The following is a 106,924-nucleotide window of genomic DNA, read 5'->3' as shown; positions in this document are numbered from 1 at the left end:
TTCTGAAGAAGCCTGCCTTGGATCCCTCAGAGTTAAGCACCTACAGGCCTGCATCCAACCTTGCATGGCTGGGAAAGGTGATTGAGAAGGTGGTGGCTTCTCAGCTCCAGGCGGTCTTGGAGGAAACTGATTATCTAGACCAGGGCTGCTCAACTTCAGCCCTCCTTCAGATGTTGGCCTACAACTCCCATAATCCCTGGCTATTGGCCACTGTGTTTGGGGATTATGGGAGTTGTAGTCCAAAAACAGCTGGGGTGCCGAAGTTGAGCAGGCCTGATCTAGACCCATTTCAAACTGGCTTTAGGGCAGGCTATTGGGTGGAGACTGCCTTGGTCGGCCTGATGGATGCACTCCAACTGCGAATTGACAGAGGGAGTGTGACTCTGTTGGTCCTTTTGGACCTATTGGCGCCGTTCAATACTATTGACCATAGTATCCTTCTGGAATGTCTGAGGGGATTGGGGGTGGGAGGTACTGCTTTGCAGTGGTTCTTTTCCTACCTCATGGGCAGATTCCAGATGGTGTCCCTTGGAGACTGTTGTTCTTTCCAAATCTGAACTTTCGTATGGCTTCCCTCAGGGCTCCATATTGTCTCCAATGTTTTTTAACATCTACATGAAATTGTCGGGAGAGATTATCAGGAGATTTGGTGCAGGTTGTTATCAATGCACACTATGTGGGGCTGCCTTTTTATGTAGTCTGGAAACTGCAATTGGTTCAGAACGCAGTAGCCAGGTTGGTCTCTGGGTCATCTAGGTTGGAGAGACCATATTACTCCTGCATTGAAGAGATTGCACTGGCTACCGATACATTTCTGGGCAAAATCCCTGCTAACTGGGCAAAGAGGCACCTTTTACCGTGATGATTCTCTTTATTTAGCGGGGGAGAGTAACTGGCCCTATCCACCCCCAGCACAGGACCTCCAGTGACTGTTGCTGGTGTCTGTCTTGTGTTTCTTTTTAGATTGTGAGCCCACTGGGGACATGGTTCCATCTTTGTTTGTTATTTCTCTGTTTAAACTGCCCTGAGCCATTTTTGGAAGGGTGGTATAGAAATATCATCATCATGATCGTCATCATCATCATCAAAATACAAGGTACTGGTCATTACCTATAAAGCCCTAAACAGCTTAGGCTTTTGGTATATAAGAGAATGTCTTCTTCACCATGAGCTCCTTCAGCTGCTAAGATCATATGGAGAAGTTCACCTGTGGTTGCCGCCAACCCATCTGATGGCTACTTGGGAACGGGCCTTCTCCGTTGCAGCCCCTGGACTTTGGAATGCACTCCCTGTTGAAATAAGAGCCTCCCCATCTCTGGCAACTTTTAAAAAGGCACTGAAGACACATTTATTCACCCAGGTTTTTAATTAGATGTATAGTTTTAAATAATTTTAATCCTGGGTTTTAAATATGTTTAATCTTCTAAATGATTTTAATTGTTAACTGATTTAATGTTTTAAATGATTTTAATTGTAAACTGTCCAGACATGCAAGTTTGGGGCAGTCTAGAAATATTTTTTTAAAATAAATAAAATAAATGTACAGCCAAAACCTAGCTAAATTTACTCTGAAGTAACCCCTCCCCCAAAGTTCAAGTAAGAGTGCATAGGGTGGAAAATGTAATTATTCTCACACATGCATATTTTACTCTAGGTCACACTAGTCAACACTGCATCATGACTTTTGTAGTCTTGAAACTGTGTCATCTTTTGTAGTCTTGAAACTGTGTGAACACTTTTCATGCATTTGTACATGTTACAGTGGAATCAGAAGACCGTTTGGCTTGAAATGATTACAGTGGCCAACATGATGCAGAGTTCCAACCCGTCCATTAGAACTTTGCTTTGAAATTTCTCATCCATCCTTCTGAATGCCCAAACCTGGACGTGCTCTTTGGTTGAACTGCTGTGAGTGGCTGAGGCTGAAGCCCTTTCCAGGGGTTTTGGAGCAGAACTGGGTGCGTCTTTGGAGAGATGGAAAGAGACACAGCGGGGGGCAGGAATAAGTTCCTTCCTATGCTGAAGCTCAGCTCTGTTTGCAATTATTCCCTGCGCAGTTCCTTCCTGTCGAAAACTCCTTGTGAAAATGCTTGTTTCTGCTTTCCTTCCTTGGGCGATGCAGGGCCCCAGCTTGTCAATGCCAGTTTTTGACCAGCGTCAGATCCGCCCCCCCTCCCCGCTTTCCTCTCCCTTTTTGTCTTCTCCTCGGGAAGGCATAAGCGTGTCTGCCGGGGTGGTCTGAGAATGGCGTGCAAACTGAGCAAAGCAGCGTCCAGTGAAGAGACACAAGAGCAGCCCACAGCCTCCCTTCCTGCCCCGGAGCGGCTGCATATTTCTTTCCCGACAAGACAGTTGGGCTGCTTACAGGGTTCTGCACCATTTAGCCCATCTTCACTTGTTGCAACGGGGTGGTGGTGGGGGGGCTGAGGAGCAGGAAGAGAGAGGAGCTCTGCTGCTGGGCATGGAGCCTCCTGCAGATGTGCCCATCTGTTTCTCCTAAGAACACCCAGCCCAGCACTCAGCTGGTGGATTCACAGCTGTCTGTGGAATTTAACCTTCACTCCGTCCTGAAGGTTTCCTGTCTGTCCCTCATTTTCTGCCCCAGAGCATGCCTCCTCCTGTCCCAAGGAGGCCATGGAAATGGTTCTTTCAGCGCCCCCCCCCCTCATTTTTCTTCCTTGGCCTTTCCTCCATTCGGCTCTCTACACCTCCCCCCTCCCAGCCTCTCCCTCCAGCCCATCTTGTAGCTCCCTGTTTTGTGCCAACTCAACCGCCATGCCTTCTCGTGACCTCCCCCCCATCCTCCTTTCTTCTGAAGGTGTCCAGGCAGCCATTCTTCCGTTCTCCCCACCTCCCAGAAAACCCACTGGCCTCGGTTTCCCCTCACCAAAGTTACTCTCTTTCTCAACATGCCTTTGGAACTGCTGGTGGACATTCTGTGACATTGCAGAGCAGCTTGGCCAGCCCTTAACGAGGGTTACAGGTGACACCACCAGCAGGGAACAGCTGGTTTTCAGATGCTGCATAGAGATTACTTCCTTCCTTGAGGTCTGCCAGTGCAGCCTCTAGCCCAGCTTTCAGTCAGTCAGGCAGCAGCAGCGAGACGGGGCCCTTGCAGTGGCCCATGAAGTGGTTAAGACAGGGAGAGCCAGGGCTGTGTGAATCTCCAGGAGTTGGCCATCGGAGCCATTCAGCCCTGGAACGTGGCAGCAGTACATGTGGCTCTGGGTGCAGTCCTTGAAGCTTTTTCCAATGCCATGGGCACTAATTTTCCATCACAGCTCCCTGTAGCCATGATTTCCAAGGGTGGTGACTTTGGTGAAGGAGCGTTTCCTTTTGCCTGCTTCTCAACTATTGCCCATCCAATGGGTGGCCATAGCAGCTCCCGTGCCAGAGCCAAGCCTGAAAGCAGCCTGAGATGGATCAGATAAACCATCTCATAGAGCACAGAGCCCACGGGAGCATCATTCCTAAGAGTGGAGATTTGCAACCAGACAATAGCTGCCAAGAACCTGGGCCATCCAAGGAGGGTTCCTTCCGGAGCAGTCTCACAACCATCCCCTTCCAGTGGCCAGGACGGACCACTTCCTCTCGTAATGAGGCATCAAGCCTGTCCGAGAGCCAAGTGGTCACTCCTCCCCCTCCTCTAGATATTTCTGCGCACCCACCCCTCCCTCCTGGCCCCTTGTCCACACCTCCCCCTCGCTGCCTGCCTTCTGCTGGTAGAACAGCTCTGTCTCTGTCTCCTCACTGAGTCTTCCAGGCATGGCTCTGGCCCCAGCTCACCCCTCCCTGTCATTCAGGGGTTGGGGAAAGGGACACTCATCCCATTCAAGTGAAGCTGTGGAATTGCTGGCCTAGTGCTTGGAACTGATAAACTGAAGCTCAGAGGGCCAATAAACTGAAGCTCAGTCCAGATAAAAGATTCTGGCTTCTCTGGCCAGGGCAGTAGGGATCAATCGATTTCAGAGGAGGGTCACACACACCCCTAAAAGGCCAGATTCATAGCTTGGGGGGGGGGTTGCTGTCAGAAACAGCAGTGTCATTGGAGGTCCAAGTGGCTTCTGTGGCACATGGCAGCCTCCATCAGCTGTGGCTGATACGACCCCTCGGCCTGGCCACTGCAGTCCATGCACTGGCAACTTCTAGGCTAGACTGCTGTAATGCACAGGATGCATGTGTGGTTTGCATTTGCATGGTTTGCATGCATGGTTGCAAATGTGACACACAAATCCATTTCGCCACAATTAAAAATGTGACATGAAAATCCGTTTTGACACAAAAATCTATTTGCAAATGCGTGGTTGCCTTTGAAGGCTTTTCAGAAGCCTCCCCCCACATTTTGCTGTACTCAGTCAAGTACAAGATTCTGCACTGGCAGGGTTGCTAATGGGAACTGGGTACACAGAACAGATCTTGCCAGTTTGGAACCAGCAGTACTGGCAACCAGTCCATTTCCAGGCAACATCCCAAGTGTCGGTGTGTACCTCTAAAGCAAGGGAGCACTGCGGCCTGTGGCTGGGTGGGAGTGGTAGTCAGACCGTGTTGGTCTGGCAACCCACAGCTGGGACCCCCCTGCTCCAAAGTCCTGGGCCCCAAGGGGCTGCCTCTCACTATGGGAGCCCCAAGACCATGGTGGACACCAGAGGCCCTCCTCTGGGCCCCTCAGCACCTGAAATGGGGTGTGTGTGTGTGTGTGTGTGTGTGTGTGTGTGTGTGTGTGTGTGTGAAGAGAGAGAGCGCCTTTTTAGTGGTGGCATCCCAGTTGCGCACAGGCATTTCTATTCACCCAGCTCATGAAAGCTGGTTTACAATGGACTGACTGGGTCGTTCTTGAAGTGTGAAGCTGCTTTGCTTTATGTTCTGTGTCCTACTTAATTGTGGGTTTCTGTGTGGCAATTGTGGTGTTTGTCTGCTTGGATGTCTCCCTGAAGAGTCGTAGGGAAGGGTTTGCCATACAGCCCACCAATCTTCTCCAGGACTGTATACCTGTCCAGCATGGGCGTGGTGAGGACAGACGGCTCCTGCTCCTGTGGCTGCCTCCAAAGCAGCGCTCCCGGGCTGCAGAGCAGTTGGCTTCAGTGCCAGCACATCAGCTGAGCCCTGTTTTGGGCGGCAGGCAGTGAGGTTCCTGCCCAGGCAGATGCCCATCCCTGGCGGCGCGCAATGGGATCCCAGAGCCCTCTCGCTGCTCCGTATCCCCCAACGCGGCATGCACACGGCACCAGTAGACATGCTTTCCCACGAATGAAGACACAGCAACGCCACCTCCATGTAAAGGTCTTTATTCACTTCAGCTGGTCACAGAGACTGGATCATGTGGCGAAGGGCCAGTTGACAGCAAGGAAGTTGCCTGCCCACCCCACCCCCACCCCCACCCCCACCCCCAGCTTCTACGCTTAACTGTCAGTGCAGCATTTGGGGCTCCTATGATACCCTGGGATTACAGTCATAGAGCTGGAAGGGACCTCGCGGGGTCGTCTCATCTGACCCTCTGTCCAGAGGCAGGAAAACGCTCTCCTAAAGCACCTCGGTTGCATGCCTCCCTAACGGTTTCTTGAAAACCTCCAAGACAAGAGACCCCCAATCTCACGTGGCAATTGACCCCACCCACCCCCGCACCAGTCTTGGCTGCTTCTGCTGCTGGCTTCCCTCTAGACAAACCGAGTAGAAATATATACAAGAGGACCGGGGTCAGGGGGGAGCTTGTGGTGTGGACTCGGAGACTGACATCCAGACTAACTACGCACGGGTGCTATGAGCGGGGGACACTTTTTGCCAATCTCCCCTCCCCTCTGAAGCCCACTGTGACTCCCCAAAGGCTGTGCAACCCTCAGGGACATATTTTTGGGAGCCACAGCCCACTTCAGAGGAAGGGGATGCTCTCCCTCAGAGCACCAGCACAATGTTGCTGCAGCAACAGCAGCAGCAGCAGAGCTTAGCCGGGATGTCAGTCAAAGATTGCTTGTGCCTGACAGCGGTCTGCATTCTAGCCTCTCCCTCAGGAGCACCAAAGGAGGCACCGCTGCCTTCCGTTCTCGGAGCTCCTTTTGCTCCTCTCTTTGCTATTCCACCTGGACTCGGCAATAACGAGCTGCGCTGCCTGCAGACTGGCCATTCGTCAGGGAGAGCTGTGCAGTTAACCACGCAGCTCTACCTGATGAATGGCCAGCCAGCAGGCAGCACGTTCAGCAGGTGAGAGGAGAGCGAACAGAGCTCTGGGCAGCAAAGGCAGCTGTGCCTCCTTAGTGCCCCCCCCCCACCACCACCGCTTGTTCAGATGAGCCGCTCCTGCTCTGCCTTCCACAGAGGGGAAAACACACCACATGGAGGAACATAGCTGGGTCACAAAACCCCACACACGTCTCCATGAACTCAAGGAGGAGGAAGAACCTCCCTGAGGCCGAGCTGGAGGAAAAGAGCTTCCATTTCTAGATGCCAGTGTGACACACTGGAGGGCCACCTGGCCTTTCCCAGCCTGCCCCCATCCTAAGGAGCACGCACGGGTTTGGGCCGGCCCGGGGAGGCGAGAGACCGGCAGGCTCTGCGAAGTCACAGGGAGGCATCTCAGGCCAGGGGCGGGGTTTCCTTTTTGACGGACATCCACTCGGGTCTGCGTCATTTATGTTCCCCGGGCAGCAAATTGGGTGACTCTGCAGAGGTGCCTCTGGCCTGCTTCTGGGGTAGAAACCCCTGAGTACAAAATGCACCTGCCTCACTGCTGCTTCTCTGGAGAAAAGGCGCAAGAGCAGGAGCCCGGCCCTCCCTTCCCAATCTGTATTTTTACCCAAGCAGCCTCCCCCCCCCAAAAGGGCGATAAGAAGCCATCCTCAGAGGCACCTCTCCAAGGGCACCTCTTTCTCTGCGGGACAGAGCCTGGCACCCGTCCTCCAGGCACGCCTTTCTGGCGGGCAGCAGAATGCCGCCTGGGCTTCTTCAGGTCAAAGAGGGTTGTCGCGAGAAGAGACCAGCTGGGCAGGGCTGGCTCGCCAGGTTGGGGCACCACAAGGAGCAATGCACAGAGAGGTGTCAAATCTCAGGGCTGGGGGGAGCTGTCACCTGGGTCACCACGGTGGCCTCTCAAGCCGTTCTAAGAGGGGAGCTGCAAGGACCCTGCCGGCTCCCACCTCAGCTACACACTACAAGCCCAGCCTGCCTGTTCTTGGCTGACCGGCACCCAGTGCAGGGGGCTGGGGTGGGTGCGGGACGGGAGTGCCGTGGCCCTTTGGGGAATAGACTCAGAGGGGCTTGATCCAGGTGCTGCCGCTGCAGCCGCAAAGCGGTGGTGGGGCCGTGTGAGGAAGAAACAGTCGGTCCTATTTACAATGTACAGTCAGAGATTTCATAGGAACACAAGTCGATACGGGTGAGTTAGAAGTGACGGTCTCAACGGCATCCCCCGGAGGCCTGGCCTTACAAAGCAAGAGGGCACCTCCGAGGGGTTCACAAATGGTGTGAGAAGCAAACAATGCAACAGGTGGGGCTCTGCCAGGTGCGGCTTGCCCAGATGTCCTTCTGCAGAGGAAACCTCCTGGCAGCCAAGCGGGCAACCTCGAGTCTGGGTCCCTTCGGTACTCCCAAAGGACAAGCAGGGAAGACAGTCTTGCTTGGAGACCCCCAAAGTGCCGGGATGGATGGGAAGAGGCAGCCGCTTTCCTAGGGAGCCAGCCCTCTCCCACCCACGTGGGCACAGGCGGGAGAAGCCACAAGTGGCCCTGTGGGAGCCACCTGGGCCTCCTCCATCCTTGGCCACCTTGGAGCGGCTTCTCTTTTTTCTCCCCGGAGTCCCAGAAGTTGTCCATTCGGCGGAGGAGTCAGAGTTAGAAAGGAATGTTTAAAAATACCTATCTAGATGGCCCGGTGGAGGGAGGGGTTGGCGATGGGGCTCATGCGGACGTGGAGGTGGCGCTAAGCTGACACTGGCACAGCCGCAGCCAGGCCCAGAGCTGCTCTGGCCGCTGCCAGGTCTGATTCCCACCCCCCCAAATGGGTCAGGGAGGGTGTGCGTGGGGGAGTGGCGGGCGGGCGGGGGGAGGAGGAGGAGGGAGGCACCCCATCCGGCCATTCAGGACCGTCGCTCTGGAGGCAGCCCGCTCTAGAAGGAACAGGAGGCACCGTCCACCGAGCGCTTCTTGAGCTCCTTGCCCGCTTTGTGGGGGTGGTGCTGGGGGTGGGGGTGGGAGGCGCTCAGTTTGCTGGGCTCGGAGAGCTGCACCCCCAGCAGCTGGGTGTCTTGCAGGTGCCCGGTGGGGGAGCTGTGGCGGTGGGGCTCCCGGGGCTCCTCGGGCTCCACCCGCAGGTAGGCCTTCACCCGGTGGTGGCGAGCCTTGCTGTCGCTGAAGTCGATCACCCGGCACTCGTAGGTCCCCTCGTCGGTCGGCTTGACCCGGGAGAGCCGCAGCTTGTGCGAGATGTTGCTGCCGACCACTTTCACCACCTGTCCGGGGCAGAGCAAAGAAGAGAGCACGGAAGTGAAGTTCTCCCCTGCCAACTGGGCCAAGAGGAGCTTCTCCGGGGGCTGTTTCCTGGAGATTTGGCGAGGGCAGGGCAACCGGCCCCAGCACAGCATCCTCCCAGCGACTCTTGCCGGGGTCGAATAATGTGTGTTTCTTTCTAGATTGTGAGCCCTTTGGAGGCGGGGGGGCCCCTCTCCCTCTCCTCCTGTTTCTATGTCAACTGCTTTGAGTGCTTTGCTGAAAAGTGGCACACCACACAGCGCTGCACAGGGCTTTTGCACACTGCGGGCTCTGCTGCGGCTTCCAAATGCAAGTTGTGCTAGAGCGCACCGGCACAAATGCTGAAATTGCACAAGGGGGTTGGGCAGCTGCATGGTCACCAGCATTTGCACCAGTGCACTCTAGTCCAGCTTGCATTTGGAAGCTGCAGCAAGCGCCTGCCATGTGCAAGACGTCTGCAGAATGCTGCGCAGTATGTCAGCTAGGGAGGAGGGGGAGGGAAGGCTTAATGGACACAGAACTCCGGCACCTCAGCGGATTTCAGGCCCTTCTCCACAAGAGACTCTGATTCAATATGCAGAGCGAGGATGCCCCAGTGCAGCGAGACAGCAGCCAAACAGAACTTCCCAACTAAATGCACCAGAGCAGCAGTTCAGCCCTTCCCCAAGAAGCCCTCTGTGCCGCCTGAAAATATGTCCCTGATGCTTGCACAGCCTGCACGTCCACCAGGACTACCATATTTTCATTTCGTTTCATTTATTTTCCCCCCCTGAAGCAAAACGTAGCTGAGGTTTGCCTGTGATTCTGAGTGGGAAAATGGTAGGAGGTGAAAAGGGGAAGCAGTCCTTCCCCTGCTGGTCTTCTTCTCTCCACTCCTGCTTGTGCAACTGCCATTGTTTAAAAAAAGAGTCAAGGGGAAAATATTCTAATGTTGCTCTCCCTCCTTCTTAGACTTTGCCACCCGTATCCTTTTTAAATAACCAGCAGGGGCAGTTCCACATGTCCAGAGATCCAGAGAACATGGACCACCAGAGAAGAGAGCTGGGGCCGGGCCGGGGGGGGGGGGCTGTTCTGTGTACCGCCTGGTGCATACCTTGGGGTGAGAGGGCAGCCGCGAGACCTCTCAGAAGTGCACTACTGTGCACTGCCTTGCCCGCCGCCTGCCCCTGCCAAGACGCTCGATTGCGGTGTGCCCAGCAACGATGCCAGCGTGCATCCCCATCCATGCCAGTCCACTGCCGTGATCCGCTGCTCGGCAGGGGACAGCAGGTGAGCCAGCGTACCGTACCCCGGTGCCTCTTTGAAAGGCCTGGTGGCTGCCTTGCTGCCCCAAGGTGTGCGCCAGGCAGTGCACAGCCACAGTGCCCCCCCCCCACATGGCCCCTCTTCTCCGAGGAGGTGAGTGCCGGGGGTGGGGGCCGAGGCAGCTTGGATCAAACAACTCATGAAATCACACAGCGGTGGCGTAACGAGCTCTGAAGGGGCCCATCAGTGCTGGCAAAAGGAAGCGGGGGTGGGGGCTACGCTCAGTTCTTGCACCCCGGCCCCTTCAGGGACCATCAGCAGCAAAAGAATGTTCTTGGTCTCCATCTTAAAGCGCTCAGTAGCCAGTCTCTACTTGGTACATTTGTGATTTCAGCGTTAGAGCAATGCGTCTGACACCCCCCCTCAAAAAACACTCCCTGCACACAGGGGCGTAGCTAGGGGAGAGGGGCCCCGTGTTCACCCCTTTCTCTGGCGGGCCCTCAGAATGAGGGCGAGAACAAAGAAAATAGGAAGGGGTGGAGCTGGGGGCCCCAGGGGCTGGGGGCCCCGTGTTCCTTGAACCCTTTTGCTCCACTAGAGCGACCCCCCTGCCTGCACATGCAAACCTCCCAAGATCAGGGAGAAGGCCAGTCCAGACCTTCTCCTCAACATGCTCCTCCTGTATTTGCAGAGAGTCTGTTATGGGGGGTCGGGGACATGGTGGGAGCGTTTGATCCACCCCCACGAGGCAGCTTGAGGCTACCAAGGCATGGAAAGGGAGGAGGGAAGAAGCTACGGACACCAGAAGGGCCTGGCTGCATCATCCCTTGAGTCGGGGCGGACCTCTGGAATGGCCGCTGTTCAGGTGCAATCATGGCCAGCGGTGTGGTGGGAGCACCAGGACATCTTGCAACAAGGTCAAGGCCTCATCTGCTTCCTCGCCACCTCCACTGCCCCAGCAAGCACCACCTGCCTTGTATGCCTGGCACACACACCCCGCATACAGTTAAAATAGGGTAAAGTGTGCTGTCATGGAGTCAGTGTTGACTCCTGTCGCCCACCAACCCTGTGGTTGAGTTTGGTAGAAGACAGGAGGGGTTGACCATGGCTGCCTCCTGCGTAGTATGACATGATGGCCTTTCAGCAACTTCCTCTATTGCTGCTGCCTGATATAGTACCAGCGGGGATTCGAACTGGCAACTTCTGACTTGCTAGTCAAGCCTAGTTTAATTTTAACCATGTGGGGGAGGGTGCTAAGGCGTACTTTGCCTCAGGTGAGGGGCCACCCCTGGAGCAGGCCCTGCATATTGTCCAGCACCCTGTTCCCCGCAGTAGCCACCAGATGCCCCAATGGGAAGGCCACCCGCAGGCCTTGAGGCAACAACTGCCCCCTCCTGCTGCAATGGGTGCTCAGAGGCCCCCCCCCAGCTCCTGCTCGCTCCAAGCCTAGCTTTGCTTTCCGACCAGAATGAGGGGAGCTGGCTGCACTCTCCTTCCCTGGTGAGGACTGGCCCCTTGCCCTGGATCCAGCCCTCTTGACCTGGCTGAGCCATCCTCACAAACAGCTCCGTCCATGCAGATCCCCCCCCCCCCACGCCTTCAGCCAGGGCAGCCAGCCCTGCAGGAAGCAGTTCCAAAAGATATTCCCCCTCCCTCCTCAGACAGACAGACAGACGATTTCCTCCAATAGCAAGCCGTTAAAATCTCCAAGTGCGCTTTCGGTCACCTCCTGGAGTCTGGTGCCCATTCCGGGAGATGCCAGACCCATCCTGCAGGGTGGGTGACTTTACCTCAGGTTGACTTCCCCAAGTGGCCTCACCTGGGATGGAGAGCTTTGTTGGGAAGGCCCAAGTTAGGCCTTCTTAATGGATGGTTAATGGATGGTTTGGGGCCCTGCAACCCCATTAAGCTGGGGGTGGGGTGGGGTGGGGTGGCTTCAAGTCACAGCTCCCTCCATCATGGGAGGATTAAATCCCAAGCATCCCCCAATGTGGTGGGCTCAGAGATCGATGCAGAGCCACGCCAGCTAATTAGCTTTCCTACCAAATTGATTCGCTCTCAGTATTTATCACCTAATGAAATTTAAGACTTACTCACTCGCTGGAGCTGGAGCTGCTGTGATTGGCCTGGGTCAATAAATCAGGTTTATTACCCACCCTGAGGCTGCCGGCTCTGTTCCCTATAATCACACAGGGTGTGAAAGGCCATTTTTCTCCTGGCTTCCACCCCCATTGTGAGCGGGAGATTTCACAGTGCTTGGGTCACACGCAAGCCAGCTGGCTTCTGAAGGGCGGCCAGGGCTGATCCAAGTGCTGGGCAGATTTATGGCCGTGGGGTGTGGAAATCGCCTTGGCTGCCCTCTCGGCTGTCATTGGGAAATGCAGAGGTCTGCTGAGCAGACACACAGCCCGCTTGGACTGAGCTTCCTGGGCGCCCCCACTGCCGGCACGGGCAACTCGCTTCTCCTGGCTCTGCACCTGGGCTCAGGCACCTTTGCGTCACCTTCTACAGCACAGGCTCCCTTTCTGCTTCAGTGGGGAGAAGGGGGGGGGGCGGCGGCAGCAGCAGCAATGGTCGCAGCTGGAGACCAAGGCTGCTATTTCTAGAGTGGAGGCAAAGGAAACGCCGCTTGCCCCAGGTCACCAAACACAGCAGCTACTCAGCGGGGATCAGAACTCCTGTTTCCCACAACCCATCCATCATGCTCCCTCTCTGCCATCAATCCATTGGAAGCAGCTTATTCCCTGGCTGGCCAAGCTGAGGCCTGAATGCCACTTGTGGCACATCAGAAAATAAGAACAGCCCTGCTGCTGGATCAGGCCCAAGGAAGCCTCTCTAGTCCAGCCTCGTATTTCACATAGTGGCCCACTCGATGCCTCTAGGAAGCCCACGGGCAAGAGGTAAGGGCAGGCCCCCTCTCCTGCAGTTGCTCCCCTGCAACTGGCATTCAGAGGCATCTTGCCTCTGAGGCTGGAGGAGGTGGCCTATAGCCCTCCGACTAGTAGCCATTGATAGACTAGTAGCCATCGATAGGCAGGAGAGGATTGCTGGTCTTGTGGTAGCAAGCACAACTTGTCCACTTAGCTAAGCAGCGTCTGCTGCCCTGGTTGCATATGAATGGGAGACTTGATGTGTGAGTACTGGGAGGTCTTCCACTCAGGGCAGGGATGTAGCTAGTGGGGAGGGGGCCCGTGTTCATCCCTCTCTCTGGCAGCCCCAAAGAGTGAGGGAGATAATGCAGAAAATAGGGAGGGCTGGAGCTGGAGGGCCCTCAGGAGCTGGGGGCCCGGGTTCTTTGAACCCTTTGGCTCCATTACAGCTACGCCCCTGCCTCAGAGGATGGAGCCGCTCTGGGAAGAGCAGAAAAAGGTTCCAAGTTTCCTTCCTGGCTTCTTCTCCAAGATAGGACAAGATTTATTTATTTTTTAAATAGGACAAGATTTTTTTTAATTGAACCAACAAACTACCAAAGCATACAGTACAGCCCAAGATAGGGCTGAGAGAGATTCCTGCCTGCAACCTTGGGGAAGCTGCTGCCAGTGTGTGAAGACAACACTAAGCTAAATAGACCAATGATCTGACTCAGTATATGGGAGCTTCCTATGTTCCTATGACCTTCAAGTAGAAAAGTTTAAAGCCTATTCCGAGAAGAGCAGAAGCGGATTCAAGAGGTAAGCAAGCTTTTCTAAACAAAACAACACCAAGCCTTTCCCCTTCAAACCAACTAACAGGGCATTGGAGTTTTGTGTGGAATTTTGTACAGGGGGGCCTGAAACAAATCCCCTTGGTCACAAGGAGCCCAGTGGGAAGAGAAGGTAAGTACTACTCCCTCCTTCATATTCTTGAGAAAGGAAATTGGAACAGTTAAATAGCTGACCAATAGAGCTAAGACCTATCCTTCTAAAACAGCCAACAAAGCCGGTTATGAAGACAGAAAGCCAGCAGGGGAGGGGGCACTTCCCAGTGTATTGCACAGAGTGCCACATGTATGACTGTTTGCCCCATGGGCAGAAGTCATGGGTGTGTGCTCGGTGCAAAGAGCTCCTGGCTCTCAGGGAACAAGTTCGTTCCCTCAAGACCAAGATGGTCGATCTGGAGAAGCTCAGAGAGACAGAGAGGCATGTGGATGAGACCTTCAGGGACATGGTAGAGGCATCCCACTCCAGGGCTGGTAGCTCCTCTGCTAACCGGCCTGTAATTTCCCAGAGCCCCACTGGATTCCTTTTTGAAAATCGGTGTTACATTGGCTACTTTCCAATCCTCTGGTACAGAGCCTGATTGTAGGGATAGGTTACGTATTTTTGCAAGGAGGTTGGCAATTTCACATTTGAGTTCTTTAAGGACTCTTGGGTGGATGCGATCTGGCCCTGAAGATTTGTTATTTTTTAATTTTTCTATACAGTATAGAACGTCGTGTCTTGTCACCGCTATCTTACTCAGTTCTTTAGCCTTTGTCCCTGAGACGCTTGGTACAGGCACAGAAATATGCTCAGTATCTTCTGCCATGAAGAAAGATGCAAAAAACCTCATTCAGCTTCTCTGCAATCTCCATATCCTCCTCCTTAATATTCCCTTTCATTCCCTTACCATCGAATAGTCAAACTGCCTCCCTGGCAGGTTTCCTGCATGTGATGTATTTAAAGAAGTTTTTGTTATTCCCTTTGATGCTTTTAGCTAAAGGTTCCTCAAACTCTCTTTTCGCCTCCTTTATTGTCTCCATATTTCTTTTGCCAGAGTTTGTGTTCCTTTCTGTTCTTTTCCTTTGGGAAATTTCTCCAATTTCTGAAGGAATTCTTCTTCCCCTTTATATTTTCCTTGACTTGACTTTTTTGCCATGCTGGCATGCTCCCAAACCTGGTGGTACTTTTCCTCCTTTTTGGTATACATTTTAACTGGGCTTCTATTATTGTGCTTTTAAATAAACTCCATGCATTCTGGAGCAAAGTGACTCTCTTGATTTCCCATTTCAGTTTTCTTTTCACACAACTCCTCATGTTAGAGAAGCTTCATTGGTTACAAGTCTGCTTCCAGGCCAGATTCGAGGTGCTGGTCTTGACCTTTAAAGCTTTACATGGCTTGGGGCCGGGGTACCTGTCGGACTGCGTTTGCCCATATGAATCTGCCAGGGCTCTCCGCTCATCGTCTCAGGCCCTGTTCATGGCCCCACCACTAACAGATATCCGGTTGGTGGAGACTAGAGACGGGGCCTTTTTTGTTGTGGCCCTTTGGCTTTGGAACGCCGTCCTTGAAGTGCTTTGCCATGCTCCCTCCCTCAGTGTTTTTAAAAAACAATTTAAAACACACCTTTTGAAGGATGCTTTTTAATGCTCCATTTTTGGTTATATCTGGTAGGTTCTTTAGCTTTTTATAATTTTCAGTTCTTAGCTTTTAAAAAAACTTTTAATTTGAACCTAATAATGAGTGTGATTTTAACCTGACTTTTACCTTGTTTGCTCAACTTGGTTAATTTTATTAGTTTTATTGTGTCGTGTATCTATTTTATTGTTGTGAGCCGCCCCGAGCACTGGAGGGGCAGGGTATAAATATTTTAAATAAATAAATGAATGAATTTCCTCTTCAGTGTGTCTGTGTTGGACCTCCTTGGTGATTCCCTCCTCATATCTACGTTGAATTTTATCACACTATGGTCACTGTTCCCACAACACTGATAGCTTGCAGCAGGTCCTGGACACCACTCAGGATTAAATCCAAGGTCAGTATTTTGATCCAGAGGGTGATAGCACATCCCCAGTAGCACATTTCCTTTCAGGCCTTGTATTGTCACCCACAGAGTTTCTGTGCAGGGCTCCCGTCTTCCTAGGTTGTCTAGCTTGTGAGATTCTATGCCTTCTTTAACACACAGTGCTACTCCACCTCCAAGGCGTCCCCCTCCATCCTTTCTATAGAGTTTCTATCCGGGGTAACAGCGTCCCCCTGGATCTCACTGTTCCACCAGGTTTCTGTTATGCCCTCTATATCTATGTTTTCATTAGCAAGCAAGCACTCCAGCTTGCCCAACTTGGCTTGGAGGCTTCTGGCATTGGCATATCAGCACCTATACGCTGGCTGAATCTCTTACCTGGTGTGTGATTTCTTTCTTTTGGCCATTTGAGCTCTTTGACCAGCTAGCGCATCCTTCTGTCTGCCTTTTACCTGGTTCTACTCTGTTCCCTTCTGGTTTTTCTGAAGCATTTACACACTCACACCTTAAGGGATGGCATTTGACGAATCTGGATACTGCCCAGCTCCTGTTGGCTATCCCCTAGGCATCATTTTAAAAGCTGCTCTGTGACCTTTTTTGATTGTAAAAAGGGTGGTTGTGGCATTTCTGCCTTGGTTGTCCCAATGGATGACCTGCGCTGGGAGCTTGATGGGGAAGTGCATCCCTGTTGGTTCTGCTGGACCTCTCAGCAGCGTTCAGTGCCATTGACCATGGTATCCTTCTGGACTGCCTCTCGAGTATAGGGACCGCTTTGGAATGGTTCTGGTCCTTTCTTGGGGGGAGGGTCCAGAAGGTGGTGCTGGGGGACTATTGCTTGGCTTCATGGCCATTGGCCTGCCGGGTCCCAAAGGTTCCCCCCCCCCACCACCGTGCTGTTTAACAACTACATGAAACCACTGGGAGAGGTCATCTGGGGACATAGACTGCATTGTCAGCAATATACAGATGACACTCAGCTCTATCTCTCCTTGTCACCTGATCCTAGGGAGGCAGTGGATGACCTGAATTGGGGCTTGGAGGCTGTGATGGGTTGGATGTGGGCTAGTAAACTGGTAGACTGAATCCGGACAAGACAGAGATAATGTAAGGTCAGTAGGAGAGCCAGTTGGGATGAGGGGATCCAGCTGGTTCTGGATGGAGTTGCACTCCCCTTGAAAGAGCAGGTGCACAGCTTGGGGGTATTGCTGGACCCAGCTCTGCTTTTGGAAACTCAGGTGGAGGCAGTGACCAGGGGTGCCTTTGCACGGCTTCAGCTATTACGCTAGCTGCATCCTTTTCTCTAGAAGGCAGAACTGGCCACAGTTACCCATGCCCTAGTTGTTGGAAGTGAAGGACTTTGCGCTGTCTCTTATGTTAATGACAGTGGAGAACAGACTAGTGAGTCAGAGGGCTAGAGGGTCAAGACACTGGTCATCCCTTTTCTACTGCTCTGACACTATCCCTTTGGAATGTAGATTGCTAATCTCAGGGACACTTCCTCCCTCCTCTCTCCCTTCTCTTCCTCTTCCTTCTACCTTGCAACATGCAAGCTCCTCTCCCTGCACCATGTGTGCAGAGATGCAGAATCCATCTGCATCCAGCTAGCTAGCTAGATTAGAGATCCTGACTCCCCACTTTCCTATCTAGAATGGAGTTCTCTAATAAATGCCATATATATTGATTTGAAACTATAAACTGGCTCCAAGTTACTTTACTCTTAGCATACACGCATGCCTAACCAAATTCCGCTGTGTTGTGCCTCTGTGCACTCTGCTATAATGAAAAGGGGATTCTCTTACCAGAGAGAATTTCCAACAGGTTAAGGGAGCCCAGTATTTTGAGCTGCGTGTACTGCAACTGAAGAGTTCAGTTGCAGGAGATCCAGTGAGATCTAGCCATGGACACTTTGAATTGCTAATCTACAGCAGCTGCCTTTTTATGGAGCTCAGTGAGGATGGCTACTTACCTAGAGGGAAAGCTCAGGCTGACTATCCTGAACCCAGACAATTACTTGGAATGGAAAACCTGACTGAGCCTTGCATTGAGAGCTGAAGGGCTGCAAAAGGTAACTGAGGAAGACTCCCCCGCAGATGGAACTACAGCTGCTGAGAAAACTGCTAAAGAAAAATGGCTGCTCAAGGATACAAAATCTCAAGCTTTGATAGCTGCTTCTGTGAGTAAAAACTATCTTACTACTCTATGTGATCTTGAGACCTCAAAGGAAATGCTAAGCAAGCTAGATTTCTTGCATATGAAAAAGGGGTGGGCACATACCTATAACTTGAGAAAGAAAATGCAGAATCTCAAGTATAAAGATGGGGACTGTTTTGCCACGCATGTTGGACTGCTATGGGACTTTTTTGCACAATTTAAAGCTGCAGAGGAGGAATTTACAGAGAGTCAGAAGCTGAAAGCTCTGTTCCTAAGCATGCTGCCCATCTATAGCAGTATAATCGGCCAATTGGAAGTCCACACCGCTCTAAGCTTTGAGAGAGCAGTGGAAACCATATCTTCTGAGGCAAGCAGAAGACAGGTATTGAATTCTCGCTATGAAGGTGAATTGGCAAATAACTTTGCTCTTAAGGCAACAATTGGCCATACCAGAGGAGGAAACCCAAGGAGGGGAGGGAATGCTGCAAGAGGAAACTGCATGGGCCCCTCACATTTGCATACAAAGAGGTCTGGCTTCATTGCCAAGGAAACTCAGTCCAGAGAGAGAGGCCACATGACTGCCAGCAGGGGACTGCTCCTGGAATGAGGCCAACTGGGACTAATGCCTTTAGATGTTGTCTGTGTGACCAATTTGGCCACAAGGTGGCGAACTGTCCCAAGAATCAGACAAGAAGAGTTGATTTTACTGAGAGAAATTTAAATAAGGATCTTAAGTGTGCTGATTATTCAAATAAGAATTTCTATGTTTCCCTGATGCAAGGCGATGAAAAGTTTATTCTGGACACAGGTTCCACAGTTCATATCTCGAATAATTTAAGTTTCTATACTGAACTGTTTGATATTCCTGAAGAGATTGTTCATTTGGGCAATAATACTACAATTAAAGCAAAGAAGAAAGGCGAAGGAATTTTGTATTGCAAGTTATTGGATGGATCAATTAATGAGTTTTTTGTGAGAGATGTTTTGTATATCTCTGACTTCTCAAGCTCCTTGCTTTCAATATCCAAGCTAGAGAAACAAGGCTGTGAACTGTATATTAGAAATGGACAAAGTATTGTTACCCAGAATGGAGAGGTTTGCCTTGTAGGCTCTGAATGCAAAGGCCTATACAGCGTGCAGGAGCAACCTGTACCAAAGACAGACAGAGAAAGACCAGCCTGGTCCAAACCTGAGGCATACCAGCCTAATGAAGTGAACCTTGCTAAGTTTCATGCCTGCATGAAAACTGGTTGCAACTGTGGCATAGACGCCTAGGACACAGGAGCTATGAGTCAATCCAGAACATGATGGAAAAGGGATTGGCTAATGGCATTGATTTTGTACCATGTGACATTGTGACTAACTGTGTTTGTTGTCTTGAGTCCAAAACAGTTAACCAACCATTTCCTAAGCAGAGTGAAAGGAAGACCAAAAGACTCCTGGGGCTGATCCACAGCGATATATCTGGACCACTACCAGCAACCACAGGTAATTTCAAATATTTTCTCACATTCATAGATGACTTCTTATGATACACGGTTGTATTTCTACTAAAGGAGAAATCACAGATGCTCAAGAAACTCCAGGACTACATGGCCATGGCAAGCAACAAATTTTGGTGGAAGCCAAAGATCCTGCGCACAGACAATGGAGGAGAGTATATGTCCAGCGCCACACAGCAGTTCCTGAGAGAACATGGAATCATGCATCAAGCCATGGTAGCTTACAACCCATCCCAAAATGGAGTCTCAGAGAGGAAAAAATAGAAGATTCCTGGACATGTTAAGATGCATGCTTGCTGACGCATACCTCCCACGGAAATTCTGGGGAGAAGGCATCATGACTGCTGCATACATACAAAACAGAATGCACACAAAGCCTGTAGGAACAACACCATATGAACTCTGGCATGGTCATAAGCCGTCCATGACACATTTGCGTGTCTTTGGAAGCACGGCTTACTCATACATCCCAGAGGAAAAAAGGACTAAGTTAGGGGCTAGGGCCACAAAAGGGATTTTTGTAGGCTACTCAGCACAATCCAAAGGCTACAGAATTTTGGATCCTGACACCAACAAGATAACCATATGCAGAGCGGTATATTTTGATGAGAATGAAAGAGCTATGTCTTCAGAGGGGGCCTACACCGAAGCAAGCAACCAGACCAAACACCCCAACGACTGGATTATGCTTCCTGATCTCAGTGGAATTGAGAAGGAGGAGACAGCAGATCCAACCACGCTCGACACAGAGACCCCCAGTGATCCACCAGATGCACCTGAGATAATGGGAGAGACCACAGAGGGTGAGGTGAGGTGATCAATGCACTCAACCAGAGGCGTTCCACCCTGAGACTGTCCTACCTCGCAAGAACGGCGGAACAACTAGAACCCTCATCATGGGAGGAAATATCCCAGCTACCACAACCAGAAGCCCAGAAGTGGAAACAAGCTGCAATTGAAGAGCTTGAGGCTCTGCAGAAAAACAAAACCCAGACTCTTACTAAGTTGCCTCAAGGGAGGAAAGTTATAGGCTGCAAATGGGTTTTCAAATTCAAACATGATGCTGATGGTGAGATTCAGCGCTACAAAGCCAGATGAGTAGCGAAAGGATATTCACAACAATATGGAGAAGATTATGATGAAACCTTTGCACCAGTGGTTAAACATACCACAGTAAGGACTCTGTTAAGTATTGCTGCTAGCAAAGGAATGTATGTTGAACACCTAGATGTGAAAACTGCATTCTTGCATGGCGAACTAGAAGAGAACATTTACATGCAACAACCACCAGGTTTCTTAGAGAAAGGCAAAGAGGACTGTGTACGCAAACTGCAAAAGAGCATTTATGGTTTAAAACAGGCTGCCAGAGCCTGGAATACAAAACTAAATGATATGCTGCTTCAAGCAAACATCAAAAGAAGTGAAGCTGATCCCTGCCTGTACACCAAATGCAGAGATGGCAAATGGACTTACATTTTGGCGTATGTTGATGATTTGATTCTTGCCTATGAGAATCCAGATGATAGCAAGGAAATAATGCATCACCTGAACAGAGATGTGGAAGTCAAGCGACTTGGCAACATTGCACACTACTTGGGCATTCAAGTACAAAGAGAGAAAGATAGAAGTTTCCTCATCAACCAAGAACAGAAAATTAAAGACCTGATAAACTTGCTCAGACTGGAAGATGCGAATCCTACACCAACTCCAATGGAAATGAACTACATAAAGCAAGAAGATCAAACTGAGCCACTATCTGACAACCATAGATATCGTGAATCATTGGGTAAGCTTCTATACATTAGTACACTCACTAGGCCAGATATTAGTACAGCAGTTGGCTTACTTTGTAGAAAGACTGCATCACCAACAGTTAAGGACTGGAATGCGATTAAGAGACTTGTTAGGTACCTAAAGGGTACTGCACACTTTAAGCTCAAGCTGCCAGCTAACAGTGAACCAAAACTAGAAGCATATGTAGATGCAGATTGGGGTGGAGACCTAACAGAAAGGAAAACCACCAGCGGTCACATAATTTTCTATGGAGATGGAGCCATAAGCTGGTCAAGCACAAAGCAAGACATAGTAGCATCATCAACCACTGAAGAGGAATATGTATCAGCTGCACAGGGCTGTCACGAGATACAATGGTTGTGTCAACTACTGAAGGACCTAGGTACAGATGTACCACAGCCCATACCAGTGTATGAAGACAACCAAAGCTGCATTCAACTCTCCAAACAAGAAGATGTAAAGAGGGGTACCAAGCATATTGAAGTACCATGTAGTAAAAAGTCTGCAAAAGGATGGACTAATCAAGCTGATCTACTGCCCAACAAATGAAATGCTTGCAGATATACTCACTAAGCCACTACCAAGACCCTGCTTTGAAAAGCTGAGAGAGAAAATGAATCTTGTGAGCTGAGTCACAAGACATCGAGAGGGGGTGTTGGAAGTTAAGGACTTTGCGCTGTCTCTTGTCTCAATGACAGTGGAGGACAGACTAGTGAATCAGAGGGCTAGAGGGTCAAGACACTGGTCATCCCTTTTCTACTGCTCTGACGCTATCCCTTTGATATGTAAATTGCTAATCTCAGGGACACTTCCTCCCTCCTCTCTCCCTTCTCTTCCTCTTCCTTCTACCTTGCAACATGCAAGCTCCTCTCCCTGCACCATGTGTGCAGAGATGCAGAATCCATCTGCATCCAGCTAGCTAGCTAGATTAGAGATCCTGACTCCTCACTTTCCTATCTAGAATGGAGTTCTCTAATAAATGCCATATATATTGATTTGAAACTATAAACTGGCTCCAAGTTACTTTACTCTTAGCATACACACATGCCTAACCAAATTCCGCTGTGTTGTGCCTCTGTGCACTCTGCTATAATGAAAAAGGGATTCTCTTACCAGAGAGAATTCCCAACACTAGTCACATCACGGCTGGATTACGGTAACACACTCTACGTGAGGCTGCCCTTGAAGAATATTTGGAAACTGCAGCTAGTGCAAAATGTGGCAGCTAGGATTGTATCCGGAGAAGCCCACTTGGACCATATTACATCCAATTTGGAAGAGCTACATTGGCTGCCAATTTGTTTCCGGGTCCAATTCAAGGTGCTGGTTCTGACCATTAAAGACCTTAATGGCTTGGTCCCCGGATACCTGAGGGACTGCCTGCTCCCAAGGCTTGCTGCCCGCTTGATGAGGTCATCTGAGGGGGCTCTGCTCCAGGTGCCGACAATGAGGGAGGCTCGGCTGTCGTGCACTCGGGACAGGGCTTTTTCTGTTGCTGCCCCCAGACTTTGGAATGCTCTCCCAATGGGCATCTGCTCTTCTGTCTCCGTCACAGCTTTTAAAAGGCAAGTGACATCTTGGCTTTCTACCTAGGCTTTTATACGAATGTTGTTTTTGTTGCTGCCGCTATATATTTTATGGTCCTATTCTGTATGTTTTTTAAACTTGTAATTAGATTTGCATTTTTATATTCCAGTTTAATATTGTTGATGTCTAACTGTTTTATAGTCTTAGATTGTTTTAATGATCTCTATATATAATTCTCCTGGGTGTGCCCAGGAAAAATGTGTCCCGGCAGCCCAGCTGATTGGCTGGGCTGCGGGGGCGCTTTATTGGTCCTGGTGCACACCCAGGAGAATTCGCTGGCTGGGCGGCTGCGGAGGCAAGGCGGCGGGCCCAGGGCCGCGGCGGCGGGCCCAGGGCCGCGGCGGCGGGGCCCAGCGAGGTGGCGGGCCCAGCGAGGTGGCTGGACCAGCGAGTGGCGGGCCCAGCAAGGCGGTGGCGGGGCCCAGCGAGGCGGCGGGGCCCAGTGAGGCGGCGGGCCCAGCGAGGCAGTGGCGGCAGGCCCAGCCGTGAGGCGGGGTAAGGCAGTGGCCCAGCGTGACGGCGGCGGGCCAGGCCGCGGCGGCGGGGCCCAGCGAGTGGTGGGCCCAGAGGCGGCGGCAGCAGGGCGAGGCAGCGGGGCCCAGTGAGGCGGCGGGGCCTAGCGAGGTGGCGGGCCGTGGCAGCGGGCCCAGCGAGGCGGCAGCGGGGGGCCCGGCCGCGAGGGCGGGGGCCTGACCCAGGATGACGGTGGCAAAGGTGAGCTGGCCCAACTAGAGGCACAGATGCTCTGTGCCCAGGCCCACTAGTTTGTATTAAAACATTAATACAATGCACCTTGAGATTGTTTTAATGAAAGGTGGTGTACAAATTCAAAAACAAATAAAATAAAATGAGAATGGCAGAGAACCTCTGACCTCATGCTATATAGACCTGTTTTGTGGCCAGAAGGTCGACCATCTCTAGTCTGTTCCAGCAGAGTGCTGTGCAAGTTGCTGTATAATGGATGGTTCTTCCTTTTTTGGAAATGGACAGAAACACATATTGGGGGGATTCATTTGCTCAGCCGTATCTCCCAGCACTTCTCAGACAAGAAGAGGTCTACACCTCCAGCAGCCCACCTCTCAGACCAAAGCAATGACTCTCACCCCTCATCGCTTCTGCTGCAATAGTCTGTCTACTTCCACTGATTTAAAAGTCAGAAGGATGTTGGATCTTTTGGCTAAAGATACATTAGGAAAACAGAACTGTCTGATCAGCTGCTGTCATAACATACCTCGGCATTCTTAGTGTGCAAAATGGCGGACTGTCTCATCGTGTTCACTTATGCGTGTGTGCCCTACTAGAGATGAGATGTGAACCTCAAAGCTGTACCTCAGAAATGCAAGACCTGGAAAGGGGGCTGAGCGGCCCTGAAGCATGAATGACTGCTCTGCCAACTCACACACCTTAGCAGGGTCTCCATTTCCCAAGGGGAAAGTCGGGAAGAGAGAGAGGGCTGGGTGGGCTGGCATCCACAAGAACAAAGCACTTGTGCAACCAACAAAGATGTGCTACTGCAAGAAGGCTGCACAGCTGTGTCAAGTCACAGGGATTTCTGGAACTGTGCTCTTGTGCAAAGGTGTCCAGCCCATCCCAGGCAGCATGGCACACCATGTGCCAGTCCGAACACGTTTGCACGAGCACAAGCCCGTCTGGAACTCAAGTCGCTCAGGCAGCAGCCTTGAGATTTGCACAGGGGCTTCCTTGGTCTGGATGTCAGCCAGTGGTTTTCCAGGGCCAGCAGGCACCAGGAAAGAGGGCCCATCCCTGGCCAGCTGAGATCGACATTGGCACTGAATGGGGATCACAAGACTTAACTGTAGATGGAGAGCCAATGTGGGGTGGAAAGCCAGCATGGTGCTGTGGTGACCGGGTAGGGAGACCCGGGTTCAAGTCCTCAGTCGGGCACAACAATCTCACTGATTTTGGACTAGTGACTGACTGACACACACACTCTCTCTCTCTGCCTAGCCTACCTCACAGGGTTGTTGCGAGGATACAGTTAGGGTTGAAGAGAGAAACCGGAGTGTTGCTGCACGGAGGAAGGATGGGCTTGAAAGGTCGCTGGCTAGTGGTCACCGATGGCTCCTGGAAGGGCAGCACAGCTGGTGGCTGAGACGGCTCCGTGTCTTTGCTCCGGCTGCTCCTGCCTTTTCCTGGAGAGGTTTGTCCTCTGCTCTGGCCACCACCATAAGGAGTGGCGGAGAGAGCCATGGGAAGGCCTGTCTGAAGGCGAAGAGGCAGGGAGGGGAGCAGCCGGCCTCCCTGCCTGGCCATGATGTCCATTCTGGCCGGGAGAGGCCGGCTTCCCATTGGCCCAGAACAAAGCCACCTTGGCGCAGCCCCAGTAGCCAGGCGTGGGGCAAAGTGTCCCTGACAGCCCCTCCCCCTTTTGGCTGAGCCCCAGACTTGAGAGGGAAAGAGCGGAACGAATCCTCCTGGTCACTTCATCATCGGAGAACAAGGATTCACTTAGAGAAATTAACAGCCGGCAAATTCAGAACCAATAAAAGGAAATGCTACTTTGCACATCTCTCCGCTCAGACAGGGGATTTTTTTCGAGCCAGGGGATTATAAAAGGGCTGGATAACTTTATGGCCCTTAATAACATTTGCAGTTATTCAGGCTGGGAGAAATTGCAGGCGGATGTTTCATGCTCCATCACAGGGGTCAGGAAGGAAGAGTCTTGTTATCTTTAAAGCCCTGAGGAGTTTGGGGTGGGGGGCGCGAGGGGAGTGAATGAGAAGGGATGTTGCCTCAGGATGCAGAGGGGGGCAGTGGAGAGGTTTGTGCTCCTTTGTGGAGAGCATCTCTCTGTGTGTGTGTGGGGGGAGCTCATGTACAACTCATGTGCGTTGGAGACGGAGACCACATGAGATAGACGTGTACTGAGCACATTTCAGCCTCCCTTTCACCGCCTCAGTGCCCCTTGCCAGAGGCCAGCATTGCTGCCCCATATAATTGGGGTGGGTGGGGGCTGGAGCGGAGAGAATGGCCTCTTGCCCCAGCTCCATGAGCGAGTCTGTGGCCAGGGTGAGGCGGCTGCTGGTGCCTCCCCGCTCACTCCCCCCACCCCACAGACCCGCCTTTCCTCTAGCAGAAACACACACGCATTGCATCAAGCGCAAGAAGACCCAGGACCACGGCTGTGGCACTTCGAGGGCCAATGGCTTGACGCAAGGCAGCCGAGGAAGATGCTTGCACAGCTGGGATGTTTGTCATTATAATGTGTGAAATTTCTGGTGATCTGCAGAAGAATCTGCCTCTGATCTCAAACGGGGCAGTACGGAACCTCCCTTTCTGTCCAAGACCGAGAGGTCTGGTTTCACCTGGGCTGTGGATGAAGCTTCCAGCTCTGCCAAGGGGCCCAGTTTGGTCCTACAGAGTCCCAATTCCCATCTGGCTGCTTCTGCCAACAGTTTATCTTCGCCTCCGTATATATTTACGCCACTCTGTCTTCAACTTTCTCTCATAAAATACTGATTCGCAGCAGTGTTGACATGCAGTAGATGTATACAGAGAAAGCTATGGAGTGGGGGCTGGAGGGTTGGAATGGATGTAGGGAGCTTGGGTTCAACTCCTGCTGAGCCATGGAGCCCCTGGGGTGGCCCTGGGCAAGCGGCTGCCTCTCCGCAATAAGCCACTCGTAGGGCTGTGGCAAAGGCAAGCAAGGCAGCATTTATTGCAGACAGCACATTTTTGATTGATTCATATCAAGTCGGTGTCCACTCTTAGCAACCACATAGATAGATTCTCTCCAGGATGATCTGTCTTCAACTTGGCCTTTCAGGTCTGTCAGTGGTGCATTCGCTGCTGTCATCATCAAGTCCATCCACCTTGCTGCTGGTCGTCCTCTTCTTCTCTTTCCTTCCACTTTTTCCAGCGTTATGGACTTCTCAAGGTTGCTGGGTCTTCACATCATGTGTCCAAAGTATGATGGTTTGAGCCTGGTCATTTGTGCCTTGAGTGAAAATTCTGGATTGATTTGTTCTAGGATCCATTGGTTTGTTTTCCTGGCTGTTCATGGTCTCTTCAAAAGTCTTCTCCAGCACCAAAGTTCAAAAGTGTCAATACTTTTTCTATCTTGCTTCTTCAAAGTCCAGCTTTCACATCCATAGAGTGTCACGGGGAAAACAGTACATAAGCGCTTCCAAATATTGGCTGACATGCTATGCCACACACTGCATGCATTGAGCACAAATTGGGCACTGCTGCATCTTCCTACTGCAAGTTGAGAAGGCGCACGCTTGCGGAAATGCCAAAATCATGCAAGGGACTTACACAATCACAGGGCCATTATTTCCAATGGCCATGTGGTCGTGCAACCCGCTCCCGGACCCGCATAATTTCAGCATTTGTACAAGTCACGCATTCATCTTGCATTAGGAAGATGCAGCAGCACTAAATGCCTGCAGAACCTTGCTCAGAATGTCAGCCCCCAAACATAAGATGGAGAAAGTAGAGATTAGCCATCAAAGTCCAGACAGGCATGTCAGTTTTAAACAGGTGATCGCTCCCGCAATTAACTGTCATCTCAACCAAGTATTATCTTTCCAGTAATGACGGCAAATGACACCAACTTCTGCACAGAATAAATGTGTTGCAAGGATTAAAAGGCATAGCTCCACTCTGAGCTCCTTCTTAGAAAGCCAGGATACAAATGGGACTAATACATGAATTGCTGCTTAGTGCTTCATTTGAATGCCTTGACTGGGATTTGCCAGGCAGCGGAGAGCTAGGAGTTCATCACTTTGGATTTTAAGGTTTGCATGCCAGGCCTAGAGCTTCTTACAGTCGCTTCCTGGACTGGTTTATTGCCTGCCCTGTGAAAGAGAAGATGGGTGGCTTAGAGCCAGTGGCTTGCCCGTTGGATTCTGCAGGATCTCCTCCATGCCCTCCATCAGTGAACCCAAACCCACCACTTGCCACTGGGGCAGATTCTTCTTGTAGGTGGCTGAGAGGCCCACTGGCAGTCTGGACTGGGGCAGGGGGTGGCCGGGAGTTAGGATCTGGCTGGAATTTCCAGCAGGGATGTCCCTCTCAAGAGGCAAGGGAGGACCGTCCCCTTAGGCAGCAGATGCTTGGGGTGTCTGCAGGACAGCAAGATGCCCTCCACTGTCCCCGTCAGAGCAGCTCTTGGGAATTGATCTGACCCCTGCGAGCCTTGCAAGGAGCGGGGGTGGTGGTACAGTTTTGTCAAATAAAGCAGCGTGAAGGGATTGTCCCACCAGCAGAGACCAGGGGTCCCTCTAACTTTTTTCATCTCTGTGTGGAATGAGTTTTGTTTTGGGCGGCAGTATCACGGCAGTGTTTGCACACGTATATTCAGAGTGGGACCTTCAACCTGAGTGGGATCTAAAATTAATTGAGCGGACATCAAAAAACTTGTGAGCGTGCGCACGCCTTAGAGGGAACAGTGGCAGAGACACCTTTCAAGGGTGTGCAGAGGAACTTCCACTGTTCAGGCTGTAGGCATAAGCAGCTGATGGACTTCTGGGATTAGGGGAAGGGACTCAGGTCAGAGGCTGCTCCCTGCTGTTCCCTGTCCCTTTGCGTGGCCATCCCGAGAGGCCACTCGTTTCTCCAAAATGACTTGGCCGACTGTTTGCCTTCTTGACTCCTTTGAAAGGTAGGAAAGTTTCACTGCAAGAACTTCTGAAAGGGAGGAATCCGCCAGTCTGCCAGAAAGCTGGTTCTGGCCCATTCCAAGGCACCCCCGTTCTTCAGCTCTTTATCCAGCTTCCGGCCCTCTCCCAACTGATAAACTCTGAGTCCCCGAGTCCCTCTTAAACTGTGTAGGCTCAGAAATGGGTCTTTAGGGGACACCAGCCTCTTTTCAGAGCAATTGGCAGAAAAGTTAATTTCACCCTTGGCAAGAATTTATGGGTTACTGATCCCTGTGGAGTTGCTGCTGCTGCTGCTGCCGCTGCTGCTCTCTTGGGTCCAGTGTGGCATTTCCACATCTGAATTTAAATCTTCTCCAAGAAGGGGAATGCTGCTGATTATGCAGTGGGGCTCTTGTCCCATGGACACAGAGGTGCACCTAGGTCATGTTGGAGCCTGGACCTAAAGGCCTTTGGAGGCCCTCCCTCCCTCTCTTTCAAATGAAGCAGCCTCATGCTCTGCCAGGTGACCACACCACCTCGGGCAGACTGAAAAGGATTTGGGGGGCCCCAGGGGCTGTGAAGGAGGCCTTGGACTTTGGCCCCAAAGTCCAGGGGTAGGAGCGCCTCTGCATGGACAGCAATCTCTCAGAGCCCCAATCCAGCTCATGGAGCCCTCTCTGGCTGCACTATGTTCTCTCTTGTTCCCCCTTCAGCGCCTCTCATTCTTCTGAAACTGTCTGCAGCTGGAAGAGAAGAGAGTTTCCTGGAAGGAAGTCGCTGAGAGGGAAGTTTAGGAGAAAAGAGCTAGATTTTCAAGCCATTGCTGCTTGGACAGCAAGCTCATTTCCATCCCATTTAGGGAACTTGTGGCTGACATTCTAATGGTGGGCTTGCAGAAAGACGTTGCACAGGCGGGTTCTGCTACACAGGAACATAGGAAGCTGCCTCATACGCGGAGTCAGACCCTTGATCCCTCTAGCTCAGTCTTGTCTACACAGACTGGCAGTAGCTTCTCCAAGGTTTCAGGCAGGAGTCTTTCCCAGCCCTCTCTTGGAGATGCTGCCAGGGAGGGAACCTGGGACTTTTCGCATGCAAAGCAGACAGGAGCTGCAGCCCCCTCCCCAGCCGCTGAGAGAAGGCATCCAGGGTAGAGTCACAGTAGCAAGATGCGGTTGTGCTAGCTCAAGGACACAGAGCACAGATGTGACGCAAAGGAGGGAACATCTATTTGGAACAAGGTCTTGTGCTGACCAGCTGCACCAAACACACTGCACACAAGCGTTGCTCTCAGCAGGCCCCGCTCCCCAAACTCAGAGGGGCTGAACTGTTTCTAACCTTGGTGGCCCACCCTTGAAGCGCAAGCCTGGATATGTTCCAGGGAAGATCTTCTGTTAAAAGTTGTGCAACTTCGTGGAATCTTCTCCTGCAAGTAAGGGAACTGGTTTCGCCAGTTTGCCTCGATTCTGAACTGGATTTGAACCGACCCCGCCCAGTCCAGCTCCGTGCCTGCCCAAACCGGGTCCGGTCCAGTTTGACCATCAAACTGGGCCGAACCAATCTGGGGGATATACTTGTAAAGGGGAATCCAGTGAGGATCCCCCTTTACATGTTCAGGGAGTGGGGGGCCCTTTCAGGGTAAGAGTAGGCCAGGCTGGGGTGGCGAGTGAGTAAGCAAGCTGCTTACCTGGCCAGTGTGTGACTGCCACTGCTGCTCACCCTCCTAGTGGCCCCAAGCAGTGCACTCCCCCCTCGTTTACCGTGCCAGTCGCTTGGCTCACTTCTGGCCTCCACACATGCATGGTGGCTCAGTAAAAGAGCGGGGAGCACGCTGCTTGGGGCTGCTGGGAGGGTGAATGGTGGCGAATGGCGGCGGCAGCAGCTGTGCCGGCCAGGTAAGCAGCTTACTTCCTCACTCGCTGATTCCGCCTGGCCCCCTTATCGTGCCGAACCAATTCGGTTCAATCATGGATCAAACCGCCCCTGGTTCAGTCCGTGATCAAACTGATGAACCAGCCTGGGTTCAAGGAGAACTGGTTCGGCACAAACTGTTCATGCACACCCCTACCTGCAAGAGCAACTTGGTTCATTGTGCAAACAGCAGACTGTGGGTCAGGCTGCCAGCCCCTCTTTGGTGCTTCTGGCAGGTGGTTGCCCCCAGAGAGGCTGCACTGCCCCAGGGCATGGCTCCCTTTACACCAGTGGGGCTTGCTCACAGGAGGCGCACAAGAGGGCCAGGAGTTCCCAAGGAAGAGACAAGGGCCTGAGAGAAACTTGCTCTGTTGGGCTGACTGGTTGGCTTTGCTTGGGTCTGAAGCTGTAAACTGCTTGAGTGCCCCAGCGGAGAAGCCAGCCAGGAAGAAATGCAGCCAACCAAGAAAGGGGCTGCCCCCTGGATGGCGGCCCATGGCTGAGGCTCCCCAGTTACTTCTTCTGTCCTATCGTGTCACTTCAAATCCTGCCTGAATTCTAGAGGGAAGGTCCATTGCTCGGTGGAAGAGCCCCCGTTTTGCATACAGACGGTCCCCGGTTCAGTCGCTGGCAGCATCTCCAGGTCGGGCTGGGAGAGACCCCTTGAACCTGAAAGCTTGGAGAAGCAGCTGCCAGGCAGTGCAGACAACAGAGTGCTAGGTGGGCCAAGGGGCAGAACTAGGAGGGCCAAGGGGTACCTGGGCAGAAGATGGCCTCTGGGTTGCCGCTGCTGCCCCCTAGAGTAGTGCCCTCCTTTTCAGGTGCTGTGGGGCTTCAACCAGCAGTCCTGCACTGGCGCCTGCAGTGCTGGGAGGCCGGTGGGGGGGGCATGGAAACTCAAGCGGGACGATACGCCACGGCCCGGCATCCCTTTGTCCCTGGCAATCAGGTGACAGCAGTGGGCCAACCCATGGCCCTTGCTGATACAAAGCAGGTCCTAGCCAGCCAGCCAGGAGCCCCTAGCAAAGGAGGCAGCTGGGGTGGCTGGCCCCTCCCTCTTCCCGCCCCACCCGAGAGCCGCACTGCCTGCAGGCTGGCCATTCAGCTGGTAGAGATGTGCCTGTCTGCAGGCAGCACGGCTCACGGGCAGGGCGGGAAGAGGGAGGGGCCAGCCACCCCAGCTGCTGAGGCCCGTGTGCCTGCCGCCCCCCCACTCGACTGGCTCAGGAGCACAAAACACGACAACACTGCAGGCACCGTTGCCGTGAGGGCAGAAGCTCCCTGCACTTCTGGCACAGTCCTGGGGGTCAGCGATCCTCTCTGGGTGGATTGTAGAGAGATGGACCCCACCACACCCTCACCTGTGCAGAGGTGTCTGTAATGGCCAGAAAACCTCCTCTACACACAGACACAGACACCAGCTGATGGCATATTCTCCAGCATTTCACAGATGAAATTATTATAAATGGGCACCAGGTGGCATTTATTTTATTTTATTTTATTTTATTGTTTTTATTTATTTATTTTTATTTTAGCATGGCTAAAATATGGGTAAAACCCAACCAACCTGCCAGGCAATATTTCATTTCATTTATTTATTTTTACACATATATCCCACTCTTCCTCCGAGGAGCTCAGAGCGGTGTACATGGTAATTTTTGTCCTCACAACAACCCTGTGAGGTAGATTAAGCTGAGAGATCCATGACTGGCCCAGAGTCACCCAGTGAGTTTCCTGGCTGAAGGGGGATTCAAACTCAGGCCTTCCCGGTCCTAGTTCAACCCTCGAATCACTATGCTATGCTGGCGATAGGGCAACTGTCGAATAGGGACACCGTCGCAGCAGCCCACTCCTCATCCCAAGGGGCCCAACGCCGGCCCTGCATCACTGCTCCTTGCTGAAGGCGCTCCGCTGGGGAGGGACTGACTGTATGCTGTCCTCCTCATTGACTGCAAAAGCCTTTCCTCTGCCACTTTGACCCCACTTCGAAGCAATGCTTCAGCACAAGCATTTGTTCTTCGGGCTAGCACTATTGTTGGCGGGGGGGGGCATGATTGTCCTCTGTGCTGTGCACCCATGGGGCTGTAATGCGCCTGTGTGTATGTGCACGTATAGCCACATCTCCATGCACTAAAGACGAGATGCATTTGCCTTCTGCTTCCACCAGCTGCTCGTGACCCCGAGAAGGGGGCAGACGCCTGAAGAAAGAGGCAGCTCGCTATCCACACAAGCCGCCCTTGGACAAGCTGCCCTCACACAGAAAAACAGGCACAAAATGGGGCTAATGACTGAAGAGGGGCAGGGACTAGGGGGCAGAGACTGGCCCTGGTAAGTCAGGACTGCGGGAGCGCATACGAGGGGCATGTGGACAGGAGCTCCGGGGCCCTGGATTTCAGGGGCAACAGAATTGAGCCTCCGTCTGGCTTCCACTCTCCATCCACTTCAGAAGGCAGCGGGGGGGGGGGATTCTGTGCGGTGCCAAGAAACCGGAGTCCTCAAAAGCCAGCAGTGAGTCTCCAAGGGTGTTGTGGCTCCTGTGCAGGATGAGGCCTACCCAAGCGTCCATGGGTGGCCGTCTGCTGCTGCGAGATCAGCCCAGACACGTGTGCTCATTCTGCGGCAGGAATCTATGCCTGGCGAGCGTTATTAAAATGACACAATGTCAGAGGAGCAGCAATTAGAATAAGTGCTTTTTAAATATTATTCTATTTTTATCATGGGCAAAGCCCTCTGCCATAATGAGCCAGGAGATAATTGAGGAAGCGACGTCTCCCCGCCCTTGGAGTGGGAACAGCATGAATGCAGAAGACAGGCAGGCCAAGGAACCGAGGGAGGGCGGTGGGGCGCGGGTGGGGGGTGCAAGAAGCCAAGAACGTTCATTTTATTCCACTAATTAGCGCGGCTCCTCATTCCATTCACGTGAGCTTAAATGGGTTTGGAATTTTAAGCCGCTCGGTAAATTAGATTATGGCCTCCTTAGCCTAGACTTGTTCTTTAGGTGCTGGGAAAAATCAAAGAAGACGTCTCCTGGACTGACAGCTGTGGGCTGCATGGCCCTCCCCCTCCGTGACAAAAGCAGGAGGAGGGAAAGGCTGGCTGGAACCAACCCCCCCCCCCCGGCAAAAAGGACACCCCAGTGGAAGAAGGCTGGTTAGAAGGGGCTTTGTTCCACCACCCCCACCCCGCCCTGGAAATTTGATGCTATGCCACTCCCCCCGCCCCTGCCAGAAGCAGGGCTAGCTTGGTGCAGTGGACAAAGGCCAAGCCACTCACACAAACTGGTGCTATTTTAAGGCAATTTTGCACAAAGACCTCTGGAAGTGGCGAGTACAGACACTCACGGAGCATAGGAAGAGCAAGTACGGACTGGGCTCCTGGGGTGCTTTGGGGAAACAGAGCAGGATATAAAGGTTCAAAGAAATAGATGATGAAAACCTGGCCCTTGGTTTCCATCTTTGAAAATGGCAAGGGGAGATGTATTTTCAAAAATGGCAAGAGGGAGATGTATTTCAGCCAAAATTCCTCCCCAAGAAAGGCTCTCCCTACTGCCCTCCAAGTCCACCATACGAAGCAGAGTCTTCAGTCCGCTCATGCTCCGACTGGTGGATGCCGGTCCTTGCGAACTGGGGTGGGGTGGGGGGAGGAGGGGGAACTGGGCCAGAAGTGCAGAGCTTGGGGAGGCTTGCTGCTGCTTTTAGCTAGAACTGGGTGCCAATCGGTTCTTTGCCGAGAGGCACCCTCTGGAGACAGAGAGCCTTATGACACCAAAAGGGCTCATGGATTTATTGTGGCACGGTCTTTAAGACACCACAAGACTCCTTTTCGGTTTTGCTGCTACCAACTTCAAAAACTCCTCCTCCAGAATATCCCTCTTTGAGAAAGGACCAAAAGACCAACAATGCTCATTCACTGTGCCTAAGGAAAAAAATGTTTTAATTGAAACATGCTGGTCTTTTTATACTTCTCCAAAAAGAAATGTTATTTGGCAGCAGCTTGAGACTCATTTCTCTCCTTCGCCCACCACTTTTGAGCTTCCTTTTTACACTTTCTAAAAATCATTAGGATACTTACTACATCTCAAGATCAAACGAGTACAGCTAGCTGGCTGTACAAAGGCACACCCCACGGGCCCCATGGCGGAAGCCCCCTGACTGTCTGGAGGGTGGGAGTCAGCTGAGCCCGGGCTGCTGGTCTCTGGGACAAGAGCCCAAGGGATGGGCCTCCGGGGCTCCTTGGAAGGAGGCAGGAGAGAGGAAGCAGCAAGAGAGCTCAGGCAGAAGCCTCTGCCCATATCCCAGCAAGAGGCTGACTGGGGCTGGCCTCAGACAGCCCCATCTATCAGCGTAAATGGAAGTCAAAGGAAAAGCAGAAGTCCTTGGCCCAAGCGATTTATTTCTTGTGCTGTCCTTGCAATGGCAAAGGACTCGGCTGTAATTTATCAGTTGGCCGCCGGAGGAGGAGGAGGTAAAAAATAGCTGTGGAACCAGCAGGCCTCGAATGCACCCCTCCAGAAAATCTAAATCCCTGCAGCAGCAGCAGCAGCAGCAGCAGCAGCAGCAGCCAGCGGAGCCCTCCCTGGGCAGCATCACTCCTGCCATTACAACTGGAGCCTCGTCAAGCAGGAAGCACAACCCCAAGAGGAGCGAAGGGGTACCGGCAAGAACGGCCTTCCGGTTCCAGCCTTTGTTTCCGGTGAGAAATGAATGAGCAGCAGCAAAGGTTGGTGGCGGAGTGGGGGGAGACTTCCACTCAGTCCAAGGAGAAGCCTCCTGGGACACTCCTGGAGCAATGCATTCTGGGATATCATCCAGCCATCTCAACAAGCAGTGTGAATGACTACTGGACTGGACGAAAGAGGAACAAGCAGAAATGCTTGGAATAGACATTGCTAATCAAGGACTGCGTAAGCTGCATGACTGTAGTGAATGACTGGGCAAATTCAGAACTGGGACAGTTCACAATCCAGACTCTTCCAGTTTTGGAAATCCTCACTCCAATACAGGGTGAACCCAGAACCTTTGTAATTTGGGTCTGGATCATGCTGGGGCTTGCCTTTGCCATCAGCAGCTTCGCACCCTCCCTTGGTTAAGTTACCTGGAGCATTAGAGAGACAGAAGCAGCAGCAAGGTCACTCTCCCTCTTCTAATGCTGGAAGAACAACAGCCCCAGGTGTCTGAATCCCGACTAGGGACTCAGGCACCCTAGAGAACTACGTTTCCCAGGCACCTGGGACACCAGGATTGCAGGCACAGGGAAGGGGGTCTTGATCAGAAGCCTTCAGGGAGCGGTTGCTGGTGCCGCTGCCACTGCCACTGCCAGAGCAGTTTTTTTGGAGAGTGGGGGGAAAGAAGGGGTGGTGAGGCAAGGTTTAGGCGTTCCTGAGAGCCAGCTTAGGGAGAGGAGTGTTCCCGATGACATCAATGACATGAGAGGGTTCCTGAACGTGGTGCTGGTCCCAGAAAAACTCTGAATTATTTTCTTTGATTTTTAAAAAAGTAGCTAATTTTGCTGAGCCCAGTTACCAGCTGAGCGGAGATGAGTTCACCCATCATGAACTGTAACAATTGCTAAGAGTCCGCAAGAACCAGGACCCTCCTTATCTGTGTTCAGAAAGCCACATGCAGGGTTACAGAAAGAAACCTGAAACCATCACAGTATTATTCCAGGCTGTCATGACCCTTGGCCCAGGACTCCTTGCTTCACCTGGAGGATAAGGGGATGAGGCAGGGTGAGAAGACCCTATGAGCCAGCCTTTGGGCTTAGAAGAATCCCTTGAGGACTTCTCATTCCTACTTAGAGGCTTCCTCAATACCAGAGTCAGTGCGTGCAAAAGGGCAAGATCCCTTAAAGAAACAGAGCCTTGCCTAGGAAGGGATGGGGCCAATTCATTTGCCTGTGCAGGCAGCAGCCGTAAAAGCCAGCGGTCTGCTCCAAGAAGCTGCTGGGGAAACATCCTTTGTAGGGAGTGGTTATGGGCAGGAGAGCTATCCAGGGTCCTGACCCCTTTCCCTTTGGAACTCTCCAAGGTCTGTGTTTCTCCTGGAGCACTGCCTTGGTCAAGAGTGACTCAGCCTAGAACCTTCCGCTGAACCGGGTCAGCCCTGGTTGTAATTGTCTCCAGGTTTGGGCTGATCTTTCTCTGGCCGGATGGACCTGGCTTTCTAGACCCTGCTAGTGGAAGAAAGAGGGGCCTTTTAAATTGGTGCTTCTCTTATGTTTAGCAAGGGATGAGCAACTGGCCCCATTCCAATCCCAGCACAGCACCCCTCCAGTGGCTGTTGCTGGTTTCTGTCTTATGTTTCTTTTTAGATTGAGCCCTATGAAGACAGGAAACCAACTCATTCATTCATTCATTCTAAATCGCTTTGAGAACTTTGTTTAAAAAGTGACATACAAACACTCATAGTTGTAGTAGTAGTAGTAGTAGTAGTGGTGGTAGTAACTTTCTAGTTTGCAGTGCCCTGCTTTCCTGCTTGTTCTCACACCGCTCTGCCAGCCCGGCCTTCCTAGTCCACCTAGGCTCCCTGTTAGATCTGACACAACTTTCCCCTCTGAGTCTTGGTCACATTTAAGTGGGACTCATCCCTCCGACCGCCTACTGAGTGTGGAGCCTAGAAGAAGCTGCTTTCTATGGCAGTCAGTCATTTGGCCCAGCAGCCCTGCTTAGCCTGCAGCTCTCCAAGACCTTTTCAGTTGTGGCATCAGAGACCCTTTCCTAGTCCGCATACTCAGATATTCCAGGAAATGAACCATCCCATTCGTTTCTATATAATGGGCACGACTGAACCACAGATCTGCAGCTTGAAGTCCTATAGATGTCAATGGGAGAGTTAGACAAGTGTGTGGATCTCTCCCATCAAAACCAATGGGACCAACACAGCCGTCCTTGTGAGTTAAAACGACAGCACAGTCTCAGTGTGCAAGGCGAACTACTCTTTTTCCACTTGGGTGCTAAACTCTTTAAAGAGATGTACATCTCAGGTGGTATAAAAATATGATCAATCAATCAATCAATCAATCAAGATTGCCAATCAATCAAGATTGCCAGGGGAAGCCACTTCCCCTGCCCCCAAAGGAGGCACAGCCAGGGAGTGTGGCCCACCAGACAACCCGATGCAACCTAAACGGCAAAGCCTTCACTTGTGCTGCTGCTGCTGCTTTCCAAGCTGAGGATGACGTAGACTGGAGGGGCTGTTGGAATGTCACCAACCCATTAGGGGTTCTCAGACTCCAACTCCCATCATCCCCTTTGGCCATTGGGGCCGGGAGTGATGGGAGCTGCAGTCCAACAGCTTCTGGGGACCTCAGCCTCAGCAGGCCACAGCAGGGAGGGCAGCTCCCAAACAGAACTTCCTCACGGCTATTCCCTCCATCTGGAGCCTGTTGAGGAAGGGGGCACAGTTTGGGGGTCCAGCACACTGCTTTGCTTTGCTTTGGACATGGAATACCTCCTGCCCAGCCCCTGGCATCTCCAGCTAAAACAGGCTGGGAAAGGCTGAGAATATCCTGGGGGGCCATCATCAGCCCAAAGAGGCCAGCAACAGGCTGGAAGGACCCCTGGGTCGCCCTCAGAAGAAGGCGGCTCTCTGCCATGTTCAGAAGCCAAGCACAGCTCCTCAGAGTTTCCTCCCATTTCCTCCCCCGCAGGCAGCTGTGGGGCGGGTGGGGAGGAGAAGAGCCCTCCCCAAAGGGCCCCACGCCTCCTCCCAGACTGCCCTCTTCCCCTCCCCACCGGTTCTCCCGATCCTGAAGACAGCTGCAGCTGTGCCCTTGATTTAAAGTCTCCCCCAGAAGTCATTAACGAAAAACTCACGCTTATTTTTGTCGCGTCCTTCCCAGCTTCTTCCTGTGGAGATGCTTTTAGCTGCTGGGAATGGAGGGAAAGACGGAGGGAGAGAAGAGAGAGGAGAGAGGACCCATTAGTTCAGCTTGGGGGAAAGGGAGGGGGAGAGAAAACCCATCAAACTAATTCACACCTTGGCCTTTAATGCAGTCTTCAAAGGCAAAAACTGGGCTGGGAGGAAGGAAAGTAATTGGGTGGGGGGTGGGGAGCTTCCAGCCATGGAAGCAGATTAGAGCAAGGCAAGGGTGTTGCTGGAAGCAGGCAGAGGGTGGGGGGGGGGGAAAGCACCCACTCCCGGATGCAAGGACTGCCGAGCTCAGTTCAAGGCAACAATCCCCGGTCTCCACACAGAATGTCCCAATGCTGAATACCTCCATATAGATCCTCTGAGTAATCCTTACAGCAGCCCTGTAAGGTGGGCCAGCATTATATGGAGGGGAGCTACTTTAGGCCACCTAAGAGATCCCCAGTTGGGGTGTGAACTGGAGAATGCCTGGCTCAGACACAGCTCACCCCTCTCTACGCGGCCTGCCGTATCCCTGGCTTTCTCTCCTGCACCCTCATGGCCACCCCGAGGAGGGGGTGATGCTGATCTCCCCACCTTCCGTCTGCCCTGAGAGTCTCGGCAGGGCCTCTTTCTTTCCAAGAGAACCACTGCTAGCTGGTCCAAAGGCCGAATCCGTGATGAAAGCAGAAGCCGAGCAGCTCAGGACGAAGCCTGTGCCCAAACACACTCTCTGGGCCCCCACTGCCAGCATGCAGGAAGTTCTCCTGCACATGCTCTTGTGTAGCTCCCACTCATTTCAGTAGGGTGTGTGGAGGAGAATCTCCTGCCCTCTTGTGCCCCTCACCATGACATTGGCCCCAACTGCAGGGTGCTCTCCCTGAGAGGGCAGAGGGGCCAAAGTGCACCTTTCCCTTCTGCACACCCCTCCTGCTTCCAGCTCTCCTGGACATCTACGATGGGGCACAATCTGTGAGCAAGTTCATAAAATCCAAAGTGCCTTGGTCCAGATCATAGAGCGGATTCCTGGATTTGAAGCAGGGTAGCCTACATATGGCGGCTGACATACAGTGCAACGTTACATACACAGTGGAACATAATGTTTGCAAAGACTGGTGTTTTGCAAGCACAAAAATTGCACAACCACAGTTGTGTGACAGTGGAGCCATTATATATACCGCACACACGAACATTGTGTTCCATCACGTGTATGTCAGTCACCGCTTTTTAGAAGGGCTTTCTCATGCCCATACCTGATGGCCTCAAAGGTGGACCAAGCATGCCCAGTGGGTGGGGTGGGAAGACGTGGACTGACTTCTCAGCCTCATCCAGGGGCAAGATCTGGGAAGCCGCTGCCTGATTTAATGGATGTCTCTCTCTTCCACAAGGAGGAGCGTAAGTAAGGCAAGGGCAACCTCTAGATGCCCCACAGCAAGTACTGAGAAGACCTCGGAAGGGTGTGATCACTGGGCATCATTTGTCCCCATATCCTGAGAAAAGATTTGTTTTTGTGATTACTCTAAAATCAGTAAAAGCATTAACAGAAAAACAACTACCTGAGCATGGAGGGAAATGGCTTTCTGAGAAACTTATTTGCAAGCAAATGAAGAGACCCTGACACAGAAAGAAAGAAAGCTGGGAGAAATGATGCCCCCATTCTGATGAGTCAGCACAGGGAATGCCCTGTGGGCAGGAACCAAATTCAGTGCCAAGGAAAGTGGATACATTACACACATCAAGATTTCCACACCTTACCCTATTTTGCTTGCATTTTATTATTTTTCTCCTAGAACAAAGCCCATCTTCCTCTGATGACTGCAAGGATGCACATAGACATCCTCAATTTCAGTGGTGATCCCACCACAGAAGCACAGAGCCGGTGTGGTACTGACATATAATATTTACAGGATCGAGCTCAAGAGAAACCCATTTATCCTCTCTACAGCCCAAACCAGTGATGTATAGCCCTGATTGGCTGATGACCATATGGTCACTTCCTCTCCACTTCCCGGAGGAAGTTTTAACAGTTTTAAAAAACTGAGTTGTGCTTTTAAAATAAAATAAAATAAATAAATAAATAAATAAATAATGAACAAATATGCATGCAATGAGTGCTCATGCTGTGCTTTTAAACATACCAATAGCAGTCACTCTGCCTTAAATGGGTGGAGAGAGGCAAGGCAGACAGGTGTAGCCACATCTGAACTGCAGTTCGGGCCATCATTTGCATTGTGAAAGCAGTGGGGGTTGGATTGGGTGGGGGGGTCGTGGAATCCAGACTCAGCCCGACCCCAGGGTGAGTCTATATGTGGAATCGCAGCCACTCCTCTATCCAGGTCTCTCCTCTGACTGCCCTGTCAGCCTCCTGGCCATTTGGAGGCTGAGATTTCACTGGGCTCTTGCCATTGCCCGTGCACTTCCCAGCATGGTAGGGGTGATAAACCTAATTTAAAGTGAAAGCCGAGTTGTTCTGAAATGCTGCTTTTTCTCCCCAGTGCGACATTCTATGTTTATGTGCTCTGACCTCAGAAATCAAGACAGCCCTGCTATAGCCAGGAGGAGTCCAATTCATTAATCAGCCTGCTAGCATCCCCCTGAATCTGATTCATGGCTGTGGCTGGGGGAAAGTGTATTATCTCATACACAGAAAAAGTCTATGATCTCCCATTTGGCTATATGATGCATGCATTGTTTTGTGCTCCAGTTATCAGAGTGTGTTCCGTTATCTCTTTAATTCTCACCTTTTTTCAATGCAATTTTTAGCCACAGTGCATGCACAACTATCTCCTTCATGCTCTCCTTCATGCATCTGATGAAGGAAGCCGATACTTCTGAAAGCCCCTGCCAGACTTAAACCAATTAGTTCTCAAGGCGTAAGATTGCCTCTCCTCAGGGAACTCCGCATCTCAGATTTCTAAGTGCCCTCCGCAAACTGCAGCCCACAGCTTTCTTTGGGGGAGGCTGTGACCATGAAACCAACCCAAGCTGGCAACGGACTCCGGGCTGCTTTTAGTCCCAGGCTCCAAAATTGCCTAGGTGCACCTCTGCTGAGCTGCTGTCATCCTGCTGCATCCTGCTGCATCAACATCTTCCTGGAGGGGCCCCACTTTGGTCGTGTGTCCGCTATTACAGGATGTGACAGCAGCAGCAAGGAGAAAAACTTCAGCAAGGCAGGCAGGAAGAATGAGGTCTGGAAAGCAATTAAGCATGCATCGGGTAGCAAAGTGATGAAGCTATAATCCTTGCCAGATAGGAAGGCCAAGAGGGGATGAGAGAGAAATGGCTGGGAGAAGAGGGACGGAGCTGAGCTGAGCAGAGCAGAACAAGGCAGAGGCTGTGTGTCTGGAAACGCGGAGACCTTGGAGTGGGGAGGGAAGCCTCCAGCCCTGGCGGGCGGCTCCTTGGCTGGGTCCAGAACCAGAAGGCACGTGAGCCGGGAGACGCAGCCCAAAGGGAGCAACAAGAAGCCTTTGCTGGCATAGAGCAGGGGCCCTCCACAGAACCAATCATTCAGCAAACTGGTGGTTGCAGCCAATGGCCTCTGCGTGAGGCTGCTTCAACTCCCTACACACACACACACACGGTCCCCGGAGCCCCTTCCAGGTGTTTGGAATTGGGGACCATGAAGACGTGTGTGTGTGTGTGTGTGTATGTGGGGGGGGGGGCTGCATTTCCACAGCAGACTCCACCCCACCTGGTGGGCATCCATTACACTGTCTGAAGGGAGCCCCCACATGCTGAAGGACCTCCCCTCTTGACTGGGCACTCTTGCAAAGGGCATGGGGGGAGCAGGGGGGCAGCAAGCACTGCCCCTCCATGGGCGCCACCCACAGGCCTCCCTGCCACTTACTCCCCCCACCCTTCCTGGGGCATTTACTTACTCCCCCCCCACTCACTGGGGCATGTGGCTCATTCCCCCCCTTACCCCCCCCCCCCCGTGGCATGCTTCTTCTCCCGCTGCCGCCCCCGGCCACTGCTGCCTGGCTTGGAGGCCTAGTCCGAGAGTGATGGTGACGTGTCACTCAGCCTGGCCAGAGAATGCCGAGCACCCAGCCACAGATTGGGGGGTGTCATCTTGTCCTTTGCCTCAGGCAGCAACCTGTCTCGGGCTGCCCCTGAGAGGGGAGGTTCTGTGGGGACCACTGGATGGATGGCTCGCTCTTCAGATGGCCTCATGAACAGGAGGAGGAAGGGCTGTCGACAAAGCTCCATAAGAACATAACATAAGAAGAAGATAAGAACAGCCCTGCTGGATCAGGCCCAAGAAGGCCCATCTAGTCCAGCATCCTGTTTCCCACAGTGGCCCACCAGATGCTTCTGAGAAGCCCACAGGCAAGAGGTGAGGGCATGACCTCTCTCCTGCTGCTGCTGGTTTTCAGAGGCATCTTGCTTCTGAGGCTGGAGGTGGCCTCTAGCCACCAGACTATTCACTGATAGACCCATCTTCCATGGATTTGTCTAGGCCCTTCTAAAAGCCATCTAAGATGGTGGCCATCACCACATCCAATGGCAGAGAATTCCATAGATAAGTTAGGTGCTGTGTGAGAAAGTCCTTCCTTTTGTGCAGATCAGAGAGTCACAAATGGCCCGAGAGGCCGAGTCACCCAGGGTGCATCTTACTGGTCCCACCTCTGCAGCTTGCCTCTGCTTTGGATATTGGGGCTCAGCCTTTTTGGCGGATTAGCACTGAGGTTCCTGCAATGGCAGAGGGAAGAAGGTGCTCCTTGCCCTCTCCCTGAGCCTTCCTGGTTCCCGACAAAGTTAGACATTGGTCTCCCCCCTCCTTGGCCTTGGCCATCGCACACACCCACCCACCCACCCACACACACACACCCACACACACACACATTTCCTCCCCTCTTTAAGGCCAGCTGCAGCCTGTCACCAAACCACAAATAATAAAGCCTCATTAAAGTCCTGAAAGGGGCCTCCTCGCCATTCTTTGGCCCTTATCTCTGTGTGAGCAGAGAGAGACAGCTGTTTGCTGAAGCTGATATCAGGGGAGAGAAAGAGGGGAGTGGGAGATGGAGTGGCAGATAGCGGAGGACAAGAGCAGAGGCCTCCAGGAAGGGAGGCAGGTGTGTCTGCTGATGGTATCACATCCCTGGAGGAGGCTGGGGAGGAGGAGGACGGCCAGAGGAGAGACGGTGACCAGGGTGGGCGAGAACCTGACCTTCCCAGGAATCTAGAACTGGCCTTAAAAACCTGCAGGGAGGGTGGTCCTTGCAGGAGTGGGGGCAGGGAGGCGGGCAGAGCACCCCGCCCCCGGGAGGCTCTCCTGGCACCTCCTTTGACCTTGTCTCAGTGCTGGACTTTGGAGAGCCTTGGCTTGCCAAGTGGAATATAAACAGTATGCAACAAACCAGTCCTCCTCTTCAGAAACAGCGTGATGAGTGCAGCTCCCTGCTGCTGCTGCTGGGGATTCATAAGGGGAGACGGATCCTGCAGTGAGGAACCCTCCCCTGTGGCCAGGAGATGCCCAGCTCGAGGAAGGACCCTTCCTCGGGCTGACCCAGCAGAGCACGTGCCAGCTCCTCCTCCTCGGCAGGACTGAGAGCCCGCTCCTTGCCAGGAGGACAATGGCATGGGTGGCACCACAGCCAGAGCCCCTCTCTGGGTCCAGGGATGGGAGGGGGCTCATCCCTCAGTCCCCTGCGGCAGAGGATGATGGGAGCTGTAGTCCAGTCTCATCTAGGGACCGAGGCTGAGAACCCCTGAGATGATGACAGCCATCCGTCCGCCTGACTAAATCAGCAAAGGTCCGTGTTCTGTAAGGCACGGGTGAGACTCTGAGTGGTTTCAGACAAACCCATTCCCCCATTCAAGGTCATGCCTTTGCTTTGGGGTTGCTCAGGAATTCTGTGGGGGAGGCCTGCTGCTGTTTGGGAGTGAAGGGCTTGAAGGGAGGGGTCTGACCCCAGGGGGTGGGATAGGGAGGAGCCAGAAAGGGCCACTGAGCATGGAAAACAAGCCCTAGCATTTCCAGTGCACCTCTCAGGCAGTCAGAGAGCATGGCATGCTCTCCGTAGGGCAGAACATTTCAATGTCCCACGTGACAAATGCAACGGTCATGGGTGGGGTGGGAGAATAAAAGCTCGCCTGATGCCACGGAGGGAGCTCCCAGTGTCAGAGGCCAGACTTGGCCCGGAGACTTCCCCTCGCTCTCACCTTCTTTGCTTAGCAGCTACAGTTCTCATGTGAACACGTAAAACTGCCTTATATGGAGACCAGACCAAGACCAACCAGCCCCCTGTTGTACAGACCATACAATTATGTCGGGGCAGGATCAGATAAAAAGCCCATCTAATCCAGAATCCTGATTTCCACAATGGCCAACCTCTAAGAAGCCCACCAGCAGGAGATAAAGGAAGACCCCCCCTCTCCAGTCACTGCTTCCCAACTATAATTGGTACTCAGAGGTATCCTCTGAGCCTGGAAGTAGCACTGTCCAGCTGAGGTCAGGGGAAAGGCCTCTGCTTGGCGTCTGCTGCTGCTGCTAGGACTGGCAGCCACCCCACCTTTTGAACTAGAGATGCTGGCCGGGACAGGAAATGGGATCTTGGCATGCAAAGCAGAGACTCTGCCTCATCCCAGCAGCTGGAGGAGGAGGAGGAGGAGGAGGAGGAGGAGGAGGAGGAGGAGAAGCCACTAGCAGGGGCATCACCTGAGCACTGGTCTGAGAATAAGCAAATAAGAGAACCAAGAAGAAGAGCCCTGCTGCTGGATCAGGCCCAAGGAGGCCCATCACATCCAGCATTCTGTTTCACACACCAGATGCCTCCGGGAAGTCCACAGGCTAGAGATGAAGGCAGGCCCCCTCTCTTGCTGTGGCTCCCCTGGTATTCAGAGGCATCTTGCCTTTGATCCTGGAGGCAGTCTATAGCCATCAAGACTAGTAGCCGTCAATAGACCTGTCCTCCAAGAATTTGTCTGAGCCACTTTTAAAGCCATCCAGAATGGTGGCCATCACTACATCCCATGGCAGAGAGTTCCACCGTTTAATTATGCACTGCATGAAGAAGGATGAATCCAACTGCCAAATGGAGTCCTGAAGAGAACAGTTGAAAAGAAAGTCAGCTCCAGAACTGGGGATGCCTCAAGCCAGGGACGTAGCATGGTTGGAGTGGGCCCAGAGACAAGATTTTAAAATGGCCCCCGCTCACTGAAGCTCAGCTCATGAAGGCTGAATAGTGGTAACAAACAGCATAGTTGTAGATATATATATAAATAACCTATGTGCCACAATAGAACATCACCCTAAATTATTTTTTTAAAGGTTTTGTAAATTGTAGACGATGCATGTCATTTCATGGTCCTAGAGAAAGACCTGCTGTTCTGGTAGCTCCAGGTTGTAACACTCACACCAATTTCGGAGGATGAACACAACTGAAGGAAGCCTGGGTGGGTGCATGGCTGGGGGAGTCAGTCATGTGGCTTGCCTCTGGGGGGGGCCCCAAGGCAGTGGGCCCCCAGACAACTGTCTCCCCTGGCCCTATTATAGTTACGCCCCTGCCTCAAGCACTTGCAGGAAGAAGGAAAAAAGGAAGAGCGAACGAGAAGGCAGAGGAATGGGAGAGGAGGGATCCGAGCAAGGTACCTGATCTGAAGCCCAGTTCTGCTTGTCTGTCCAGTCTCTGTGTGTCCGCACATACCACCACTGGATTTCGAGTGAGTAGGAAGGGGAGCCATTGCCACGGAAGGAACAAGCCATCTCCACGTCCTCGCCGGCCCGGGCAGTCATGTCATGGGGGGTCTCCGTGAAAAAGGCTGCAAAGAAGACCAAACAAAGGCCCAGGACTGTCACCACAGGGAGTCTGCTTCACCTGCAGTCTCTGGGCAGCAAAGCAAAGGGTCTGCCCCCTGCCCTGGAGAGGGTTGCCAGTGCTTCAGAGCTCCCCACCCCACCCCACCCCACAACTTCTATGCTGGATTGAAGTGGGTGATCCTGTTTATTGAGCTGCTCATTCCCGGCCATCTCAAGCGCAAGAAGAGCACAGACTGTTGGGGGTCAGCTGGTGGTCCTAGTCCTCGGGAGCCAACATGGCTGGCAATTTCTCCTGACCACAAAATCTACAGCAATTAATAGAGCTTCACCTTTATCACCACATTTCTCCACATTTGGGGTTAAATTTCAGGGGCTTCTCTCTCTCTTTTTACATTTATCGAACAATTAAAAATCAGAGCTGTCAGCCCATTAATGGTCCTTTAGTTAATTAGCTATCTTCTTTCAAATGATTAATCAATTAGTCAATTAAAATAAATACTACAGTAACTCAATGCAGGTGTTATCTGGAGAATATGCAATTAAGATGGCAATTGCTCTTGACTAAACAACACAGACAAGGCATTCGTTGCTGGGGAAATCCGCTTCATCGTGTGGCTACAGCAGCTGAGAGATGTCCCAGGTCTCCCCTCCTGGCTGCTCCATCCACAAGCCCTGCTCTGCCACACTAACTGGCCTGCATGGCATGGGAGCCTTAATCAAGGGAGCCCTTTTAATTCCAAAAATGACACCCCCGAGGCTTGGCCGGATGTTTACAGAGTTGTGGAAGGGGAGGCTCCGGTTGGCAGAAACAAAAAGGGGAAACAGCTGCGGAGGGTTAGCACCACATTTGAGGCAGGTTTTGCGGTTTTAGCAAGCAACCCTAACTAACCAAGGGGACCGTGTGCCTCATTAGAAACCAAGCTGCCCGGCACTCTCAGACCAGAGGGTCCCATGCCTGGGTCCCCAGGTGTGGTTGGACTACAACTGACATAGGAACATAGGAAGCTGCCATATACTGAGTCAGATCCTTGGTCCATCTAGCTCAGTATTGTTTACACAGACTGGCAGCAGCTTCTCCAAGGTGGCAGGCAGGAGTCTCTCCCAGCGCTCTCTTGGAGATGCTGCCAGGGAGGGAACTTGGAACCTAGATACTCATCCCAGAGCGGCTCCATCCCCTAAGGAGGATATCTTAACAGTACTCACACATGTAGTCTCCCATTCATATGCAACCAGGGCCAGGGGCATATCTATAGTGGGCAGGCAGGGCACGTACCCCAGGCGCCACTTGAAGGGGTGTGCTTTTTTAAAAAAAAATTATTTTTTTAAAGGCCACCGAAAACAAAATGGCCACTGTGCATGCTCAAATGGCCTCTGTGAAGCCCTAGGCCATGCCAGGCCTTGCAGAGGCAATTTGAGTATGCACAGTGGCCATTTTGTTTTTGGTGGCCATTTTTTAATTTTTTTTTTTTAAAAAAATGGCCACTGCACATGCTCAAATGGTCCCTGTGAGGCCCTAGAGGCCAGCAGGGGGAGGGGAAACCTTTGAAGACCCCCCCACAGCCTTTAGGAAGCCCCCAAAGGGGCTAAAGGTAAAAAAATTAATTTAAAAAATATATAATATAAGTCACTGTACACATATTCAGTTTGGCACTATGTACAGAGAATCAGGGCTTGTGAATACTGAGCTGAAGCTTATGAGCTAGGATTGTATTCATTTGCTCTTACTTCGCTTCTTGTGATAAGTGAGTTAAATGTGATGTCTTAATAATATGGCTATTAATGGTGAGTTTGTCTTTGAATCAGTGTGAAATCCTTAGTATTAAGGCCCACTGGGAGTTTCTTGCTCTCTTTCTCTCATTTTAACTGTCTTTCTGAAAGACTGGAATATATTCCAAGCAGTGACATAGTTTACTCTGTATGTCCTTTAATTATTTTCAGAGTATCTGGGAAAAGTCAAATTCTCCATTTATTTTTAAAACTTATGTAATGGTGATGCTACAATGCATAGTAGAGAATTAGACAGGCACTTGTGTTTAGTTTTCCAAGTACACCTCCACATAGTATTTGGGTATTTCATGAGCTTGTATTTGTATTTGTATTTTTGACTTGTATTTTTGAGCTGATATTATGGTAAAGTTATCTGAAAGATGGATGTCAGATGTTTGGACCAGGGGCGCAATTTCAGTGCTTGCCCTAGGCGCTATTTTCCCTAGATACGCCTCTGACCAGGGCGGACCCTGCTTAGCTAGGGGGACAAGTCATGCTTGCTACCACAAGACCAGCTCTCCTCTCCACAGTGGCTGAAGATATTATGGGAGTTGTAATGCAGTGACATCTGCAGGCCCAGCAAGTATGAGAGCCCCCAGTCTGGGAGCAATGGAGTTGGCTTACTGGGAATCGTCCATGACGAGAGAAGTGGCCGGGCAGCAGGGAGGGTCTTCCAGAGGCCTTTCCTGCCTGACCCAGCAAAGCAAGGCGTCGGGGCATCTGCCCGTTCCCTAGAGTGTCCGGTGGAGGGCTTTGCTGGCCTGACCCCTCTGGCTGCAAACTAGAGAGAAGAAAGGCTGCCACCCCTTGGACCTTCTCTAGCCGTCCTCTCCAAAAGGAAGCCTCCTAAAAGGTTCTGGTTAGGATCTTAGAGAACTCAGTGTTGGGGGGCTGCTGATGTGGCACCTTCTCCACCTGTTCTGGCTTTGGAACTGGGTCTCTGCCTGCCCCAGGTGTAGCTTCCTCATGCCACAGGGGAGGGCTGCTTGTCTTGCAGGCAGTGAGGGGCCAGTTTGGCTCTGCTGCTGCTGCCTCTTGCTGGGGCGCCTGCTCATCAAAGGGCTCTCCGCTATGACAAGCAGGCCTTGAGCAACAAATGGAATATGCATCACAAGCCCCCTGGTCACGGTGGATGAGGATGCCAATAGGTCAGTGGGGACTGGGACACAGGGGTGCCACATCCAGGGGCGTAGCTATCATTGAGCGAAAGGGTTCAAAGAACACGGGCCCCCAGCTCCACCCCTCCCTATTTTCTGCATTATCTCCCTCACTCTGGGGGGCCACCAGATGATGAACACAGCTGATGAACACAGGCCCCCTCTCCCCTAGCTATGCCCCTGGCCACAACTAAACCCAGTGCTGGGCCCACAATAATCCTTTGGAGGCAGAGAAGCTCCTAGGAACATAGGGAGCTGCCTTCCACTGAGTCAGACCTTTGGTCGATCTCGCTCAGTATCGTCTACCCAGACTGGCAGCGACTTCTCCAAGGTGACAGGCAGGAGTCTCTCCCAGACAGCCCTATCTGGAGATGCCAGGAAGAGAACCTGGGACCTTCTTCCTGCAAAGCAGATGCTGCAGGGCCGGGATCCTGCTGGTGGGGCTCCACTCTCCAGCCCCACAGCAGGTCCAGCTGATCCCTGCCATGGCTGCCGCTGCGTCCCGTCTTCCCCCTTGCCAGCCACGCTGCTGCCACCGCTGAGCAGGAGCCAGGAAGCCCCGGCCCAGAAGTGGCCATCATCCAGCCCCTGCCTCCCCCCCACCCACCAGCCCACTGCCAGCCCCACCGCGGGGAGAAGACGGGCTGGATGATGGCCGCTTCTTGGCTTCTTGGCCACTTCTCCCTCAGCCTAGCCTACTTCACAGGGTTGTTGTGAGGAGAAACTTAAGTATGTCCCGCTCTGGGCTCCTTGGAGGAAGAGCAGGATAGAAAATGTGAAAATAAATAAATAAATAGAATAAATGGCTTCCTGGCTCCTGCTTCGCGGTGGCGGCAGCAGTGGGGCTGGCAAGGGGGAAGCCAGGGGGCCCTCACCGACTCCCTCCCTCGCCCAGCTCCTTCCCAGAAGGCAGCAGGAGAGTGAGAGAGAGAAAGAGCGAGGAGGAGCAGGAGGGAGACAGAAGGCGTCAGGCGGATGCGAGGTGGCAGCGGCAGCGGCTCCCGAGAGGTGCATCGGAATCAAATCCAGCCCACCTCCCAATTGAGTCTGACACCCCTGCTCTAGGGAATGGACTGGAAGCAATGACAGCGAATGCCTGCTGAAAAGCCCTGCTTCCTTCCAAGTGGCCCTGGAGTGCATTGCCTTTCCAAACGGCCAGTGGGACGTAGGAAGCTGCCTTGTGCCGAGTCAGACCCTGGGCCCATCTCGCTCAGTGTCGTCTACCCCGTCTGGCAGCGGCTTCTCCAAGGTTGCAAAGGCAGGAATCTCTCTCAGAGCAGCAGCAGGTGTTCTAAACGAGAAGGCAAATGGGAAGGCTTTTCCCACTCGCTCCCCTGACTCTTTATGGAATCTGGAAGCATATTCCTTGGAAGCAGAGCCTGTGCAGTGAGCCCCTCGCAACGAGGCGTATGCACGCTCTCCAGATGGTGATGATTGAGGGATCTAAAAGAAACACAAGGGAGACACCAGAAGCAGCCACTGGAGGGATGCTGTGCTGGGGCTGTGTGGGGGCACCCTCCCCCCCCCCGCTAAAGAGAAGGAGAGCCAGCACCTGGAAAGGTGCCCCTGCCTTGACCCAGTTAGCAGAGCTTAATGCACGGCTGATGCTCCGCTCTGCATGCAAACCAAAGTCTAACAAGCCTGCTAACGGGTAGCCCAAAGTAACTGTCGCTCTCCCCTCCCCCATGAGAAAAAGGGAAGGATGGGAGGTGTCACCCCACCTCCCTTCAGAGGAAAAGCCACCCCTTGGATCCTGCAGCTCTCTTCAAATCAGAAGCACAAAAAGAGCATGAAGCACCCTCCCGGTTTCCTAAGCCATGAACAGCCCCCTCCCTCCAACCCAGGATTGGGTTTGTTCCTCTCTGGGAAGACAAGTGTTCCTTGCTGACGGCATCTGCATTTCCCTGACTCCTTATCAACCAACGTGGTGTAGTGGTTAGAGGGCTGGACTAGAACCGAGGAGACCCGAGTTCAAATCCCCATTCAGCCTCATGAGACTTGCTGGGTGACTCTGGGCCAGTCACTTTTCTCTCAGCCTAACCTACTTCACAGGGTTGTTGTGAAAGAGACACTCAAGTATGTATGTAGTACATCTGCATTTCCCTGTTCAGCATAGCAGACTTTTTTTAAAAAAATCCCTGACTCCATAAATCCCCAAAGAAGAGATGCTCTGATTCCAGTGAGGGCGGCCTTGTTCAGCTCAAGGGCTCCTTGAAGCTTCATATCAAAACTTCCCTCAGTTCTAAAAGCCATTTTGACCGGCTGTGTCCGGCATCTTTGCTTTGTGTCTGCATATTTCTTGTCTCACACAGCCTATTGTTAATCAGGTGATCTGGGTCTGTTCCCTGGTGTCCGGAACACCTCAGCTGCTGTTAAGAGGCCAACCATCATGCAAATGGTTGCTCCCATACTTTAAAGGACATCGGATAAGGGGAGAACATTAAGGCTTTGAATTCAGAGTTCTGAGCCATTAAGTGCCATCCTGCTAAGAGGCTTGCTCACATCTCGGAGGAAGAGGTGTCATTAGCACCTGGCGATGCAGCAGATTTGCAATCCTCTTCTTTCCTAGGAGAGCGAAGGACGGCTTTTGTCCCTGTCATCGCTCTCTCTCTCTCTCTCTCTCTCTCTCTCTCTCTCGTGCGCCTGCAGTTCCTGCTTTGGTTTTGCTCCTTTGCTGGACTCAGGGCTGAATCCACACTACCTGGCTCCTAGGAGCGTGCAGAGGCCACCATGATGTTTTGTTTTCTGAACTGCAACTCAAGACCAAAGACCTACTGAGCCTCCTGTCTAAACACCAGACAGGAAGAAAGGTACCTCGCTTGTGCATTTAGATTATTTTACCTTGTTTGCCTGTAAACTGCCCTGCTTTTTATACTTAAATAAACTTGATTTTTCTGGATTACTGTAACCTTTGTTTGTGCTGGGAAAGTGCTCCATCCAGCTGCTCTTTATGTCTCACAAGACGTGGTTTCCAGACCCTCTCGCCATCTTAGCTGCCTACCTCACAGTCACAGAAGCCCCTTAACTCTATTTTGTTTTGTTTTGTTTTGTTTTGTTTTGTTTTTTGGGTGACTTACCTTTTCTGTTATTTTCTATTTGTGTTTGTAAAAATTTGGGAGAAATATCCAAAAATGAAGTTTTATGTGTTTTTTTTATAGCCTCCCTGCCCACCCCCCCAATCCATCTTTCCTCCCCCTTATATATTTGTATCTATAACTGTCCAGTTATATATATGATATAACTGGACGTACCAGGAGTAGAAGCCCAAGGAGGTGAGGCCAGGACTAATCGCAGGTAACCTGCCATCTCTATTCCGGCAGCAGTGTGGTTCCCCATCATCTCTTTCTGGCTCGCTAGAACCTTTTGGGGAAGGGAAAACCTCATCAAGATTAGTCCCCATCACACATCCAGAAACACTTCAGTATGTGGAGGTGGGGCGGGGGGGGGGAGCTGGGCTGCCTGCCAGAGCTTGACAGTTCCAGAGGCTGGACACACTGAAGTCCCTTCCTCGCCACTCTCCCATCACTGCAGCTGCTTCCTTCCTGCGGCTGTGCCTATCATTCTCCGCAGCCACAGGAGATGAGAGCTGGTCTGGTGGGAGCAAGCATGACTTGTCCCCTTAGCTGAGCAGGGTCTGTCCTGGTTGCATATGAAAGGGAGACTAGAAGTGTGAGCACTGGAAGAGAGAGGGCCCCTGGAAGGCTGCTTGCTCAGAACTCAAGTCGGTAAGGAGGCTATGTGGCCATCCAGGGGAGAATGCTGGTTGGCATCACCTTCTGAGCGCTCGAGCAACACACAGATGGATACCTTTCCCAAGCTCCTTCACAGAATATCTGAAGCAGCACCCAAATCACCCAGAAAGTACCCCTACTATGTGTCAACCAGCCCAGGGCTGTCCTTAGGAGGCCCTAGTGGGGTGCGGGGCCCGGGGCAAATCGCCCAGTGCTGTGGCCCCTTCCAGTTAATTCTAATGGGGGTTAAAAGAGCGGGGCCCGGGGTGGTCGCCCTGCTTGCCCTGCCTTAAGGACAGCCCTGCACCAGCCTCTGACCTCTCCCTCCATCCCTACCAAGTCCGGAGAGAGGAAGACCCCGCGGAGGTGGTGGTGGTGGTGCCATGAGTCAGGGCTATCCTGGCATGATCGGAGGGCTGCTCCTTACACAACACACAGCCCAGGCACAGCAGCATAAGAACATAAGAACAGCCCTGCTGGATCAGGCCCAAGGAGGCCCATCTAGTCCAGTGTCCTGTTTCCCACAGTGGCATGCCCTCCCTCCTGCTGTTGCTCCCCTGCAACTGGTACTCAGAAGCATCCTGCTTTTGAGGCTGGAGGTGGCCTGTAGCCTTCTGACTAGTAGCTGTTGATAGACCTCTCCTCCATGAAGTTATCCAAACCCCTCTTAAAGCCATCCAGGTTGTTGGCTGTCACCACATCTAGTGGCAGAGAGTTCCACAAGTGGATCACGTGTTGTGTGAAAAAGTACTTCCTTTTGTTGGTCCTAGACCTCCTGGCAATCAATTTCATGGAGTGACCCCTGGTTCTAGTGTTATGGGAGAGGGAGAAGAATTTCTCTCTCTCCAATTTCTCCACCCCATGCATGATTTTAGAGACCTCTATCATGTCTCCCCGCAGTCCTCTTTTTTCTAAACTAAAAAGCCCCAGATGTTGTAGCCTTGCCTCATAAGAAAGGTGCTCCAGGCCCCTGATCATCTTGGTTGCCCTCTTCTGCATCTTCTCCAGTTCTACAATGTCCTTTTTAAGATGTGGTGACCAGAAAAGGACTTTGTAGAAGAGCATCTTCTGTAAACCTGGGTTGTTCCAGTCAGGGGCCGTGCACAGTTGAGGGCATTGTCTGTGCTGCAGCAGCAGCAGCATCTTCCTCCTGGGAACAACTTGAAGGCACCCCCATAAGGGCAGCCAGGTCTGTCAAGGAGGTTCCTCCCACGCATCCCCCATTCCTGCTCCCCCGGCCACTTGACTGGCTCTTATCCCTGGGACCCAGCCAGGGGCTGCTTTGCCTTTGCAGCTCTGCTCAGGAGACTGGCAAGTGAATTTGCAGGCTCCCTTGGGTTGCTGATCCAGTCTGAAAAGTGAATTATTATCAGGCTAGACAGAAAAGTTAATGCCTTTAATGTCTCTCCGTCCCTCCGGATGCCTGGAAATCCCATAGACTTATCGCTTTCCTTTAATCCATCTTAGTGGGGGAGCACCAGGAACTGTGGAGTGCAGAGGGCCTTAATGAGTGCCCCGTCTCCCTGCTGCTTCTGCCTATTCAGCCAGAGGACAAATGGAAAACCAGCCCACAGAGCACGGAAGGGGATCCCACAGGCTCCGAGAGGCAGCACATTCCTGCACCATTCAAGCCAACTCTTCCAGAACCTCCTGAATCCACATACAGGGATTTGCCCTGTCCCTGTCGGCACCAGGGCCACCGCTGCTGCTGCTGCTGCTGCTGCTGCCACCTTAAGGACAATGAAACCATAATTATGTGCAGCAGAACCTGCCATTATGGCCACACGCGGCTAGTGACCTCGCACTCTCCCCATCAGCTTTGTTGCGTCTAAAATATAGTTTCCCTTCCCTCCAAGGGAAAGGAGAGAAAGAGAGAGTAAGACAGTGGGCATGGAGCAGAGGCACAAGTAGGGTTGCCATGTCCCCCGGAATTTAGGGTCGCCCCCAGATTTTGGCTCCTCCACCCGGCAGCTAAATTCCACCCGGATTTACAGTAATCCCTCGACCTACGAACTACTCGACATCCGATGTTTTTGAGTTACGAGCGACAAAAAAGACCGGAAGTAGTTGCCGGTTTAGATTCAGCTTACTCGACCTACGAATTTTTAGATGCGGTTTCCTCGACTTACGAATGTTTCCAGACTTCCGTGGTGCGCTCTTCGACTTACGAAAATTTCGACCTCCGAATGTGCGTTCGGAATGGATTAATTACGTAAGTCGAGGGACCACTGTACACAGATTTCAAATGTGCTGCCCAGACTGCCCGGATTTCACTCTGGGTCGGATCACATGGGAGGGCAGAGAAGGAGGGGGAAAGCATACAAATCTGCCAAATAAATAAATAAATAAATGAAATGCAAATCAGTTGCTGCATGATTTGCATAGTATGCAGATTAGGCCACCCGGATTTGGGAAGCTTGAACATGGCAACCCTAGGCACATGGCACGAGGCAAGAAGAGTCAGGTCGTTATGCACAAGGGCCATCATGCTTCCAGGGTCAGGCTGGTCTGCTCCCCCTGCCCCATTTCGTGTTGGGACTTTGTGGCCAGACCAGGAGAAACTGGAAGATCTCCTAGCCCTTAAGACAGAGAGATGGCCATCTGCAAAGCAAGAAAAGGGGGTCCTCAAATGAAAGAGGGTGGAGGAAGAGGCATCAGCTTAAGATGTGGTTCATTTCTGAGGGCGGGCAGTGCTCAAAGGCCCCGTGGAAGCAATGCCCCACCACCTAGGAAGACATGTGTTGGGGCTGTGGAGAGGGGCAAGCACCTGGCTGGTGCTCAGAGGCCCTGTTCTCTTCGTTCACATTTAGAGCCGCCTCCTGGCAGGGAAAAGAGCTGTGGCACATAAGCCCCACCCAGGGGCATAGTTAGGGGAAAGGGGCCGGTGTTAGCCCATTATCTCCCGTGAGGAGAGATGGAGTTGTGGGGCCCTCAGGAGCTCGAGGGCCCGGATTCTTGGAACCCATCTACTCCATTAAAGCTACACCCATGGCCCCGGCTCCAGTCCAACAGAATGCTGGGGCAGGGATCTTGGCCTTGAGCCTGAGCGGTGAGGCTTTCTGCCAGGTGGCTTCTGTCTGACTGGAGTCCTCCTCCGTTCTCTCCGTCTCCCCCACCCCAGTGGCCACTTCCATCTCAGCCACGTACCCACTGAATTTCTCATGCAGCTTTCTCTCCAAAACTTCCTCCAGGGATGCTGCTTTAATTATCGAGTTTAGGAAGCACACATTGTATGAGATCGCCCCAAGGTCTCGAGCCCAGGTCTAAATTACTCAGAACACAATTAAAATCCACTCCCAAAGATTAGAAATTCAACAGAGGAGCAGAGAAGAAGCTTGATTGAATCAAACATCTTTTTTCTGTCAGGCTTTAATTGGGAAGCCACGATATTAATTAACCTCAGGGCTCGGCCTTCTGAATGCACAACCAAAGCGAGAGTGAGGCGAGTGGGTTGTACACGTGTGAGGGGAGGTATTTCCTCTTGCTCTACCCTGTCCGGAACACAAATCCTTACTAACAGGAAAATCCTGGGGAAACCAGCTTGGCTCCATCCCCAGTGAAGGAGGCACTGGCCATCTGTCATGGCAACTGGGCCAGACCCTGCTTCTTCTGTTGGCTCTCCAGGGTGAGAATATCTCTTTGAAGCCCTAGTGGGATGATTGCCAGCCAACGAGGGTAAATGTCAGCGTCCAGACTGTGTGTGTGTAAACAGAAGGCAGAGGCTTGGGCTTGGTGCCAGAGTGGCCTAAGTGGAACATAGGAACATAGGAAGCGGCCCTATACCGAGTCAGACCCTTGGTCCATCTAGCTCTGTAGTGTCTACACAGACTGGCAGCAGCTTCTCCAAGGTTGCAGGCAGGAGTCTCTCTCAGGCCTCTCTTGGAGATGCTTCCAGGGAGGGGACTTGGGACCTTCTGCTCTTCCCAGAGCAGCTCCATCCCCTGTGGGGAATATCTCGCAGTGCTCGCAAGGGCATTTCCGCTCTGGGTGCCTGCTTGAAGTATGTTTGGTCGGCATGCAGGCAGAACCCCTTTCCTGGAGGCCTTTAGGGGTGCAGCTGTTGCCTCTTTGGACTGGCAGCAGCTCATATCCCAGCACCTCCTCCTCCTCCTCCTCCTCCTCCGTGGGGTCCTTTTGACTGGAGATGTTGCTAGAGAACTGAGCCAGGGGCCATCTTTGGGCAAAGCACATGCTGACCCTTCCCCTGTTAAGCAGACATTCAGCAGCTGAAGCTTTTCCTGGCATGATGGGAAGTGGTTCACCTGGTAAAGATCTCTCTGCTGGGCTGCTATTAAAGGGGCAGGTGAAGCCTGACAGCAGCCGCAGTGCTTTTTGGAAAGGGCTTCTGCCTTCTCCCCCCACCCTCCAGCATCCCTCCTCTGCATCTGCCCCCCCCATCTCTGCCGGCCCTTCCAGAGCAACAGCTGTGACCAGAGAAGGGAGAGGCCAAGAGGGGCCCACAGAGGCAGGGAAGGAGCCCGGCTCTCTTGTCCCTGCATCTGTTACAAGATCGGCGGCTTCGGAGGCAGAAGGTCTTAAATCCGCTTATTACAATATGAGACAGAGCCCAAGCCCCGCCAAGGCCCCGCTGGCAGCAGCCACAGAGAAAGTCACAAGCACACACAGGGCGGCAGAAGCCAAGCGCCCACAGCTCTCCCTCCATCTTTGCAAATCCGCTCAGGTCCCTGGGGACACTCAAGATGGAGCGAGAGAGAGAGAGAGAGAGACGGAGCGTGGCTCCCTTTCTGCAGCTGAGAGAGCAGCGGGGTTGGGGTGCTCCCTGGCTGAGACGGCAGCAGTGAACTCTGGGAGCTCCCCATTAGCTCCCACTTAGGAGGGGCATCACTCCAGAGCCAGGCAGAGAGTTCCCGCTGGGGCCCGTCAAAAGCCAGCCAGCCTGCCTGCCGGGATTTCCTCCCTCGTGCAGAAGCAGAGAGGCCACATTGCCTACAAGCAAGGGCCGGGGCCGGGGCCAGGCTACTCCTTTCCTGCCCCTGAGCAGGCAGCTGGAGGGACATCCAGGGCGGCTCTGTCTGGTGGCAGGCTGTGAAGGAGGCAGGAGGGGCGACTCCAGCTCTCCAGGCCTGCCTTGGAGGAGACGCTGACTGCAGCAGCTCCGCAACTTTCACTGTGGGTCTGCCTCACTCACAAGGGTGCCCTTTAAGGGGTGGCTGGGTAGAAACTGCTGACGAAGATGCGGTTCATTTAAAATTCACACACAGACACAACTCCCATCCCAACCTTCCTGACGGACTCTTCTTGGGGTCTTACGAGGAGACAACCTCTGAAACAATACCCAGAAAACCCGGAAGTGAAAACACCCTCCGAACAAGACGGGCACTTCAAGCAGGTCCAATGTGGACTGAAATATGAAGGCTTGCGGGAACAGACCTCCATCGCCACCTCAGACATAGCAACCCCCTCTGCCTGGCCACAGTCCAGCTGCAAGTCAACACGATGGGTGCAAGGAGGCTGCCTGTGGCTTCAGTGTGGACTGCGCTTGCACAGCAGCCCTGGGAGCAGGTGGCCGGCTCCCCTTTTACTGACTCCGCATTAACAGCTCACCCCAGACGACCACAGGAGGAGAGCCGGTCTTGTGACAGCAAGCATGGAGTTCCCCCTTGGCCAAGCAGGCTCCACCCCAGTCTGCATTTGAATGGGAGGCCACATGCAGGAGCCCCGTAAGAGATTGCCCCGAGGGGATGGGGCCACTAGGAGGAGCATCTGCAGAGGCGTAACTAGGGAAAATGGCGCCCGGGGCAAGCACTGAAATGGCGCCCCCCCCCCCTCCCCGCGCCACAACATACTACATTATACTTAGGTTTTTCCTCACAAGCGCCCGCCGCCAAGCCAGGCCACTGACTGGCCGCCAGGCGCCAGCAAAGCAATGGGGGGGCGCGGGCGGCGCGGAAGGGACCGCTCGTGGGGGATGGGCTGCCTACGCGCTCCCTTGACTGCTGCAGCGCTGCTGCACTGAGCAGGAAACATTTGTATTAACAAAAAATAAAAAATAAAAATAAAATTTTTTTTTTGTCATGTCGGCGCCCCCCATGTGACCAGAAAAGATGGCGCCCAGGGCACGTGCCCCCCCTGCCCCCCTATAGTTACGCCTCTGAGCATCTGCCTGCTTGCATGCAGAAGGTCCCAATTTCCCTTCCTGCTCTCTCCAGACAAGGCTAAGAGAGACAGTCCTGCCTGCAATATCCAGGGTTAACAGTGTCCCACTGGTTCTTACTGTTCCACCAGGTTTCCGTTATGCCCACTATATCTATGTTCTCATTAGCAACCAAGCACTCCAGCTCACCCATCTTAGCTTGGAGGATCCTGGCATTGGCATATAAGCCCTTGTACACGAATCTCTTACCTGGGCGCTTTCCAGACTAGACCCTGCAATGGGGTCATGGAGGATCTTGGAAGTGTGCTTCCGCACTTCCTACGTTGTGACACTGCAGTCCCTACAACAGGACAGCAGGGTGCCGTTCACATTGCCAATGCCTTGTTTCAGATTTAATCACTGCAATATAGAGCTAGGACATCGTATATCCGGCATAAGCAGGTTGTTAGTTTCTGCCAGACTGCTCCCCCTGCTATTTACGTTTCGAATGCAACTTGTCTGAATGGAGGCATTTTGCTGCTGTTGAGCCGCTAGTCTGGAAAGCGCCCTGGTGTGTGCTGTCTTTCTTATGGCCATTCCGTCTGCTCTTTACCTGGTTCTGCTTCTGGTTTAACTGAAGCATTTACACTCCCAAACGTCAAAAGATGGCATTTGCTGAACCGGATACTGCTCCTGTTGGAGCTCAGAGAAGTATCACAGAGGCCCCAGAAGATGGACTGCAGGGTGCCTCTGCTACATCACACGAAAAAAATCGATCCTCTGAGATGCAGCCAGGTTCCAGCCTGCATTCAGCAAACCCACATGGAGAGAGTAAGCAACCCTGCTAGGCTGCTGGGGTATTCCTCTCCTGGGAGACATCTCCCAGTTCATATGATTTTTTTTCATAGGTCACAGTTAGGACTCCCTGCACCACAAGTCTTAGCAAGTGGCATAAAAAGTGCAAGCAGCATCAGACTAGGGATGTGCACCGTGATTCAAGGATGAATCAATTTGATTCGAATTGGGCCAATTCAAACTATTTGACCTTGAATTGAATCACCATTGACCACAACAGCGATTCTAGAGGTTGAATCAGATCAACTCTGATTTGATTTGAATAAATTCATTGATTCAAACTGCCATTTTGTTTGCCCATTCTACTTTTTTTCTTGGGGACAGCAGGTCTACCAACAGGTTTTCTGGGAGAGCAGGTCTGCCCAATAAACCCAATGGGTAGACCAGCTCTCCCCCACAAAAATAAAACCCCAGTGTTTAAATTGCACTTTCCCCAGGGAGAGCTGGTCTACTCATTGGGTTTATTGGGCAGACCTGCTCTCTGTGGAGAATTCAAACTGATCTGATGAATCAAATAACAGAATCAGCTAGCAGGTGCCAGGTGCTTCGAGGATTCAATTCAAGGTTTTGTGATTCGATTTGAGGTCAAATCAAATCACAAAATCTGATTCATGCACACCCCTACATCAAACAGCAGATCAATAAAATATTTAAGAGTTACCCCCAACAATCGAAACATCAGAAACCCCACCGGATCAGGCCTAAGTTCCATCTAGCTCAACAGTAGACTGGTAGATGCTTCCAGGGAAGCCCACATGCTGGGCCCACTCACCTACTGTTATTCCTTTGCAAGGCTAGAGGTGGCCCATAGCCATAGTCCTCAGACTAGTAGCCATTGATAGACTTGTCCTTCATGAATTTATTTAAACCCCTCTTAAAGCCATCCAGGCTGGTGGCTGTCACCACATCTTGTGGCAGAGAATTCCATAGGTTGATTATGCATTATATGAAAAAAGTACTTCCTCTTGTCAATCCTGAATTTCCTGGCAACCAGTTTCGTAGGATGACCCCTGGTTCTAGTGTTATGGGAGAGGGAGAATTCCACTCTATCCACTTTCTCCACTCCATGCATGATTTTATAGACCTCTATCATGTCTCTACTCAGTCGTCTTTTTTCTAGATTAAAAAGCCCCTGGTGTTGTAGCCTTGCCTCATAAGAAAGGTGCTCTAGGCCCCTGATCATCTTGGTTGCCCTCTTCTGCACCTTTTCCAGTTCTATAATACCCTTCTTTAGATATGGTAACCAGAACTGTACGCAGTACTCCAAATGTGATCACACCTTAGTTTTGTATAAGGGTGTTATAGTATCAGCAGTGGTGCTCTTTATCTGCTTTGGCTGATACGCCATCTGCATCCATTTCTTGAGATGAACGACCTCAAAATGGTGGTACATATGCTGGTAACCTCTAGGCTGGATTACTGCAATGCGCTCTATGTGGGGCTGCCTTTGTACGTATTCCGGAAATTGCAGTTGGTTTAGAATAGGCAGGTCTCTGGGTCATCTAGGAGAGACCATATTACTCCTGTGTTGAAGGAACTACACTGGCTGTCTATACGTTTCCAGGCAAAATACAAGGTGCTGGTTATTACCAATAAAGTTTAGGCCCTGGGTATTTAAGAGAACGTCTTCTTCACCACGAGCCCCACCGCCTGTTAAGATTATCTGGAGAGGTTCATCTGCGGTTTGTCGGCTGCTTGGGAACGGGCCCTCTCCGTTGCTGCCCCTGGACTTTGGAATGTGCTCCCTCTTTAATTAAGAGTCTCAGCATCTCTGGCAACTTTTAAAAAGGTGCTGAAGACACATGTATTCACCTAGGCATTTAATTAGATTTATGATTCAGTTTTTAAATGTTGGTTTTAAATTATTTTAATGTTAATGTTTTTAATGTTTCAATGATTTTATTTAATTGATTTAGTTTTGATTTTGACTGTTAATTGATTTTAATTGATTTTATTTGTTGTAAACCACTCTGAGCCATTTTTGGAGGGATGGTATATAAATCAAATAAATAAATTTTCAAACCCCTTCCTAATGATTCCAAACATGGAATTGGCCCTTTTCACAGCTGCCACGCCCTGAGTCGACACTTTCAATGATCTGTCCACCATGACCCCAAGATCCCTCTCCTGGTCAGTGACTGACAGCTCAGATCCCATCAGCATATACGTGAGGTGGCAGGGTTTTTGCCCCAATATGCATCACTTTATACTTGTTAACATTGGACCACATTGCCTTCTTGTTGCCCACTTCCCCAGTTTAGAGAGATCCTTTTGGGAGCTCTTCAAAATCTCTTTTGGATTTCACTACCCGAAATAGTTTGGTGTCATCTGCAAATTTGGTCCTCTCAGTGCTTACCCCAACTTCTAGATAATTTATGAATAAATTTAAAAAGCACCACTCCCAGTACAGATCCCTGGGGGACCCTACTTCTTACTTCCCTAAATTGTGAAAACTCTCCATTTATACCTTCCCTCTGATTCCTGTCTTTCAACCAGTTACCAATCCAACCACCTGAACCTGTCCCCTTATCCCATGACTGCTAAGTTTCCGCAAGAGTCTTTGATGAGGAACTTTGTCAAAAGCTTTTTGGAAGTCTAAGTATACGATGTCAACTGGATCACCTTTATCCACATGCCTGTTGACACTCTCAGAGAACTCCAAAACGTTAGTGAGGCAAGACTTGCTCTTGCAGAAGCCATGCTGGTTCTCTTTCAGCAGGGCCTGTTCTTCTATATGCTTAACAATTTTGTCCTTGAGGTTGCTTTCCGTCAGTTTGCCTGCAACAGATATTAAGCTAACCAGCCTGTAATTTCCCAGATCCCCCCTAGACACCTTTTCAAAAATCGGTCTTGCATTAGCTACTTTCCAGTCCTCCGGTACAGAGCCTGTACTGGAGGCAAGAGCCCTCGCCTGGGCATTTTCCAGATTACACTCTGCTGGGCAGTAAAATGGTTTGGCTTGGCAGGATCATTTTGAAAACATAAATAGCTTGTGCAACCCTCCTACAATGGGAAAAATACAGCTATTTAGCTGCGACACACACGGAACGTTGTAGGACTGTAATGCAAACATAAAACCAGAAAGAAGGCACTGGAAATGTGAATGGCACCTTGCTGACAGGGCAGGGACTGTGATGTCAAAACGCAGGCAGTACGGAAGAACACTCAATGGACTGAGTGACTCCAGCAATTGATATTCAGAGGTAAGAACAGAACAGAAAAGCCCTGCTGGGTCAGGCCAGGGGCCCAGCTAGTCCCGCAGCCTGCTTCATGCAGTGCCTGACCAGGTGCAATTGGGAGACCCACAAGCAGGGGAAAGAGGGCTACCGCCTCCTCCTGAGGTGTTCCCTGGCAGCATCTGGTTTTCAGAGGCTTGGCAGGTCTGATCCTGATAGAAGTATGCAGCTCTCCAGGCTGGTAACCATTGATAGCCCTGCCCTCCATGCATTTGTCTAATCCCCTTTTCAACCCATCTATCTGGGTGGGCATCACCACATCCAGTGGCAGTGAATTCCATAGTTTAACTACACGTTGTGCAAAGAAGTACCTCTTTTTGTCTGTCCTCAGTCTCCCAGCATTTAACTTCAGCGGATGACCCAGGTTCTAATATTATGAGAGAGGGAGAAATACTTATCTCTATCCACTTGAGCCACACTGTGCATAATTTCACACGATTCTATCATGTCCCCGCCCCTTATCTGCTTCCTTTCTAATCTAAAAAGGTAGACTGCCTCTGACCAGTCAGGTTCTATCAGAAAGAGACTTGCTAGATCAGACCAGAGGTCCATCTAGTTCAGCATCCTGCTTTCCCAAGTGGATAGAAAAAGAGAAAGAGAAAGAGAGAAAGGGTCCGCAGGTCTGTGGTCTCTCCCCGCAGACCCTCCAGGAGCTCTTCTCACTGATTGTGGGAAGAGCTTCAGTAGCTTTGATATCCACCAGTCTGCCAACCACAACAACTGGGATCAAATTGTTAGGCTTAAGAAATCCTTGCCCTCCCCCCCTTCGCCCCTTTGCACCCCCAGCGCCCAAGGCCTCTAGCCTGCCCCTCAGTGCCCTGGATGTGGTTTCGTCTCCCCCGCCCCCTGCCTGTCTGCCTCCCCCGCCAAAACTGTGCGTGCCTCCCAGCAGGAGCATCTTTGACTGAGGCTGAACCTGGCAGCATCTGGGCAAGGGGGGGCTGCTAAGCAGCCGTGAGTGGCAGGCCAGAAGGGTCTCAGAGACAGTTCATAACTTCATCCACGCCGAGGAGAGAAGGACCTGGAATTGCTCTTGACAAGGCAGTGGCGGGTTGGAGAGGGGATGATCGGTGCCCTCGTCTCCCCCCCCCAGATCTCTCCATCCTCTACCCCACTGCTCCCCCTCCAGGACTAACCACTTCCCCTGCAGCAACCGCCCACCCTGGTTCCCGCCTGTCCTTTCCTCTCTCCACCCTCCACGCTTTGCTTGGCTGCACCGCAGGGAGCTCTCTGGGGAGAGGGCGGCCCAATTCCTGGGCCCCAGGGAAGGGGCCACTTGTCTCCTTGCTTCCGTAGGGAGTGCTGCGAGGTCGCTCCTTCTCCCGTGCGTGCCCCGTGAAGAGGGCGCAGTGCCTCCAGGCTGGCCCAGGCTGCTCAGCTCGTTGGCGTAGCCACCTTCTCCCTTTGGGCTGGAGACTGTCAGCAGCTTTGAACAGGAGGGGAGCAGGAAGTGGGCTGGGAGAGGTGCCATGGTGGTGGTCACTGGCCAAAGAGATTTGCAGGGTTTGGGAAGACTAAGAAAGCTGCAAAACGTGATTGCCAGAGGCGGAAGGGGTGCCCTGGAACTGGAACTGGCACACCTCACCTAGTATTCAGGGAACCTTCCTGGGGCCTTGTTGCATGGCAGGAACAGAGGTGCTCTAACCCCCGGACCTTGGGGCCCCAGTCCGTGGCCTCTAATGTCCAGGGGAGCCTCCAATTGTCTGGGGGGCCTCCCACAGCCACCCCACACCTGCCTGCCACAGCAAACCTACAGTGATGGTTGTTTTAAAATCAAATCCGCCATGTGGCCAAGGGATGGCTGCCGAGGGAGGGGGGTAGCTGAGCAGTCAACCTCCTCCTCTCCCCGCTCCCCAGCAGCATTGGGCCTGGGACAAACGCTGGGCACGTCCTCTCAGCCCAGCGGCTGTAGTGAACTGCGAGACGCGCCTGCACAGTTCAGAGGAAGATTGTCGCAATCCTTTGACATCACAGGCTTGGAATGACCTTCCTCTGAATTGTGCAGGCACACCTCACCGTTCACTACAGCCATTGGGCCAAGAGGACGTGCCCAGCAGTTGCTCCCTCCCCCCAACTGCCGCTACTGGTCAACTGCTCGGCTAGCCCCCACCCCACCCCAGACAGCCACCCCTCAGTCACGTGGTGGTATTTATTTATTTATTTGCATTTATCTCCCGCTCTTCCTCCAAGGAGCCCAGAGCGGTGTACTACATACTTGAGTTTCTCTTCACAACAACCCTGTGAAGTAGGTTAAATAGAGAGACTGACCCAGAGTCACCCAGCAAGTCTCCTAGCTGAATGGAGATTTGAACTCGGGTCTCCCCGGTCCTAGTCCAGCACTCTAACCACTACACCACGCTGATTTAACAACAACAACAACAACAACTGTAGGTTCACCGCAGGAGGCCCACAAAAGGTTTTGGGGGCCTCATGGTGGGGGGGGGTGTCCTCACGAAAGGGCTGGTCTGGGCGTGAAAGTCACCTAGGTGCGCCCCTGGGCAGGAACGGCTGGTCTGAACAAGTGGGGGGGGGGTTGTTGTAGAAAATTTAAGATGGAAGAGCGAAATCCAAGATGGAGAAATGAGCCAAAGTTTTACTCCCTGTCTGTGGTATTTGGGAAAGATGCTGTGAGTGCAAACCATTAAACAATAGCCTCTCTGTGGCTTGAAGGTTGGACACCTGCAGTAGCTCTAGAAATGTATCTAGTCTAAGGCACCGTGACTGGTCAATGCTGGAGATGTACAGTGTATGAGTGCACGGTCGGACCTTTGCATTTGCATAAATGATAAGGCTTTGGTATATAACCTGTAACCACCGTTTTGTGGGGCTCTTTCACCTCGTGACTGATGCCCAGCACCGTGATCAATAAAGCTTTGACTCTGATGGTGCAGCCTCTGCCTATAATCCACCCTAGTTGGAGATTCCTCCTACAGGGTCGAACAAAGGAGCCACAGATGCCTCTGCTTCCTAGACCTTGGCTTGCTCCTCTCTCTCTCTCCCACCCTGTTCCCACCCCAGCACTAATGAGAGCTGTGCTGTCTGCAAGCTGGCCATTTGACAGGGAGAGCTGCGAGGTCAACCACACAGCAATGCCGGATGAATGGCCAGGCTGCAGGCAGAGCAGCTCTCATGAATGCTGGGGCAGGAGAGAGAGGAGCAAATGGAGCTCTGGGAAGGCGAGGCAGCAGGGCCTCCGTGGCCTCCCCCTCGCTAGGCCCAGGCACGCCTGCTGTGCGGTTAGGGTTAATTCACCCTGACCTGTTTTCTGAGGCGGGTGGGTTAATTCCAAGCAGCACTTTTAACTTTCCCTTAGCAGGCAATTTGTGAATTTGCAAAACCTCAAATACATCAAAATATGCCACTGAGAAATCCAGCAATTTGCTTCTGCTCTGCTTCTGAGTACAAAAGTTGGCTGGGTTTTTCTGAAAAGCAACTTTATTTATTGCTCCTGTCTGAGAGAAGTGATTGATCTCAGTAGCCAGAGGCTCCCAGCCTGGTCAGAGGCCTTGACTAATTGCCAGCTTTCACAGGGTATCGGAAACTCAGCATCAAGCCAGAGGTGCTGGAAATGAGCTTGCCCTGTTTGGCTTAATTACTGGCCAAATACAGGAGCTGTTTGGGAAGAAAGGGCCCCTCTGGCTTCCTCGACAAACCATCTCCATATTCCGTGCTAATTAGAGTTGCTACCCAAAGCCCCCAAACCTTCAGCCTGATTTATGGCAAGGAAGCCTCAAACCTCTGCACCAACTACACTGATTTCTTCTGAGATTCCAAAATGGTGTAGAGGAGCTGGGCTGGGCTGTGGGACCGTGACCTCTCTTGTGTGTTTCCACTCATTTATTCAAAGCGGAGACCGAGAAGCAGGCTGAAGGGTATTTCTCCTTCTGGTTAAAATGAAGAACTGCTCAGCAGTTGGACTGTCAAAGGCTGCTCTGGTCTGCCACTTCTCCCTAATTATTATATTGTTTTGATCTAAGCAGGTGTCCATTGCTCACAGAGGAAAGAAAATGCATGAACAGGTGAACTCAAATTTGTCTGTAAAACAACAGGGAAACAAAAAAATCAGAGTTTGCTTGGATGGGTGTGGACGTTGCAGTTTTGTGGGAGGTTTTGCCACTCACAGTTGGAAAAACAGACTCTGTGGTTCAGCCAGCGCTATGGAGAAATGGCTTCCCTTCTGATGTGGATGCACAGGAGGACACCCTGCTCCCCCCCCCCCCCCGCCCCCGGAGCCACAGGCATGCAACAGCTGCCTCGAGCTCTGCTCTGAAGAGCCTTCCTCATTTTCCTTCCGGAGCTTTCCGGGCTCGTCCCTCTGCGGATCCCATTAGCAAGCGGTGGTGCTCCTGCCAGCTCCCAGCACATCAAGACTCTTTGAATTAAGACTGATGGGAGGGAGGACCTCCTCGGATGGACAGATAGGCAGCAGCGATGCCCCCGAGGATAGCTTTGGAGTGAAAGACAGTCTAGTGTGCTACCTGTGATAAATGGAGCCACCCAGCAAGAGAAGAACCAGCGGGAGAAGAACCAGCACAGACAGGGAGCCAGGCAGCAGCGGCAGCACGCCCCCCTCCCCCCCCCCCCGAGAAGAAGGCTCGCTCCTGTGGCTCTTGCAGCAAGTCAAGGCTGAGAGGGAGCGGAGCTGGAGGGAGCCTCCCCAAAGAGGACAGCCCCAACCGGCCCTGCTGCCGTCTGCTGGGCCAAGCAAAAAGCTCCGTGCTGCCCAGAGGGAAGAGGAGCCTAGCTCTGGGGCAGCGATGCTTCGTTGCCATTCTGCTGAAAATGGTGGGCAAGGGCTGCACCTTTGACTGGGCCGCGTAGTCACCGGTTGTCTCTACTAGCCGAGGAAGCTCTCTCGCTTTTTGCAAGAGGACAGCGCGGGGAGGGGGGGCGTTATGCATGTGGGCAACAACAACCCCTCCCTTCAGCCCACCCTGCCACTGGCGCTGCTGCAGCCAGAGCCGTTGGAAAGAGGTGCTCTGCTGCTCCCCTGGGGTGTGGCTGGCTTTCTAAGCACTGCCGACTCCAAGGCCAGTGTCTGCGCGCCAGAAGTGGTCATCATCCGGGTGATGCATGCCGGTCAAAACCACCTCTCCCAGGCACATCTTCAAGGCAGCTGGGCAGAGCAGCTGATGCCTTTCCAACATCCCTCGCACTGATGCATGCCTGGCCCTGGCAACCCAGAGGGACTAAGGCCTGAGGGGTCAAGGGGGCCCTCTGGAGTTCAGTCCTGGCCTGAGCACCACCAGCTGGCCCCTGGGCTCCCCACCACCTTGGCTTCTAGGCCAGTCCCACAAGGCGGAGCCACTTGCCAGGGTCCTGAAGCCCAGGCTTGCCTCATCCGGCCTGGCCTTTCTCTCTTCATTTGGAAGAGTGATGGACCACTTTCCCACAAAAAGTTCACAGAGCAATTGATGTAGCAAAAAGAGGTGAGAAGATGGTTCTTTGTCCCCAAGGAAAAGCTAAAATCGACAGAGTAGGCAAGGGAGGCACCAGCAGCTGCCCTTGGGAGGGACAGCTGCTCCCCCTCTCCTAAATGAAAGGGGTCCGCCACTTTAAAATGGGCCTCTTGGCCCTGTTAGCAGGGGGGATTGCCAAACTGCATACCACAAGAGGGTCTGGAGAGAGTTCCCTGCCCCAAAGGGGCTCATAATTGAAAAATGAACCATGTTGGCAGTGCCAGCGACAGCCCCTGGGAGGGAGGCTGGGCTGGACTGAACAGGGCCAGTTGCTCCCCCCCGCTACATACAAGAGAGCCCCCACTTTGCCTTGCCCAGCTTTGTCTCCTGATCTCACCCCAGAGACAGATGCCCAAGGAGCAGCAAAGTTTTATCCCCCCTGCCTCGCCCCACCCCACTTTTAAAAGGGAGATTATTGTTTCTTTGTCAAAGTCGTCCTCAGTACAGCCTGAAATGGGTTTTGCACAAGCAAAGGCTAATCTCATTACGTCTGCATAAAAGCTCCCGCAACTCCCTCGTCTCAGACGATTACCAGCTTTCCCACCCCACCCCTCTCCCACCGCCCCAGTTTCTGCTTCTGCTCAACTGCTAGCCTTGTGGGGTCCACAAGACCACAAGCGTCCAAAGAGAAGAGCCATTCCTTGATTTTGTCTTGGACCAAAATAGTTTTGAGAACCAAATCACATGCATCCATCTCTCTCTCTCTCTCTCTCACACACACACACAGAGGTGCACCTAGGTAATTTTAGAGCCTGGACCTAAAGGCCTTTGGAGGGCGCCCTCTCCTGCAAATTAAGCATCATCATGCTCAGCCGAGCAACCACACCACCTGGGACAGACTGATGAGGATTGGGGGGGCCCTGGGGGCTGTGGAGGCGGCCCTGGACTTTGGCTCCAGAGTCCAGGGGTAAGACCACCTCTGCACATGTGCGCGCGCACACACACACACACACACACACACACAGCTATTCAGTATCAATCTAGGTTTGATTTCATGTCACTTGAAAAATCCTCACTGCAAGGGATGCCCTGTGGGAGTCCAGCTGAACCTCTCCACGCACCAAGACTTGGCCCAGCCACTGTGCAACGTCCGGTCTCCACCTCCTGTCTTTCTCTTTGGCGTTGCCATCTCTGTGCTGCTTGGATGCACTTACTTTCTCAATGGCATCACTAACCCATCAGACCTCACAGAGCTGAGTCCCAAACCTCCTGCCAGGCTGCTCAAACCAGCCGGGGGGGGGGCTTGCTCTGGACCCACTTTGGAGCCACCCTCCTCCTCCTCCTTTCCTCCCTGGGCCAGCCCACCGCATGTGAGGAGGAGGAGGTGTGGGTGCTGTGAGCGGCACATCTTCCCTGCCCCCTGGTGCTCAGGAGCCATGACCCTTATTGCATGTGACGGGCTGGGTGGACCAAGCGTCCTCTGAACAGACCCCCCCCCCCATTTCTCCTCCAGTGTTGCTTGAACCACAACCTCCGCGGCACCTCCGGCTTCCTTGCAGTGGTGCAGGAACCTGACTCTGTCACCCTGTACAGGGCGCTTTCCAGGCTAGCTGCTGGAACAGCCGCAAAATGCCTCCGTTCGGGCAAGTCGCGTTTGGGACGTCAACAGCAGGGGGAGCAGCCTCGCAGCAACGAACAACCCGAAAGAACCGCAACTTCCTTATGCCTGTGCAACGTCCTTGCTCTACAACACAGCGATGAAATTCGCAACAAGGCATTGGCCATGTGAATGGGGCCCTGCTCTCCGGGTCGGGAGGCTACGGTGTCAGGACGCAGGGAGTGTGGAAGCCCACTTCCGAGATGCGTCCTGACCCCCTTGCAGGATCGAGTCTGGAAAGCGCCCAGACAGAGTTGTGCATTGAAAAGTGTAAAGAAGTAAAGGAGGTACACAAACTGGGTGGTGGTGTGGATGAGTCAAGATGGCTTTCTCTTTATGTTGGCTGCAATGACGAGCCGCTGTCCGGTGACGGGAGGGAGCAGCTGGGGGCTGTGCACAACTTCAAAGGCAGCCCAGGAGGTGCAGCGATGGGGCCGATGCCGAATGCCTCAGAACCCCCTCCGGGCAGCAGCCCTCCTCCCCAAGGTGGCCGGTGCTGCTGCCCAGAAGCGGTTTGGAGGCACTCCACCCCGGCCCTCTCCCTGGACCACCAGGCCTGCCTTTCAAGCTGCACAGCAGCCCTGGTGGGCCCCTCATGTCCACGGGGTGGTGGGGGGTGGTGGGATGTTGCCGGTCATACTGGCCAATATCAACAAAGAGCCACATCCAGCTCAGGGGCCTCATCGCAGCCCCTGGTTCCAGCCTGAAGAAGCGTTCTGGAGAACCCTGAAGCTTGCTGACAGCGTTGTGACATTTTAGATGCGTGCAATAGCAGGATTACCCGGATGGGGCTTATAGCTTTCCTTTCTTCTGCTGGACCCACATGGCGACCCTTGACTCTCGTTTTAGCCATCGGCTCTCCAGGTGGCTGTAGAGAAAAGAGCGCCTCCTGCTTTCTCTGTGGCTTACCCAAAGAACTGTTCCGAGGGCAATAAAAGGAAAGACAGGCAGTGAAGAAATGCGAATATCGAAGCAAATAAACAGATGAATAAATACATAAATCAGCAGGCTTGTTTCCGGAAAGATTAGTGGTCTGGTTTATTTGCTAGATCAGAGGTGTCAAATAGGGAGACAAATATTGAACGTCTGTCCCTCCCCCTATCTGGGCTCCCTCCGTAGAGCTGGACTCGAGCGAATGTCTGGACCAAACTGCCAAGGCTGCAAATGTTGCGTTCCAAGAGGAGACTGTGGCTGCAGCATCTTTAAATATTAATTTGCCACTTAACCTTTATTCAATATTTGAATAAGCCTGGTAGATCATTCAATAACAGAGCCAGCCACAGCAGTGGAAAACTGGCCACTTTGCCTAGGGGGAATGGATTCCCAGGATCTGGGAAGAGCAAATCTGAATCGGATGCTGCCCCTGGCCCCATTGGAGGGCACCCCACCCGTTTCCATCTCCCTCCAGCAGTTTGGCCATTTCCTTCGCTCTTTAGTTCTCCCCTTTCTCAGCCAGTGCTTGGAACTTCCATAGCAATGAGAGACCCTTGGCTGTAATTTCCAGCCAGGGAGCAGCAGAGCCAGAGAATCCACCCCTGGTCAAGAGAGAGCAACCCATCTCCTCCTGCTTGAAGGCTGCCATGCAGGCAGGCAGTCTCACCCAGAGCATGGGCAGGATGGAGCCCTTGCCCAGGGGGCACACAGGACTGGGAGTGGGGGTGGGTGGGAGGAGCAAGATTCTGCAGCTGCTTTGATGAGGAGGGAGAAGCAGCAGCAGTAGGAATAACACCACTCCAAAGCTACATGCACTCCTGGACAAGAGAGCATTTGCTCAAGCTAAAGGCTAGGCTACGGTTTCGCAAACTTGGGTGAAAAGATATTGTTGGACTACAACTCCCATCATCCACAATCAATGGGCATTTTGGTTGTGGATGACGAGAGTTGTAGTCCAACAACATCTGGAGACCCATGTTTGAGAACCCCTGGACTAAGCAAATTACAACTTTTGCAGACTGGGTTTTCAGGTTCAAAGTGCTTACTTCATTTTTCCTAATCCTTGCAACAACAACTCTGAAAAGAAGACCAGTCTTACTGGCCAGGTGGGGGTGAGGGTTTCTGGGAGAGAGGGAGAGAGGGAGAGACCCTGGGCACAACTTCCTCAAAGGAAGGCTACCGGTAGGAAGGGTGCTGCTGCACCTACGTTTGACTTGGCATGTGAATGACTGTATCTGTGGATGGATCCGTACCTGTGTCCCACTCTTGTTGTCGGAGTGTTGAAGGTAGTGTGTAGATAAGGCGCTGGCCATGAGGCAACTCTTGTTCACAAAAGGCGTTTGCAAGTGAGAAGAAAGGGAGCCAGTTTCACATGCTTTGGTTACAAACACGAGTTCTTGAAGGTTTATAGGGAAAGGGCGGTTTGGGGCTGGTCTACGGGCAGATAACTGGTCTTGTGGCAGCGAGCAGGAATGATCCCCTTTGCTAAGCAGGGTGCACCCTGCTTTGTATCTGAATGGGAGACTCCACTGTGATCACTGGAAGAGATTCCCCTCAGGGGATGGGGCCGCTCTGGGATGAACATCTGCTTGCTTGCATACAGAAGGTTCCATGTTCCCTCCCTGGAAGGATCTGCAGACAGGACTGAGAGAGACTCCTGCCTGCAACCTTGGAGAAGCTGCTGCCAGTCTAGGTAGACAATACTGAGCTGGATGGATCAATGCTCTGACTCAGTAGAAGGCAGCTTCCGACATCAAATACAAGCAGACCATTTCATTTCAGAAGCAGCACCCTCACCGGAAGCAAGCAACAAAGAGGGCACACAAGTGCATGGGATGTGGTCCCCTCCCCGAGAGGTTTTGGTGCTCCGACAATGCCTGCCTACGAGGAGGCTGAGGCTGCCGTGCTCCCCCTCAGCCAGAGCCAAGCCGAGGCACTTGCCCAGCTGCAGCAGGTGAAGAGTCCCAGAGAAGGTTTCCACAAATACAGACGGGGGAGAGGAGGTTTTTCTTTCCCCTGCAAACATTTGCGTTGGATGAATCAAAATGCAGTTCCAAAAGCTCCCTCACCGGCTATTCGCCCCCTTAAATGTTTTTGCCAGGAAGAGATGATTGCATGCCAGCCTGCAAAGGCAAAAGCCGCAGGAAGAAGCACAAGTTCAGATTGCAGAGATGACGGCAGCGGCGTCCGCTCAGGTGCCGCAAACGGCAAGGCAGGAAGTGCGCCCAGAGAAGGAGCTGCTTGGCTGGCTCAAAGCGGGATCCGAGGATCGAAGCAAGCGGCCGTCCCCACCGCTCATGCTCCTGAATTCTGTGAGTTCATTAGGCCTCGTGTGAAGAAGAAGCCATTTCTTTGGCCTGTGCCCGCAACCCAAGGGCAAGAGTGCTCATCCGAAACCGAGCGAGGAGGTGGGCAAACGTTGGACACAAGCGCTCATAAGACTCTGTAGGTGTGTTCAGCGCTGGGGCGTGTGCAGAATTCCCAAAGAGGCCTTCTTCACTGGAATTCTGCACACGCCCAGCACGTGCCCCAGAGGCAGGAAGAGGACCTTTGACGACCTCCTCCAGCAACCCGGCGAACCAGCCTGACGCTGAGCGAAGAGGGCCACTTCCTCTGTTTCTCGAGCAGCAGTCCTAATGGAGAGGGCCGGGGCCAGGGCTCCACTGAGCCGGGGTCACTTTGCCTGAGGAGGACTCCAGGAAAGTGGGGGCTGGACACAGCGAGAGCAAGCCCAGCCCTCCACCTGCCTCAGCCCCCCAGCCCCCGCTCCCCCCACTGTGCTGCTGTCAGGCCGCCTTGCACCCATCCGCTATGGCGGGGGCTTCCCTTCGAGATCCACAAAGCGAGCGAGAGAGAGAGAGAGAGAGAGAGAGAGAGAGAGAGATGGTCTCAGTGTGCGCGCGCTGGTTTATCGTGCTCTCCCCGTCATAAACGGAGAAAATCCGGATGAATAAATCTTCCTGGGAACAAAAATCGGGGGGAATAAAAATGAGCGGAATGGGGAAACACAGATAAACGGAATTGGAAAGGCCGGCTGGGACAGCTCGGGGCTCTCATAAAGCCATGATATACAGTACAGGCTGCTACTGGGCTCTCTCCCAGCTGTGTCAGGCCAGGGGCGGGCCAGGCCAAGATGGAATCAACCCCTGCAGGGCTGCGGGAGCGCCACCATCCATGCCTCTGGGAGTGGCCAGGGCACCCTGGCAGGAAGGCTGCTTGAGGAAGCTCCCCCCCCCCGCCCCGTCAAGCCCACTTCCAATGCCCCTGAAACCTGGCAGACAGCAGCAGCAGCTCACCCTAACCAGCCGGGTGTGTGTGTGTGTGTGTGTGTGTTTCCAAACGAGGCACAGCTGCCTCTGGGTCCCAGCAAGCTGGCGGCTCCGGTTAATCCCTTCCCTGTCTACCCCCGTGCTAATGAGTGGTGCTGTCTGCAGGCTGGCCATTCATCAGGCTGCGTTTGCACAGCTCTACTTGAGGAATGGCCAGCCTGCAGGCAGCACAGCACTCATCTGCGTGGGGGTGGGATAGGAGAAATGGACACAGCCGGGCTGCTGGGAACCAGCAGCAGCCGCGCCTCGTTCGGCACCCCCTGGACGCTGCTGCCGCCAACAGAGCAGCGCACTCTTCTGGCCCAGGGGCTTCCAGCTGTGGCTCAAGAACTGCCAAAGGAACTAAGGAGCCCCCTTCTGGGTGAGGCCAACATCTAGTCCAGAATCCTGTGGCCAGACAGGTACCCCAGGAAGCCCACAAGCAAGGCAGGAAGGCATCAGCCCCTGTGTGTGTTTTCTCCTTCAGCACCTGGCATGCAGTGGTACACTGCTTCTGAACCTGGATGCTCTATTTACTTACTCTGGTTAATAACAGCCCTAGCCAACCCTCCTTTCCTCCTCTATGCATCTGCTTCATTCCCTTTCCAAGCCAGTGGCCCGGAGACATCTTTTGGTCACAAGCTCCACAAGCGACCTGTGCACGAAGGGACCTCCTTCAATCCATGGTGAATCCACTGGCAACTGACCCCCTGGGGTAACCCCACATTCTGATGGGAGATGGAGAAAAAACCCTCCCCACCACTCAGCACGGCATCAGCCTGGACCATGCCCTCTCTTTCTAAAAGCAGCGGAAGTGGCAATCATGCCCAGGGCGGAAGGGGGAGATTCAGGCCTTCACGCTTTGTTTTTCTAAGACTTCATAAATCTAAACGCATCGGTAAGTGAGAGAGGAAAGCAATACTGGCATTAGGCTCCATTTATGAGTAGTGATTCCTTCTTCTTCTTCCTCCCAACATGCATTGCTGCGATCCAAGATCTTTTTCACACCGGTTGATGGGGCTGGGAATGTCTACACTATGAAGCATTTGGGGGTTTAAAAATAAAAAAATTCAAAGAACTGTGCACTTCTTGGGGGCATCTGAATCAGGACCAGCTCAAGACTAATCTTAGAAGGTCTGCCCGATGCTCCCTCCTCCCTCCCTGCCATCTTACAGCCTGCAGGCTGCTTGGGGGCCTGCATCCCTCCCCATGAGCTCTACCTGTTGAATGGACAGCCAGCAGGCAGCACAATGCTGATTAACATGGGGGGGGTGGGATAGGCTCCTGGTCAGAGGCTCTCCTCTGTGTCACCCTCCTGTCTGAAGTGAGGGACCCTCGGTTGGGTGAATGAAACTCATTACAGATCAAGGGTTCGTACCGAGGTTTGGTGGCAAAGTTGGGATGGTTGTATCTGGGAATGGCATTTCTGATCATTTGGATGACATGGCAGGCGAAGTGGAGGTGCGTCCGCCACAGGTTCCCCGTTACATCCGAATGCGGCCTTAGTCACTGCCTTGGTTCTTCCCAACCTCAACTTGCTGCTCACTCTGCCTGCATCAGCCTCCATACAGAAGAGCATCTCTGTGTGTGTGTCTCTCTCTCTCTCTGGGTGTGTGTGTATTGCGGGGTGGTGGCGGGGAGCAGGAGGGAGGCTAGCAAGGTTTGGAGCTAACAGCTCAGGCGGCTCCTGGGCTCTGACAAAGCAGGGAGCCGGCAGCAAGAGGAGGGAGGAGGCCATTTCCCCGACTCCGTGACTCGGCTGCCTTCCTGGCACTGCCTGTGATTCTCGCGGGAGGGTCAGAGAGGGACGGAGTGGCGCCGGCCTCGCAATGGGCTCTCCTGCAGCCAGGAGAGCCGCCCCCCCGCCCCCCCCCCCCCCTGAGGCAGAGGGCTCTTTGCGGCAAGCCCAGAGAGGGAGGACGCCCCGGGCTGCAGTGCCGAGGCCCCTCTGCCTCCCGGCTCATTAGCGGCGCTTGTTAAGGCCTGGGCTTCTGCAAGGGCACCTGCTGCTGCTGCTGGTGGTGGTGGCTCTGCTGTGGCCGCCGCAGCCGCCCTCCTTGCTGCTTCCAGAAGCTCCTAGTCAGTGCAGATGACACGGAGTTTGATTGGCCAAGGGGCTGCTCGGCAGAAGGCGGCTTCATGGGCTCGTGTTTCTATGTCCAGTGAGCATCACGGGGGGACTGGAATGTCGCCAGGTGAGGCTCACCACTGCCCTGGCTCGGCTCAGGGCCACCAGTCCTGCCTCAAAGGAAGCCTTGATCCAGAGGGGGTGACCTCCTGGTCAGCCTGGACGTCAATTGTGGGGTCCCCAAGGACCTGTGTGTGGGGGGGACCGGGTCTATGCAACTGCCTTCCTGCTCAACAACAGGGCCTTGGCCTTATGGTGTCCTTCCTGCTGGGCTCGCTCCTGTCCCCCAAGCTCTTTGACGGCTGCATGAAGCCACTGGGGGAGGTCATGAGGAGCTGCAGTGTGGGGCTGCATCCAAACACCCTGCCCCCACCCCCCAGCTGGAGAGGCTATGCATCTTTTAAAATGGTGCTGAGAGTCAGTGATGGGCAAGGCTGAACGGCAAGGCTAAAAAAGCTGGAATTAAATCCAGATAAGGCAGAGCCTTCCCAACATGGCATGTCAACCACTCCAGTGGTTTGTGCAGTGTTTGTGAGTGCTGGGTCACGCTGCAGACACAGAGGAGGCAATTTCCCCCAATTCCCCTTCTCCCAGAAGCCCTTCCTGCAATCCAGAGTAGGTCCTTGAGGGCTGTACAACCCTCAGGGACCTCCTTCAGAGCCACAAGGAGCATTTATGAGGAGGGGGGAATCAGGGGGAAATTGCCCCCCTCCACATGCAGTGCAGCTCCACAACACTACTAAATGCTGCCGAGTTGATTTGCACCCTGTGCCTCCTCATCGTTAGTCAGGATGTCAACCACTGTGATCTGATCTTGGCTTCCTGATATCTTCCTGCCTCTGTCTTCTTTGACGTCTATTCTGTGGGTTGATTAAAGCTGTATTTAATTCTAAGAATGTTGGTTTTAATGGGTATGATGTTAGCCGTGTGGAATTCGGCAACGGTAGAATATAAATTTAGTGAGCTCTCAGTCAACCACTCAGCCCAGTGTGTGTGCTTCCCTGCAAAGTGCTGGGACCCAGTTATGGTCCACGAGCCAGCTGGGGGGTGGGGTGGGGGAGAATGCTCCTTGTGATTTTTGACAAGGTCTACCCCACTAGAGAGCCACCTAATGGCACAGCAGGGAAATGACTTGACTAGCAAGCCAGAGGTTGCCGGTTTGAATCCCCGCTGGTATGTCTCCCACATTATGGGAAACACCTCTATCAGGCAGCAGCGATATAGGAAGATGCTGAAAGGCATCATCTCATCCTGTGCGGGAGGAGGCAATGGTCAACCCCTCCTGTATTCTACCAACGACAACCACAGGGCTCTGTGGGGACCAGGAGTCGAGACCGACTCGATGATGGCACACTCTGCCTTTAAAATGCCGAACTGCATAGAAACATCCAAGTGATCATGTTGTGTAGAGACACCACATTATAGCACTGAGTGGGATCTGCTGACCGACTTGACGGCACACTTTACCCCACTAGAGAGGAAAAAGAGGTAACAGCATTGCAAGACTTTCAGTTTCCATATTGTTTCATGCTTTTATAGTCCTGACCATCAGGTCTGCAGCAGCCAAATGAGCAATGGTGTTTTAAAAGCACAAAAACTACTATAAAATGTTATTGATGTTGTCAGAGGAAGAGGGATGAAAATGGGCCGGGAAAGTCCTCCAAATATGACTCCGTGAAGAGAGGACAAGCATTTGTTCAGTGTTACCCTAACCCTGACCCTAACTTTTAGGAGCATAGAAACATAGGAAGCTGCCATATACTGAACCAGACCCTTGGTCCATCTAGCTCAGTATTGTCTACCCAGACTGGCAGCAGCTTCTCCAAGGCTGCAGGCAGGAATCTCTCTCCCAGCCCTCTCTTGGAGATGCTGCCAGGGAGGGGACTTGGAAGCTTCTGCTCTTCCCAGAGCGGCTCCACCCACTGAGGGGCAGATCTTCCAGTGCTCACACTTCTAGTCTCCTTTTCATATGCAACCAGGGTGGACCCTGCTTAACTGAGAGGACAAGTCATGCTTGCTACCACCAGACCAGCTCTCCTCTCCCTAACCCTTTTCTCTGTGCAAAAATGACTGCAAGTTTACCATAATCATTTGGGGCATAGGCATAAAGAAGGGGTGCTAACAGAGAGAGAAAATGGTAAGTGTGACAATGCTGTCACCTATTTCCCATCTCTGGGGCGCAGACGTTGCCAAAAACCGCCCTGAGCATTTGTCCCCTGAGATGGTAGTGATGCCTAGCATGTGTGGGCCAGTAGGACCCCTTGCTCACCCCTGAGCCTGCCTGCCCTCTGCAGTCACACTGAGAGAGCCTCTTCCGCCCTGGGTGCCCCCAACATCTGAGGTGATGGGAGAGGAGGGGCCTTTGGGTTCTCCCAGCCGTTAGCTGTTAAGCCCCTGAGAAGGTTGGTTCCGTCTGGCACCCTGCTGCTTTTTAACTCTTATTCCTGTTGTTCAGTATTGGATGTTGTCCTGAGGATATTTGTACTGAAGGGCAGAATATAAAATTTAAAATTCATTGATTTCATTAGCAAATGAGTCAGGGCAGTGAAACAGCCAAGTTTGTGGATGACACCAGAAGATTCAGCAGAGTGGAAACCCAAGTGGACTGCAAAGAGCTCTGGAAGAACCTCTCCAAACTGTCCCAATTGGTGACCGAATGGCAGACAAGGGAGTAAGAAAAGCAGCGGGAAGTGTAAAGTGATGCAGCATTTGGGGGCCCCCAAATGCCACCTCATGGCACAGCAGGGAAATGACTTGATCATCAAGCCAGAGGTTGCTGGTTCAAATCCCTGCTGGTATGTATGGGAAACACCTCTATCGGGCAGCAGTGATCTAGGAAGATTCTGAAAGGCATAATCTCATACTGCGCGGGAGGAGGCCATGGGAAACCCCTCCTGTATTCTACCAACGACAACCACAGGGCTCTGTGGGAGCCAGGAGTCGACACCGACCCCACAGCACACTTTGCCTTTAAAATGCCGAACTGCATAGAAACATCCAAGTGGTCATCTTGTGTAGAGACACCACATTGTAGCACTCAGTGGGATCTGCTGATGGCTGGCCCTGATGGCATTGCTTGGTTCATTGTTCAGCTGCTCTGAGGACAGGTTTCCTTTCTGTCCTGACCAGTCTGCCCCACCCTGCCCCGCTAACTGGGCAAAGAGGCACCTTTTTGAGGAATGCTCTTATGTTTAGTGGGGTGGGGGGGAGCAACTGGCCCTGTCCAGCCTCAGCACGGCTTCCCTCCAGGGGTTGTTGCTGGTTTCTACCTTTCTTTTTCAATTACAAGCCCTTCTGGGATGGGGAAGAATCTTCATATATATATATATTCCCTTTGCCAACCACTTTGAGAACTTTGTTGAAAAGCACTATATAAATATCCATAGTCTATTTATATCTGCCTGCTGCTATTCGGTCCTAGAAACCAGAGTTCTCCCTCTTCCTTTCCAGAAATGGGGACAGCATGGACAATTCGCAGCAAGACCCACTGAGAGACAGTCACCACGCCACAGAAACGGGCCACACTTCTGGTTCTCCTGCGGCCTTCTGTACATGTTAAATCCCTTCCTTACAGCTGCTTCAATCGCTTCCTGCTCATCACGGCTGCGTAATACTAATGCAGCCCCACAATTTCTACAGACATTCACGATTACAAGCAAACTGTCCAATAGGCTGCATGTTCCCCCTAGAGATTATGAGAACAGGACACATTTCTGTGCTCCTGGGCATAATACATTACAGCCAGATGGTACACCTGCTTGGAGAATGGGAAGCCATAATTCCTTGTTCGGCTATTCACCACTGCAGCAGCTGAAGGGCATTCAACCCCCTTTGCGTGCCACAGCCCAGAGTCAGACCGAGCAGCCCAGAGTCACAGAGTCCTGCTGCCCACAAAGGCAGGCCCCTTGGGTGCCGGGGCAGCATGAGGTTCTGGTGCTGCCCCTCCACAGAAGTGAGTGGAGCAATGGGACACGTGGGGGCCTTGGGCTGCTTGGCAGCCTGTTCCTGGCACCTGGTGACTGGCTGCCGATTTGCCCAGGAAGCCCGTCTTCTTGAGGCCATTTCAAGCGGCAGATCTTAGGCCTGGCAAACAAACTGTTTACAGCAGCAGAATCTTCTCCCCAAGTCGAGCTCAGCCAATCTGAGCCGGAAAGCAACAGCCCTGTGACTAAGGTAACCATCTCGGAATATCGAATCAGCAGCCAGGCACTGCCTGACAGCCGCTCACAAATTATGCACCAATACGCTGCTAAGAAAAACTCTTCATTAGACAATTCCAGGCAGCGTGTTTCCAGGGCTGGTGATCCATCTGCCGAAAGGCAAGTGAGCTTAAGGCACTTGTCACTCAGGCTGAGAAAAGCCCAGCTGGAGGGACTGCAGCAGCAGCAGCAGGGAGGAGGTCCCTTCTCCCACCAGTGGTTGAGTGCATGGTGGTGGTGGGTTCTTCTCCAGACAGGAGAAACCCTTGAGGTGGTCTTGGAGCTGGGAGGAGGGCTGGCAGGCATCTCCTCAGCCATGAGGCGACCGCTTGTAGCTTGTGGGTTGGGCCAGTCCACCCTCTGGCCTGACACCCAGGGCCCCTTGCCCACTCCACACCCTAGCTGCTTGCAGTGGATGGCAGCACCTTGTTCCAGACACCTCTGGGAGCAAACGGTGCCTGAGAAGCCATAGCCCAGGATGCTGGTGTGCATTTGCGCCCAAAGCAGACAGAACCTCTTGGCAACCAAGAGAGAGCCAGCTGCAGCCACCACCACCACCAACAGCAGAGAGAGAGAAAGTGGCCACTGGGGCAACAGTGAAGGAGGAACAGGAGGCTTGATGGAGGAGAGCCATCCAAAGGAACCATTAGCACAAGACTCCAGGGAGAGAGCCACAAAGCTTGACAGCAGCAGGACATGAAGCAGAGATTTCGCAGGTGCTGTCAATGGGACCAATTGCCCCCTTTGTGAGGGCGAGCGATCCCAAGCACATCTTGTGCCTGCCGATACCCTGTAGCTTTTTTCCCTTCTGCAATTTGCCTCCTTAGAGTGTTTGTTTGGTGGAGTGCTGGAAAGAGGTGACCTAATTTCTTGTGCCAGCATTTTTTGGGTCAGAAAATGCTGGATATTTCTGGTGGCTCCCCAAAAGGTTTCTGGGCCATGCTGTGGGCTTTCTGATGCAGGGGAAACTGAGGCAGGCATGGCACTCATTCAAAGGAAGCTGCATCCTGCGGCCACGAGGGATCAGACTCTCTGCTCCTCCTCCACTTCAGCACGAGTAGAGCTCACTCCTGCAAAGGCTTCCGGGTGTGGCACCCAGAGGGCCTCAAGACCGCTTCCTTGCTTCCCAGAAGGTCATGGAGAGCCAGGGCAGTTGGGGAAATAGAGGCCCTGGAGACAAGAGGACTGCAGCTCCCCAAGGAGGCTGGTGGGCAGAGCAAGTGCCGTGGATCTGGGCCCAGTGCAGGGGGAGGCAGCACTTTCCCCTGCAGAGTTCCAGGTGACATTTGGAATGCCTCCCACATGAAACACTCTTTGCAAACAGAAAACCAGCACGGCCGGCAAACAGCTGCAGCAGACTCTTGCTCTTTCTCTGCTGTGCTCGTTTTCGATTTGCAGGGCGGTGTTTGTCATGTGGAGGAGCAGGCTGAGATGGCATCCCCTCCGTGTCCTCTTGCCACCATAACGGAGACACACACACACACAAACACACACACACACACACACACACACACCACATTCTCCAGAAAGGGAGGGAAGAAAAACACCATGGGAGGCAATGGAGGGCAAATCAGAATCGAGGCTGTCTCCGATCCCTGGGTCCACTTCATAAATGGTTTAGAAGCTGAGGTATGCAGTGAAATTGCTAAAGCAGATTGTGAAGAGCGCCGAAAGGATCTCTCCAAACTGGGGGAATGGGCGATAAAACGGCAAACGTGGTTCAATGCTGGCAAGCGTAAAGTGATGCATATTGGGGCAACCCCCCCCCCACCGCCCGCAACTTCACATATACACTGATGGGCTCTGAGCTGTCAGTGCTTGACCAGGAGAGAGATCATGGGGGTGGGGTGCAGCTTGTTGAAAGTGTTGACAGCTGTGTTGTGTGGAAAGTGTTGTGTGTGGCAGCTGTGAAAAAGGCAAAATCCATGCTAGAGATCCTTAGGAAGGGGTTTGAAAATAAAAAATGCTAATATTAGAATGCCCTTGTCTATGGTGCAGATGGCCACATTTGGAGTTCTGGTCACCATATCTTAAGGAGGATATTGTCAGACTGGTAAAGGTGCAGAGGAGAGCAACCAAGATGATCAGGGGCCTAGGGTACCTTTCTTAAGAAGCAAGGGTACAACACCTGGGGCTCCTTATTTTGGAAAAGAGGCAACTAAGGAGAGACATGATCGAAGTGTATAAAATTATGCATGGAGTGGAGAGGTGGACAGAGAGAAATCTTTCTCCCTCTCTCACAACACTAGAACCAGGGGTCACCCCATGAAACTGAGGGTCGGGAAATTCAGGACCGAAAAGAGGAAGTACTTTTTCACACCGTGCATAATTAACCTATGGAATTCCCTGCAGCAGGATGTGGTGATGGCCACCAGCTTGGATGGCTTTCAGAGGGGCTTAGACAAATTCATGGAGGCCCGGTCTGCCAATGGCTACTAGTTGGTGGCTATATAGGCCAGCTCCAGCCTCAGAGTCAAGAGGCCTCTAAATGCCAGTTGCAAGGGAGCAGCATCAGGAGAGGGGGCCTGCCGCCCCGCTTCAGCTCTTGCCTGTGGGCTTCTCAGTGGCATCTGGTGGGCCACTGTGGGGTACAGGATGCTGGATTAGTTAGGCCTCCTTGGGACTGACCCAGCAGGGCTCTTCGTATGTTCAGATCAAGGGGCAGAGGACAGCTTCAGCCAGTGCCATGGAGCTGCCAAAGACAAGGACTCCACAAGGTGATGGCCAAGAACCCCCTTGCAGAGGGAAGCCAGCTCTGCAGCCTCCTCCCCAGGGAGTGCTGCTGCTTCTCGGGCTGGACGGTGGGACTGCGAGTGGCTGGCTGGACTGCAGAGGGAACTCAGCTGATTCACAGCGGCTCACTTCCAAGGCTGGATCATGTCCGGGGGCTCGTTCAGGACACCCTGGAGCCGGCACACAGGGGCACCGTCACATAGGCACACGTTCAGCTGCTCCTGGGCGCCAGATTAGACCCTGCGATGGGGTCATGGAGGATCTTGGAAGTGTGTGCTTCCACACTCCCTGTGTTGTGACACCGCAGTCCCTCCGCTGACAGCAGGGTGCCGTTCACATTTCCGATGCTTTGTTTCGGATTTAATCGCTGCGATGTAGAGCTAGGGCGTCGTATATCTGGCCTAAGGGAGTTGCTCTTTTTCAGGTTAGTTTCCCCGAGACTGCTCCCCCTGCTGTTTGCATTTCAAATGTGATTTGCCTGAAGGGAGGCATTCTGCTGCTCTTGAGCAGCTAGCCTGGAAAGCACCCTGCTGCTGCTGCTGCTGCTGCTGCTGCTACTACTACTACTACTATGAATATTATATACTGCTCTTCAACCAAAGTTCACAAAGAAAAATACATAAATAAAATGTTCTCCTGTCCCCAAAGGGCTCCCACTCTAAAAAGAAACATAAGGCAGATACCAGCAACTGCCACTGGAGGCATGCTGTGCTGGGGCTGGATAGGGCCAGTTGCTCTCCGCCTGCTAAGTGTAAGAGAATCACCACTTTAACAGGTGACCCTTTGCTCAGTTAGCAGGGTTACATTCAGCGGCCTTATAACGAGTCAGACCCTTGGTCCCTCTAGCTCAATATTGCCTGCACTGGCTGGCAGCAAGAAGCTCTCCAGGGTTCCAGGCAGGAGTCTTTCCTGGTCCTGCCTGGAGATGGAACTCATGACCTTCTGCATGCCAAAGAGGGGCTCTGAGCTATGGCCTCACCCCTGCCCCCACCACACTTCTCTCTTGCCACACAACTTCTGTGCCCCCCCCACTTCTACAAAGACACCCCAAATCATTTTGAACTGTGGCCCCCATCCATGTCGGAAACATGGCACATGCAGGCACCATCCAGTCTAGCATGTGTCCAATGGGCAGGAATTCTCAGGCCCCTCCCTTGTCACACACCACGTGGCCTGGACCTGGGATGTGGGGAACCGAACTTAGAGCAGAGAGTTGCCAGTAAAGGGATTCTGTGCTCTCTGGGGCTTGGAGGAACTGGTTGGATGAGGGAGAGTAACCACGCACATGCAAGGTCACATAGGAACATAGGCAGCTGCCATATACTGAGTCAGACCATTGGTCTCTCTAGCTCAGTATTGTCTACCCAGACTGGCAGAGGCTTCTCCAAGGCTGCAGGCAGGAGTCTCTCTCAGCCCTCTCTTGGAGATGCTGCCAGGGAGGAGAGAACTTGGAGCCTAGATGCTCTTCCCAGAGCGGCTCCATCCCCTGAGGGGAAAGAATACCTTCCAGTGCAAACACTTCTAGTCTGCCTTTCATATGGGCAGATCCTGCTTAGCTAAGGGGACACGTCATGCTTGCGACGTCTCCTCTCCCAAACGGGGGTGGGATCCTTGGAGAAAGAGGCACCTCCAGCTTTCCAAAAGTGGCCTGTTCTCCTGGGCGACCACAGAGATAAGCTGGAACACCCAGTGCAGATGACAGGGGACTGGATGTGAACATGGCTGTGGAATGGGCAGCTCCAAGGTTCTAATGAGACCCTTGGGGCCACGAGGAGGAGCTGCCGCTCAGCCCCCCCCCCCGGCCAGGCCAGGCCGCATTTCCCTGCACTCTGCAAGCAGCAGCTGATACGCGAGGGTGGCAGCAGGGACCTCACATCACCTGTTCCTTTTTGTGCGGTGAGGGAGACAGCAGGGGCAGACACTGGCTGGCGGCGGCAGCAGCCGCTATGGGCCCTCCAGCATGTCTTGGGGCAGTGGCAGCCCCCGCCCACCTTCATCCCTCAGTGTGGCTCCTTTGGGGGGGGGCGCTGTGTGAAGCTTTTATCAAAGCGGAATACTCTGCACGTTCCCTTCGACACCATGCAGAGGCAGCCATTCCCACGGTGCAGCCCTCTGCTTTGCCCAGCCCCAGCAGGGCTCCTTGAAGGGAAAGGGAGCCCCCTTGGGCCCCTGCGCCATCTTGGAAGGCCCTCGCGGAGTTCTGTGAGGTGCCGCCTTCCCAGTGCTGGCCCCACAGAGCTCTCGAGAGAAGGCTCTGTTTCTCTCCAAGGGTCTGCCCAGCACTGAGAAAAACACAGCCCTCTGGAGGCCAGCACAGTGGGGAATGGCGCTCACCGTGGAGGGTGTTCTTGCCCCAGTGGCTGCTGCTGCTGCTTGGGAAATAGTGAAGATCACTGCCTTCAGCCCAGACTTTGGCCGACCTGCAATGTGTTTCCGGGCTGGGGCGGGGGGGCTGTTTTATTCTTGGATATTTGGGATATGTGAGAGCCTTGAGAGAGAAGACGAGACGCCTCCTGCAGCACCCTTCCATGGGAAGGAGCCCTCTTGGCCCCTCCTGAGTAAGGCTGCCAAGTTTTCAGCTGAGGTCTGTAGCTGTGCCACTGAAAGCAGCTACCTATACAGAAGGTGGCCATGTTTATTTCCACAGCAGATCCAGCTGCGGTTAAAGGCACCAAATCAAGTAGGTTGCCTGGTAGTTTTCTGGCCAGTTGGCAACCCCACTCCTAGGTCTTCTGAAATAGTGAGATAATGTGGGGAGAGAAGGGGGTGCACGAGAGAGAGGCCGGAGCCTACAGTGGGCAGCGGGGCGCTTGGATTGCCAGGCCTTGGGAAGGATGGTGGCGGGCGAGAGGCCTCACCACCGACATTGCTCTAATGTTTCCTTTCCCCCGGCACTTTTGATGATGGTTATTATGTGTGGGGCGGTGATTGAGTGCCACTTATTCTTTGCCTTCCACAAAGCCCCTGGTCGTAATTCCTGCTTTATTATGGTTCAGCGAGTCAAGGTGTTCAGAGGCCCAGTCGCCAGCTCAGCTTCGCTCCCACCATCAAGGGTCGCCTCCCTCCCTCCCTCTCTCTAAGAGAGCCCCCAGCCATCCTGGGTCGGGAAGGAGCCGCCAGCCAAGGGCAAGGAGCAGAGGAAGAGCCGCGAGTCTTTGCGGGACAGGGGAATAGCCTCTTGATTCTGTTCTGCTTGGAGAACTTTGCTGAAGGGGTAGGGACAGTATTCAGGCAGGCCTGTAGCCCGCCTCCAAAAAAAGCGGGGGTTAGGGTTGCAGGAGGCAGGGGAGGCAGGTGATGAAATGTTCAGTGAAAACAGTCAGTGAGGCTGGGAAGGGAAGGGAATTTGGTGTGTCAGGTACACACCATGCCACCAGCTGGCGACGGGCCTGAACCTAGTCACCATCTTACGGACGGACGGTAGTAAGAGGGATCCTAGCCAGGGCTGAGCCAGACTCCAGGCTGGGGCGGGAGGACACCCCCCCTTCTGTCCCTTCCTCTTCCTCCTCCTCCTCCTCCTCCTCCTCCTCCTCCACTCCACCCTGCATTCCATTCCTCCGGAATTCTGCTTTAACTGGGAAATGTCTCACATGACCCCAAGACTTGGAACAAGCTGAGCTGGCTGCAGATTTCAGTCCCTCCTGTTGGCTTGCCTCCCGCCCCAGGGCCCGGCGCCTCCGCCCTGTCATGTATTCAAGTGCATTGACAGAGCACTACCCCCAAGCCCCCTTGATGTGACTGTCTGATTACAACAAGGCCCTTTTGTGTGTCCTGCTGTTGCGCACCACGCGGGCTCTCATGCATCAGTTAAGCATCACACAAAAGGATTCTGATACAGCCAGATGTGCAGCGATGTCATGTTTTGCTTTGTGTATCTTTTAATTAGTGTACCCATGGCCTTGGTGAAGCCCCTTCAGTATTCAGCGTATAATGCGCTTGTGGAATTCGCTGCCACTAGATGTGGGGAGGGCCACTCACTCAGGCGGCTTTAAAATTTCATTTCTTTAAAAATGGTGTTGGTCCTTTCTTTTTCTTTTTGCCACTATTTGTTTGATTTAAAATAATTTTGTCTTTTTGAAGTTTGTTTTTATTGATTGTTTGTAAGCTGCCTAGCCACTTTAAGTGGTGCAGCGGGGAAATGCTTGACTAACAAGCAGAAGGGTGCTCGTTCAAATCCCTACAGCAGGCAGCAGCCATAGAGGAAGATGCTGAAAGGCATCCTCTCCCACTGCACAGGAGGAGGCCGTGGGAAACCCCTCCTGTATCCTACCAAAGACAACCACAGGACTCTGTGGGTGCCAGGAGTCGACACTGACATGACGGCACACTTCAAGCTGCCTTGGGTTGCATATGCAAGAATTAGCTTTTAGAAAGAAAAACAATGGAGGCAAAAACGAGACAAAGTAATGGGGGGTCTATCAAGGACTGTAGAACTTCTGCATACAGAGGCAGTCTAACCCCCAATGCCAGATGTGGTGAAAGGCCGTGAAGAGAGACCTTCTGGAAGCACTGGCTGGCCACGGCGGGGAACAGGATGGGATGGGCCTTCATTCTGACCTGGGAGCCAAGCTCTTCCTCTGTCTGCCAGCGGGTTCAGTGCATCCTCTCTGTCTCTCGGCCATGACAAAGGCCACAGCAGGGAGAAGCTCAAGCAGGAGGCTTCTCAGGGCCACGGCCAGAGGTCATTTTGGAGCCGGGACCTAAAGGCTTTGGGAGCCCACCCCCACCCCCGCCGGCTGCAAGTTAAGCATCACGTTTTGACACGTAGGTTCTTGAGGGCACCAACCACTCCACCCAGAGGGACGAAAGGGGATTGGGGGCCTCCAGGGGGTGTGCAGGCCCTGGACTTTGGCCCTGAAGGCCAGGGGTAAGAGCTCCTCTGGCCACAGCTGGGGCAAATGCCCAGTTTCTATAGTGGATGGAGGCGAGTGCGACCCCTCGGGAGGTGGGCCCCGGGAAGGGCCCTGGAAAGACCCAGGGGCCAGACTGGCTCAGGTGCCCGGGTGAAGCCCACTGCCTGCAGGCGTCCCCACCCAAGCCAGACTCTGCCCCTCCTGCCGCCGCCGCCTTTATCTCCTGAAGAGCTGGTTGCCCCCAGCTGGCGCCTGCCTGCCAGGCAGCCGGGCTGCAAAGCCCCTGCAAGCCATCTGGCCTCTATTGTTCTGGCTTTAGAAAACTGGAGAGGGCTCTCTCAGCCGATGAGCCGATGCCTTCCAGTAATTATGCCATTGCCCTTTTCCAGATGAAAGTGTCTGCCTTGGCAGGCCGGGGGACGTGCCGCTGCTGCCGCCGCCGCCGATGCCGGGTGCCAGGGGAGGGCGATTGTTTTCCAAGCGGGCCAAGAAGAACCGTTTCCTTGACCCTCTTTATTGTCATATTAGTGGCAGAATTATCTCAAATTTGCACTGTAAATGGAAGACAAAACACCCAGCCAGTTCAGAGATTGCCATCAGGACTGGAGCTCACCTTGCCAAGGAATCGGAATTAACCTTGAAACCTGTCCGCACTGCCAATTCTGATCGAGCACCAGGAGGAGGAGGAGGGGGACAGATGGTGGTGGGTGTGAAGGGGAGAGGGTCTTCCTGTGTCGTGGCGTCAGGTGGGGGCAGGGGCTGGATGGGAAACCTTTCCAGTCCTGGCATGGCAGCTGCCCAGAGGCTTCCCAACCAACAAGGCAGAGGAAGGGCAGGAGGATGGCTGGCCAGCAAGTGACTGGTCCTCACGAGCCGGAGGGGGGGGTGAGGGTGTGTGTGTGGGGGGGGGCAAGAGCTGTGCTGCCTGCAGGCTGGCCATTTGTCAGGTAGGGCTGTGCAGGTGCCTGCTTCTCCCACCCCGCCCCGCCTCCCTCATTAACAGGAGCTGTGCTGCCCACAGGCTGGGCATTCGTCAGTCCACACGGCTCTACCTGATGAATGGCCAGCCTGCGGGCAGCACAACTCTTGTTAATGCAGAGCGGAGCGGAATGGGAGAAACAGGCACAGTTGGGCTACTGGGAGCCAGAGGCGGCTGCATCTCATTTGGCAGCCCCCGGCTCGTTAGGACCAGCCACTGCTGGACTGACCCCTGCTAAAAGGTGTCCAGAGACAGCAAGACTGGTCAGGACCTTCACGGTGATACAGTTGAGCTCAGACCTTGTGAGCCATCAAACCCACCAGAGGTCTACCAGGCAGAGGGCAGAGCCAGGTGGACGGAGCCCCTGGTGGACTGCCGTTGATGATGGGTGGCTGCCACATCGGGCAAACCAAGGGAGACAGAGAGACATCCTGAAGCACCTCAGGCCCTCCCCCCACCCCAATAAACTCAGGCCAGGCTGCGCTGCATTGTGCAGAGAGAGTCCCGACGCTCTACGAAGAGAGGCAGCTGGCTTCTGCTGAGTCCAATCACCGGTCTATCTTCTCACCCAATACAGTCTACTCTGGCAGGCAGCAGCTCTGCAGAGGGGTCAACACCTGAGACCTTTTAACCAGGGGACCTCCTGCGTGCCAAGGAGGTGCTGCCTGCTGCCCCTTCTGAGGTCACATCTCAAGCCAGGAACCAGTTGGAAAGATCTTGTCTCTGCCCTGGCAGCTGGACAAACGGCTGCTCTGGCCCCGTGGATGGACTGGCTTTCCTGAGACGTCCTCTGAAGTCAATTGCTCTTGCCTACAGTGAAGTGAATGTTTCATTTAAGTAAGTTTTCCAATTCTCCAATTTGGATTTAATTTGACATTTGAGTTTCTTAACCAAAGTTGGACAGCAAAACTCAAGAGCTGGCAGCTTGGGTTTTCTCATCTATTCAAGGGGATGCTTCCCGGTCTGTTATGTGTTCGAATGAAGTACAAGACTGCCTAAAGAAGTCCTTCATCACACAGTGCATAATTAAGGAATTTGCTGCCACTGGCTTAGTTGGCTTTAAGGAGGGAATAGATCGATGCATGAAGGATAAACCTACCTGAGCAACAGTGATTAGCCAAGAGAGCTAATCAGAACCTCCAGGTGCGGAGACAGTCTACCTCTGAATGCCAGATCCTGGGAGCAAACAGCCTTCATGCCCTGGTTGTATGCCTCCCAGAAATATCGGGCTAGCCCTTGTGTCTCTAAGATACACAGTGGGGAGAGGGCAGGAAACGGCGAAAGAGCCACAGCATTATGAAGCTGCGATACTCTGATGCAAACCAGACACACACAGCTAACAACGTCCTTCAAAGGTGGTCTGAGGTTGCCAGTTTCGGACCATTCTGACATTCCAAAGACTTCATAGTTTTCTGCTCACATGATGATGATGATGATGATGATGATGCTTTTCAGCAACCAAGTTCTCAAAGCAGTTTACATAGCAAAAAAGTATATGAAAATGGTCCCCTGTCCCCAGAGAGCTTACAGATACACACCTGCAGGAGATACCAGCAACAGCCACTGACAGGGACAGTATGCTGGGGTGTGGCTGCAGAGAGAAGGGTAGAAGGAAACAAAGCAATGTCGCTCTGGTCAAAGCACAATTGATTCAAGAGATGGCAGAACCAGGAGCCAACACTAGATGGCGAGTGTCTGAGTGACTCACCAAGGAGGCAATCCTATGCGCCCTCACATACACTTGGTGGGGGTGGGGGTGGGGGCAGGAGCCTTCTCAGTCAATGTGCACCAGACTGGGCTGTTTCTGCAGCAGACATGAAGCCGTGCGCCTGAGCCACTGTCACGGTACTCGTGCATAGTGTTCAGGATGAGCCTCTTGTGCAAGCGGCCACAGTGTCACGGCCAAGAGGCTTAGATGTGGGCCAGAAATCGCCTGGGTCCAGTCTCAGCTCACTGGGGCTCCTTGGGCAGGCCCCCGTCCTCACAGCTCGGCCCTGGCCTGCCTCTCAGGGTTGTTCCAAGGCGAACAAGCGCCAGGGTGGTTAAACCTGCCGAGCTCCTGGAAGGCAAGGAGGATTTGCTAAGTGAGTGAGTTATCACAGAAGCCGAGTGCTTCCGACGCTACAGCAAACACTAAGCATAATTGTCAATGTGGGATGGGACGTGGAAGAGAAATCTAATGGACATTTCAGCTGATTTGGGGCTGCAGGTTTGCTTTCGGGAATGGTTTGAGCACCAGCAACACCATTTGAGGGTCAATGGCAGGATTTCAAGCCCCTTCAAGCTGCCCAGCACCCAATCAGACCTGACGCTAAGACCATAAGTAGCACCAAGTGACTCAACTCTTTCAAGAGCAGGAGCTGTGGGGCCCTGATCCGGTTCAGGACTACAACAGGAGAGAGGAGGGATTTGCCACGGATACTGGCCAGGCTTTAAACCCTCCCGTTCCTCCGCCACAGTCCTGCTCCAGATGGGGCCTCCTCCTGATACTCTGCCCGTACTAATGACAGGCTCAGTGTAATGTTTGGCTGGACCGCTAGTCTGAAAAGGGGGCTTTCGAAGTCCCCCTGGACCCTGAGACATGCTAGGCCAGATTTCCATGGGTGCCAAAGGTGCTCATAGGGCTGCAAGCAGCACTGGAAGCTCAATATCCATCACTTAATTCCCCACATAGCAGCCTCCCAGCCTCAGCCTGCCTCTTCCTAACTGTGGCCTGTTTGCAAGGGGCCCGTGGATCTCTCTTGCCAAGGCATTCCTTTCCCGTCTTGCTATTTTGTTGATTTGTACCCTAAGCGGAGCCAAACGTCTGGCATTTGTAATCTGGCATTCCCTGCTGCCATTCCCGGAGGACTGAGGAACTGGTAGTGGCCTGCTAGTAAACACACTGGTGGTCTGCGCTGTGCTAATATGGGGGCAGGGAGGGAACCCATTGTCCAAATATGTTTGTCACAGCACAACACACACACCCCTTTGGAAAGGTCTGCCCCCCCCTTACACAAAGGTGCAACACTGTTCTGTAAAGGGTTGGTCTTGAGAGAGAGAGCAACATCTCCCCGTTGGCCCAAGGCATCCACATGGACACCACCACCACCCCGCACTGGTCCCCGTTCAGCCCTGCACGGTTGACTAGTATTCCTGCTCTTGCCCCATGTAGTCCCTGCAAGAAGAACCGGGTTGGGGCAAAAGTATTGCTGTGCAGAGATTGGTGAGTCATGCAACTGCCAGTTCAGGGTGGCTAGATAGGGAACTGGGCAGCACCATGCCGACATGTGTGCTACATGACCCCTGCTTGTCCTCATGAGCCGGGGAGGCACCAAAGGAAGCACAGCTGCCACCTCTGCTCCCCAGAGCTCCCTTTGCTCCTCTGCCTCCTCTTGCCCCACACTGCCTGCAGACTGGCCATTCATCAGGTAGGTTAACCGCGCAGCTCTACCGGAGGAATGGCCAGCCTGCAGGCAGTGTGGCTCTCATTAACGCTGAGATGGGGTGGGAAAGAGAGGAGCAAATGGAGCTCTGGGAAGCAGAGGGGGCTGCGTCTCCTTTGGTGCTCCCCCCCCCCGCTCCTGGATCCCTGACTGGCTGGAAGCATGCAGCAAAGAAGCCCCTGCAAGGTAGGAATAAATGCGTGGTGCAGAAGCAGGTCGAGGGGAAATGGCAGTGGAGAGGCATGAAGAAGTGCATGAAGAAGTGCATGACCCTCCCCTCCAAATGGCAACTTTTGCATCAAAAGCGGAACCTTGTGAAAATTCAGCACAGCCCCACTAAAGAGATGGACTGCCTTACAGATCAGAAATGCTCCCCCTGTTCCCGCTCTAGGGAGGACAGCAGTGAGAGCAGGGCTGCTGATAATTCAGCCCAAGGGGCTCTTTGGTAGTGGGGGTGGTGGGTGAGGAAAGGAAAGGAAAGGAAAGGAAAGGAAAGGAAAGGAAAGGTGGTGCCGTCAAGTCGGTGTTGACTCCTGGCGATCACAGAGCCCTGTGGTTTTCTTGGTAGAATACAGGAGGGGTTGACCATGGCCTCCTCCCACGCAGCCTGAGATGATGATGCCTTTCAGCACCTTCCTCTATCGCTACTGCCCAGTATAGGAGTTTCCCATATTCTGACAAACACACCAGCAGGGATTTGAACTAACAGCCTCCTGCTCTCTAGGCCGGTTGCTTCCCCTCTGAGCCATTATGACTGGATAAGAACGTAAGAGCAGGGACATATTTGACAAGTGTGGCTTCTTCAAATTCTGTCCCAGTGAGGGGAGAAACTGCCACAGGCACACTTCTCTCCATGCTGCTACTGAAAGGCATGAGAGCTTCTCACAAAGCTAAGCACTGAGGAATCTCCTCAGGGATGTGGCATTCCTGTCAGCAACCAGCTAATGTATCTTCACACTTTCCTATCTGCAAGGGAGGCAAAGCTAATTCTCACTTTTTTTGTAGGGCTGCAGAAGCACTGAACACATATTGTGAGTTCTCTCTCTCTCTCTCTCTCTCTCTCTCTCTCTCACTCACACACACACACACACACACACACACACACACACACACACACACACAGCATTGTTTGCACAGATGCTGAGAGAGTTTCCCAACAAGAAGATGATAAAAAGTCCTACAAGGCAGAGGCTGTTTCCACAAGTGATACTTCAGTTGCTCCCCTGCTCCTTTTTGCAATTCTTTCAGCTGGAAGCAAGAGCCACACTGATAAGAATGTGCATTCTAGTTTGAAACCTCTAACCGCACAGATCATATTCCAAAAGTGACGGAAGAGAGACAAAAAGAACCTTCTTTGGGTCCCTGATGAGAGCTCCCTAACTGGTCCTGTGGGGCAGGAGATGCACCAAGTCCCACATAGAAGGTGGCCTACACACAACCCCCTCTAGAGACTCAAACCAGCATCCACACATACATCTGGCTTGAAACCCTAATTAAAGGTGTCTCCGGGGGGCGGGGGGGGCACTGATTCCATTCTCTCCGGCCACGATGCATTTTTGCCCATCAAGGTACAGACCAGAGAGCAGACAGCAGGCCTGGAGTGAAGTGAACTCATCAGACTGAAAAGGCTTTGAGGCCCCTTACTGAGCAGCCCCCTCAGCTGTGTGCCACAAACAGGGAGTGAGGAGGAGGTTGCTCAAGCCACGCCAGCCAGCCAGCCAGCCCCATGGCGAAGGCCTGCAGATACATCCAGAAGAGCTCACTCACTCACAAAATGAACCACACCTTTATGTAACCTGGAAGAACCACTATTATCATTCACTTCCAGTCACTAAGACACCCCCTGCCAGCATTGTGAGAGGAGCAGCAATGGAATCCACCCCCCACCCCTTTGGTGGTTTTTGTTCTTTGTCAGATGACTAGTTCCACGATGTCCAAGGGGGCTCTCATCCAAATGTACAGGGAGCATGAGCATTTGCTGTGCTGGGAAGCCAAAGGGTGGTTGGACGGTGTTGTCTCAAGGGCTGCAGAATCTGATGGGCAGCTGCCCTGGAGAGCTCAGGAAAACACTGTCAGCTGACCTGGTGGACGCCAGTCAGCTGACTGCCCAAGAGTTCTCTGTGGTGACCGCACCATGTGCCTTGTTGCAGCCAATGGTCGACTGAGCAGGGACCAAAAGAGGGGAAGGGGAAAGGATGAAATGCCAGTGCTGCCCACTTCCCATCTCAGCCTGCCTCTTGATCTCCTCCTCACATGCCTACAGTGCAAGGCCTCAGGGTCCCCCCCTCCCCGGAAGCAGCGGCTGGCCATTAGCCTGGCCAGTGGGCCACTGGAGTGCAGAGCTCACCGTCAAGGAAGGAGCCACCCTTCTTCCCATCCTCCTTCCGCACTTGCCTCTCCCAGTCTCTCCAGCTGAAAGCCCCAGGCCGCCTGCCTGCCTCACGGAGTGTCCTGGATGGCTGGGCGTGTGTGTGTGAAGAAGACATAGATAGAGGACTGCGGGCTTCCTCCCACCCCCTGCCCGTTGAATGGACTGGAGACTGGTTACTGAATGAAGCAGAGAGCAGGAATAAATGGGCCAGCACTCCCAATGGAGGAAAGGAAGAAGTGCCCCCCCCCGAATCTGTATTGGGACCTGTGGCTTTTAACTTGTTTATTAATGCTCTCTTAGGGGTAAGCAGTGAGGTGGCCGGGTATGTGCCAGACACCAAAGTGTTCAGGGTGGCAAAAACCAGAGGAGAGAGCAGTGAGCTCCAAAAAGGTATCATCCGACTGGGCAACAAAATGGCAAATGTGGTTCAGTGCAAGTAGAGGTACATGGGGGCACAGAAGCCCACGGATGGGTCTGAACTGGTGGCAACTAATCAGGAGACAGATCTTGGGGTCAGGGGGCAGAACTCAAGGAAAATGGCAGTTCAGTGTGTGGCAGAGGGAAAGGATCCAACACACACCTGCCAATGCTGAGAAACCTTTGTGATGCCTGCAGTGCAGCTGCCCTTGGAAGACACCACTAGTCAGCCCATCTCCAAGAGGGATACTGTAGAGCTGGGAAAGGTGCAGAGAAGGGCAACCAAAATGATCATGGGAGGGGATGGAGCCCCTTCCTTGCAAGGAAAGGCTACAGCAGCTGCTCTTCTTAGGCTAGAAGAAGAGATGAGGAGGGTAGGAGCAGGGCAGAGGCTGATCGAACGAAGTGTGCATGTGGAGGACAGAGGCGCCTCCCTCTTGCTCTCACGATGACTCTAGAGCCCAAGGCCACCCCCTGACAGGCAGCAGCTTCAGAGCAGGGACAGGAGGGAGTCCTCCTCCCCCCAGAGCACTATGTCAGGACATGATGCCACCCATTCGGACATAGGACCCGGTGACAGCCCCTTGCCTGGGCAGCTTGAAAGGGGAATTAGATACAGTCACGGAGGGCAAGTCTACCCATGGCCAATAGTCCTGATGCCTACAAGCCACCTCCAGTCAGTGGCAGGGAAGCAGCGGTGGGAGAGAGCTCCTTGCCCTGCAAGTCCCTCTTCCAGCCTTCCCAGAGGCATCTGTCTGCTCACGGTGGGGAAACAGAAACCCCTTTCTGCTGGACAACGTGGCTCCACTTCAGTCCATCCAGCAAGGCTCCCCTGGCAGGTTCCCTTCTTGGGGCTTAGCCACTAGCAGGGCACAGCTCAGTGGGCCGGCTGGGACTTGTCCATGGATGGATCTGACCCTCGAGCTCTCAGCGGCAGACAAGGGCCCTCAATCTTAAGCAGCCGCTGGGAGATGGAGACGGAAGGCAGGGCTCTGGCTGTCTGTCTTGCCCTCTGCCCCCTCCCGCTGCCAGCCTTGTTCCCTCGGCTTCAGGCCTTGCCTCCTCCCTTCCCGAGATGCCCCTGGGGTAGGTTCTCTGCGGGAGGATGCTGGATCTGGATCGTGTTGTGCCTCTGAAGCATCTTGCAGACTGTGCTGCAGTCCATGTACGTTTGGGTGACGTCTGCCCCCTCCGTGGGGCCTGGGGCTGGCTGCTGCCTCTCCCCCCTCCCAGCAACCCCCAGGTCCTAAGGAGAGACCCTGAGAGGACAAAGCCACTTCCTCCCACACGCTTCTCCTTTTGTGAAGAGACCCAGGAGTGGCTGGGGCTCACGGCTGGGGCTCACGGCTGGGGCTGAGGAAGAGGCAGCCAGGAGAGAATCCTCGGGCCAAGCCCCCGAGCCCTCAAGGCACAGAGCAGAGGGAAGCCGGAGTCCTTGGGGGCCCCCCACGGAGAGACGGACATGCAGCACAATCCAGCAGGGAGGGCTCGGGTGCAAGTCCCCTTCAGGTGAGCAGGAGCTGCACCCGAGGGCGGCGGCAGCGCTCCTGTGGGTGAACGGAAGGGGCTGGGCACGGGGTTTCTGCCTGAGCTGGGACCCTGGCTGGGGGGGGGGGCTGTTCTGTGGGGTCAGGCCAGCCCCTCTGTTCTGGGCAAGGACAGGCATCTGCTCTGCTCTGGCATCCGCGGCTGCCTGTGACTCTTTTGAGGAGTTCAGGATGGGAAATTAATGGCCCGCCAGATCCTTTGCCCGCTGCAGAGGGGAGGGGTGCAGGTCCATTTGGCAGGGGGAGCCATGTCATCCGTGAATGGCAGCCCCAAGAGGAGCAGCAGGGAAAACACGGTGGGCGGAGAATTCCCTGCTGGAAGCTTGAGGAAATCGAGCGGAATGCAAAGTGTCTCCGTGAGGATAATGGACAGGCGAACCATCAGTGGCGGAGACAAAGAAGGCAGCAGCAGAGCGGGGACAGGGTCCTGCCTGGCTGGTGCCTTCACTGCCCAGTGGCCATCCAAAGTGGCCGTCTATCGACCCTGGTCCCAGGCAGTCCCAGGCGAGTGCCAGTTTCGGTGGAAGGAAGGGGAGGACCACGCTCCCGCCGGCTCTGGCAGGGCTGTTTACAAAGCACTCGGCCTGGCTCTGCTCTGAAGAAGGAAGACAGGCGTGGCACCGCCTGGCATCCACAGACTGCCTGCAACGCAGGAGGCATGAATAATGGAAGGGACTTGCCGACGGGGGAAGTTAAGAGGCAGGCTGGGGAGGTGGGCTGCAGCAGAAACTCCCTCCTGGGGGCTGGCAGGGAGCGAGGAAGAGAGGCCCAGCCTGTGGTGGTCTCTGAGCGGGGGGGGGGGAGCCCTGGGCAAAGTCGCCCCGTGCCCCGGCTACCTGAGCAGAGGGGCACCTTTTTAAGTGGTGGCGATGATTCTCTTATGTTTAGCAGAGGGGCGGCAGCAGCAGCAGCAGCAGAAGAGCCTGCGCTGAAGGAGGAGTTGTGCAGGCTTCGGAGCCAGAAGGCTGGAGAGAGCAGCTAGATAGGCCAGCTGGAGGACCCCACCGGCCTCCTCAGCTCAGCTGACCTGGCTGGGCCTGGAAGATGCTGCACACCCCCCGGCCACCTGCAGCAGCAGTGCTGCCGAGCCCCCGGGCCGGCCAGCAGCTCCCCCTCGGTCCTGCCCACAAGCAGTCCTGGGAGTGTGGACCATAGGAGGCTGGGACCTCCTCGTCACTGCACGCATCCCCGTGCAGACATCCCCTTGTGCTTGAAGGGTTTCGGTCTGGGGAGCTCTGCCCGTGCGAGGTGGTGAGAGCCTGTGCCGAAGGAGCAGGAGAGCCGGCCAGCACGGAGATCCTTTCCACCTCTGTGGGTTTCCCAAGAGGAGCTCACTGGACTCTCATTTCCCCTGCCGCACCTGGAGTAGAAGGACCACTGGCAGCTGCCACTCGGCAAGGCCACGGGCATTTTGCAGGGCAGGAACTGGCTCCCCCTGCCTTGGACGGAAGGCTCTCTCAGGTCCTCGAGTTGACCAGGAGCCTCTTCCCGTCTCCTCTTTCAGAGGCTGGCATGGGCTGCCCAAGCACCACGGCTGGCAGCCTCTCTCCTCTCCCTGCCCCTCATTCTGCTTTCTGCTGGCCCTGGCTTTGCTCTGCTTCGGCCCTTCCTCAACCCAGCCCCTCTTCCGACCCCATCTGCTCTGGTCCCCTCTGGGTTTCTTCCGCCTCCCGTTCTGCCGCCCACATCCTGGCTTGCCCCTCCTGACACAGCTCTACCCCCAAAGGGCTGCAGCCGCCCTGCCCCCCAGCTCATCCAGTCTCCCTGCTGCTTTGCCTTCACACTCCCTCTGGGTCTCTCATGGGGAGGGAAGCAGGCTCACTGCCCAAAGTCATCTCATGTGGGGAAGAGGATCAAATACACACATCAGATTGGGTTTCTGCAAGATCTGCAAGATGGCCTGGGCCCAGTTCCTGTTGGGTGGATCACTAGCCAAGGAGGGCAGGTGGTGGGGACAGTACCCCGCCCCGTCCCTGCTCCTGCCCGGTGGTGGATTTGGTGCTCCTTGCTTCCAAGAGAGTTCTCAGGGCCTCCTCCACACCATCGTCGTGATGTGCTGGGAGTAAGCTGCACCAGCAAATAATGAAGTGATCAATCTCCAATCTGCTAAGCAGCCATTGATACGGGTTTCCAGGGCACGCTGCTTTTATCAAATTGGTATTCACCTACTGAACAGAGACGGCTTATTATACATGACCCACTTACTCACTGCTTCTCCCAGCCTCGTTAATAAAGGGTTTGGCTGTGATTAAGTGAGTTGCTGCAGAACTACCCTCTGCTGAATCCGCTGCCACCTCGCTGCTCCCATCAGTGCTGCTCCAGAAGAATCCGCCCCCCCAGGACACACACATTTGCAGACCCCAGCAAAAGGCCACGGACTCTTCTGGAACTAGGGAAGGGCAAGTTTCTCTGCTGAGCAGCATCTGCCACAACACCAAGGGAAACCATCGGATGGGGTTGGGGTGGGAGCTGCCTGCAGCCTCATGAGCACAGATTTCCTCCCCACTGCTACCTCAGCCAGAACGTAGGAAGTTGCCATATACCGAGTCAGACCCTTGGTCCATCTACTGTAGCTCAGTATTGTCTTCACAGACTAGCAGCGGCTTCTCCGAGGTTGCAGGCAGGAGTCTCTTCCAGTCCTATCTTGGAGATGCTGCCAGGGAACCTGGAACCTTCTGCTCTTCCCAGAGTGGCTCCATCATCCCCTTAGGGAAATATCTTATAGTCATATATAAGATATTTGCTAAAGGGAATATCTTTCCATCCCCTAAGGCGAGCATCTTCCAGTGCTCACACATCAAGTCTCCCATTCAATTGCAACCAGGGCGGACCCTGCTTAGCTAAGGGGACGAGTTCTGCTTGCTCCCACCGGACCAGCTCTCCTCTTCCCCCCACCACAGAGTGAGAAGAAGAGCAGGCCAGCCCTGGACTCCTCCTTCAGCCCTCCTGGACATGCCTTCAGTCTTCAGCAGGGACCAGCCACAGTAGCGTCTGGGCCACTGCTGGCTCCAGACTGAGCCACTGGTTGCTAACATACAACTTCCCTTTCCTCCCCTTGCCAGAAAGAGGCCATTCCTGCCAGAGGGAAGGAAAATCAGTCAGGGAAAGAAGGGAGGGAAAGAAGAAGGGAGGGGTGCCTGAGCCTGACTGTCTCACAGCAACAACAACAACAACAACAACAACAACAACAACAACACCCCTCGCACAGCATCTCTGCCATACGCCACCTAGAAGTCTACGGCTTCCTTCTTTGCGGGGGGGGGGGCGGACTCCCACGTCCTCTTTGCCTCCGTACAGGGACAGGCAGCAGCCACAGTCTGCTGAACAGCCCCTGGGCCGGACGCTGCTCCCCCCTCTGCACTGCCCCAGGGAAGAATCCATCATGCATCCTCCGCCTTTGGTTTGGACTTTTAGCCAGCCCATCTCTAGGAGAAATTGCAATGCAAAGCACACACCTTATCCAAATCATCACACAGAGGAAGGAGGCAAGTCTCCAAAGGGCAGTTGGGCAGTTTTGAAAGATGTGGCTCCAGCTGGCCATGGCACTCGGGGCTCGCTGCCCACAATGGCATGGCAGGTGCCCCCCAGGCAAGAGCAGCCCTGCCGGAGCCACCAAAAGGCCACCTAGTCCAGCAGCCCATTCCTGTCACTGGTCAGTCCATGTTCTTGGGAAACCCACTTGCCTGAAGGCAACAGCTCTTCCCCACCCCCCAACTGTTGGCCCAAGCATTTCAGGGAAGGAAGTGGTGGTGCTGGTGGCATTTGGTGGCAGGCCTTTCTGGAGAGGCCGTGGGCAGAGGGCTCCCAAGCGTCACCCAGCCAGGCACTGACCAGACCTGGACCTCCCTGGCGGCCTCATGCACCCTGGATGGTCCAGAGAGCCCATTGTGCTTGCATGGCCACACTGCAGCTGCCCAAAATCTGGTGGTGGGGGCAGGGGCGGGGGCTCCACTCATGGCTGTGTGGAGAAAGTCCAGGGTGTCCCTTTGGGGTGGATGCAGGGACTCCGCTTGAGCCCTTCATGGTGGGGGAATTGGGGTGGACACTCAGAGGAGGGCAGAGCTGGGGGGGAGGGAGGGTGGCTTGTAAAGTTTCACTTGAGAGAAACTCTTGGAGCTAATCCATCAAAACTGTGACTGTGCACACACTTGCATTACAGTTCACACACACACACACACACACACACACACACACACACACACACACACACCTTTCTTTCCTTTTCACATGGATAATGGGGGGGTACTTGACCCCTCCCACTGCCCCTCCCCCCACCGCGCCTTCCTGCCTACCTGGAGAGCTCTTTGCCTGGAGGAGGGGTTGCTTTCGACTCTCCAGGCTGGCTCCCAACTCAACTTCCCGGGCAGGGAGGGAAGGAGAGAACCGAGAGCGCCCACAGAGACTCCTCTGCTCCATTCCTGCGCCTCTTGCCTCCCCCGACCCCAGCACAGAAGCTCCAGGACCGATTCCGACTCCTTCCGTGAGAGAGAGCGGAGCGTGTCCTCGCCACACTGCTCTGCCGCTTGCGAACGACCGGTCGGGGGGCTCCCTCCCTGCAGCCACAAACACCCATAAAATGAGGGCACCAAGGGCGACGCGCACCCTTTCCCACCGCCTCCCGGCCCCTCAGCGGGAGAGACGCAGTTCCAGCCCCAAAAAAACACACACGAGGGGGGGGGCGGGGGCAGACAGTAGGAGAAGGCGCTGGGGTGTCCGAGTCCCCCCCCCGCCCTCCCCGCCCTTCTCAGCGCATCGCCTTCTGCCTCCAAGCGGCGGCATCCTCCGGAGAGGGCACTTTGAGGCGCCGCCAAGGGCCCTCCCAGCAGGGGGCGCCGGAGTCCCGGAGGAGCAGAGCCGCCTCGGACTCCGCATCCAGCCGTCGCGCCAAGTAGCGCCCCAACCCCCCGCAGTCGCCCCAACCAAAGGCGGGCTCCGATCTCCTCAGTCCGTGCCCCAGAGACACACGTGGGGGGGGGCAGTAACCCGAGTCGTGCTAGACCGGAATGCCCATCTGCGGGGCGGGGGCGAGCAAGGCGGGCTGAAAGGCGCCTGAGAGGTGCGGAGTCCCGGACGGTCCCAGGGGACGGTCCCAGGTGGCCCTCCGGTCCCCCCTCCCCTCCCCGGCCGGCTCCGCTCACTCACCGTTGCCCGAGAGCTGGTTCTCCCACTGCGGGGGGCGCGAGGAGGCGCCGAGCTGCAGGTAGAGCCCCACGGAGTGGCAAAGGGCCAGGGTCAGGCCGAAGGCGCCCCCCATCTCGCTGGCTCGCTGGCGCCCGCCTGGCCCCCGTCTCACATCAGGCACGGCCAGCCTCCGCCGCGCTGCTGCCGCCTGCCTCGCCCTGCCCGCCTCTCCGCCGCTCGGCTCGGCTCCGCGCTGCTGCCTGCTGGAGACTGCGGGACTCTTCCCTACGGCGGAGGAGAGCGCCACAGTGCAGCGGCTCTCCAGTCCGGCGGAGGGATCCGAGGGCTTGATTTAGCATCAAAGTTTCTCCGAGGGGGTCGTTTTTAAAGCGGCGCCGGCGGTGGCTGCGGGCCTGGGGGGGGGGGGGGGCGACGGGGCGGGGGTTGACAGCGGCTGCAGCTCTGGCTCTGCTGGCGGGGGGAGCGGGGGAAGGCAGCGCCCAGCAGCGCAGGGGGCCAGCACTGACCCCCTTTCCTCTTTGGGGGAGGGGGAGATCATATATTTGACATTAAGGTGCGAGGAGGCAGGCAGGAAACAGCGTGCTGTTTCTTATCCGTTTAGATCAGCGAATTAACTTCAGTATTTTTCACTTTGTATTACCCCCCACCACCACACACACACACACACACACTTCCTGGAGAAATAGGTGGGTGGGTTACTTTTCTGCAGGCGAGAGGGATGGGAAGGGTCTGCTTAAGCCAAGACAAGGGGGTTCCCCAATTACTCCCCCCTCGCACCGCCCCCATTCTCCCCGCCATCCTTTCCAGGACATGAAGGAGGGAGATGAGAACATTGACCTGACCCTCCTTGACGTGAGGAAGGAGGCCAGGACAGGGAGTGAGAATCTCCCCCCCCCCCCCCCCACACACACCCCGCTCCCAGAAAGGAGTCCTCAGCTGCTCTTGGTGCCAGCGTCTATCTATGGGGCAGGAGGGGCTGGCTGGTCCGAACAAGCCAGAGGAGCAGCTCAGGTGGTGCCTCCCTCTGCCTCCCCCCACCCGAGAACCGAGTTGTCTACAGGCTAGCCATTCGTCAGGTAGAGCTGCGTGGGTAACCTAATCGCCAGCCTGCCAATGGGGCGGCATTCGGCGGGGAGCCCGAGAGAGGCGCCACCTGAGTTGCCTCCTCTGACACCCCCACCCCACCCCCGGGCTTCTAATGGGGCTAAGGATGGCGGCAACCTGAAACCCACTTGCTGGAGGCTAAACCCCACTGGACGCGGTGGGGCTTCCTGCCCAGCCAACGTGCTTCGGATCGGGCTGCCAGTCCACTGAGGCACACCGGGGAAAGTGGATCAGATCTCTCGTGGATTATTTATCATCCACGCCATCTATTATTGAGTGCATTATTCTTAACAGAAGCCGGCGCCTGCCTGGAGCACAAAGCCCGCGCACTTCTGCGGGGAGGCGGGCGCGTGTGTCTCAGACCCGGCCCCCAAATCCCCACCCCGCGGGAAAGAGCCCGTGGCTGGAAAGCGCCGGGAGGCCACCTCGCTTTCTTGCCGTCAGCAGCCCCGAAGCCGCGGCTAGCTTCAGCACCGCTCCGCGGACAGCTCCTCCGGCGGCTCGGGCTGCGGACGGGCCCGTTCAGCACCACGCGCCCGGACAGCGCTCGCGGGGCTTCGGCCCTGGGCGGGAGGCGGAGGCAGCGCCCCCTTGCGGCTTTCTCCGCGGGCCAGTGGCCCGGAGACCCTGGTCAAGGGCAGGCGGTCCGGGCAGCAGCAGACAAGTCATCAGCGCTGCTGCTCCCGGGGAAAGAATTTCCCACAGCTATGGGCTGGGCCCCATTCATGTCAATTCCGAGCTCCGGGCTGATGTGCCGAGATGGGGATCGGGTTGCTGCGCAGATGACAGCTCAGTCCTCTGGTGCATAGGAACATAGGAAGCTGCCATCTACTGAGTCAGACCATTGGTCCATCTAGCTCAGTATTGTCTACACAGACTGGCAGCGGCTTCTCCAAGGGTGCAGGCAGGAGTCTCTCTCCCAGCCCTATCTCGTTGGAGAGGCTGCCAGGGAAGGAACTTGGAGCCTAGTTGCTCTTCCCAGATCGGCTCCATCCCCGGAGGGGAATCTCTTGCAGTGCTCACACTTCTAGTCTCCCTTTCATATGCAACCAGGGCAGACCCTGCTTAGCTAAGGGGACATGTCATACTTGCAGCCACAAGACCAGCTCTCTTCTGGTGATTTGCCCAGTTCATTACAGCCTCCTAATCGGGGGCTCTCCCAGCCTGGCTCGAGAATGCCCCAGGCTCCCGCCCCACCCATATGGGTCTTTTGGTGACAAAGCCACCACAAAGGGTAATCTTTCTCTGCCATTTCTGTCTGGCAGGGCCACCATGTCCACACTACTGCTGTGCATCAAGCTTGGTTATTTGCCAGTGTAGGCGCACCAACAATATCACATGGAAGGAACTGTGCAGAAGCTGACTCAAGTCAAGGAGAACTGTGCATGGGTGAGGGGGGGGTTCCAGCGCTGTACATACTGCCCCCCCCCTACTTTTGAATAATTCTGTCATGCTCCATCCAGGGCATTTTCCCAGTAGTGACTGCTCTCACCCAGAGAAGCCTTGGAGCCTGTAGACATGCTGGGAGTGGATTCTAAGGGCCAGCTCTGTCAAAGTCCTCTTTGAGAAGGTGGGTGGCCTCCTGTCCTCCTGGGACTGGGGGTTCAGGTCTGTTAAGCAAGGACTTCCCTGCTTCACTGGCTCACCAGCTCAATGAGGCTCTCTCCATCTCAGTTGAGGAGGCCACAGGCACCATAAGAACATAAGACCAGCCCTGCTGGATCAGGCCGAAGGAGGCCTATCCAGTTGAGCATCCTGATTCACACAGTGGTCCACTACCAGATGCCTCTGGGGAGCCCACAAGCAAGAGGTATGTGCATGCCCTCTCTCCTGCTGTTGCTCCCCTGAAACTGGTATTCAGAGGCATCGTGCCTCTGAGACTGGAGGTCGCCTATAGCCACCAGACTAGTAGACATTGATAGACCAGTCCTCCAAGAATTTGTCTAAGCCCCTTTTAAACCCATCCAAGCTAGTGGCCATCACCACATCCCATGGTAAAGAATTCCATAGATTAAATATGCGCTGTGTGAAAAAGTTCTTCCTCTTGTCAGTCTTAAATTTCCCGACATCTAATTTCATGGGATGGCCCCTGGTTCTAGTGTTGTAAGAGAGGGAGGAAAAATTTCTCTCTGTCTACTTTCTCTGCTCCATGCATAACTTTATATACCTTGATCATGTCTGCCCGTAGTCACCTCTTTTCCTTGTAAAGAGCCCTGGATGCTGTAGCCTACGGAAGAGGGTCCAGGCCCCTGATCATTCTGGTTGCCCCCCCCCTTCTTTTCGAGGTCTACAATATCCTGGGTATAAACTCTACAGCCTAGCCCTAAACAGCTCGCCTTGTCCTTGCCCCTCCCTTGTTTCTGGTTGATTTATTAATTTATTTGATTTCCTTGGTTGTTTGCTGTTGTCTTTAGACAGAAATCAAGCTTTGCTGCCTGCTCTGGTGGGCCTCTTCACTTCACCGGGAGCTCCTTGCAAGCTGAGGAGCCAACAGAGGCCACCCCCAGTTATGTCTCAGGGTGCAGTTCCCAGCCAGAGCGCTGTGCCTTTGAATTCCTCACACAGGAGCTTCAGGCTTTTCCAATCGTCCTGCTGCTTGGGGTATAAAAGGACATGTTCGGCATTCAGCCTGGGTCACAGTGAAGCAGCTGCAGCCAGTTAGAAATGTTCCAGCTGCTGACTGCACTACCTGCTGCCTCCCCACCCCCCCACAGACATCTTGGATACATCAGCCCAGGCCGGGCCATCGCAGCTGGTGCATCCTCTGCTGGTCACCTCTGCTGCCCTGTTTGTGACTGAGGACCAGGACAGACTGCCAGTGTCCGCTTTGAAGCAGGGAGAGCCTGGTGAAATCCTCCGTGAAACTGGCTGGGAGCATGCCGCTACCTTTCAGGCCAACCTACCTCACAGGGTTGTTGTGGAAATCAAAGAGGAGGGGGAGAACTAGAGACATTGCTCTGAGCTCCTTGGAGAAAGGGTGGGAGACAGACATGTAGATTGTCACCACCCCCATCAAGGTCCTTCCGAAGAGCTTTGAGCTTCCACAGTAGTGGTTGAAAGTGTGGCCTTTTTGTTAATGCCATGTGCCTCTTTGCTTGTGTGGACAGAAGGAGCTCCCTCCTCCTGAGTCGCAGCGCAGGCGACTGCTCCCAGTGCTCCTTCCCTGCCTGCCACCTTCGGGCCAGTAGCTCCCAGTGGCCTCTGGGATGCCGCACTACCCCTCACCTACAGCTGCAGCTTGCATCCCACCCACCCCCACCCCCCACACAGGGACATGACCCAGTGATGGTACCTGACACCTACAGCAGCTGCTCTTCTATCTCACCTCTGTCTCAGCCTTTGGCACCTGGAGAAAATCCTGGCATTTGCCTTCTTAAAGGAGGAAAAAGTTCTTTTTGTGAAAACAGAAGCCTCAGGATTAATGGTCACCCGTCTTGCATCTCAGCGTTGGTTTTCTCCCTGCTGGAGAAAATGGCCCTGTCCCACCACAGGGAAAGTCCTGCCGGCTGCTGTCAGTAGTAACTGCTCCAAGATTTGTTCTTTTAATCCAGAATCAATAGCAAATTTCATTTAAAAATAAATTAAAGCCGGCATTGGAAATCATTCACCGTGTGGGTTGGGGCTGTGTGTGGAACCGTCTAAATGGCTCCCTCTGGCTCATCCATCACTGCCAAGGGGGGAGGAGGGGAGGGGGGGCTCCACAGCACTGATTCATGGGAAACTGACTTAAGTGCATCGGCTCTTAACAAGGAGCAGCGCCAGGCAAGAGATAGGCCTCTTAACATACACTCACATGAGCTTATCAAGGCAGGTCGACAGCAGGCAAGCAGCCGCCTTCTGAAGGGAAGCCGCAGCTCTTCCTGAGAAGCAAGTCGCTTTCCAGCCCTGCCTTGCTATGCAGTGGAGGGAGGCACTGGAAGATGTGGCAGATCCGGCCGACTAAAAGGGACGCAGCTTGCTGGAGATCGGCTCCGTGATGGGCAAACTTATGCTCATCTGAGTGTGTCGCTGGCTGGCTGGCTGGCTGTCTCTCTCAGCCTTCTTAGAGGCCATTTTGAGAGGGCTCCCTTTTGCTCAGTAGTTCTCCTCCTGCTGCAACATGATGGGCCTTTTCTCACAATCACAAGCCAGGACGGGCAATGTGAAGAGCCTGGGCGTGCGGATCATGTGCCCAAATGACACACGACTGCCCTGGGCAGCACAGAGGGGCAGAGGCTGGGACGCATCATCCCACAATGCACCCTGCAAGGGCATGGTGCATTCTGGGGACTGGTGCTGGTTGGGAGCATTTCAGTGCCTCGGTGCTGGCTGCAAGCACCTGGCACTGACC

The 106,924-nt window shown here is 53.6% G+C and overlaps 1 protein-coding gene across 1 annotated transcript; it reads right to left on the bottom strand.

Moving 5' to 3' along the window:
• Positions 1-5,269: 5,269 nt before the first annotated feature.
• Positions 5,270-101,777, bottom strand: VSTM2L (V-set and transmembrane domain containing 2 like). The gene is made up of 4 exons (XM_053249870.1): positions 101,491-101,777; positions 45,392-45,561; positions 37,761-37,811; positions 5,270-8,437 (listed from the first exon to the last, which is right to left on the bottom strand). Exons 1-4 carry the CDS (start codon positions 101,600-101,602, stop codon positions 8,096-8,098), a joined length of 675 nt encoding a protein of 224 aa, XP_053105845.1. The 5' UTR covers positions 101,603-101,777; the 3' UTR covers positions 5,270-8,095.
• Between the last annotated feature and the right edge of the window lie 5,147 nt (positions 101,778-106,924).

This window comes from Hemicordylus capensis, chromosome 4 (assembly GCF_027244095.1).
Source record: "Hemicordylus capensis ecotype Gifberg chromosome 4, rHemCap1.1.pri, whole genome shotgun sequence".
NCBI classification, from domain to species: Eukaryota; Metazoa; Chordata; class Lepidosauria; order Squamata; family Cordylidae; genus Hemicordylus; species Hemicordylus capensis.
Note: the sequence above shows the minus strand (reverse complement) of the source record. Positions and strands in the feature narration are given on the sequence as shown.

Coding starts and splice junctions, on each gene's coding strand:
- VSTM2L (XM_053249870.1), bottom strand. CDS start 101,602: ATGGGGGGCGCCTTCGGCCTGACCCTGGCCCTTTGCCACTCCGTGGGG. Junction 37,812..45,391: donor AGAACTGGGCTTCAGATCAG/GTACCTTGCTCG, acceptor CATTCCCAGCAG/CTAAAAGCATCTCCACAGGA. Junction 8,438..37,760: donor AGGACGCGACAAAAATAAGC/GTGAGTTTTTCG, acceptor TGCCCCGGACAG/GTGGTGAAAGTGGTCGGCAG.